The sequence below is a fragment of the Strix uralensis genome, chromosome Z (assembly GCF_047716275.1).
Source record: "Strix uralensis isolate ZFMK-TIS-50842 chromosome Z, bStrUra1, whole genome shotgun sequence".
Lineage (NCBI taxonomy): Eukaryota > Metazoa > Chordata > Aves > Strigiformes > Strigidae > Strix > Strix uralensis.
The window spans coordinates 68,047,483-68,191,661 of NC_134012.1; the positions used below are offsets into that span (position 1 = coordinate 68,047,483).

At 41.8% G+C, this 144,179-nt stretch overlaps 1 protein-coding gene across 10 annotated transcripts; it reads left to right on the forward strand.

Moving 5' to 3' along the window:
• Positions 1-8,665: 8,665 nt before the first annotated feature.
• On the forward strand, positions 8,666-103,988 carry ZNF462 (zinc finger protein 462). Of its 10 annotated transcripts, none has more exons than XM_074855111.1 (13): positions 8,666-8,841; positions 49,244-49,495; positions 50,071-55,556; positions 56,404-56,568; positions 58,464-58,738; positions 61,849-61,967; positions 66,156-66,347; positions 81,867-82,131; positions 86,750-86,886; positions 92,307-92,530; positions 94,891-95,023; positions 99,982-100,096; positions 101,282-103,988. In XM_074855111.1, exons 2-13 carry the CDS (start codon positions 49,276-49,278, stop codon positions 101,481-101,483), a joined length of 7,533 nt encoding a protein of 2,510 aa, XP_074711212.1. In that variant the 5' UTR covers positions 8,666-8,841; positions 49,244-49,275; the 3' UTR covers positions 101,484-103,988. The 10 variants fall into 10 exon arrangements, with proteins under 10 accessions (XP_074711212.1, XP_074711222.1, XP_074711221.1 ...); XM_074855110.1 differs by lacking the exon at positions 8,666-8,841 and adding an exon at positions 9,087-9,463; XM_074855114.1 differs by lacking the exon at positions 8,666-8,841 and adding an exon at positions 9,087-9,463 and having other exon boundaries at positions 58,467-58,738.
• Positions 103,989-144,179: the final 40,191 nt, after the last annotated feature.

Here is a 144,179-nt window from a genome sequence, read left to right on the forward strand (position 1 = left end):
CTTTCTTTTCCCTTTCCCTTTCCCTTTCCCTTTCCCTTTCCCTTTCCCTTTCCCTTTCCCTTTCCCTTTCCCTTTCCCCTCCCCTTTCCCCTCCCCTCCCCTCCCCTCCCCTCCCCTCCCCTCCCCTCCCCTCCCCTCCCCTCCCCTCCCCTCCCCTCCCCTCCCCTCCCCTTCCCTTCCCTTCCCTTCCCTTCCCTTCCCTTCCCTTCCCTTCCCTTCCCTTCCCTTCCCTTCCCTTCCCTTCCCTTCCCTTCCCTTCCCTTCCCTTCCCTTCCCTTCCCTTCCCTTCCCTTCCCTTCCCTTCCCTTCCCTTCCCTTCCCTTCCCTTCCCTCTGCAACAGCACCTTCCTTTTCTTTGCTACTTGTATGCTTTGCCCCTATACCTCCCTTATTTTTAATGACTAGACATGGCTGAACTCCTTCATATTGCTTGCAGTACATTATAAGAAGGACCACAAAAGTCGAACTGGATCCTGTTGAACTAGGCACTGTGCATATGTCATAACAAACTCTTATATTTGGCTATTTAAAATCAGGTCATTCTCCCTACATTGGCCATATTTCCTTTGTTTTCTCTTCCAAGCCTTTCCTTAAGGTACACTTTCCCCAAGAAATTGTCTAACTCATCAAGTGTGTGCATGTGTCCTGGTTGTGTCCTGGTTTCAACTGGGATAGAGCTAATTTTTTTTTTCCTTCGTAGTAGCTAGAATAGTGCTGTGTTTTGATTTCAGTATGGAATTTGATATGAGACGATTTGATAATATGCTCATGTTTTTAGACATTGCTAGGAAATCAAGGACTTTTCAACTTTCCATGTCCTGCTAGTGCGCAGGTACACAAGAAACTGTGCAGCAGCATACCTAAAGCAATGCACCCAAATTGGCCAATGGAATATTCCATATCATGTAGTGTCATGCTCAATATATAGATGAGGGTTGATCAGGAAGCTCACTCTGGCTTCCAGGATTGTGGTTTCAGGATTCTCTCTCCTCTGGGATCACTAGCTGGGAAAGGGCTGGTCATTGGTCAGCAGGTGGTGAGCAATCACATTGTGCATTACTCATTTGTATTCCTATTATTCCTATTACTACTACTACTATTATTACTATTATAATTTACTTCAATTATTCAATTGTTTTTATCTCAACCTACGAGTCTCCTTACCCTTACTACCCCAACTGCCTTCCCCATGCCCTGGGGTGGGGAAGGATGAGAGAGTGGCTTCATGGTGTTTGGCTGCTGGCCAGCTTTAAACCAGAGAGAGTGGGTGTCTGTGTGTGTGTGTGAGAAGATTTCAAGACCCAGAGCAGAAATCATGCTAACATTATATAATTAACATATCTGCTAAATCTCTGCTCAATCATTACATTCCATGTCAAGTTTTGATGCTCACCATGTTTTACTATTAGAATAGTAAGTACCAGCTTGATTGCAGCAATATCTTTTGTAAGACTACACAGAAAAAAGTACCACCCACTTGCAGTTGTCAGATTTTCAGATAAATTAGTTCATTACTGAGAAAATGATGGCTTTTTTCTGCCATCTTCTTTTGAAATTAATTCAAATATTAATATATTGATTGGACAGGTGGCATTTACATAGAGACTGATATGTATAAATAATTGTTACCTTTCTGAAGACAGAATGGAATGTTGAAATGTTTTTGTAATTATAGGTGAGGATTTTTTCCAAGTGTACTGATACTATTTATGGACTTCCTTTTGTGTTCTTCTTTGCATCTTTCTTTTGTCCTGCCTTCTCCCTATTAACGGGGTCTACCCAGCCACCTTGAAGGCTGAAATGTAGCCTGCATTTCCATAAAAGAGCTTGAAAATTCTGATACTGAAATGGTGCTGTCAAAGAGGAAGCAAAACACACCAAGCCCTTTCCATGTGTTAGTGCAGCAACTTTATTATGGGCATTTTGAAGACAGGTAAGAATGGCCATAGGTTATGAAATATATTTTGAAATCTGCTCTGCAGCACCTGCCTTCTTATATAGGCAGTTCTCTTTCACGACAATATGACTGCCCACCTCTGACTAAATCAGTATTTAATGGGCAAATATGAATTCACATTACAAATGGTGTCTCTTCAATTCCAGAGAACAAAACAGCTATCTGTAAAGATGAAAACTGGAAACAACGTCTTCTTCATAAATGACACAACACTAATATAGATGAGATCTTACAGAAGAAAGGCTCCTTTGAAATACAGCATATTGAAATAAATTAATGCAGCGAGAAACTCCGCAAAATGCTACAGTTTAAGATGAAGGAAGTGAAGGTGAGCATTAGGGAACTGAGTAACTCTGGAGAGATCAGAAAGGGTAGCAGAAAAGAAATGTAAACTTTAAAAACAGAGCAATGTTGTGAGTTATCAATGTATCATAGTGAAAACATCAATGGAGAAAAACATGTCATTTCAATACATAACATCTACAGGTAAAAAGAGAAATATCTAAACTACTGAAAGTAATTGGTAAAGATTATTAACCCAATTAGATGCAAGAATGAGCCAGGCAGAAGGTTTAAATTAGCAGTATATCTATTGGAGTCAGCGAAGCCACCCAAATTACATGAACTGAGGATTTGGCTGATCATGTGGAGACATGGAATGGCAAAAAAAAAAAAAGTGCCATAAATACATGTGAGTAGGAAAAAAATCAATCTTTTAACAGAGATAAACAGACAGCAGATGGATGAGGAAGAGCTTCATTTTGTGTTGGTCACAAACTTCAGAGCACGAGAAGAATCTTCAACAGCATTTATTGAAACATCTTCAGATTAGCAGTAGCAGTGACAAGCTCACAGATAGGAAAGGTGTCCCCAAAATGTTATTACATTACTAGAAGAACAGAGTTTTGGCATGCACTTTAGCAGTGTTCAAATTTCTGTAGTATGCATGTCTCTGCTCACAGGGAAAATGAACTGGAATTGACCCATATGTGCAACTGGGACTTCAGCAAAAGCTGAAGAAGAAACAACTTCATTAGGAAATAAACTGTAAGCTGAAGTATTTCAATAGTAGGAGATAGATAAAATGCATTGTTTCCTTTTTATATCTTCAAAGACATGCAATATGGGAAATCAACTACGCCTGAAATGCTTCCACGGGAAATGAAAATACCTACTGGATTTGCTTCAAAAAATGAAACTTGGGCTAAATTTGTAATGTATCAATAAAAATGTCATCAAACTGCATATACTAGACAGATTATCCAGCAGTACCAGGCACTTCCCTACAAAGCCAGAGATGGCCTTTTTCAATTTTATAGTGGGTCTAGAAAAATTAGATATCAGAAATACTGGCTAGGAAGTGGAACTCAAATCTATCAGAGGCTGTATATTATACAGGTTGAATAGGACATACAGAACAAAAATTATTTGACTGGCATTTGAGAGCTTAAGTTTTAAAAATACTGGAGTACTAGAGAGACAGATCAAGTGATGCAAGTGTTGCATTTAGACCTTAAAAAAGGGGGGAAATGCATTTTTCAAAGGTATGCAAGTAAGAATAGCTTTGTATTGAATTGCATAAATCTAGTAAAATATACAGGGTGGGGGGAGTGAAAAATGACCAGTGAATATAGCCAGAAACCATTTGTATCTGACCCATAAATTAAAAACCTTTTCACAAATCACTCAGCACCTACCTCTTCCAAAGACAAAATCAAACTGTTTCTCTCTTGAAGTCCTCTTAGTAGTGAGTATATTGGGATATAAGGTTTCTATACTAACCAGCAAACAGTTGTCATGATCCAGAAAGTCAGATGTTGTAAAGTGACTGCAGTTTCAATCTCACTGGCTCCATTTAAAACCACGCAGAAGTTAAATGAAATCCAGCTGTGTCTTTGGAAGGACTGAATTTCATAAAACTAAATTTGCACTTATACCAAAATATCTTTTGCTTCTAAAGATTTCAAAAGTTCAAAGTTAATTAAATTAAACTTTATGGTCACTGTTTTTTAACAGTAAGAAGTGAAGTTAGGATACGTCTTTAGTTGCTTAGCAAACACTCATCACGGTAATTACAGATTTCCCCCAAATCAGTTTGTTGCCTGTCTTCTGCTGATGGATAAAACACCCTTTCTACCAGACTGTATTTCATTCTTTTATTAAATCAAATTGATCATTAAAAAGAGGATATATACTGACAAATTATTTACTAATGATCTAGGGCCGATTGTGATTCATGTTTCAGTTGCTAAGGATTTGCTCTGTTTGGTTCCAACCCAGTTGGTTTTAACACTGAAGGAATTCTTTTCATTAACTCTACAGGGAGTTTGACTGGACACAAGGTTTCCTGCTGCCTGCACTTTTTCGACATGTTCTTAGGTTGGAGAAGTGATGACCTGTGGTACCCACCAAATCCACCCTGAAGTCAACCATAACCTTCCAACACCATATACCCACTATTCTTGACTCACACCTAAATTAAAAGGTTTTGGAGCAGGCCTGGTTCTCTTTGTAAAGTGACTTCTTGGCTTCTGGTCCTGGTGTAGAGTTTCTGAGGAAGCTTGTGGACAGGTATAAAACAGAACCATGACTTTACCCAAACATCTGACTGCTGAAGGTTCAGTTTTCTCAAAGGAGCAAAAACTGTATTTCTAACAGATGCAACCTATACATCTCTCAGATAAGGAAGTGACTTCCAATACCTAACCCGGTCCTCACCAGTACACTTCTCTTAAGCATTCCCAGCAACAAAAAAAATGTATCTTTCTTTGGGTCTGCAACATGCATACTACATTCTGAGGTGTCCTTGCAGATAACAAAGTGACCTTACAGTGAAGAGCTTGCTCTTGGAGATTTCAGTCTGAGCTCTGCCAGAAATAAATCATTCCAAATATTATTAGCAGGCTGAAAGTTTTAGGTTTTAATGGAAGAATTTTCTGAAGAGTTCTTAAGAGCCTAGATTTGGATTATTTACATGTAAAGGCTCTTGAATCCACTGTCCTCTATAAGAGTATTTGCTAAAAGAAAATTTTGCTGATGAGATATCTCTTGTATTTCATGGATCCAAGTAGGATTTCTCTGCTTCCAACCAACCAGCTTCTCCACAAAGTCCTTCACAATAAGGAAACCCTTGGAGGTTAACAAAATAAGGGAGTTGCCAGGGTAAAGGTCAGAACAGCACATTTCTAATCTTCTTAGATAGGAAAGTGAAATTCTCTCAATAGCTGCAGAACATAATATGCTGGAGAAGGAGTGATGTTCAGTTCTTCAGTGAGCTGATACAATGCTTGCCTCTTGCATAAGCACTGTGAAATCTTGCTCCAGTAGGATAAAATAGCCCGAAGAAGTGGAGAATAAATAGGAAGTTCACTCAAACTTCTTGGAGGAAAAGGAAGAAACTCTTCCAAATCTGGGGAGGAAAAAAAGAAGCCACTTTCAGTTCTGTGAGGGGACATTAACAACACTGACTCACTGTTGATTATGTACAAAGAAGTGTGCTTTCAGCGTCTTATTTTCCACAATGCTTTCCTAATGTCTCCTGCTCATTAAGGCTGTGTTCACTGTCCACGCTAAATGTAGAAGAGTTTCCCATCCTGAGGAGCTAATTAAAGCCCATGGAGAAATGGATTTGGCTGAAAAAATAAAAATAAAAAATGGGAAGGCAGAATAACACCATCTTGAGCTTGCTGCCGTCCGCTCACCACTCTGCCTGTGGCCTTGCCTCCGTGGGGCTCACTGTGCAGCCCCCCACGGGCTTACAGTGTCTGCAGGATGCAGGTATCAGCCAGGGCCATGCAAGCTTTAATCATTGCACACCAGCAAAGATCTGGCCTGGGGATGAAGTGCTCGGGCCCAGGTTGGTCAGATTTTCTGGGTAAGGAAAGACGCAGCCAGTCCAAGAGGCTGGAAAATGTTTTCTCCACCACCCCAGGCCCTCCTTCCCCTGGCTACAGGGTGGAACATCGTCCATCTACCCCAGGTCGATGGGGGAAGATTTAATTTTTTATTTAAAAGCAAGAACATCCCCTTCCTGTGGCTTCAGACTACTCGGCGGACACCAGCGCTGGCTGGGAAGACGGACAGAAGCTGAAATCCTCTCTCGCCCCCGCCCCTCCCACAACCCGGGGTGGGGAGCGGGGTGCTAAGCCCCACGGTGGGAGCTCCGTCCAGGCTTCCCAACTCCCGTCCCGCAGCCGGGCTGCCTGGCAGAGGAGATACCGGTGCCTTTGTCTACACCCCGACATCCCCTGGTGTCCCGGGCGACCCAAATGCCAGCACCCAGAGAATTGCAAACTATCTTCATTACCCTTAATGGGACTATTAACCCACCGAAGTAATTAGAACCAGAGAGCTGTCAGCACGGTTAACCTCTTTATTGCTGGGCACTGCACCGGGGCGAGCTAGGGGGGGCTGCCCCGCAGCTAAAGCCCTCTCCCTTCCGCCCACCACCCGTGGAAGGTCCTGCACCCCCCCGGACTTGTCCCCCTCGCCTCCACTGGACTCGGGAGCCAGAAGCGCCGGTTCCTGAGCGCAACCAGACGGGGGGCTCCGGGAGGGCTTCCCCCTGTCTTTTCCCTGGTGATTGCTTCTCGGTGGGGCTCTCCCAGCCCAGCGTGTCCACCTCGCTGTTGGCTTTCCCCGGAGGCGCTCGGAGCACGGTGGGGATAGCTGAAAGCCTGCGGGAGGAAGTTATGGACCACCCGACCCCTAGGGAGAAGCCTCCGGCCCCGTGCCCCCCGGCACTGCCCTCCAGCGCCGGGGTTGCTCTGGCTGCCCCGACCTCCTCCCCGGGACGCCGAGTGGGTGCCCGGACAGCTGTGCTCCCCGCCGGACCACGGGGGTCCCCCACGGGACACAGGAGGGACACCCCCCCCGCCAAAGGACGGGGGGATAGGGCCGGAAAACGTTTCCAGGCTACCTCCATGAAAACACATTTTCTTTTTTCTTTTTATTTCCTCCCCCCCCCCCCCCCCCTCCCTGAGGTTTGATGCCCACTCCTCCCAAGAGCCTTCATTTTTAAATAGGATTGTTGTTTCCCTGGAGGGTGGCTAGTCAGAAGTCAGGTGTTTTGGGATTTGTTGGTTGTGATGTTGCTCTATTTTACTTTTTTTTTTTTTTTTTAATTTAAAATGTAATGCTGAGAGACAAAGAGGTAAATTATCTGCCTCGGCGTTGATGGTACGTCAAAGATTGCAAAGCCCAGGCACTCTCTTCCTGCGAAGAGAATGATTTATAGAAAATTGCAGGCAGAACACATGCACATTCTGGCAGCCGTAAAGACAGTCCCTCCCTTTTCCTTAATGTTCTTTTATCAGCTTCTTAGGAGGTGTCTGCTTCATTTGTCTGCATAAAACCAGTAGTCTTAGTAGGAATCCCCAGTTTTGATATTTTTTCCCCTTTTCTTTAAGAAGGATTCTCTCAATCCAACAGTGCTTCTTCTGCCCAGATATTCTTCTTCCTATTTCTCACAGCACTTGTTTGGGGCAAGGAGGGGGGGAGCGGAAAGAGGGGAGAGGAGGAGGGAGAAGATCTTTCTCCTGTTTAGTGATTAACTTGCATAGCTCAAAGAAAGAGAAGATTTAATGGGAGAGATCCTGCCTGTGTGCTTTGTACTCACTGCAGACTTGTGGATGGGAAGATCGGAGAGTGCATCCGTTTAATACTTGACTAGTACCTGGGCGAGCGATTTTTGTTATTTTATTTTATTACTATTGTTAGCATTTCTGCATTTGGTCTTCAGCTGAGCTGGGAGAGTTCAGACAATGAAGTTCTAACATGCCTGACCTCTCCCAGAGCCAGTAAAATCTGGACTTTTTTAAGAAGATCATCTCAGCTTCACCACTCGCATAAAACTTCCTCGGAGCAGGGGAGGGATCTTCCCCTTCACCCGAACCGGAGTTTTGTGGTTCTAGTCTCTCTTCCACCCATGCAAATTGCAGTGCTGGAGGGCTCGAGAAACCCCGGTGATGTTCCAATACCAGTCATGCCCTTGTGCTCAAATTGATTTTGCCTCACTCCCGTGTATTGATTTTCTGAGTCTGCACGTAACCCCTAATCCCCCCTCAGCCCCCCTCCAGTGCTAGACATAACCCTAGAAAGAATCTGACCTGGTGCTGTAGGAAGATTGAAGGGGGAGGGGGAGGGGGGTGTCGAGCAAAAGAAGTCGCTCAGCACAATGCTTAACAGAAACGAGACTAAATAAAAATGCAGGCTACAGCCGCTTTGTCTTTGCCTGCTTGCCTTCATCACCAAGATACCTTTCTTTGTGAGCCTTGATCGTTAGTTTCCACGATTTAAATAATCAGTCACAAAGGAGCAGACAACTAGGTGTTGGAAGGCATAAAAGTTAATTATTTATTTTATTTTGCAGCCAAAAACGTTTCACCAATGTAGGAAGTGATTTTGGTGCTCGGTAGTACAAGCTCTCTTTTCTCCTAAATGCTTGTGAGAAATAAAAAACCTGGAGATGACAGTCTTTATTTCCGGGAGTAGACTTCAAAATACGTGCCAGAAATGGACAATTCGAGTGTCCTTTCTCCACATCAAATGCGAGCTGGAAGGGGGATTAAAAAACAACCACGTGGTAGATCTGGTTTTATACTTTGCAACCTCCAGCTCCATTTATGTTCTCTACCCTGCTCAGGGAAGATTAGCCTCTAGATGGATGTGTCTGAGGGATCACCTCAGGGGCAGATCTGCATGCAGAAACCGGTTTTTGCCATGGCTGGAAGAGAGCTATGACCTAGCAGAGCGCTCCATCCGAGCGGCTCCCCGAGCATAGCAGGAGCTGCTGAGCGCTCCTGCACAGGAAGCTTTGTGAAGGCAACAGCTTGGAAGGGGAAGCTCTTCAGATCTTTCCCCCTTCTTCTCCTCCTCCCTGGCCAGTGAGTGATTCAGTGTCCCAAACCTTACTTTTTGTTACCACCTTCCTCCTCTTAATCTCCTTCATCTTCAACACCTCCTCCTCTATCACTACCATCATCTCCTCCATCTGTCTGCCTCCTGGATCTCTCTCGTTTGCTTGCTTTCCCCCCCCTCCTCTTCCACCTCCCTCCCTCTCTTTCTTCTTGCCTTTTCCTCCTCTCTTCTCTTTTCTTTCTCTTTTTCCTCCTCTTCCCTTACACGTTGTTGTTGTTGTTAGAAAGGATTCTTGCACCCCCTGGTGCTCTTGCGTTTTGTGTGGTAGGAGAGGAGATTGTCTTCTTTCTCTCTCTCCCTCTGGTTGCTCATTATTCAGAGAGAGACACAGAGGGTGAGTGAGAGAGAGAGAGAGAGACGGATATCTCAGGTCATCTGCAGCTGCAGCAAACCAGTGAAGGAGAGAGAGGGAGAGGGAGAGAGAGGGGGGGAAAAGCAGGGAAAGATGGCGATCCTCCATTGCTGAGACCTGGCAAGGAGCACATGAGACTCACAAAACAACTTCCACAACAATAACAAGAAGAAGAGCTAGGCAGAGAGGAAGAGGAGAGGAGGCAGCAGCAAGAGCAGCAGTGCTGGGACGCTCCTGTAAGTTCTTGCAATTAAAACCCATCTCCGGTTTGGCATTGGAGAGATCATCTCTCGTGTGTGTGTGTATATATATACACACATATTTTGCTTGGTCTTCTCTGTCTTTCTTTCTTTCCACCACCCTCCTCTGAAATCCATTCATTCGGTCAACGGAGGAAGGAGGAAGAAAGAAAGGAAGAAAAAAAAAAAAAAGAGAAGAGCGGGGAGCGAGAGCGGGGTGTTTTGTTTGAGCGAGAAGTCTCTTGCATGGAGGAGGAGAAGAGGAGGAGGTGCTGGTGGTGGTGGTGGTGGTGGGAGGAGGAGGAAGGCGGTTAATTAATTTTTTGTTGTTGCATTAAGGGGGGGGGGGGATATGGGGAGATAAGTGAGATATCAGCCGAGCTTTCGGGGTGGGGGGTGCCCGAGAGGATATATGTATATATATGTGTGTGTGTGTGTGTGTGTGTGTGTGTGTGCATGGTCTGGATGGTGCTGTGCGTGTGGACTTGGATCAGAGACGGGAGAGACACGGAGGAGAGAAAAGCTCCGTGCTGGCACGACCCAAGCAATCGGGTGACCTCTTTCTTCCTTCCTTCCTTCCTTCCTTTCTTTTTTCTTCTTTCTTTCTTTCTTTCTTTCTTTCTTTCTTTCTTTCTTTCTTTCTTTCTTTCTTTCTTTCTTTCTTTCTTTCTTTCTTTCTTTCTTTCTTTCTTTCTTTCTTTCTTTCTTTCTTTCTTTCTTTCTCTTTCTTTTCTTTCTTTCTCCTCTTCTCTTCTTTCCTTCTTTCTCTCTTTCTCTCTTTCTCTCTCTCTTTCTCTACCTCTTTCTCTCTCTACCTCTCTTTCTCTCTCGTCTTTCTCTCCTTCTCTCTCTACCTCTCTTCCTCTCCTCTTTCTCCTCGTCTCCTCTCGCTGCCCTCCTCCTCGCCGCTGGTGAGGCTGGTCCCTCACCCCGGCGTTGGTGCCCCCACCGCGGCTCTCCTGGAGTTGGGATGTGGGGGTCCCCGGCGGCGTAGGGGCTGGGGGGCTGGTGGTGCCCGCAGGAGGTTGCTTGGAGGAGGACAGCGTTCAGCTGGAGAGCAGAAGCCATTACACACGCTTGTGCTCTCCTTTGAGCGAAAGAGAGCAAGAAGGGAAGAAAGGAAGGGGAAGGAGCCCACTTCTTCTTGCTCAGTTCCCCGATGTCCCTACCTTTAAACCAGGCGAGGGAGAAAGCGCTTTCTTTCCTGCCCCTTTCTCAACCACCCGGCGCAGCTTTCTCCCTATCTCTCCCCCTCTTTCCCTTTATCTCCCTGTCCTCCATTTGCAAGCTGTCTGCTTTGGTTCCAGTCCAGGCTCCACAACACAAAGCTTCTCCTCGCTCTCGCACACATGCACACACAGAGTCTACAGACTCTTTATGTCTTCTGGAGTAACCTTCTTCCCCCCCCCTCCCCCCCTCCTCTTAGTATTGTGGTTTCTATTCTCCACACAGATCCTCCTGGAGCTTCATGTAGTTGTGATCTGATAGGATTTCTCCCCCCTTCATCTCCCTCTTTTGGGGGAGAAAAAGGAAAAGTTTCATTCGTTTTTCTGGTGTTTGGAAGCAGAAAGACCTTCAAGTTTCAGTGCCTTCTGCTGCTGCTTTTGTGTGTGTGTGTCTGTGGGGGTCTGTTTGTCTCATGAAGCTGCTTGCATGTCTTAAGAGGAAGTGACTAGTTTGGCAGAGAGCTGTGATCTGAGTCAGGTAAGCCATGTCATGTTCTCTAGCTCCACCAGAAAATGGAGGAGAGAGAGAGTAGACAAAGCTGAGATGGAAGTGCTCCTAACATCGTGGATGTCTCTCCATGTTTGGAAGCTTTGCTGGCAGTAGCTGGCTTAATCATGATTTTTTCCCTTAAGGTTTCTTCAGTTTTTCAATGTACAACATTGTGATGGGTCTTCTCTCTGACTTCATGCTATCAGGAAATGAGGATTGGAGGAAATTGATCAGATTCTCCTTCACACAGAGAAACACATCCTCAGGCTTTTTGCTCTTATGCTTTCATGCGGAGGTCACCTTTCTAGATATTTTTCTTTGGTTAAAGACCACAGAATTTTGGAGGTTGATCAGTTGGCCAAAGAAATAGTGTATATATGCATATATTTATAGGTTTTTGAAAGCATTTGGAGGTAAGTGCATGCAGCTTGAGGCTGCTCAGGTTCTTCCAGAGAACGTCATGAAATGTCACTTTTTTTTTTTTTAGGTGATGATGGTGATGCCTCATTTTTTGGGATTTTTAACATCTGATTTTCAAGAGCATTCCTTCTTTTGGATGTAGTTTTAATTAGAGATGGAATATTTCTCCCCATGCGTTAGGTTGCATTAAAATGATACTGGCAAGCTTTTAGTAGGTTCCTCGGAGCATCATACCATACATAATTTCTCTTGGAAAAAACAAAACAGTTTTCACAGCTGTCTTTTTGGTGTATTAAAATATTTTTTTCTGAAAACTTACAGCAACATTCTTGTTATGATTTTAATGTCATTATGGAAACCTAAGATCTTTAAAGTGTGATAGCAGTTGAACAGGAATTTGTCTGCTTTTTTTTAACCCATCTTTTAATCTGGAATAATTTTGAGTAGTTTCAAACCAGGCCTCTCTCTTTTCCCACCAACCTGAGTTTGCACATCTGTTGAATAGTAGATTCAGTTCCTCAAAAAATTCAAACTACATGCTGAAATGCATGAGGGGGATACCAGAGTGCAGTGCTACTGAGCTTGAAGGCACAGCTCCATAGAAGGGTATCAGTAATGTTCATTCTTAGGTTACTCTGAAGGGTTTAAGAAGGAATGTGTTACATATGAGAGGTGTAAGTGACACGATAAGGGGACCAACAAAACTGAATCAGAACATGCTCCCAGATGTGCAAAAAGAATAGAAAGATTTGAGGATTGCAATGACTAGCAATAAACTTGAGACCCAGCTGCTGCAAGGTTAAAAACTGCCCTTATTTTTGCTATGGAAGAAATGGGTTAGTATGTAATCTAATATACTTGGGAAGGGTATTGCATTATCAACTGTGCATTTCTTCAGTTCTGAATGTTGATATGTCACCAGAGTTACTGAGATACTGTTGTTGTCTCCATCTTTCAAAGTGGGCCATGGAACATACCATTTCAGGTATCTTACAAAGTATAAAGGGAGGCTACATTTTGACAAAGTAAAGAAGGAGGTTAACTGTTTTTGTTTGTTTTTTTTTTTTTTTCCCTGAGGTGATGTTCTTTCATGCACTTTGCAATCCCTGCACAGGTCTAAATCAGCAGCCACTGAAGAAACTGAAAAAGTCCTCACTGACCTTTGCTTGTTTGTGTCAGATCCTAAATATCTCTCCCCTATATAAGAAGACTGTATGCAGTCTTCTTAGGTATCCATTTGTATTTCATAGTTCAGAATTGTGAACGTCCTCTTAATTCTTGAGAGGTCAATTCAGTGCTTGCACCACAATGTACCCTACTGATACACTGCTTTTGAACATGGCATGTGCAATCCAAGAACGAGTTTGAGATTTAAGCTGAGGATGTTTATGGGAGGGCCTCTTACCCCTCTCCTGTGGTGACAGACACTGTAGAAAACCAAATGTCATTGCAATAGTTTGAGTTAAAGTGAGAGTGGTGTTACTTCTGTGGGGGTTTCTTCACTCTGAGACTGAAAACCCTTTAGAGAATGATGTTCTTGTTAATGATGTTTCTTGTTGTAGTTCTGCCCACACAGGTTGAAGTTCACCTTGCTGTTAAAAATACGAGCAGAGAGACTTCTTTTATTTTTAAAAACAACCCAAAACTAGTGTTAAAAAAGCAAAACAGCTTTAAAAGGAGCTCTAGAAAGATAATTAATCTTAATTCATGAGATGTTGATGACCTGAATGTTTCTCATAATCAGGCACTAATTTCTTCATTCCGACAATGGCTTTCAATTGCTTTTGGTTTGTGGGCACCCAGAACTTTTTCATGGTGCAAGCTCTAACAGAAACTGCATTCATAGCTTATTCTTCAGTATACAAACTTGCTATTCTTAATCACTTTTCTCAACCCCATTAGACATAGCCTATGGACCACTGCTTTAAAAATGTTTAAACAATGATTTCATTTCCTTATACATTTTTACTAGGTTCATAATGGGTTACATTGTTGAGAAATCTAAAACATCATGTTTAGAATTTCCATAATTTAAAAAAAATATTTTGTTACAAGAGGAAAACTAAAAATATATTGTGTATACTCAGACTGTGAAGAATATGAGTACATAATCAGATGCTGGAAATGGAAAGTAGAACAACTGCAAGTAGAAGTGGAAAAAAAAGATTATCATTCCAATTCAGTAAAGTTTATAATAAATTCTTTAGTGTTATGAACTTTGACTTAAAGGAGGATTGACTTCTATGAACACATGAGTGATTGAAAAGAGAGTTGATAAGTAGATAAGTATTGGAGAAGAACTGTGTTCGACATAGCTGTTTGGACATTTGGCAGATGTTACTCTGGGCCTCAAGGAATGGACAAGTTTAATTTTAGCCTTAAAAAGGAAATGGGAAGAACTGAAGTCTTATAATAGTACAAGTTGCAGTTTGAAGAAGGTTACCTCAGAAAAGCTCAAAGATGTCTCTTGAAATTTGGAACCCCCAGAAACAAGTGTAAAAGTTCTCCTATGGAGTTTTCCTATTATTCCAAACCACATGGGTAGAGATATAAACTGAGATTGCACCACTTTGCTGTAAGACTTTCTCTGCATGGTGTTGTGGATAACTTCTTAAATTGAGCAGAAGAACACTGCTTTTAGTGAGAAACTACGGAAAAAGGACTTGAAAGTGTGAAACTTGTGAATAGCTGTGTAGTAGTCATTAACTAACATTGCTCTGTTATGAAGCTATCACTAAGCAAACTTAAGGACAAAACCTGTAGTATCCGAAATCCCCCAGTGAAATACTGAAAAGAGTAGTTTGAAGAAGCATTCTGTTAGAGGAAGGAGATCCTGTTTTGACAGATCAGGAAAGGTCTATGAAGGCCTTGTGTCTTTTCACGTATTTTGTTTCCTTTGTTATACTTCCAATCTATTGTAGTAGAAAAATAATGTAAATACTCTCTTCACAGATATTTCTCTGTCTTGAAATTAAATAATCTATTTTGTAAACTTGTTCTGGATGAAGACAATCTGCTGCTAGTGCCAGAACTGTATGATTTGCTTAACTTGGTACTTGATCAACATGTGATCAAATATGAACTTCTAATTGCTGGCTTCAGTAAAAGTGTTGAACTTCATCAATCTAAATGGTTACTTGCTTTTCAAGCAGTTGCTTTGTTCTAGAGTACTAAATAATCAAGGAATCTGTCCAAAAGTGTTTAATGGAATATGATATTGGCCCATAGGAGTTGAGCAGGAGGTCTGTGAAGTGTTAATTGAGGGAGGGGGGGAGAAATACCACCTTACTCTTCAGAGAGTGAGAATAATTTTGAATGGAAAAAAAAGGCATATGATGAGAATGAAGGCTGCTTAAACTAATCTGCTAACCTCTCAGAAAGAGGAACACAAATTGTTTAATCAAGAGGTGCTGGAGAAGGTGGTGTGATGCAAGTCTTCAGCTGCTGGCAGAGACACAGTTAACATTGTAAACGGTTGAACTTCAGCATGGCACTTCTCCAAATGAGTTGACTGTTGAAAATAAAATGTTCCAGAAGAACTGGGAGAACAGGAAAGAAGTTAAAATAGCATGGTTTGTATGCCAGTGCTGAAAGAAGGGGGGAGGAAGGGAGATAGCTCAACTTATGATAAAGGCTTTAGTAGAAGTTTCCAAATGAAGGGACTAGATTTAATAGAATGATGTCTTCCTTTGTGTCCTGAGTTTGGGGAGTGTTCTTTGGCTTTCAGCTTGTGTTTGGGAAGTTGAACACATAGGTAAATAAAAAGTCATGTGAGACTGTTTTGGTTTTTGTTCCATTTTATTCTTCTGACTGTAAAAACAATACCAAAGATCTAAAGTCTGCCCCTCATCTCTAGAGTTTTATGAAGCTGTGCCAGATGTTGCAGTACAAACACAACTCTGAAGGGGTTTGAAAGAGAGGTTTTGAGATGGGGAAAGGGGAGTCATTATTTCTGGTGTCTTATATGTGAAACACACTTATGTACAATTTTAATTTTTTTCTGGGTTCTCTTCAGCACTTAAGGAGTTGAAGATCTTGGTACAGTTGCTTTGTTCAGCTTAAGACAGCATGTGTTATTGCAGTAACTCAAAATATCCTTGCCTAATCACTACTTGAAGGAACTTTAAGCAGTGTTTGGAAAAGAGCCTTCCCTCATCATTGGTTGTGATTGCTTTGTAGTAATTTTTGAGACACACTGGTTATCGAAACATCAGTCCCAGATCTAGCAACAGTGTTATGCCTTTTATTTCCCCTTGATCTAAAAGTCTCTTAGTTTTTGATTAGTCTTTGTGATATAATTATGGATCTTCACAGCTGCTGTCTAGGTGGAATACAACAAGTTTTTGGCTTGGGCTAAAAGTGCCTTTTGGTTAGAAGGTGGTCTGCTCCCTTAAAAACCCCCATCAGTTTATGTTTATTTAGTAAGTTAAAGAAGATGGAAATGAGACATCTCGGGATGTGCAGTCATTGTTCTTGAGTGGAGTCAAATACAGCCTCTTTAAGAATGCATGTTTAATAATGTCAGCATAAAGAGCTGTAGGCACAGCATCAATGTCACGAGTGATTAGGAAGGACTTACTGAGAGTTTATCGGGGTAGCAATCATTACAAGGCCAGTGTGTTGAGGACAAATAATTCTGAGAAAACACTTGATCAGTGGACTACTTCTGTTATGTTTGAACTAGTTAAATTAAGAATTCAGTTGTTGAAGTGTGTCGCTTGTTACTTCATGGTGGAAGATAAAACAATCTAATTGGGATTATGCAAAAAATTGGGGAGTTATTTAATGCCTTTGGAAGAAGCAGCTAAGTGCTTGCATTGTGTGCCTGTGTTCTTCCTTATCCTTTCAATGCTGGGAATATGCAATTAATAACTTGCATAACATTATCTAAGTGGGTGGTCAGCACCACTGGACAGTGTGTTTGCAGCACTTGTTACAGGTACAGGCTCTATGTTGACCTGAGGAAGAAGTGAGATGTTCAGTTATGGCATTACTGTTGCTATTAAAAAGCTCTGGGAAGGGGCCTGAGAACCCCAGCTGCTGTTGTGGTGGAGGAAGTCAGGCCTTCAAAGGATACAAGGATTAGAGTGTCAGGAAAAGTAAATGGTAGCATCAGCACAAGTGGAAAATAGGCAGAGCTATTCAGCAAACAGAAAAGTAGGCTAAGGCATGCCATAATTATGTGTAGTGGAAACTTGCTGCTAATAGAGCAATTGCGTGGGGTAGAGGCAGGAGAATGATTTTTCAAGACAAAACAAAGCAGACATTGCAGAGAATGATATAGGAAGACTGAGGATTCAGTGTGCTCATGATATGTGAAAGAGAAGACTTTGTTTTGAAAGATGCTAAAAATGGAATCTTCTGATGTACATGCGGTCACTGTTTCCGTGGCCTTGTAGGACAATAGGGGCTTCTTTGCACTGCCCAAATGAGCAAACTCTTCCTTCCCGCTTGCTGCTCTTAAGGTTCAAATAGTGCTGCTTCAGGGTGGTATCAGTGGTTGTGGAAAGAAGGCATCACAGGATATTCCTTTTGGGAAGAAGTTGGGTTATACTGGATTGGACTGTTGTTGTGCAAATGGATTCAAAATACAATAGCTACTTATCACAGCAGCCAGGCAAACACATTCCTCCCACACGTTGTCCCTAGACATTGCTGGCAAAGAAAAGAACAGAATGAGGGAATGTGACACACAGAACCTGAGCTGTAGCAGCCTGTATTTTGAGTTTTCTCCTTATATATGACATAAACAGGGAAGCTAAGGGAAGACTACATGTGCTGGAAGATTTTTGTCCAGCATGAGTGTGACATGCACAGTGGTGCATTTACCTTTTGATGACTTTGACTAGCCGAAGACTTTAATTTAGTGTCTAGCTGGGAAAGGGATCATTAATAAAGGCCTTTCTGTGGTCCAAATGCCAGAATTCTGATGATGCTGAAAAGTGGTTTTTGCCTTTCTGCCTCGCTCTTCTTGATCTTAAATTGACAGCTCAAATAGATTCTAGGTCAGAAGTTCTAGAGCGATTGGTGAAGGTGGCTTACGTTGGTGGTGGTTGTTCTTTCCTTTTTTTTTTTTTTTTGGCCTCCCCAATGAAGTGGACACTCCAGTCTAGGCTAAACTTATGAGACAGCTTGGAGGAGTGCTGATCTTGAGGTGGATGCAGTGAATCAGGCCTGAGTGATCATCTCTAGTTGAACAACTGCTTCTGGAGAGAACTTAGAGAAGCCCCTGAATGTTTATTTTAACTCAAACTTGGATTCTTTAGTGTCACTCAGACTCAGAGCTAGATTTGTGGGTATGTGACTCTTTATAATGTGGTTTTAGGCCTCTCTGACCAAACACTAAGGACACCAAAGAATTAGTGTCCAGGCCTTGAAATCTTGCTCTTATTTAATTCCTTCAACCATATATCCTTCTACCCAGTAAAATAGGTGTAATTAGGATTTAAAAGGGCCGTTGGAAATTAAGACCTAGGTGCTGGATTCTGTTGCTGAAGGTATTGAAACAAACCAATATGTAGGGTAGAAAAAGAAAAATCTCCTTTTGGGAGTGGTTCTGGGGTGTGAGACTGGAGCAGACCTGCTCTGCTGTTTGCAAGCACTTAAGAGATGGGAACCAGAGTTACCTGTCTCTGTTTCTATGTCACTGCTGTTCTGTGACATAGATCATGTGTTCTCAGCTGTGTCACTGCTTGCAGTGAGTATGGAAGAAGAGACTAACTATATATATATATACAGTGTCTACTTAGTTTAGTTGGTAATGCAGCAAAGTTTGGAAAGCAATGGCCATAAGGAGTCACGTTGTTTACTTCTGTGTTGTGTGACAAGTGGTACTGTCAGAAAAATAAAAAATTTCAATATGAACAAATTTGGAATGACTTCTCTCCTTATTTGATTGGAAACTCTTATCTTGCATTTAAGTTTTTCCCTTGTCTACATCTGGATGGCTCTGGCTGCAGGATATAGGACCTCCAGCACTGGTGGGCTCTGAAACTGCTTTGTATCATGCTCAGCTAAATAACTTGACAAGTGTAAAAATGTTAATAAATGTCTGATGGAAAATTGAGAGCAGCCAGACAGCTCTCAGCCTGGTTAATTAGCTCTTGACTGCTGAATTGTTCCTGCCCTCTCATATGGCTGTGGCTTGCAGCCCTGCAAGAAAGGGTTTGGGTTCCTGGCCAGGAGGGCATCCCAAAAGTTGAATTCATGTAACTTGAAGTCAGTGTGGACTGGTTCCTTTTGGTCTAAATGACCTTTTTATCTTTGTTGGGGGAGGGCAGTGGGGAGAAAGCATATCAGCTTTCAGCTATGTCAGGTCATACAGAGGTCAAGTTCTCTTGTCTGTGATCAAGCATATGGTGTAAAACAGCCCAGTGTGTGATAGCACCAGGACCTGGGGAGAGGAGGACTTTATCAAGCCTTCTGGAGGTAAATATGACCGAAGGCCATGTTGTGAATTGGCATACACGATGGCTCTCAGTTTAGGGCTTGCAGGATTTCTGTATTTAACCCTTTCCTGGTGCTGGCTCTTGGTGTGTTTCCACCCTGGTAGGTTGAGAAGAAGCTGTTGTTTCTCAAGAGCGTGCAGATTTCTCCTGCCAGGTTATCTGTGCATGTGTGAGACCTTCTGAAATCCCTGGCTCCAAGGGCATAACTCCCTGGAGCTGCTGAAAGAGTGAGTCAATATATTTGGGTCTCCCAGCTGCATGAATAAATGAGTAAACCTGAATTATTTTTAAATGATCAGATTACAGAGGTGATAACATACTACAATGAATTTTCCATTCCATGCTCTCAACAAGTGTGCTGCTCTCCTTCCACTGTGAGAGAATACAAGATTTTAAGTATGTTGTTCTCCTAAGGAACCACATAAAAACTGCTGAGATTGCACTCAGAAAACGTCTTCCAGACCAAAAGCCTTGAGTCAGAAGTTGCTTAGCAAGATGACAGACAGGTTGACCAAAGGTTGCATGTGGTGTGCTCTTGCAAAATGAACATGAAATGCTTGTTGCCCTCCATGGTTCTTTAGTACTTCCACAGGTTCACCCATGTTACTTCAGTGGTGTGCAGGAATATAATTTGCTTGCTGATATTTTGGTCTTATCTCTGAAGATACTTATTTTAAGAATTCGTGACTACATAGGTTTGTTAATACTGTACTGTAATATCAGATGGGCTGCTGAGACCTCAAGGGGGTGAGGAATCTATTTTTAGTGTGTTTGAAGGGTAGATGATGTTTCAGGTTGTGGAATAACTTTCTGGGGGGCCTGTCACCATACACTAAAGTTTTGTATGTCATGGCAGTGGAGGCAAGTCATACGATGATGAGTTAGTAACTTAAATGGGCCATAAAAAAAAATCCTGCTCTTTGGGGAAATTTTAAAGATAGATGGAGCTAAAATGCCACACAGTCTGTTCTCATGCTTGTTTTCCTTGATGTGCTGAAGACATCTGATCCTCTTTTCAGGTGAAATATGCAGTCTGCTTATGAGTTGAAAGCAATGCCTGTTGACATCCACATTGGAGGGTTATTCGTGTCTGAGTAAGAATTTTAGTAATGGGTGACCTAAAGAGTGTTTTAGTTGCCCAAGTGTTGTGAAGAAGGTGGTTTGTGAACTCCTTCCCCATGAGAAATGTCTCATTTGGGAAGTTGGATAATAGCAGTGCTGTCCTATTTAAACATATTTGACACCCCAGCCTGCAGAGATTTGGAGCTTTAGATTGAGAAGACTGCCTCAGACAAATGCATGCGTGTAGCAATCTGAACAGTGAATCCAACCTTGCTTTGGAAACACTGCACTGTAGTGGTAGCCATGAAGAACAAATTTTAATGATTTATTATGGTTAGATTTTATGTGGATTGGCTTCCTATTTTCTTTGGAAGGCAGTAAAACTGCAACTTCTACAGGATTCTTCATACATTCCTGGGATTTTGTTTTATGTGCAGGCATGTACATTTTATTTATTTATTTAATAAATCCTCACTGCCACTGTTAGGAACAAAGACTTTTTAATAGGTCAGACCTCAGCTACCATTGCATTTTCTTGTTACTCTAGTACATTTGGCAGGTAAGAGAAGATGGGGGCTAAAGCCCTTATACTGTAAAAGCTTATTCATGTGAATAGTCGCTGTGATCTGATTTTGAATTTCACTGCAGCTACTCATGTGAGTAAACATTTGAAGATCAAATCCTTAGCTGTGTGGACTAATTCTTGTGGAGTTTTCAGTGAGGCGTTTGGAAATTACATCTTGAATAGAATATGCCCTCAGCTTTCAACAACTACCACCTACATACATGAGATGTTCATTTGTGGTTGCATGTTTGGGCATGGTTGTAGCTGATTTGCAACAGCCAACGGGAGCTTATGCATCCGACAATTCTTTCACTTTCCTTCATGTGCTCCTTTTCTTTCATTCTCACTCTTTATACTTTGACAGGGGAAGCATGTATGTTATAATTACTCAACTTTGACTTCAGTGAATGCTGGCATGTCCCTGAAATATGATTTCATATGTTTGTGGATGTTCTAGTGAGAACATACATGTTGCTGTGCTTCCTGTAGATGATACTCATGCATTCTGGAGTCCCATCACTAACTGTGGTGTTTTTGGAAGCCATCGTTTTTCACAGGGTTTTTTTTTTTTTTTTGATTAAGAGATTGGTTTGGATAGATACTAATACGGTAGTTGCCTGTTCAAGACAGGTGTTTTGGATCAGGGAAAGTGCAGCCTAGGCCCTTTTATAATGACAGGAGTGCATACCTTTGCATATGTGTGCATAACACAAGTTGCTATCCATGTGGTTCATACTGCTATGGTAGTTCATCTGGCAGATCATTTAAATATTTACTCCAAAAGATCTTGTTCTCTGTTGGTGTGAAGCAGCATTTCCAGTTATTTTTAGGTCATTTTCATCTTAGCAACCCTGCTGGAGATAAACCAGACACAAATGCTGTAAACTGTCCCTACATTTTGGTAGAAATTAATAAAATAAAGTTTAATGTTTTGGTCCCAAGGGGAGAACAGACCATATGGTTAACAGAAGGTTAGGCCAAGTAATACAGTGCTGAGAGTGCTACAAACCAACCTAGAATATCTGGTAGTGTGTCCAGTTGCTGCATGTATTAAGCATTGAAATGGTGCTTTCAGATCTGCAGAGCCAGCAGTTCTGTTACCACTGCTGTGACGCAGGAGATAATTCTGTTGGGCAAGCATCAGCATGGGGGTGGATCTACAGTGCAGGATGTGTAATGTCAACATGAAGCATGGGAGCTGGCAGTAAGAAGGAAAGCAGCCATTTCATGCCAGTGCAGGAAGCCTAAATAGATTTTTCCCTCTGCATCTTGTCCTTTTGTGCTGCTTTCATACTTGGTATTAAATGATTACCTTCTGCTTTGTCATCTGAAAACTTCAGCCCAGCAGGGTTTAATTTCTTTCTCTTTTTGAACCTGTTTGTTTTTTTTAAACAAGTGAAGTGCACTCCAAAAGCATGTCTGATGGTTTATAAAAGAGGCTGGGGGGAGGCTGAAGGGCTAAGCAGATCTGGAGAAAGAGAAGAGTTCAGTCATGTGAAAGTCCTGAGCTTCAGATGAAGTTTCATTGTAGATCCTTTTGGCTTTAGTGCAGAGACAGTTTGTTCAAAAGCTCTAACCATTTGAGAACATTGTAGTGAAGCTGCTAAATGCAGAAAGGTATGAAATACTGCAAGTGATAGTGTGTGGACTTTGAAACTCAGTAATTACTAAGAACACTGTAGAAAGCTATTGCATTTTTTTCTGCTTTCTTTTTAGAACAAATGTCCTGTTAGAATTTCTTTTTCCTATTTGGTTAAAGCTAGTGACAAATTACCATGACACCATTTTTTTTAAGAGCCAAATACTGTTACATGACTGTCTAAATCTGCAGAACAGGAATTTCTAAATAAGCTTGCTAAGCATTCTGTTGACTTAAAAAATCTAGTGATATGTCTTCTGTCAGCTCAGTCACAGACTGGTCAATGGGTTTGGGATTTTTTGTTGTTTCTTTTCCCCAAAAACATTTGGAGATATTTTTCTGGGAGGGTCTAGAATACCAGAGCTTGCTTCCTGATGGGCATGCAGAGCTGAACTTCATAACTGGAGCTCTCATGGTTTCTATTGCCTGTTCAGCAGGATTTTCAAAGAATAATATTACAGCTCCCCTTGAATGAATCCTTGTCTTAGATGCTGTTCTGCAGTAGCCCTGAAAAGGTTATGACTTTCTTTATATCTTCCTAAGAACTGGAGTAATCAACCCACAGGTATGTTTTCCCAGTTTCAATTTGGTGATTGGAGGAGAGGATGCATGTAAAATATGGCTTGTGTGTGAGGACTGTTTGTTCTGTTCTGCAGTAACTTCATCCTTACACAGTCCTCCTTGCTCCACTGGCCCCATTCAGGAGATTTTTTTTTCGTCGAAGCTATGGGAGTCTAACACTTATGCATAGGGCACCTGCAAAGACATGTCACAGAAGAATTATGTGAAACTCAAACACTGTCTTTCAAGACAGAACTTTTTCTTGGTTCCATAGATAACTCCATGTTGTAGTAGCTGTTTCAGCATCAGAAGTATAAGGATGCAGGCAAATCAAGAGACTTTTTCTAAGGTATGGTTCATCTTGTCATGTCTGTCCATGTAATTTCCCTTGCAGCTTTTATGTTCTAATAGCTGGTAATTTTGTGTTTTTTCCAGAGGTGTTAAACAATTTTTAGAACATGATGGAGAACGTTCATCAGAAGTGTTTCTTCATATGCAAATGAATAATGCTTATAGATATTGTCTGCACATTTTCTCATAGAACATCTCTACACTGCAAAGAAAATACATTGTCCTTGATTTTTCCATACTGACAAAGGTGCTACTTGCTGAAGATAGTTTATTATAAATAACTACTAAGATGATAATCTCACCACAGCATGCTTGGCATTCTTCCACTGAGTTAGCCTATTTCAGCAAGGAGCTGTCGCTTAAGATACAAAGCAATCTGCAGGGACATATGATCACACACACTGACTGTTTTCTCTGTCATCATGGATGCCTCATAATTTCCTGTGTCTGATAATTAGGAACTGGAATTATTATCTGGTAGACCAGGAGGGTCTAGCACCAGAAAGATGGACTTGAGTTCCCATCTCGTAAACATCAGATTACAGAGAAGTTCTCAGTTAGGGAGGCACTAGTAGGTGAATGTCTGTTGGACATGGTTGTGGGGTTTTTTTGCTTTTTTGTTTGTTTTACTTCTGATGTCACAAGGATAGATGTGAACTACTGGGGAAACTCTTGATTTATCTATTTTCTGTTAGAAATTGTGAAGAAGTGTGTCTGCCACTGGCAATGGTGTAGAGGGGATTTTTTTTTTTGTGTTGGCTTTGTTTCAGTAAATGACTTCAAGATCTCTGAATGTTTTGTTTTGTAGAAATACTGTCCAAAAGAAAGACTGTGATAAAGAGGTAAGAGGCTGTATCCATTTTTCTGAGGGTATTGGAAAACTAATATCAATACCCATATATTGCTTAGTGTCAAGATTCAGCTGTAGTCACATAGCTTGATGGTGACTTTTTTGAATTTGAAAAGTTGATACTGCCTTGTGGTACCTGGCTGTTGAGCTATCACGTTATTGCAACAGTTGTGTGATGGATATCAGTGGCTGTTGTACACAAACTTCTTTTCAAGTGAAGTGCTGGCAAATGTTTGTGTTTTATTTGTTCAGAAACAATTTGGTCAGGCCATCTCTACTGCTTTGTTAACAGTATAATATGAATCAGAATTTTTTTCTAACATCCATGTTACTCATGGATTCTGTTCCTTGGCACCTGATGCTTCTCAAGAGTCCTAACAACTCATATTTCAAGCCTGGGCACCTATGGTTGCTTCAAAATACGGAATGTGGTATTTAGTGGAAGCAATTGGTAAGATTGAGCTAGAACAAATGAAGGTATCAACAATGGCGATGGAATTTTTTTCTCCCTGATTTGACAGATTGTGTTAAATCCTGTATGTATGTCAACAAGATCAAGGAGAAAACAGGACATGAAGAATTTGATTTGCAAGTCTTTAGTATCAGTCCTTTTTTCAAATCTTACAAGTGTTAGGAGTTGACTCTCATGTGGGATGTAATGTGCCATCCTCTGAAAGGAAAGCATGGAAGAAGGAGAAATGGTAACTATCTAGTGATGGTATCTTTCCCCACAAGGTCTACAAAGGCAAATTCCTGTGTTCTTTGCTGAAATTATGGGAGTAGATTAATGATAGGATGGATTCTGCTTGCAGATAAGATGAAGAAATTATTGGAACTGGTTCCTGATGTTCAGTGACCCATGCATGATTGTGGAGTGTTCTTCATCTCTTAATACCTGACCTAGATGACATTACACTTCAGCATGGCTGTTCAGAATCTGTCATGTCCAGAAGCCATATAACGTGGGTGACCTTGTGGCTTTAAAGAAAATCCTGTGGAACTGTTAGTTTCAACCTTACTGAAGGACACATTCTGAAGAGCTAGCTCATTAAGCAAGCTTTGAAGGGTGTGCTCTGCAGAGCAGCTTCCTGTTATTTGGTTAATGGTTGACCTAGTTCTATTGCCATATGCCTCCTGGAACGCATTCTAATATAAAATATGTGCTAAAGCAAGTCTGGGATAATAGAAGGAAAGTCAAAGCCTTTATGAAACAGAAATCATAATGCTGTTGCATATTGGAGGGTATTGTAGTTGCTAAAAATGGCAATATCTTCATGGAACTGTATTGATTCTGATTGCAAACTCAGGAGTGTTAATCAGATCCATTCATGTATTTTTTTCGGACTGGCCTTGTACCAAAGGTTTGTATCAGTAATTCCCTGTGTTCCATATGTGAAGCTAAAGTTAGGGAGTGAAGCACTCAGAGTGATATTATAGCTGTGAGGAAAGATTAGATTAGATTTGGCTAAAGGCAGGAGGATTTTTCCCCCATGGTAGGTGTTTTTTTTATTGCAAAAGATGGATTAGCAAACTTTTTCCTCTTTAAATCCTGGCTAGAAGCCAGAAATGGGGATTCAAGCTTTTACTTGGTATGAGAGATGGCACAGCATACATACTTAGGCAAAAATATAAGAAATTTGTAGGTAATAGATAAAGTTCAACCTCCAGCCTGAATGGGTACTTTCTGACAGGCTGAAGTTCTGAAGAACCTAGGCTGTGTTTTCTGGTTAATTTGATTTTCTGCTGTAGGAAAAGGAAGGGTGTGTGATAACAACTGTTTTCATAAGTAGGGTGCATTATGGTAGAACAGGGGGAAGGGAAAATTAAAGCCATGCTTTGTAACCTTTTGAGAGCTCATGACTCTACCAGTGTATGTGGTGATTTATTCTTCTGTCGGTGTGGGAAACTGAACTGCTTACCAGACTTTACCGCTTTGAATATTCAGATAACCTGGCAGTGGCTAACCTGTGTCTCTTCAGTTGCAGATGGCTTGCAAGAAGTCCAGGTGTGAATTCTGGGCAAAGGTATGTCACCACAGCAGTGGGGGTGGCTGGGGCCAGCCCAATTTGTCTGTGTGGGAAGAAGTAAGCTGTCAGGACCTGTAAAGGCAGCTGTAGCTGAACAGCATGGGGAGTGCCTAACCTGTAGGGAAGTGGTGGGATGTCTTGTGGTGGGATCATCTTGTACCCCTGTAACTCCTTCAACTCAAGGCCCTTCCTGTGCTTCTTATGACTCTGGGGCTTATTTGGTGAGGCTATGAATACTTTGGCTTATTTGGATAGGATATGTGTAGTGACAGCGTTACACAGTTTCCCCTTCTTCCTTAGTGCGTTAACCCTGAATGGTATTTTCATAGGAGAACTCCTGGATCTGGGGGAAAACAAACTGCAACATTTTTAGTAGGACACAGTGTGTTGCGTGAGCTGTAATTATATTGGTCATGAAAAAAATCACTGCTCTGGGGACTGACACAGGCACAGCTATTTGTGCAACCTGATCAGAACAAAGGATAATGCTTCTGCTGCAAGATCAGACAGATCTGACGTTTCAGCAGGCTGAGCAAATGAATGGAGGAAGTGGTCCGCCTCCTCTTATCCATTGTCTCGAAGATGCAGGCTCATAGAGAAGAAAGGCAGGTTGAATAATGCTTCTGAAGGAATATGCTGCTTTGTGTTCTGTGGGAAGAGAGCAAGCATGAGTTCTAGAAGTTCTCTGCATTGGCAGGCTGACAAGCTTGTAACAGGAAAGTGTAGCAGTGGACTACTGGTGTTGAATGAGTACTTTCTCTTCTGTAGCCTGCCTAGAAAATCTTAACTGTTATTAGGAAGCTGGCTAAATGTTTCAGGCCTGGAATATGGGACCAAGTCTACCTTGAAGGAAGCTTGGTGTGGAAATCCAATTAACTCTGACCTCCTAGTAAAGAATGATTTAAGACTTTTTCTATACATTATGCAATTCAGTGTTGGGTTTTTTTTTTCTCTTTCTCATCCTCTTTCTTGTTCTCTTTCTTATTCTGTCTCCCTTGAATAACTCATCTGTGTGTTCCGGGATACCTCTCAGTTGTGTTCCTGATGGGATTTTTACATAGGGAGAGCTGGGCTGATCAAATTACTGGGACAGTCAGAATCTTCTTCTGCTTGGGAGAATTCTTCTGTTGCTCTTGCTCCAGCTGTCAAGCTGCCATAGCCAAATTATCGCAAGTGGGATTTTAGTAGCAAGCTCCCATTTTAAAGGCATAATGAGGCCAAGGAAATGTGAGAAGAGAAGGGAGCAGGACAGGGATTTTTGATAAGCTGGGCAGAATCAAGGGTTACTTCATGTTCCAGAGCTATAATATTTGACTGGCAGCCTCAAGGGGGATTTCAGCTGAGAAATGAATCCTTTAGAGGGAGGGGTGCAGAAGTTCTATCAGTATCATAGCTGGTTAGCTTTCTTCTGTATTACCTTTTTGTGCAAGGTTACTGGGACTAGAAATGGCTAGCAGTTAGGTTTCTCATGATGATGAGACTTTCCTATAAAACCAGTTTTCTTTAAAATCAAGCTTTTCTTGGCTCAGGGACCCATAGCTGTCATTTTGTTAGCAAGCATGCTATAAGTTAATGGAGATTAGATTTGTGTCTGTGATAACAGAACCAGAACAGATCCATGGGATCCCTTTCATCCTTTGTTCTCCCACATACTGTCTAGAAGGTTATGTCAATTCAAAAGAGAAGTAATTAGTTCCACAGGATGCTGAAAGAGTCCATCACTAGTGCGCAGTACAGATGAAGATGCTGCTTTAGGAGCCTGCTTATAAAAGCACATCAGAAGGTCATCAGACTCCTTGAGTGTAACTGTGTGTTGAAACTTTAAAACATGCAATCACTGGGTTGCCATGATTGGCATGTTTAGTATCCAGAAGTAGTTGTGAAAATTCCCTCTGTTTGTTCTTAGGAGAGGATTGGTTAAAACCCATCCCAGAGGATGTGCCATGCTGGATTTGACCCAACAGAAAATTCACTATTGGTTTCCAGCTGCTTTGACATAGAGGAAGTACTGTTGGGGAGAGGAAATAATGATAATAATTGCTTTGCCTCTTTTATTCAACCATGGTTACACTGTGTCTAAACTAAATCAGTGTTATTTGAATGGGGTGATCAAAGATGCATATATTCCAAAAATGTCTAATGGAAAAGAGTGCAGTGAGCTTTCAAACAATGCCTGGGTGTGAGGACAAGAGGAAAAATCTCCAGCATGGACATAAATATCACAGATAAATCAAGGACCATTCTCCTAAGTGATAAAGATTTGGGTCTGAGAGTGAGCACTTTCTGAAAGAACAGTATCAGCCTGATGCTAAGCAGAGATAAAAAGTCAACTGTCCATCGGTGAAGGCTGCAAAAGAATTTATTATCTTCTGCTTACTCACCTCTTCAGGAAATAGGAGGCATAGTAGGGGATCTTGGCTAGTTTTCGAGATCTTCAGAAAAGCATTTTTTGAGGCTGTAACATTTTCCAACTTTATATTAAGCAGATTTTATCTTTGTTTTGTGGAATGTTTTTATTATTTTCTTAGTAATAGAAGTCCTTAAGATATAAGACAGTTGGACCAATCACTCACTGTTTTTTGAAAAGTCAGAGCATCGTACCAATCATAAAGCTCATAATGTTTTCACAAAAAAGGCTGTATCATGCCCTAGATAAAAGAGGAACCATGAAGGGTTGGCTTGTGTGAAACTCTGAACAAGAACAATGTGCTTGGTTTCTCGGTCATTCATCAGGTCAAGCAAGGTGGATGTCTGAAGTTCCCGTGGCCAAATGTTTAACTTTGGAATTTACCCATTATACTTGAAAGACAACAGCAAATTTTTGAGCTGTTATCAAATGTTCACAATGGAGTTGAGCTGAAGAAAGGGAATCATCAAAACATGTATTTGTACAATCGTTAGATCTAAGTCTAACACCTTTTGTGCTTTATTTTTCCAAGTGAAAGGGATTGAGAATGGGATCGGTTCCTCAGGGATCATCCAGATGGAGGCAACTGCTTTTGCAGCTCCAGGAGAGGGTACTGTGGGATGAGAAAACCTAATGCAGAGAATACAGAGGAATCATAGGTCTCACTGGCCACTGGCTTTTATAGTGTATTGGCAAAGTCTTTTGGGGCTTTCCATGACCAAAGTAAATAATGACCTTGCTTTGATAGATCAAAGAAATAACACCAGTGTTGTGCCTTTGAGAGCCTTGATCCCAAAGAGAAAAGCAAGGGTCTTCCTTTTTATTTTGGACCCATTCCATTGCAAACAAAAGCATCCCACAGGTCAGACAAGGAGGGTATCTGACAGGATTTAAAGCGACTTTTTCCTTTTTCCTTCTGTTCTCTACACCAGTAATTTATACTTAAACATGTATCAGACCTAAAAGCTCCTCATTCAGTTTATATCTGTAATGGATGGAAAAAGTGGAACAGAAGAAGTTCTGTGACCCACTCAAATGTCTTGGCTTTGTAGCCTATGTGGACTTTAAGAGTCCCTGTCTTCCTTTTAGCTTAGAAGACAGTGATCCTCCAAAGTAGTAGATATCACTCAAAATGGTTAGAATGGATAAGTGGACTAGTACAGCTTTTAGATGTATAAACACAGGAAACACTGTTTTGTCCCTCTGCTGATCTGTGCAAGTACCGCTCTTGGAATACTAAACCTGCTCGTGAGGTTGGCATGTCTGTAAAAATTAGTGTGGAAATGCTGGGGATAGTAGTGATCTGAAGTCTGGAAAATTGTGCTTCACAGTGAGAGCTTTCAGGTAGTCCATTACTCCCTTTCAGAGGTTTTGAGAAGTGATATTTAGAGGACTAAAAGCAGTTAATGTGCCAGGCTATGTCCAATATTATAGGAATCTGGAATCTGTACCAAGCTGTAACAAGATGCAGTGGCTGGAATCTAAGATTAGAAAATGTTTGCTATATAAATAGTTCTTTATTTCTAATTTAATAGTGGAAAAAGGTTAAGAGCTACTGGAATAACTAATGGACTCTGTAGAAAGTCCTAAGGCATCAAGCCTAAGCATATTTTCTTTGCAGATGCTGTGGTGGGAGACAGGCTTTAGACTGTTACCATTGAGTTGGACGTGGACAACTGTGTAGTTGTAGAAGGTGAACTTTCAGTAAGATGACTCCCACTGCTGTTATCTCATGTCAGGTCAGGGATTAGCTGTCTTACAGAACAGCGAATGGGAATGCTGTAACGTAGAGGTGTAGGGAGTCTAAGGAGTTGATTGAGTTTTACCAGAACGTGCAAGAAGACTTTCTCACCTGGCAAAGGTAAAATAAGGCTGACTGAGGTTTGTAGTTATCAGTTTATGCTTCATTATCTGTAGCTGGTTTTCCTCTATTTCCCTGTTTCAGGCTTAAAACTATGGACAAACAATATGCATTTTGTTCTCAAAGTAGAATCTATGCACAAGGTTGGTGGAAGCTGCTTTCCTCTTAAAAATTGGATGCATTTTCTTGTCTCAATAGAGGAAAAGAAGAAATGGAACAGGGTTTTTGTTGTCCTGACAGAGCTACTATAGACTTTCACACTGTGGTTTCTAAAGGATCAGAAGGGTCTGGTTTCCTCTGGACTCTATAACCCAGCATTTTAGTCACCCAGAATGTTAGTCCTGGGTTTACAGACAGGAACTAGAGATTTTGGTCCTGCATGTACCACAGGTTGTGGCATAAAAACCCAATCAGAATTTGTCAACATGTCAATTTCCTAGAGTAACCTAACTTTCTATTAGAGCTATCCCACCAATTATGAAATCATTTCAGTAGATTCAAGGGTCTCGGCCCTTTCAGTAGTAATCTGTTTCATTTTTTTGTCAGACACCTCTCAGAATGTTAGGCTTTGGTCTGTTACGGATGATAAACCTAAGAAACTTAGAGATTAATTCTTTGTCTTCTGTGATAATCAAAGACTTTAACAAGAAGCACTATCATTAGATCCTCTTCTTTTGATAACTGATGCACAAACAAGTCAGTTTCTGGGAAAAATGGTACATTAGCTTGGTTTCAAAGGTCGTGCTGCAGTAGAGGCCTCACTGTAAATGCTTTTCTTCTTAACTTTATAAAGCAATTACTACAGCAGGATGAAGAAGAGTTTTGATTCCCTAATTGACAAATTGTTTTCAGTTCTTAATTTGTAGTTTCAGTTTTGGAAGACTGCTTTCAAGATTCAGAACTCTGTATTGCCATATTCTAACTGGCTAGGTTAGAAGACAATGGGAGAACAAAGGAGTTCAGGAATGAAGAAGGAGAAGGAGGTCTGAGCCGTTTCCTGTTTCTTGGTTTTGGAATGAGTGACTATTTTAACCTGTAAGTAACACAGATTAGTGGCTGTCTTCCATCATGAAATGCTTGTAAAGTTGAGAAGATAACTTTCCCTCAGCAAACTGTTCCCTCCATTTCTCTCCCATCATCTGTGTAAAATCTCTTCTCACAGGCATGGGTGCAAAGGAGCCTTCTTTCTTAATGTGAACATTTCCTTTCTTCTAGTAATCAAGCCTACAGATATAGCTGTGTGCTCAGCTGAAAAGGAAACCACTTTTTTTTTTTTGACAGTGAAGCTTCACTGCCAAAATGATCTTGTACTGCAGGTGGCTAGAGGTATATGATACAAGTTAGTTTGTCAGCTTTGGAACACATCTGAAGGGCAGGCTCTTCAGGAAGGGTGAACCGTAGCACCAGTCCTATGATTAGCAAGTCTGGTTCTGCCTCCTTCTGAGACCTTGATGATCCACTGCAGGTTCTGCTTTCAGGTAGGGAGATACCTATTCCTATTTTGACCCTCCACTTCATAATAAAAGGCTGTAGTAAGTAGTAATCCACATAAAGGTCTGATCCTCAGTTGGAGAAAACTGGCAGAACTCCAGCAAATTTCTAGAAATAAAAACCTGAAGAAATCTCTAAAAGCATGGCAGTTACTGGGACTTGCACAGTATTCTGCAGCTTGTAACAATACAGCAACAGGAAGTTGGAATGACACTGATGGCTTAATCTTTCTGTGATCTCTTGTTTTTTAATGAGGGAGTAAAAATCTTTAGGAGAGAACTTTGTTCCTGTTCTCTTGGTGGTATTAGTTTGCATGGCTTTGTTTTTCTTTGAAAACTAAGAGCAGAAGACTATCCAACCTTCAGGAGTGGAGCCATTATATGTGGGGCTGTGCAACAGGAGCCAAAGTTTAAAAATAAAATACCAGGCTGCCTTCCTGAGGATCCAGACATAGCATACACACACATGCACACATAAGCCGTATCTTGACTGACCACAGTTATATCAGCTACTGAGTTCAGAGCAACGGACAATGAGAACCAAAAAGGGAGTCTTGTTCCTCAAAAAGAAAGAGGAAGAAATGTAAGACTTCTGCAGCCTCAGATACCAGTTTCTGGAGTGCATGGGAAGCCCCTCATTATCAGCAGTGTTAAGAGACAGTAAGATCAGATGACTGTCAGTCATTGTTGGTGGTATCTGCTGTAGCCCTTTCCCAACCCTCCCTTTTCTCTCCCTCATTTTCTCTGCCCTACTGAGTAGTGGTTCTGGGCAGAGCAGTCTTCTTTGAAAATGTGCTCCTTTCTTAAGAGATACAAGCAGTGGCTTTTATTTCCTACTGAGTGCTGAGTGACCAGCACACCAAACATCTTCAGAAGAAAGACCAACTCCTTTGACTTCAGAGCTACCTTAAAGATACACCATCATCATTCTCTATTAGGCTGTGGAAATAGCAGATAATCAGTTTGCATCTTTCTAGAAGATGTGGAAAAGGAGGGGCCTACAGAGGAGGTAGTAGATAGACCAGGAAGAGTTATTTATGGCAGAAAAGCAGAAATTTAAGGCTTAATGCCAGCAATACAGCTTGGAAGGTGAGGTAAATTACGTTAGAAAGGAATCATCTTTGGAAAGAAAAGGTGACACTACTCGGACAAACAGAAAATTGGAAGATGCAATTCTTGATCACTAATGAAGGTAGACATGGATGAAGAATATGGAAGATTTAACACTTTTTTGCCTGCTTCTCTGAAACGCTGATGTTGTATCAACTTCCAGACTTTGCTTGATAATTGTGAGCTGGGCTGACAAGGGTGGGAAGTCAGGGTTCCTCCAGCGACTTGGTGTGAAGCAGCAGGGAGTGTTATTTTCTCTGGTGACGTGACAGAAACGTTGTGCATGTAGCAGCTGTGCAGAGTCTTACCTGCCTGTATGCTGCCTCAAGCTAGTGTGCTGAAAGATTGGAGCCTACACTTTTGACTGCATGGAGTGGGCAGATGCAGTTTCCAGAAAAAACCCTGATCCCCAGGTGCACCTCATAGTAAACGCGAACTAGATTCTTAGCTAGGCTTCTTCCAGCTGCAGCAAGCATGTTTGTGTATCTCAGCTGACAGCTACAGGGGGGAAAAAAAGAAGAGGTGTTACCACTTTGTATCTCTGCCCAGGCAAAGTAACAGTCACAGCTGCCCATGATACACTTGACGTTTGGCAGAGCTCAGGCTGGTTCTGCTCTGCAGACATAGGATGAAGCATGCTCAGTATGCTTCCTTCAACAGAAATGCCAGCAGCATCTTTGCTAACTACAGAGGCTGCTCTGTGTCTGTGAACTCCTGCAGAGTTTGGGTTCACATTAAATGGGATCAGGAGACCTTGGTAGGCTGTCCCTGGCTCTCAGCACAAGCTAATCACCTTTTTTGGAAAGTCGTGTTTTCTTAGACATACACGCTGTTAAACTGGAACAGTTATCTTGACGTTTTTCAGAAGGAACCTACTAGCTTCACGTACCAGTTGAACATACACTGAAGGTGATGCTGTAGCCTAACATTTTTGTAAGACTTGATTCTCTTATAATCTGAATTTTTTTAAAAAAAAATCCATAAAATATCTGGGTCTTGTTTGTGGTGATGTCCTAACAATGAAGGGTAGGTGCAACTGTCTGCATGTGAAAACTAATTGGTTTGTTCTCACAAATTTTGTTAGCCAGGGTGGAGTGGAAGTGTGGACATGCTTTGTGGCTCCAGCTAGCATTTGTGAAAGAGAGGTCTGATTAAATCAAACTTCCTCTTCTTTGGTCATGAATATCTCCTGCTTACAGAAGACATTGAGGAAGACCTAGAGTGTTCCTCTTACAGATATTTTTATAAAGGTGCTATAAAGAAGATTCCCTTCGATGACTTCTAGTAAGTTTTGATGGTTTTTGTCCAGACATTACCTAGAACAATTATTAATATGTTGCCCATTATTTAGAATAGTTTGGGAAGAGAGTAGAAGGATTCAGCAGTTTGAGCAAAATCATATTAAGAGAAAAGCCTCTCAGACCATGTAAGAATTTCAGTTTTTCTAGCTATCAATCCCTCAAAACAAATATCCTTCCTCACCCCCATACAAAGCTCCCTTTTTGGATGGCCACCCTTTTTTCCATGTTCCTCCTCCCACTGTGATCTTGAGTAATATGAGGGTTAGACCATGTTCACATCCCTAAACTGTGTCTCCTCTCATATTCTTAGTTCTGGAGACATTTTGCTGAGTTGACCTAAACTCTTCAGCAAAAGGCCTGGATTCTCTGCAGAAAGCTGGAAATGGCAACTCCAGTTAAGAAGTAAATACAAAAATAAAGAGCATCAGTTATATTCTTGTGTGTGGTGTATGATTTACCCCTGCTCCTGAAATTTTAACTTCTGCTGCACTGGAGAACCTTTCATTTGTAGTTGTTGTGGGAAGTTATCACTGGGATATCAGGGACAGCGGCACAGAAAGGTAGCATGGCATAATGGGGAAGGGCTGGAGTCTGGAAACCCACTTTCTGCTGCTGGCTGTGCTACAGACCAGTAGTGTGATGTGGAGCCACGTTATTTCACTTCCCTGTGCCTTCTCTATTACCACATAAAGGAAGGTTTTCTGTGCTGCAGACTGGCTCACCTTGCTTTTCACACAGAGAGAGCCTACAACAGTGTGGCCTGAAGCTGCATGAGTCAAATAGATAGTAACTGCATGGAATAGAGTGTCAGTATTGCTACTCAATATATTTAATTCTGCCTTTTTGTTCTTTACATATTACCTACAGGTTGTGAGTCTTCAGATTCTGTTCAGTAATTTGAAGCTGAAAACCAGGGCAATACTTAGTCTTTTCTCTCTCTGAGAGCAAGTCACTTCTGCTGACTTAAATGACATGTTTGTGATAAATGAATGGAAACCTGAAACGTATGATACTGTCTTTAGTTTTCCTTTGGTGTTCCATAAACAGAAGGAGAAACGAAGTATCTGCAGGACTGAGTGTGTACTTCTGGCATAGACTCTTTTGTCAATGAAGTCTTAAATTCATGTGAAACTTTCATTCTGCATACATTCCTGCAAACAAGAACCCACGCTTGAATGAATGCTTGTTGCAAGTAACAAAAAAGTACAAATGCCCTTTATTCAAATGAATTTTAAAGGGAAAAAAAGGCCTAGAATGGACTACAAAACACATTACATCTTACTTTTTTTTCTTCCATACTGTTAAAGGATGTTGGCTAACATAAATGAAGTGCCTCAAAATACCCTTTGTATGTATTTTGGTGTCATAAGATTCACGTATGCCTCTTTTGGGATGAAAAAACGGGAAGGAGATTCACCTGACTGGCAAGTGGTGTTGCTGAATGCTGTGTCTGAAGGGCTATTCACTTAGCTGGACTCTTACTGAAAAAAGACATGTGTTGTTTATCTCTTTGATTGTTCATGTCTCCTCTCCATGTGTAGTTGAAAAGATGCATCCTGTCCCTTTCAACCAGCATAAATCTGAGCACATGCAATTTTATAGCAGTTGAATCTATGGTCTTTGTGGTTAAAGCGTTTTTTTTTTTTTGCTTGCTTGTTTCCATCTTTGTTCCTTTAGTAAGAAGAAGACAAAACAATTTGTTTATATGGTTCTGCTTTGAAGTAATCTTGCTTTATTTTGAAACGTCTCAACCTGGAAGATTCCAAGACACTTGATCTACCTAAAGTATTTCTGTGTACCTCCTAGAAAAGCAGTAAGTTGGGAAGTTTGTTAAGTTTCTTCCCTTTAACTCAAACTTTGGTTCCTTTTTTAAGTGGTTCTGTAATCATCAATAAAACCAATTTCAATTATGTACCCCTTTGCTTTGGAAATGTGGAATATAGCATGTGTGTCTTTGTCATTACCATAGGTGAATATTCTTTCTCTTTGTTGAAAACATTGTGAGCCAGACTACCCTTCCTTTGCTTTCAGAATATTACTTCTGAAGTTTTCAGATTAATTAAAAGACACATATTGCATAATTGTATCTCATCAGGTTGAAAGTTCTGTTGGGTGTTTTAAACCATCACAGGACTTGAACCTTCTGGGTTCTTTTGGCTATTTTTTAAAATGATTTTGCCATCTTCGTTACCTTAAATATGTATCATTCACTTTCATCTACTTTACATGCAGAGTAAATGTCAAGATTAGTCTACCCATGGAGTTATTTAAACAAAGCTACTGCAGTTTCAAATAACCCTCCTTAAGTCCAAAAGCATGTCCAGTGTGGGTGCAACCTCACTTCTGGTTCTTCTCAGACGTATGGCTTGGTGTGACATGCAGGATGACCTGGAGGCTCGATGGAAGTGTTTGTAGGAAGACATGCTGAAGTCAGTTGCAGAAGGCTTCTAGTGAGAACAGTAACACTAAGTTGATCCTTCAGAGCAAAATGGATCTGCTCCATATGCAGATACACAATGACCTCATTGTATTTCTGTTTTGGTTGTGGAGCTGTTAGCAGTCAAGATGTTCTGTCCCCTCCATTCCAGAGAGGGAGTATCCCTGGAGCAGTTAACTCTCTCTGCAGCTAAAGCAATAGCTAGTGTACCGATGGGGAGAGAGAATTACTGCTCACACTGCTTTCCTAGAGCCAAGTGTGGATGGGCTTCTGGTTGTAGCCAAAAGCAGAATACCTGTCCTGAAGAGACACTATCCCCTGAATTTTCAATAACATGCCTGTATTTGCAACAAAATAAGAGATTTTCTGAGGACAAAGCTTATGAGAAGGGCATTTCTTGGCTGTTTATCTAATGCTTCTCTTCTGGCTTCTCTTTGTCGCCTCTTAGTATTTATGTGCAAAATCAAAATCCTGGTGAAGTCCAAGGTACCAGTGGGCTGCTTTTTCTTGAATTTGTCTAAATCTTGGTGTTTTTTTTCAGGGAATTTTTTTTCCTCTTTGGAGAAGGTCCCGTTTTTGACTAGGCACATACATGAGCGCTTTCTAAAAACATCCTTCCACCTTGAATTTACCCAAGAAGTCTCTCCTCTTAGGCCAGGACAACTGAAAATCTCTTCCAATCTTCACCTTGCATCAGACAGAGTGCTCTCTGGGGACCTATATTGAGCTTTCTACATCCTGCCTCTTACAGAAATCAAGCATTTGGGTCCAGTTTCCAGGTTAACACAAATTTCCAAAGCTTAAGGACACTTATCTAGAGACTTTCTCTGAAGTGGACTGTCCTATGCTTTTCATTTTCCATAATGAAGGTATGCCATCTTTTTTCAGAGAGTTTGAATAAAACATGATGGCCACGTTTCAGATTGGTGATGACCTGAGATAACTAAAATCTTTAACAAATTATTGTAAATTATGAGAAGTTGTTAGTTTAATTCACTGGGTTAAATAGCAGGAATGGGTGGTTGGAAAATATAAGAACAGGGTGTTCATGGTCTCCCTTTAATTTTTTTTTCAAACAGATGCTTTTTATGTTGATGAACTAGTCTTGAATTGAACTTTCCGTATGACAAGAGACATTATTTTCTTTATATATAGTTTGGTTATTGTTTAGGTATTCTGGGATAAAGTTTTGGCAACTAGTTTCTCTTTTATTAGCTTTCACCCTGTATCTTTAGGGTAAAGCGAGAACGGTTCCACTTCAAAATGAGAGTAATCTTATGACAATGGGAAGTGATTATTTTGCTCCAGAATTGGATTTTGTTACCTTCCTAGTGATTTAAAATGCTTGAAAATTTTCCAGTTTTAAAGGGTCAAATGTAAAGCATTTACAACAGCACTAAAAAACAAGTGTCGTGTAATGGACTTGCAGAAGAGAAAAAGCCGCAATAGTTCTGTAATGTCTATACACTTGCAAGGATTGTAGCTCTTGAAGGATGCAGTTGGTTATAATCTCAGCTCCTCTTAGCCATAGGCCTTATTACAAAGAAAGTTATTTTTTCTTCTTTATGGTCCATTTTCTGTTTGGATACTTCTTAGAAGGAAGAAAAAGAAATGGGATATTAGTGGCTGACCCTCAAACAGCTTATTTAAGGCAAAAAGGATTAAACTAGGACAGAAGAACTCCGTTAGGAGCTTCAAGATTTTACTGCTTTTGATACAACTCAGATTTAATAACAGTGTTCTCCTTAATTTGAGTATGTCCAGAGTAGTCAGGGAAAAGGACTGTTTATTATTGGAAAGTCAAGAAATAAGGTTAACATTGGGGGTTTTTATTTTTGAGAGGGAGAATGTTCTTAATTATTACCTGCATAACAAAGTATGTTTCTTTTATAGACAGGGAATAGCAGCTTTTTCTTAGTTTTAATGTAATTGTTTCTAATGCCTCTTTGATCCAAACACTTTCTGGCTGGAAAACTTCCATTAAACTTGGTCAATTCATAGGTACTGTGATCCATAATCCTAGGATTACTCTGAATTCCTTGCCTCACCTTTAAGTGCATTGTAGATGTTCCACTTAGTTTCTTCTAGAGACTGCTATCTGTGTTACCACATAAATGATGAAGATTGAGCCAGTATACTATTTTAAGTATTCTGTACTTGGGCTTTATATATTACACCAACTGCAAAAACATGTTTCCTGGAGGACCAAGTGGGTGGACATGGAGGTTGAAGGGGAGTAAAAGAAGCAAAGTTCTCATTTGGACCCAGGATATTGCATTCCAGTGTGTATATACGGCATCCCAACATGCAATCCACTGGAATAGATAGATAGATAGATAGATAGATAGATAGATAGATAGATAGATAGATAGATAGATAGATAGATGGATGGATGGATGGATGGATGGATGGATGAAGTTACTTGGGACAAAGTAAAGTATTTTGGACAACATGTTAGCTGCAACTTGTTCCTCCTTTTCAGCAGTATCACTTCTCAGCCATCAGTGATAGGACCAGCATCTTGCTGCCATCATCCCAAACAGACAACAGATCTTCACTTACACAGGTGGAAAAGATCTTTTGGGAGGGATGACAGGGAGAAGGGTGGCAGCCTAGTGGTAATCACTAGTCTGAGATCTGTCAAATACTGGAAAAGTATATATTACTCTACCTGGGGCAGAGATGCTGGCCGCCATACTGTGAGTGAGTCAGTGGGCAAATAAAACTGTGTATTCTGTCTGGCATTATAAATGGGTCAGTGATGGATTTGTATTACCTGAGGAAATGAACTGGCTGACAGAGAGGCTTCTGCTTGCTGCCCAGCAAATGTCAAATATAGCAGGAAGCTTGGGGGAAGGGGAGGAATAGCTGGAGACAAAGGCTGTGTTCAGATAGCTTGGATGTCAGTGGAGCTCCTCAAGCAAACTAGTGTTTCTGAGGAGTAGACTGGGAAAGCAGAACAATCTTTAGGCTTTGTTAATCAGCGCTTTCTTGTTCTCCAGTAGGGTTTCAGCCATAGATCATGCTTTATAATTATAGTTGTGCATGAAGTGGGTTTGGGTCTGCATGAGGTGATGTGCTGTTCTCAGCTTTGTTTGCCGGTACAGAACATGACTTCAGATGCTCTGGTTTTATAGGGTTAAACCCATTCCTCTGACTGCCTTTTTTCATCCTGTCTACATGTCTTCTGTACAGGGTTAACTCTAAAGGAGTGCCCCTGGAGCATGCAAGATCTCAGGATGGACTGAGGGAGAGAACTCCAGGATCCTTACTGAACTGAACTCTTATTGCTGATGAAAGGCAGACAGTGGGCTTTGGCTTGCTTGGATCTGATCCACACAACGTTTGTTTGATTCCCAACTGCCCTGTGAATTTCTCTTACTTAGAGAGTCTTGAATGCCTACCAAACTGGGCGCTGTATTCTGAAAGTGATCTCTGGCTGAAAGATTACTCCTCTCACCAGCCAAGTTCAGTCTCTGTCACCACTGTTACAACACAGGTCCAGTCTCTGCACTTAAAGGAGGTACATGTGTCCAGGAAACCATCATTTCACATCTGTCTTTCAAGATGGTAATAACCTCTATTTTGCCTTCTTGAAGACATTTTTCAGTAGCAGTCCCAAAGCAGAGCTTTTGCATTTGTGGTTTCTCACTGCTAGTGACTTGATTTCTACTTCTGTGACTACACTGAAAATGCCTGCTTGTGTTTTAAACCAGCTATATTGGCTGGTCTAATCTCAGATCTCTAAAATTTTGTGGCTCTAAAATGTCAGGAGTTCATATATTCCCATGGTTTGGCTCTGTCACCAGTTTATAAACTGTATTTAGCTTCTGTAAAAACAACGTGCTCTTTGCAAACTAACACTGGTCTTCTCTAAAGCATGCTTGCAACCCAACTGTAAGTGACCATGGAATAGAGCATGTAGTTCGGGGTGAGTGGCAAGATTACTTTTAAAGGCACTACAGGCTGCACAAGCCTGTTTTAGGGTTCATTTAAGGGCAGGTGGCCATGAGGAGATAATCTTTTCTGTCTTATGTCACACCTCTGCTCTTTCCCACTGCAGTTCATGGTCTAGCAGGGTATGTGGTTGAGTTTGTCGTATCTGATTTGTTACTGGCAGGACCCCTTTTATAACAGCTCTGACTTTTCTTGTCAAGGAAGAGATCTTTGCTGGGGTTATGCCAGGCTGAGGGTTATGCCAGGCCTGCTCCTCCCCCTGCTCCTTCCAGGTCGAGGCTGATAATGTATCCTTTGTGTAAAGATCTAGAAGATGTTATTTGCAATGCATGAGAAGGAATTAGGTTGTTTCTTGAGTACCCAGGAAGACTGCTGCCGTGTTCTTCAGCACCACCTACTGACATCTTCCTTTCCCAAGTTCATGTATGCTAGGGAGTGCACTTCTCTTAACTCACAGGAACTGGATTTCTTGAGGTAATTAACAATACACTCTTGGCTGGAAATAGAAAGCCTAGACCCACTGCTTTCAGTTACATTATGCCATATGGGGAGCACTAAGGAGCAGGGTACAAAAGCCAACTTGCTTGGCTCTGGTATCTGTTTTCCTAGGTTGGGCCAGCCCACTTGCCTCTTGAACATGTATGTCTGTGCAGAAGGGTGTTGAGAGAGGTTGGGTTGTGTCAGTGAGGTGGATGACTTGGCTTGCATGAGCATTTAGTATGGGAACGAAGTGGCAGACCACATTTCTACTGTAGAATTCTGCCCTATGCTGTTCCATCTTCCTCTTAAATCTTGGAAGGATTTAAACAGGTATGTTCTTTAAAGGTTTTGACTGGGAAAATCGTTTAAATGCTTTTTTGGTGTGTTTTTAATTTTCTTCTTCTTCTTCACCTTCTGGTAGGAAGGAAACTTAAGTTTATTCTATTAAAAAATGGTCAAAATTCCCCCGTTCCTAGTAAAATTGTTGCATCTTCTTGTAACACACGGCCAAAGCAGTATTGCGTTTATTGACTCTGAACCACAGGAAAACTTGACAGAACTGTGTCTGTATTTGCACCTCCACAGCTACTTTTGTGCATAAATTAAGTACCTGCCATATTTAATATGGGAAAAAGTCCTACTCTGACCATGTAGTTGTTCAGATTCTCACATATATTTAGAGACATTTCTGTAGGGATTAATAATTTGCCATGAAAGTAATTCAGAAGATCAGAAAAACCTAGCCTAGTCTTGCTTGTAGCAAAAGCATTTAATATTCAAGAGTCTTCTCATAGGTGAAGTTCTTCATCCTAAGCCTCAGCTGCCCATGTTCTCTACCATGTAATTCCTCACAGCTAACCTTCAGGAAGGAAAGACAAAAAAATGTCAGAATCATACTTTGTACGACTCTGTCAATTTCTCTTTTAATTAAGTTGTGGGATTTTATTTGCAATCTACTTTTATTTTAAAAGTTTGAAGTTTGAAAGTATCCTTCAGGCATTTAGATGGCCTCTTCATGTATTTTTTAAAAAAAACCCAGAGATATATGTAGACTCCAGGAACCCAAAGAAAGAAGGACAGGAGACATTATTTGTGAGAAATGGAAAAGGAGTGATAAGCACATAGGTAGCTTGAATCAGTAAAGCCCCAGCCTGATGCTTTTTGTAGTTCGGTTATTTGTATCTAAATTATCTTTTGTTGACTTGATTTCCTTGCAAGTAACACATGGGTGTAAGATCAAGTATTCTGTCTTGGACTTTGTTTTCCTTGCTAGGGAAGTTTGTGTTTTCCACGATGAGACAACTGTCAGTTTGCTGTGTCTGCTTGAGGCTGGGGACTGCAGTCCCTACAAGACACCTCGCAGAAGCTGACATTGTGCTCTCATCTGTGATTCTCCTTTCTTTCACACCTCCTTGTAAAATCTATGGTGTGTCTTTATTCTACTAGGGTCTTAACAGTGAGATGGCGAATATGCATTAATGTTCAGTAACCATGTTTTGGTTACTGTTTTGGGTTTTTTTTTTTTCCCATTTTTTGAAAAGTAATAGTTTGGAGAACCAGTTGAGCTGATAGAAACGTATCCATTATTTGGACCCGTTTCAGGTAGCGTATATGTTTATACGCTAAGAAGAATAACCAGAGGTTCTGTGAATCCTTGCTCTCTTCTTGAACTGAAAAACCCATTTCTACTTCTGGTAGCTCTTAGCACTGTGTAGCCTCTCTTCCACAAGCTTTAAGAGTAATGTGGTTTATATTTCCTTTAAAATGTAGAAGATTTTGCAACCTATACGGTATTTTGCAAGCTTTATGGTATTTTGCAAGCTTTACAGTGATGCATAGTATGGTATCAGGTAAGTTAAATGAATGTGAGCATTCAGGAACATAAGTAAATAGTAACTGTGTAGGGATCAACAAAATTAGTCATCCTGTTTTCCATGACAGGGAGATTTCTGAGAAGTTTGGAAAATAATGTACAAAGAATGTGTAGTAGGAAGACCTCCTCTTGTGGAATTGGGCCTGGAGCCCAATTCAGGTTTGAACAGTCTTCCAGGTGACTTGGATAAGTACATTTGAGGAAAAAAATTAGTGTGTGTCTGCTCAAATTAGATTGTTGTTTTTACTGTTGAGTTGTAATGAATCTCTAATAGACGTTCTTTCCTGAAAATATCTTGTATTGTAATACGTATTTCCATGTAGGTCAACAGAAATATTTACTGGAAGAAATGGGTGACAGGATCACAGGTATCAGCTAACATATTTCTTTCATGGGTATAACTGTTGAGTTTCAAAATATAATAAACAACCCAAAACTGGACATCACTATCGAGATCTTGATAACAAAAGTTGTAACTGGTAACAAAATTTTACCGTAAGTCCTTTACAGGAAAGTATGAACCACAAAGTAAGTATATTGAGTGGACAGTTGCAACCTAACCCATGGAGTTCTATCAAAATCCAGTTCTATCAGGTTTTTTTTTTTTTTAAAGTGAATAAATAAATGGTATTTCAGTGTAGTTTATTTTGATGCCAGCTTGGAGGAGTAACTCCAAAGACACCCTCCCTCAGAGGTTCAAGAATCCCAGTAGCTTGACTGGAATTTGGTCATTGAAAAAGACTCATGAGTTTAGTAGGTTTGCCTAACTGTAGTTCAGAATTGAATTTATTCTTTGAATTCCTCACAAATTATAATTTTTTTTTTCATAAACAAAAGATGAGCCTGGCGTCCTCCAGTTAGAAAAGCCTTCAGGTTTCCAGTTTCTCAAATGTATAAATTTTTGCATTGGTCCTATGATTTTACTTGTTTAGTCATCATTTTCCCTATTGTGATCTTACATTATAAAAAGTGCCTAAGAAAAAAAAAAAAAAGGGCAAAACAACCCCAAACCCAAGGATATCAGAGCAGCAGCTCTGTCATATGTGAGCTGAACCTGGCCAGGAGCCCAGGTGGCACGGCTGGAAGGTCCTCACTGCAGCTGTAGACACTGATGCCTCATAAAACCCAGGCTTCTCTGGCAGGGAAGAATGCCTGTGGTGTTACTCATGGGAATTTTGAAAACTTGTCATGTCTGTAGTTGCTTGTGAATCGCATTGCTGTAGTGTTTGGTAGTTTATTTCTGGTAGGTTGATTTCCAACAGCAAGAAAAAGGCAGCAAGGAGATTAGACCAGCACTGAAGCTTCCTGTGTGTTTTGAAGGAAAAAGATGACTGTGGCGTATGATTCCAGCCTCTGCTAAGACATTTTGCTCATGCCGATCTTCTTTGATCCAACATGCTGCTGGGGCTCCCCATGGAGAGGCGGGTCAGGGCCTGGCAGCATGGGCCCTTCCCACCACCCCAGCAGGGAGCAGCCCCTGGCTTTTGGAACCTCCCTGGGGCCCAGCCAGGTTGTGGGCCTGCAGAATAGCCTGGCTCTGCAGGGCCCAGGGCAGGCCAGCATTGCTGGGGCAGGGACTGATAATGCTAGGGGGTGAAATGGGCTCCTGGGCCATGGGAGAAGCCCAGGAGGGCTGTTCAGGAAGAGCAAGGACACACACTGCATCACCAGGGTGCATCTGTGCAGTTGAAAGGGGTTTGGCAGTGTTTCTGCTGATGTGATTGGGTGTGTAATGTGATAGAATTGTAGAATCATGGAGTCATTTAGGGTGGAAAAGACCTTTAAGATCGTTGAGTCCAACCATTAACCTAACACTGCCATGTCCATCACTAAACCATGTCCCTAAGCACCACATCTACACGTCTTTTAGCTACGTCCAGGGATGGTGACTCAACCACTTCTCTGGGCAGCCTGTTCCAGTGCTTGATAACTCTTTTGGTGAAAAAATTTCTTTCATCTCCACCTTTGCATGGAGTAAAATAAAAGCTGGGCATGCAGTCTGCGTGTGTGAGGTAGGGCTGAAGATGCCTCTGATCATCCAACAGGAGGAAGGCTTGGAGAACTGGAGATTTCTTTGTTTTACATGTGATGTTACTAATACTGAGCTGGAGGTTCACATAGTGTGTGTGGTCTGACTGACCTTTTCAGTTGTGGTTATGCATGTGCATATTAACTTCTAGAAGCTCTGCTGACTCTGTCTCAAAATATAATGGATGGGTAGTCAAACCACAGAAGCTCAATTTTGAGGTCAGTGCCTTGGGCTTCACAATTAATTTTGTTATTTTGAAGCTTTAAAACCAAACCTAAACATAATGATTTGTACTATTTTGGCTGCTGCCAAATTCTGTAATGAGTGTTGTTCAACAACCACAATTATCTTCTGTTCTGGATTTTTAAAAACCTAGAAATCTAATGCAACTGTGTCTCTGATGTTCTCACACATTTATGAGTGTAGAGAAGGATGTCGAAGACAATTTGAGACTTCATCTTGGGTCTTTAAAACTGTGACTTTGAAAATCTCTTTTGCCCAATGTTTTGGAAGCTTTCCACTCATAAGGAGAATGAGAATACCTCCATATTAAGCATTAAAACTATGTATTTTAAGAAGAGGTTGTAAATGCAAATTAGTCAGACAATGGCACTTTAATAATGTTTGGTGAGGTTAGCATCACATTAGTAAGGGAATTTTAGAAGTCACAGTATCTGTAGCCAATGTGGTTGCAAGAGATTAGTTGTGAATATATTAGAGGGCCTGTGGGATTTATGGATTCATTTCATGGTGGTTGTGTTTGGTTGTTTTTTCCAGACTTCCTGTTCTGCTGTTGACTTAGTGGATTTGGTAACTCTTCTCTCACTCCACCTCCACTCCCCTCTAAGTTGCCTTCTTACGCTGTTTGAAAATTTAAAGCATTATGGAATGCATTGCCTTAGCTGGTCATGATGGAAATGTGCAAATTTTGCTTTGTCTCCTTTGCTTGGTGTGTGTGTCTTGCCAGTGTATTAACATCTGCACTTGAAAATGCTCTTTGCTGGTGGGTAGATGGCTCTATTTCATATCCCATGCCGACAAAAAAGAAGAGAGAAAGATGCGTATTGTGTTTCAGTTTCTTTTGATATATGAGCTCAAAGTAGCAGTTTGTTTTTCTTCACCTTTGTGCAATGCCTGAATTTTAAAGAAAAATGTGGAAATGGTAGAGCAGAATTACTGACAAAATGCTTCATCCTGCTTTCAGTGTGATGCACGGTGAAAACATCAGATTGAAGTCCATTCAGCTGTACCTGATGTTTGTTCCCCATAGCCGCAGTAAGATTAACCTCTTCTCTGATTTGGTGCTGCCTTTGTGATACAGATCCTACTGAAATTCAAGCTGGAACCCATTAGAAAGTCTCCATCTGTTTTTGTAATCAGCTGCTATTAAAGATCTCTCAACTCTTCGTTCTGGTTTGTAAGAAGGGTTACTGTTGGTCATAGACAGCAGCCAGCATCCTTGAGGATACCTTCTCCAAGCATCAGAGTACTGTGACTGCTGGAGATTGGGATGGTGGTGGTTTTTACCTCTTAAGGCTGCCAGGTTTATCTTTTTTCAGAAATCTCAGGTTTGCTCTCCATTCTGGTTTTCTATTTTGTAAGCTGGCCTGAAGTTTCCAAGAGAGCTGAAAGCGTTTTGCAGTGGTGTTTCTAAAGGGTCTGAAGTTTTCCAGGGTGGTGGTGGTGAGGGGGGAAGAGGAGATTTGTGTGCTTGTGTGTTGTTTTTCCTCTCTTCTACACAATGGAGCTTTCAGAGAACCTCTCTTAAAAGGCATAGCTACAGCCTTTGTGTGAAGGGTGTGTCTGCTGGCAGGGTTTGCTGATGCAGACTGGCTGGCTGGTGATTAACAAAGGTCATTAGACTTTGGAATCTGGCAGGGGAGTGGGGTGGTGTGTCTCCTGCGCCAAGCAGGAGGGATCCCCAGGGACAGGGCAGGCTGGAGGCACCCCCCCCTCCTCCCCCCCCCCCGCCACCCCCCGGCCCACCCCCCCCTCCCCCCGGAGGCTCAGAGCTGTGTGTTGCCTCAGCTTGGACCAGTGTCTTGATGCTGTAATGCTGTGTTTCTGGAATGAACGGTCACATTTATCATCCATGGGGCAAGGAAACCAACCCTAGGAGATGGTTGCGGGCAATCTGCTCAGGGAAAGAAGGTGCTGTTTGGGCAGTGCAGGGTGACACTAGTGACATGATTGGGGAGCAAGTCATGCAGGATAAGGGGAGATGTGCTCTGGGGATGCTGATTTTTCAAGTATCACCCAAGGAAGAGGAGGAAAAAAAAGGGGGAAAAAAGAAAAAGCCTGGTGTGCTTGAGATGAAGCTGAGATAAATGAGGCCATGTTGTGCACAGGCGAGAAGCTCTGAGCCTCCGAGTGCAGGAGTTGTCTGATCTAAAATGGCTGCTCCCAAAGCTCAGAGGACTAGGGCAGCTTAGTGAGTCTTAAAGCTTCAGTGACGCAGGGGCTCATATCTCTTGAAAGTGTGATAAACACATTCAGCAGAGCTGTGGCTTGTTTGGCTGAGATGAAAGGACTAAGCTTGGGGGATGGGTAGTGAAAACTGGATGATCTGCTTTTCTGTGAAGTGCTCTAAATGCAGGAGTCGTCTGCTCCATGGAAAAATTTGTTTTCAGGTCTAATGGACTGTGCTAAAGGAGACGTGGGGTGGGGCTTCACTCACTGCTGTAATTTGATCCAGAGCAGATAGCAACCTCTTCCACACAATTTGGTCTGGTGCTTGCACATAAAAGCTTGAGTATTTCGATTATTGTAACTTTGTTAGCTGAAAAGAAGCTGGTGCAGCATTCATTTTCTTTATTGGTAGTGGGGGGAGAGAAAGGACACCGTGCAGCTTGCATAGGTAAGTATGTGGAGAGTCTCTGTGCTCAAACTGTCCAAAATTTGACTTGCTAGAAGTTTATTTTAGCAGGCTATCAGAAAAAGCATTCATACATATAAAATCCTGATGCAGTACCCTCTCTTGTTTCTTTTCCCTAATGTTTTGGAGCTTTCTTCTTGCTATGGAAGTAGCTTCATACTCTACATACAATAAACACATGGAATTCTTAGTGCTTTGGGCTGCCGTTGTATCTTGGACCTCTGAAATGCTCAGTTTGTTACCCTTTCCCAGTGCAGCATATGGAAGCTTAAAGAGGTAATGCCTGTATTAACATAGGAAGGTTGCTGTTGTGCCTAAGTATTGCACAGGGTAGGAGGGTCTGAGTCTTTCATCTTGCTTGTGCTTTGTGTCTCCTCTCCTTCATGGTGGTGCATAAACATAAACTCTGTTGCAGGATTCATTGGTCACAAGCTGAACCACCATACTTCCATGTTACTATATCTTATGTTCCTTTGTACTTACAGGTGTGTTAGGACTCTTGGATAAACCAAGGAAGTCATGATGTCTCTGAGTCTTCGTAACTACTGTTTCCATTGTACTTTCTCAGTATTCCTGTTGCCGTTGCTGTCCTTTTTTTCCTCCAGTCCTTTCCATCCGACTGCTAATGCACAAAGGTCATGGCCCCAGAATAGACTAAAATGAAACTGTAAACATTCTAACATGGAATGGAGATGCCCTTATAAAGCTTGGTGGAAGTAAGGCAGAGCGAAGCATTCTACCTTGCGTTCATGTAGCTGTATCTCACCTTGCAATTATATCTAGGTTTTCCACCAACATCAGGACCGATAGGATGTTGAGAAGAAAGGCACATTTCTTCCTCTGAAGGCTTTCGATCCATGGTAGTGAATCAGGCAGGACTTGGCAACTTTCAGGAGAGTGGGTTTCATAAAGGCAGAAGCCACTGTCTTCTGATCGTAAATTTCAGTGCATGGCTGGGAGTAATGTGCTGTTTCTCTAGCATATGGGTTGTGGTCTTTGAACAAGACAAACTTCTGCACAGCAGCCCTATCCTGTATGATGGAAAAGCCAAGAGGACAAAGTCTGCTGAACCAGTAGTCACTTGTCAGAAAGTTGACTGTTTGTAGAGTTGAGTCAGCTACCTAGCTGGGATTTTATGTGAATCTGAATTGATGCCTCTTAGTATAGTAAGCAAAGGTTGAGTTTTATGCTGCAGTGTTTGTGAAATCTCTGGAAATGACGGATAGATGATAAGCTTGGTATTACCTATTTTCAGGATTTGTTACAAAGGCATTGCTGTAAAACGTGTATCTTTCTTCTTCCCCTGTTTTTCTTGCAGAATTTTCTAATGTAAAAGATCATCCCTGAACCATGGAGGTGCTGCAGTGCGATGGCTGTGATTTTCGAGCTCCATCTTACGAAGACCTAAAAGCTCACATTCAGGATGTTCACACTGCTTTTCTGCAGCCAACTGATGTCTCTGAGGAAAGTCCTAGCCAGCCGAGGTCCGGTTCGATGAATGCTAGCAACCAGACTGAGGTTGAATTTTCTTCTGTAAAGGATGAATTTACAATTGCAGATGAAATAGCAGGTAAATCTCAACTCTTAAGATGGATCTCAACTCTTAAGATCTCAACTCTAGCCCCCTATTGTACATGTGGCTTATTTCACTGTAATCTGGTTTCTACTTTTAATGTGATTTTAAAAACTCACATTATCTTTATTTCTATGTCAGCAATGCATATGTGTAGCTTCAGCCATATTGGTTCTGACCACAGCTGAGAGAATGGTTTTATTCCCAACTGCTTTTTATGTAGTTCTTCATATTGCTTTTTGGTTTTCAGATTTTCGTGGTGGTTCAACCACCTGAAAGTTTTCAACTTTATTAGACTAGTAGCTTGCTTTCTTCCCCAAGAAGATCATTTTGGAAATTATCTATTCCAAATGGTACACCACGGTCATATTATATGTAGAAATTATGCATACTGGTAATTTTTCTGACCATTGCCAAATATGTAGATCTCACCATAAGTAAGTGAGGGAATCCCAATGTGATGATTCTCTATTCAGGATGTGGTTGCATTCTTATGCGTATAGGGTGGGTGGAGAAAAAGCCTCTTTACTTGATTTTATTTATTTACATATACACCTTAATTCCCATTTTAGGGCAAAATGCAACAAGTCAGATGGGGACTGGAAGCTACTATAGCCAGAGTCAGACTTTCTATGGTCAGCACATGGCTCCAAATCCTAAACCAACCAACAAGTTTTTCCAGTGCAAGTTCTGTGTGCGTTACTTCCGTTCCAAAAACCTCCTCATAGAGCACACGCGGAAGGTTCATGGAGCACAGGCTGGGGGGAGCTCAGTGGGGCCACCAACTGCTAGTTCCCTAAATTACAACATCATCATGCATGAAGGGTTTGGCAAAGTTTTCAGTTGCCAGTTCTGCACCTACAAGTCACCCAGGCGCGCGAGAATTATTAAGCACCAGAAAATGTATCACAAAAACAACCTGAAAGAGAGTTCAACTGCTCCTACTGCTGCTGCTGCTCTGTGTGAATCAACGTCTGCTTCTGTGCCAGTGCAGGAACCCTGCAAGGAGCTGCCTGCGGAGGTGGTGGAGCGGAGCATTTTGGAATCCATGGTCAAGCCTCTGACAAAGTCTAGGGGCAACTTTTGCTGTGAATGGTGCAGCTACCAGACACCTCGAAGGGAGCGCTGGTGTGACCACATGATGAAGAAGCACCGCAGCATGGTAAAAATACTGTCAAGTCTGAGGCAGCAACAAGATGGAACCAGTGCACCTGATGTACAGAGTAAGAGTGCCCAGAATGCCTCTCCAAACTCTAATTATATCTCCATGAATACAACAGGACGTGAGATGTCAAATGCTAATGTCTCAAACTACAGGAGCTCTATGGGCAATTCTCTTATCAGGCCCAACTCTTCTACATCTTCCAAGTTTTCTTCTGTGTCTTACCCTCAAATGAAGCCTAAGTCGCCTCACAACTCGGGCATGGTTAATTTGTCTGACAGATCCCGCTATGGAATTGCTGATATGACGAATTCTTCTGCTGATCTGGAAACAAGCAGTATGCTGAATGACTCCAGCTCAGATGAAGAGCTAAATGAAATGGACAGCGAGAATGGCTTGAACTCCATGGATCACCAGACCTCAGGAATGTCTGCAGAGCAGCTGATGGGATCTGATGGCAACAAACTATTGGAAACAAAGGGAATTCCCTTCAGAAGGTATATGAACAGGTTCCAGTGTCCTTTTTGCCCTTTTCTGACGATGCACCGCCGAAGCATTTCCCGTCACATTGAGAACATCCACCTGTCTGGGAAGACAGCTGTGTACAAGTGTGATGAATGCCCTTTCACCTGCAAGAGCTCATTAAAGCTTGGTGCCCACAAGCAATGCCATACAGGAACAACATCAGATTGGGACACTATGAACTCTCAGACTGAAAGCATCGCTTCTTCTTTAAATGACAGCACAGTGTCTTATGAGAGTGGAAATATAAATGGCAGGAAGTCAGCTGGGATGATGGAACCGGTGCAGCCACAGCAGCAACAACAGCAGTCACCCCAGCCCCATTCACAGCATCCATACAAGTGCACAATGTGCAACTATTCCACCACAACTTTGAAAGGCCTCAGAGTTCATCAGCAGCACAAACATTCATTCTGTGACAACCTGCCAAAATATGATGGACCACCATCGAATATACCACAAGAGAGTGAGGCAGATGCTCACCCCTCTGCCAGTACAGTGAAGAAGAGCCAGACCTCCATCCTTGGTCTCTCATCTAAAAATAACTTTGTTGCGAAAGCCCCTCGGAAGGTGTCAAATGACTTCCCTTTAGATCTCTCTCCAGTGAAAAAGAGAACCAGAATTGATGAAATAGCGAGCAACCTGCAGAGCAAAATCAACCAAAACAAACAGCAAGAAGATGCTGTGATTAATGTAGAGGATGATGAGGAAGAGGAGGAGGACAATGAGGTGGAGATAGAAGTGGAGTTAGACAGAGAAGAAGAGCAAACAGAACCAATGATCGAGGTTTCCAGTTCTTATGCCCCCCAGCAAATGTGGGGCAGAGAGGCTAATGATTCCCAGAAGGAGACAAACTTTAGAAGCATGCAGCATGACTACAATTCCACCAATGGAGCAGAGATTGAGCTCACTTTATCTGAAGATGAGGAAGACTATTATTCTTCTGTCAGCATGAAGGACCATCAGAGCCCGAATGCCTCTGTTCTGGGGAGCCAGTCAAACATGTATGGTACCGATCAGAACAACGAGAATTCAGAATTTAATGACTCTGGCAGACTTTACTATTGTAAACACTGTGATTTCAGCAACAAATCTGCCAGGAGTGTTAGCACCCACTACCAGCGAATGCATCCCTATATTAAGTTCAGCTTTAGGTATATCCTGGATCCCAATGATCACAGTGCAGTATACCGGTGTCTTGAGTGCTACATTGACTACACAAATTTTGAAGACCTGCAGCAGCATTATGGAGAACATCATCCTGAAGCTATGAATGTACTGAACTTTGATCATTCTGATCTGATCTACCGCTGTCGCTTCTGCTCTTATACAAGCCCGAATGTTAGAAGTCTGATGCCACATTACCAAAGAATGCATCCCACAGTGAAAATTAACAATGCAATGATATTTTCAAGCTACGTTGTTGAGCAACAAGAAGGGCTGAACACAGAGTCTCAGACACTGAGAGAGATCTTGAATTCTGCTCCAAAAACTATGGCAACTTCCACCCCCGTGGCTCGTGGGGCTGGTGTGCCAGCTGGTTTTAACAAAAGTGCCGCCAAGAGCTTTAGTCCTGAATGTGAAAATCAGAAGGAACCTTCAGTCAATACTGTGGTTGTTTATGACTGTGACGTGTGTTCATTTGCAAGCCCTAACATGCATTCGGTTCTGGTGCATTACCAGAAAAAGCACCCTGAAGAAAAAGCATCATATTTCAGAATCCAGAAGACCATGCGTGTAGTCTCTGTTGACAGGGGCTCTGCCCTGGCTCAGATGTCTTTTGAGTTGGGGACACCTGTCTCCCCAAAACTGTCCAACTTGGCTTCTCAACCTCCACCTCCCCCACCACCCCCCCCAGACCTTGCTACTGAACTCTACTATTGCAAACACTGTTCATATAGCAACCGCTCAGTTGTGGGAGTGCTTGTCCACTATCAAAAGAGGCACCCAGAGATAAAGGTCACTGCCAAATATATCAGACAGGCACCCCCCACCGCAGCAATGATGAGGACTGGTGAGCTGCCACCTGGTATTCAGAGGCCAGCAGTATCAATGCAGCAGTTGAGCCGAGGTGGATCTGAGACCTCTGTGAATCCTCCCGAGAATGAAATGTTCTTCTGCCAACACTGTGATTATGGAAATCGGACCGTGAAAGGCGTGCTCATTCATTATCAAAAGAAGCATCGTGACTTCAAAGCTAACGCAGATGTGATTAGGCAGCATACAGCCACCATTAGAAGCCTTTGTGATCGCAGCCAGAAGAAATCAGCTGGCAGCGTGCCTGCTCATACCTCCAGCACCGAACGGGACAAGTCAAAGCTGAGAGCCCTCAAATGCCGTCAGTGTAGCTACACATCACCTTACTTCTATGCGTTGAGGAAGCATATTAAGAAAGATCACCCTAATCTGAAGGCCACGGTCACATCCATTCTGAGATGGGCATTTTTGGATGGCTTGATAGAAGCTGGTTATCACTGCGAATGGTGCATTTATTCACACACAGAGCCAAGTGGTTTGCTTGTGCATTACCAGAGGAGACATCCCGAGCATTATGTTGACTATACATATATGGCAACTAAACTCTGGGCAGGTCCCGATCCGTCCCCTCCTGCCCTAGTGATGCCAACAGAGATAAAGACCTATAAATGCAGAGACTGCATTTTTGAAGCATCTTCCATTTGGGATATTACTAATCACTACCAAGCATTTCACCCTTGGGCCATGAATGGAGATGAATCTGTGTTATTAGATATCATTAAGGAGAAGGATGCTGCTGAGAAATCCATCCCGCAGCCCGATGAAGCTGGAACCAGAATGGATTCTGAAGACCAGATAACAACATCACAGATGGATCAGGATGCAGAGTGTGCAGAAGATCCCAGCCTTTCCCAGGAAAAAACTGTCCAGCTGGCTTCTGCAAACCCTGCCATCTCCTCCACTCCATATCAGTGTACAGTTTGCCAGTCTGAGTACAACAACTTGCATGGCCTTCTGACACATTATGGCAAAAAGCATCCTGGCATGAAAGTGAAAGCTGCAGACTTTGCTCAGGATATAGACATTAACCCAGGGGCTGTATATAAATGCAGACATTGCCCATACATTAATACACGTATTCATGGCGTTCTCACACACTACCAGAAACGGCACCCATCAATAAAGGTCACTGCTGAAGACTTTGTGCATGATGTGGAGCAGTCAAATGATATTGCTCAGAATGACGTGGAAGAGACAAGTAGGATTTTCAAGCAAGGCTATGGTGCTTATCGGTGCAAACTCTGCCCTTACACCCATGGAACACTTGAGAAGCTGAAAATTCACTATGAGAAATACCACAATCAACCTGAATTTGATGTTTTTGCCCAGTCACCACCAAAGGTGTCTGCCTCCGTGGAGCCAGACATGGTGACTGAAATCAAGGCCTCCCCAGAAATTGCTGTTGAGGATGTTGGAGAAGTCTCTGTGTCAGCAGCTCATTTCTCCAGTTCTCATTTAGTGTCTCACACAGTTTTCCGATGTCAGCTCTGCAAATATTTCTGTTCCACCCGGAAGGGAATAGCTAGGCACTACCGCATCAAACATAACAACGTCCGGGCACAGCCAGAAGGCAAGAACAACCTCTTCAAATGTGCTTTGTGTTCATACACCAACCCGATCCGCAAAGGACTTGCGGCACACTACCAGAAGAGACATGACATTGATGCTTACTATACTCATTGCTTAGCAGCCTCCAGGACGGTAAGCGACAAACCTAATAAAGTGATCATTCCATCTCCTCCCAAGGATGATACTCCTCAGTTAAGTGAGGAGCTGAGGAGGGCTGTGGAGAAGAAGAAATGCTCACTTTGTTCCTTCCAGTCCTTCAGCAAAAAGGGTATTGTGTCCCACTACATGAAGCGTCACCCTGGTGTTTTCCCTAAGAAGCAGCATGCAAGCAAGCTGGGGGGTTATTTCACTGCCGTGTATGCCGATGAGCATGAAAAGCCAACTCCAGCCGAGGAGAGGAATGACTTTGAAAAGCCTGAGGTGGAAACCGAGGCTCAGGAAATTGAGTGGCTTCCCTTCAGGTGCATAAAATGTTTCAAGCTGTCCTTCAGCACAGCAGAACTTCTGTGCATGCATTACACTGACCACCACAGCAAGGATTTGAAGAGGGACTTTACCATACTGGGAAGCGGCACCCGTGCTCAGAACCCTGTCTACCAGTGCAAGCACTGTGATACAAAATTGCATAGCACGGCAGAGCTGACCGTACACTTGAATGGTCACAACGAGGAATTCCAGAAGCGTGCCAAACGTCAGGAGAGGAGGAAGCAGCTTTTGAGCAAGCAGAAATATGCAGATGGTGCTTTTGCAGATTTCAAACAAGAGAGGGTAAGTATTTGTGTGTCTGGTCTCTTTTTCTGCTCCCTGACAGGGAACCCACTAAAGTTCATTTGCATGTTGTCTTTGACAGCCAAATGACCACAGGCTAATGAATGACTCAGTGTGCCAGCGAGCTCCATAAGTCAATTATACATTCTGTTTTAATTTCCTCATCCATCCTCCATATCTCCTTAGGTTCTGTAGGAAGGCCCGCTCCTTCCTACTGCTTCCTTCAGTATTTATCTTCTTTCCTTTCTCCCATCCTTCTGGAAGGCTGTCTGTATCTGATAGTTACTTGTGCTTTTGTGACAAGGCTGCCATATACTTTGGTGCAATACTTTACAAAATGTCCCATCCCCCGCTTCAGTCTACCTCTGAATAACATCAGTTTCCTTCTCAACCTTCTCTCTCAGTACTTTCTCTGATGAAGCACTTGACATGAATCTATTTGGTGAGTGAAGCTTTGGGCAAGTGCCTCATAAGCAGAAGGCCCAAGCTGTGGTCTAGTGCTCACTTACCCCTCTCCTCCTTCTTCAGTTTGAAATATACTTGCTGTGGAAAAACTCTGCACAGCTGTTGGGGAAGTCATGGTGTCATGGAAGAGCACAGTTTCAGGCCAAACTGAACGGTCTTCTAGAGGCCCACTGTTAACAGAAACTGAAGGTTTCTTCTGCACAGATGTCTTGTTCGCTTCTTCTGGAGGCATTAATAAGACGTCAACAAAAAAACATGCAGTTCTACAAAACAGGACATGTACATCAAACGTAATTTCCCTTCAGGTGTAAAATCTGGTCTGTGTTCCTAGAAATTAAATAGAAATCATACTTCAGTGATTTATGCTTGTGTACTCAAACAGGCTTTTGGACACTTGGAAGATGTTTCAAAACTTAAGGAGAGGAAGGTGGTCGGCTACAAATGCAAATTTTGTGTGGAAGTCCATCCAACACTTCGAGCCATCTGTAATCACCTCCGCAAGCACGTCCAGTATGGGAATGTCTCTTCTGTGTCAGCTACAGTAAAGGTAAGAATTTTAAAAAGGTGACTAAAGGTGACTGCAACTTCTTGTTTTAAACTCATGTTTAAAATAAAGTACTCATTGAAAACCTGTGGAGGGGTGTTGTGAAGTTGAATGGGTTTTAAACTGGGCATTCCAGTTCAGCATGATGTTTAATCTAACACTTAAGTTTCTGAAGTGCATTTGGTTTATTTTAAGATGTTTTAACTTTTTTCCACTCTCGATCCAGGAGTATGAAGACTATTTAATTCTCATTTCTTCTCAGCCACAAAGGAGTTGATGTCGCTGGTGACCGAAAGACTTGGTTTATAAGCAGGAAGCTTTCTCTCAGCTATTCTGGGCTACTTTTGTTTAGTTAAACGCTAAAAGAGCTGCTTGCTTTCTTTTTCTCTTTTTTTAATTTTTTTTTTTTTTTTTAAAGAAGAGGAAGTGTGCACATGCAAATGTGCGAAGTTGCTTGTGGTACTCCTTTCCACATGAAATTTGCACACTGGCTCCAAACAAAACATTCAATGGCCAGCTGAGACAGTGGTCCCATTCAGGTGATTAGGTGTAAATGTGTTGTTTCTTTCTCCTTGTGAAAGGGGATGCCTTCTAGGACATCTCCAAGGATAGGCCATGCTCCACAGCCCGGTTTCCAGGATATCTGCAGGGGTAGTGAAAGAGCAACAAGGCTGTTGGAAGTAGCAGTGTATTCCTCCTCCTGCTGCAGTGAGCTGTTGGCAAAGACTCCTGCTGCCTAAGGGTGCTTCTTTCTTGACATCACCTGCTCGCCTGCTCATTGTGAGGAAGCAGAGTCCTTCGTAGCCTAACTCATGCTATCTGAGAGAGCTTTCATTGCCCTACCACTGACCTTCACATTCAGGTGCTTCCCTCCTAACAGACCATTTCCTCTTCTCCTTGCTTCTCAAGTGGAGTTTATGCAGGGTCAATGCTTTCTTTTGAGTAAACAGAAATTTTGCAGCAGGGAGCAAAAGCTGAAGTCCGTGTCTGAAAGAGTGTGATGGAAGTACTCTTAGAGGTTATTAAAGCCACTGAAAAAATGCATACTCTGGTTAGAAAAGGGAAAGGAAAGGAAAAAGGAAAGGAAAGGAAAGGAAAGGAAAGGAAAGGAAAGGAAAGGAAAGGAAAGGAAAGGAAAGGAAAGGAAAGGAAAGGAAAGGAAAGGAAAGGAAAGGAAAGGAAAGGAAAGGAAAGGAAAGGAAAGGAAAGGAAAGGAAAGGAAAGGAAAGGGAAAGGAAAGGGGAAAGGAAAGGGAAAGGAAAGGAAAGGGGAAAGGAAAGGGGAAAGGAAAGGGGAAAGGAAAGGGGAAAGGAAAGGGGAAAGGAAAGGGGAAAGGAAAGGAAAAAGGAAAGGAAAGGAAAGGAAAAAGGAAAGGAAAGGAATAAAAAAGACTCTTTCTGTTTTTACTTTTAAAGAGAATTCTAGAGTCAGAGGATTGGCTTCTTGTTAACTGGACACTGATGTACGAAGTCTACTGTAGACTAGACTATCTGTTAGTCTGCAAGGTAGCTACACTATAAGCTGGAGCAAAATAAACTAAAATGAAGTTGCTCTATACCTTACTAATGTTTGTCTGATCAAGTTTAGAAGATTCATATCAAGACTATTGAAAGATAGTTGATTTGGTTTCTTGTCATTTTTGCATTATCTGACACAAATTTGATGGAGTGAGATTCTATGTTTTACGTATGCATGTATGTATATAATAGGTACAATTACGTTTTCCCTCCTAAGAGTAGGCCCTTTTTTCAGAAAGCTGTTGATGTGGAGTTTGTGTAGGGATATATTTAGAAAAATAATGCAGTGGGAAACCTAGGCATTATAATGAGCACACGGGAAAGACTGAGGGGCAGAAGGGAGAGAGAATTGATGGCTTTGGGGGGGTATGTGTTTTTTAGCAGGAAGCTGAAGATTCTTCAAACACAACTTTGATGGAGGGTTGTGAGGGAGCCAAAGACCCTGGCATTGTGGAATTTACAGAAGCTGAATCTGGAGCATCCTTGGAAGATGAAGCCAGGCCTGGGGGCTACCACTGCAGCCAGTGTGACCGGGTTTTGATGTCTATGCAGGGTCTGCGATCTCACGAGAGGAGTCACTTGGCTCTGGCCATGTTTACCCGGGAAGACAAGTACAGCTGCCAGTATTGCTCCTTTGTCTCTGCCTTCAGGCACAAGTAAGTTGTGGCTTTTTTTTTTTTTTTTTCTCAAAAGAAGCACAAACTAGCACTACTGTTTTGTAGGCTGACGCACTAAATTTTATCTCAAGCAACACTCTTCTCAGCATTTAGGTATTTTCCATGCTGCAAAATCTTTGGCCATTATGAGTGGCTATTTATAAAAGGTTGCATCTTTATATCTTCTTGAATTTATTTAAGCCCCCCTTTTTTTCTGCATGTAGGGGAAAAGCATGCGAGCAAAAGAATAAGACTTCTTTCAGTAGGCAAACAGTGAAGCCCACCACTTACGCAACCTTGTCAAATGCATGAGACTTAACAAGCTGTGAAGAGGAGTGAGAAGTATTTTTCTTGTTAATCTTTCATATATAAAGAGCTTGTGCTGCATATAACTACCTTGTTTCTAATTACTACAACTCTTTGATGATTGAGTTTTCTTTTCTGATATTAAATGTCATAAACTTACCTTAAAATTAGATAATTTTTTATTCTTAATTATGGTATGCAATCTCAGTCTACAAATATTTCAAGTTCACACCAGTGTGGTATACTAGTGACTTCTTCAGCCTCTTTCCTTGTCTGTAGCATGTGAAGAATGCATAGTCATCATTAATAGTCATGTTTCTTGTGATTTGTGTCCCTAAGGTTGACTTTGCCTTAAGTTTTTAAAATTATTTTAATCAGAAATAATTATATGGCATGCCCACAAAAAATGGGGTTTGTGGGATATTTTCCACTGGCATCTTGGACTGACTCACAGGTACATGCTTTCTCTAATTTCTGTGGAGAGAGCTGCTTGTTTACTGTTTCAACGAAAGAAGAGAGATCCAGGTGCTTATTTGATGTACACATTCATAGCACTGTCAGTAGTGCACTTAAATTCGGTGAAGATGTCACTGGTTTGCAATCAAATGCATGTGGAAGAGAAAGCATGATAAAAAGTATGTTTTAACTCCTTATGTTAAAAAGCAAGGTTTCTGATAGTGTCATGCCATCGCAAATTGTTGCAGCAGTTTCATCTGCTTTGTTGAAAAGGTCCATGGGATTGAGCAGCCAACAGTAAGAAAGGGACTGGGGGAAGGATGGTACTACTGGGTGTATCCCACCCTACTTGGGCAAGGGTGACAGTGGGGGATGCACCTACCTCACACAACTTAGAGAACTTTCTATTTACCTAGTAAACTGGTTTGCTTCCAAAATCAGACATGTGTTGAGTTGGTCTCTAGGCACTCTTGTTACCTCCCTGGGAAGTGAATAAAGTTGTGTCCTACAAGTAGAGGGACGGGTAAGTCAGAAAGTGGTGGATGGCGGGGAAGAACTCTACAGGTATCACCTAACTTGATAGTAGGTGTTGTCACTGTTGTTGAAGCTGTCTGCTTCATCTTTTATTTTTATTTGTGATGCAGTTACTCTTTTGGGAGATAAAGTCTGTGAAAGAAACCAAACCAAATGTTTAAACAGCCCACTGTTCTCCCACATCTGACCAAAACTTAAAAACCTGCCTTCAGAAGAATTTTGCTGGCAAAGTATGTGATTGTGAATATAGTTTTTACTATTACTGTGTAGAATACCATAAGGTATATATTTAGAATAGCTTGATATGTATTATATACTACTTTGGCTGTCTGCTGTAATTGTTAAGTAAATTCATTCCCTATCAGCTATTTAAAACAAGTTTTGTTCTATGAAGTATTCACTGCAAGTGTTCAATGTCTTACTCATTTAGGAGACTTTTTTCCCATTTCTCTGGAAGCTGTACATTTTATATTGCCATAAACTCCATTACAGATTTCTATTAAGTTGTATTTGTAAGAAGTGGCCCTGAGAGGAGACATAAGTTCATTTTTAATTTTTTTTCTGTCATCAGATCTTTGAATACACAGACTTCAGTGTTAGCGCTTGTAAACAGGGATTTTCTGGCTCAAGCTCATGTCAGTGTGGGACTAAAGATCCCGTGACAATCTTGTGTAGTGTGAGAGGGCTGAAACAACCGCCAGTTGATCTATGTGTTGATACTCAGTGAAAAAAAGAACAGGACACTAGGAAAAATAAAAGGAAATATGCCTCAAATACATCGAGAATTAAGGTGGCAGCTGTGGGTTAGTTTTGGCAAATTGCCATTCGTCCAGTGTGCTATATCTGCCCTGTTGTTGCATCACCATGTATAAGATGACTCAAACTGAGACTAGATCATAAAGCTTGAATGTGTCCAAAGAAGAGGCTGTACTGGAAATGTTTACAACCCAAGCTGAAACTACCTGCCTGCCACCTGGAGTCTGAATTCAGGGCTGTCAGCCACGGTGTAGGAACTGCAGAGCTCTGCAGGACTCACTCAGGTAGAATGAATTTGATCATGGAAAACATCCTTTTTTCCCTTCCAAACTTTACTGAGCTGTTACGAGTAACTGTGGAGAGAGAGCAGGTTCTGATCACACCCAGTATTCAGGCTGTCAGTAGCTTCCAGTTCCCCTGAAGAAAGTAGAGGTTGGTCTTTGCCACCCCTTCTTCTCTTGTTGAGCTTCATGCAGAATCTCCCACACTGTTGCTTCTGAAACTCTGCTGCCTTTTAATCCTGGAACTCATCAACTGCAGCCTGCTGGCACCCTCCCCAGAGCAGGATCTCTAATCTGCTTTTGCTGTTGTAACGAAAAGAAGGCTTCCTTCGTAAAGCTGGTCAAAAATACTCCTTTTTTCCCTTTTTCATCAACAGGACAAAAGGGGGCATATTTTCACAAAAATGTCTGCCAGAAGAAAAATTCTGCAATGATAATTTTACCGTTCTTGTCTATTTCTTGTTTCTTCAACTGCTCCTTTAAGTCCGTATCAGGTTTAATTTAATTTATACTAATCTGCCCTATAAGTTTATTAAGTGTCTTGCTTTCTGCATAACAGAATTGGTGTCAGCTCTGCTCATTTTCCTCAGATTAGATTCTACTTTATTCTGTAAGCAGACATATAAAATTTTAAGAGAGAGTATGAGAAAAGATACTTTGGCCTCATCTGCCTCTTGTTTAATTTATTACTGCAGTTAAGTGTTTTTCTTTGCATCTGAAGGAACAGTTGAAATTATTTACTCTCTTGTTTCCCTTTCCTGTCTTTCTCTTTTCAAGTCTGGATCGTCATATGCAGACCCATCATGGACACCATAAGCCGTTCCGTTGCAAACTCTGCCCATTCAAGTCTTCTTATAATAGCCGCCTGAAAACCCATATACTCAAGGCTCATGCAGGTAAGTTTTCTCTCTCAGTTTTGCAGTGCAGCAGCTGAAATGGCCCATGTATTCTTGTTGCTGAACAGAGGTGCTCGTTTGAACCACGCGTTTTGTCACCAAATTTGGGTAAGATTTTTCAAAGGCAAGTCAGGATTGGCCACCCTATGCACCTGTTGGAATCGGTTTTTGGAAGGACAAGAATTTAAAAGTGATGAGTACTTCAGGAACGTGTTCCTTTTCTTCTATTTTCTTTTATATTAATGTTTCTTTTTTCTTATTATTTCTGCTTGTTACCAAGAGAATTTAATCAGTCCACTTACACCATCAGTGTCTTAATGGATTGGTAGTGAGCTTTGCTCCGCTATGATTGTATTTATGTTTGTGCTTTAGGTGACTCTGGGAAAAGGATTGTGGATTGTACCTTTGTTTTGGTAGAGTCTTATGCTGGCTTTCATGTTAAGACCAAACACTGCAAACTTTGAAGGTCAGGTTTGTGCACAGCAGACTGAGAATGACATGGATTCCATTATCTTACATGGTAATTTGTCTTACAAATCTCTGTATTGCAGTATGGAATCCATACAGGCAAGCAAACAGACATAGTTGAGATGAGCAGAAATTGGGAAGGTGATGTGTCATACAGGATACATCGTCTCAAAGTGTTGCACCTTTGATTATTAAAAAGTACGAGACTTGGAATTTCCTCTTCTTTATTCCTTGGCCCTAGACTCTTGACACCATCACACATCATGCATTGAAAGTTTATCAGAAGATTGGAGTCAAAAACTACTGGCTCCATTGGTTACAGTTGCATCTTTGTGGTTAAAATGACAAAAAATCAACCATCAAACCGTGCACTCTGGTGCAAATAATAGAATATTGATCAATCTGGAAAACTGCAAACTAGCCCAGTTGTTAAAAGCTTGCAAGTAGAAACTCCTGGAGCAGATGACAAAAAGGGCTATAAGTATGTTCCTTTGTTTATTATTTGTTTACACTATGTCATATATCTGGGTTGGGGTGGAGGAGGAAGATGGGAAAATGGGGAGAAAAGTCAGGAGGAATTTATAGCTGTCTCCTCATTAAAAAAACCAAAACAGGTAATTGTCACCATTGATCCAAAGGCAATTTTCATCTACAAAAATGTTGAAGCAATTGATGGTTGCTTGTACTTTGTTGCCGGTTTTGGATTTCACAGAGCTTGTGCCAGGACCCTTTTCTGTATTTGGATGGGTATGGTGGATTAGCTTAACTTTTGCCAGCCTCCTGTTGTATGTGACTGTGGCATTCTGGCCCTTCTGGGAAATCCAACTGTATGCAGCAGTTCCAGTTTGCAGAGTCCCACATCCTGTACGAACATCACATGGTTCCTTATCTTCACAAACCATAAAATAATGTTTTCTTTATACTACAGTTGAGGCTACTTTGTGTTACCTTGTTTGAACCTGCCAGATTTTTAGAGCCAAAGTTAGCATGTTAGTGTTTACCTCACACTCCTCTTCATGTAAGTCATTGATCTATTTATTATGAATTCATGTTCTTGAACTTGTCAGTGGACACTCCTTGAAGGACCACATTTTGCATCGTACAAGAACACAATTTCATGGTTGTGTTCTTGCACAATGTTCTTGCTTGTGTAATAGGGTTTCCAAAGGCTTATGATCTGTTTCTGCCTCAGTCTGTTTCTACCAAACGAATATTCACATCACAGAAAAATTGCTTGTATGTTTTTCAGTCAGAGCTTTGCTTTGTTGTGTTTTGACTCAGTCCTTCAGAAGTATATACTACTGAATAAACGTGTTCTGAAGACTTTTCCTCAGACTCCTCAGTTTTTCAGTAACACAGTGGTTCTCTGAACCTGTCTTTTGTTACCATTTTTTTGTCTCTTGTCAATCATCTCATTTTATTTACAAGTGGAAACTTTAATCCCCCTGAATTGTTCTGAAGTCTCCTGATCTTTAAAATCTAGTAAAATCCTGAATCCAGAAGTCTTCTGCTCAGTCTGCCTCTCCTGCATTTTCTGGGGATGGGTCAAAATTCAGTGGACTATAAAATGCATTCTTGCTGAACAGCTGCTACCAGTCAGCGTTACTGGCATTTGTTTTTCATCCAGTAGGTGCCATCTCCTTTGGCATGGCACAGAACAGTTTACAGTATCTCTAAACAGGCTCTCTGTTTTCATCTGAACTTCTTCACCTATTCTGTTTTTTTTTCTTGTATTTTTGAGGAGCCTTTGTTAGCATTTTTCTAGTGTCCTTGTTTCATTAGTAATGACACCGGATGCACTGCATACACAAATGAATGTTTGTAAGACAGAGTGTTGGCCCTGCTCAGTTTCTGTGTAATCTGGAACATAATTCTTTGAGTACATATTGGGTGTTGAAACCCACTACATAAATTTTTAGATGTATTTATTTGTATGTGTATTAATATAATAATTTTATGAAATGCAAAACTAGCAGTCAAAAAAGTGCGGAAGGCTTGTCTTAAGCCAGACTTTAGCCTTTCCTCTGCAATGAAACATCCTTTCATGCTGATGTCCACCTGAACTGTTATGGCTGAATAGTTGGGCATATTTATTAATTGTGTCTAGACTGCTTAACATGTAATCACCCTCTATTTGCTTAATGTCTTGTGGTGCTTTTAAGTTAATGGATGGTGCCCGCTGTCCTCCAGGAATCTCTTATACTGACAAACCATGAAGGTCTATATCTGTATCTCACTGGAATCTTATACCTTGGAGTTTCTTTTGTCCTTGTATTATCCTGTTCCACTGAGCAACTTGTTGTATGTACTATACAAAAAAATGGTTTCTTTCTGTTTGTAAAAAGGTAATATGTAACTGATATAATGTGCAGGTGAGAAATACCATTTGAAAAAACCTGTAGGACAATTTCTTGTTTCACCATTTCAGACTCTTAAGTGATCCGTTCTTTTCCAGATATACCAAAAGAGGCTTTTTAAGAGTGTGTATTTTGTCCTCATGGTTAGCATAGTTTTTCTGGAAGAGAGGTGCAGGAGTTATTTTAGGGTGGTTGCTAATCTTTTTAGGTGTGCTTACTCTGACTTGCTGCAATGTGTGTTTTCACATTCTCTCTGGGTTCACTTATTTCCGGTGTTGGAAACAATGCTGTTTGAGAACCTCATTTGCTAAATTTGTTGAGGTGGAAAACATGTTCTGCTTTGTTCATTACCAGAACGCTTGTTCTTCTGTTACTATTCATGAATATTTAACTCCTATATTAGTTTTGGCACTTTATGTACAACTCATATGTGGCCAGTGTTACTCTTGTACATGGAAGTAACACTTCCAAAACAATTATTTGGCACCTGTATAATATCACATTGTTTGTCTTGGGACAGTTTCACTTTGTGTTCCAACTGCCTACATGCTTAATGCAAAACAAATCTTGTCTCAGGATTTGTTTCCCCTTGTTTGCTGTCTCTGTGGCTCAGAATGTGTTAAAAATTAAATTCACTACTGTTCATTACTTCTGTTCTTTCGCTTCTTTTAGTGCTTTTTCATAACACACTTTCACATAGCATTACAGATACGCACTGTTCTTGGTATTGCAGTGTTCACTTGTAGTAAACCAACCTTGACTTCGTTACCGGTTCTATGAAGATTACTCCTGCCTAATGGCAGGTTTTTTGTAAGGAAAATGCAACTTTCCCCAAATGTAAATTTCTCCTCCCTTCCCCCCCCCCCCCCCCCCCCTTTTTTTTTTTTTGGAGATACCCCTGTTAGCGTTTTGTAGTGTCCTTCTTGCTTCATTAATAATGATGCTGCATGTGCTGCATGCAGAAACAGATGACTTCACCCTCTCTGGTTGCTGTGCTCCCAAAGAAATTTGGAACTGCTATAGTTAAGAGACTTGAGTGACTCCATTTTCATCCCAGAGTCTGTTTTCTTCTCATACCATGCAACACAGGCATGCTAAGAGTCTGGTGTCTGTGTTTTGGCATCAGTCACTTTACAAGGGTCTGCCGTTGTCAGAAAGTGGTACTTCGGTTCAAAGCATGTGTCTGTACCCACAGAATCCAGACTACTCCAACAAGGAGATGCGCATAGCTTGTTCTCTTTGGGATCAGTCTTTCGCTGAAGAGCCCATGGGAATTTTACTGCCAAGTTCAGTAAGTGAAGTATGGGGGCCCCATTTTGTTTCTTTTGTGAGCTGATGACTTGCCTGTATTTCGCTCACCCAGGTGAACATGCCTACAAATGTTCCTCCTGCTCATTTTCCACCATGACAATCAGCCAGCTGAAAGAGCACTCCTTGAAAGTGCATGGGAAAGCACTGACACTACCAAGACCCCGCATTGTCAACCTTGCAGCCTCACACGCCCACCACACCTCCAAGAACCACAATCCTGCTGAAGAAGTGGAGGACTCTAATGGTAAGAGGTGCCTCAGAGCAAGAATTTAATTGTCTAAGGTGCCACTTAATATTTTTATTACATCAAAAATTACAGCAGGCAGCTTGCCCAAAAAGCAGCTTCATTTGATCAAGAAAAAACAGAAGTTGCATCAAAATCATGAGTAAACGTGATGTTGTAGGAAGTGACCTGCTTTAGATCCTCACCAGTTCATACTACACTAATTTGTCCTGTCACCAGTTGACTTTGGAATATGTGAATGCTGGCTTTACTTCTTAGCAGAGATTTAAATTGTAGATAATGTCCAAAGGCAGAGCTTCTATTGGTAGCCAGTGGGAAAGGGATCATCTAATTCCATCCATGCTCCTGAAAAACACCCATTTATCTTGTTAGTAGAGAACTTCAGTGAAACCATATGATTAAGCTTAAAATGTGAACCTGTAATGACAGAAAAAGTAATTATTTTTCTTGTCCTTGCTACAGAGGACACCAAAAATACCTTCAGACATTAAGCTGCATCTGCAGGAAGGAGAATCAGAACCGTTTTCTTTTCCATGCTTTCTTTGAAAGCTGTTAATCCCCTTGTGCTGGAGGAGTATGCAGAAGGTATTTGGAAAGCAGCAGAGGAAGGGACACTGTTAACAGAGAAAATGCCGACTTACGGAAGAGGTGTTGTGTGTCATCACAGCAAGTATTAAGGCTTTTTAAGTGGTAGTTTATGAGACATGTTTTGGGTGTCACTTCCTGTCAATTAAGAAAAGAGCTTGTCTTTGGGAAGAAAAAAATCTTAATTCCTGGATGAGTTGCATTGACATGAGGAGAGAATGTAGGTGACTGTAAATAAAAGGTTCAGACCTGCAGATGTTCAAGGAACTGGGATGGATGGGGGCCATCTTAGAAGAGGGGGGAAAAAATACTTTTTTTCCAGAAGATTGACAGGTTCTTAGGGTTTTTTGTTGTTGCTGTTTCGCTTGGATTACTGGCAAGCTAAGGATGGGAGGTAATCGTTTTGTAGCATTTTTGGTCTCACATCTTCCCTTCTTTCTCACCAAAAAAAACTGTGAGATGAGAAGAAGTGAAAGAAAGTAAGTTCAGAAAGTGGCAGAAAGAAATTTAAAGGAAAAAGTAATTAGCATAGAAATACTTTACTGAAGAAAAAGAGAGACATGAATAATATTCTGTGGTTCAGCAAGTCGCTTCTGAGGTCAGAATCAGAACCTTACCAAAAGACTTTGACCAGCTGCTCTCAGACTACCTTTTGCCAAAGGGTTGTCTGGAACAGTGCAATGAAGACTTACCAACTGAGCTTTTGTTTTTGCTAATCCTAGTTTAAACTAATCCAACAAGCTGAGTACATCTTGTGATGTATTCTGCTGCTTTTTTTTTTAAAAAAAGTTCCATTACTGACTAAGAAGTGGAGAATAATTTTCAGTGGCCCTCCTAGTCTTTCCTGTGTGTTAGCAATCATTTGGTAGCAATGGTGTGTTGAGAGATAAAGAAAGGCAATATTTGAATTTGGAAAGGATGGTTCAATCTACTCCTTTCTTTGCTTATCCCAGGAGCTCAAAGTCATAATTAGTGAAGTTAAAATTCTAATTCAGATCTCTGGAAGATAATTTTACAGCCTTTAGGAACTGTTCCTAAAAATACAGAAAGTTATGGCTCTGTTAATAAAACCATTTTGTGAAGTTGACTGCGTTACCTAAATCTGTATTGCAGCCTGAAACCAAGACAGAATTTGTCCCAATTAGCGTGATCATCTTTAAACAGGGTTAATGGTTAAGTCACTTGGACAATAATAGAAGCCACCCACTGGGGAGCTAGTCAGACAAGTACAGGTGTTTATAATAATTGTGTTAACATTTTCAGCATTGCTTGAGGAAGGAATAAGTGATTTTTTTACATTAGAAAGTTGGCTGCAGATCAGGATAATGATGGTTCTTATGACATAATTTATTTTTTGTTTTTAGAAGGAAATAAATCAATGCTTCTGTGGCCTAGGTCTGCAAGTTGCAGGTGACATGTAGGACTAGATAAAAGACTGGTCCCAGTGACAGGAAATAGAGGTCTATGTGACAGGCACTGTTATGTCTAGCTGGAGCCAATATTAAGCAGGGCTGACATGGTGTAGCATAGTTGGATTTTGCCTGTGTTAGTGTGTATAAATAATTATTAGTGCAGGCTATGATCAAGTTAATTCACTGGGGATGCAAAATTGAATGAGGACTGGGGTGAAAGGCAGACAAAAGGTTGCCTCACGTTGTTTTGAACTTGTTTTGTAGGTTGGTAGCTATGCAGCAGGCTAGTATAATTGAAATGGTTGCAGAAAGGGTCTGTTCTTGTCTGTGGATGAGTACTGTGGTTGGAATAGGAAACAGAGCAGGATGACTTGGGAAGATTTGAGTAGCTAGCAGAGTTCATCTTGGCAGTTGTTGAGCCCTGTAAAAATGGAGACAAGGGAAAAAGGGACTGAACTGTAATAGCAGAGTGCATGTCTAAATAGAACTGTTTTGGGACAACAGCCCAGTGGAACTGCTGCTCATGCTTTTTTTCCTGCTGAAATTGTTCCCTGAGAGGCCTTTCTTAGAACATTTCTTTTGTTCTTTTAGATTGATCCATTCATTAAAAGATGTGAATATATTTAAATTTCTGTGACTCACCTCTTTTAGTTCTGTGTCAGTAGCAGCAAGCATATCTTGAAATATTCAACCCTATGTCCTGGACATGTTTTGGGTGCTTGATATACTTTTCATGAAAGTGAAGTTAAAGTGGAGTAGGTGCTGAACGTTTTAGATAGGCCCATCCGTGGCAGCTACATTGTCATTAGAAAGCGTAATACCTGCTTTAGTGCTTGTATGTCTCTCTCAAGGCAGTAGTGTAAGAAGGTGATTGTGTCGGTTGCAGTGAGTCAGCAGAGAAGGCTTTCTTACAGAGACATCATTGGAAGATGTTGCTTTTTGCATCCTACCTCTCTTTGTGTGTTGGGCAATGTTTTGATATGTAAGGAACCTGTTTTCATTGTATCCTCATCTAACTAAAGGTAAAGCACTCAAGGTTTTTTTGCAGGGGTGGGGTGATGATGTTTTGTTCTGGGGGTGTTTTTCTTGCAAACAGCTACAAAAATGTTGAGCACCACTGAAACTTTTCTGTTTTGCGTAGCATAGGGATACTGAAAGGTTTGTGGCCTCCAAGTCTGTTGAAATGATAAGGTTGCCTTTGTGGTAAAATGTTCTTTTGCTCTCCCGGTAGTTTACAGGTATTTTTACTCTTGCAAGACAGAAATGGTGGTGTTTGAGTATTTATTTGCATTTGTGTGGTTGCCTTTTTTCTTTGTTTGGATTATTTGCCCTTTACTTGAAATGTGGCTCTTACACAGAAATGTGAGAACTTACACAGAAAAAATTCAGTGTAAATTGAAGTAATACTAACTGCTAGGAGTATTGGGTGAATCCCCTGACAAGATCTGTTTCCATGTTCTATCACAGTCTTTGTGAGAATCAGAACTTATATTCATGTTAATCTCTGCCTGGAAGGGTTGTATGGATTTATTGATGATACTGTTATCCTGTGGGTCAGTATGTGTCAAAGATACAGGTTTCCAGTGTTGCACTGTTGTAGGGTCAGCTCCATTCCTGTTGACTTGAGTGCAAGGCAGTGGAATCCCACAATCTGCGTTGTCAAGGTATAACATTAGAAGACTACCCTCTCTTTCAGTAAGGAAGAGTTGGAAGCAAGGCAGAGACACAAGAATGTGTGACTGAATACTAGAAAACAGGAATAGGAACAATGCAACAGGTGTTATCTACATCAGCTAGGAAAGCACATGGCAACAGATGTTGCTTGTGTAAGCACTGGCATTGCTCATGTTTGCTTCAAGGGCTGTGGAGGTGGTGGACTGCTTTCCTCTTATAAACTGGAGAAATCCATGGGTGCAGCCTGTTGTCATAAAGACCATAAAGTGGAATGACTCAATAGATTGATAAACGGTTTCGTGTTTATGCCTTCACCATCAGCAAAAGCTTCTTGGGAGCATGTAAAATACTTGCCCTAAATTGTGCTGGCTAGTACTGCTTTTTCGAGTAGCAATTTATTTTGTGAAAATACCCCCTTTGGCCTAACTGCGTTGTAGAGCAAAGTTACTACTCTTTATTCATATAGCTGGCAGATTTGGAGCCTCATAAATTTGTTTGTATCATGACTATGTGCAGTAATTAATGTTTTTTTAATTTTACTGATTAAGAATATTGAATTGTCAAAATTGAACAGTAAAGTGCAAGTGATAGACTGGGCAGACCTGGGTGTGGCTTCTACCATCTTCTCAGTTATGTTGTACAAGATCATTCCAGTTCTTGAAATGTAGAAAGCAGCACACTTTGTGTGTGTGCCCTTGATGGTCAATAATCATGCTTTTCACTGTTGTACAGACCGAACAGGATCTGTCATAATACCAGCACACATCACAAAACACGTGCAGGGTCAGAACTAGATTTTTTGACTTTCGCAGTACATGGTGTATCAGCATCTTCATTAAATTTAATTACTTGCAGCATCACTTGTGTTGAAAATTGCTAAATGAAAAGCCCAGTCCTCCATTCTAGCTTTTTCTGAACTTAAGCCTTTGCCAGTGGAAAAGAACTTTACCTCATCTAGAGACTTAAATATAAATACATCTGCTTGCTTTGCCAGAGCTAGGCTGGGTACAAAACTGCTTGACTAAGTCCTGTTTCTGGGACTGTTGTTTAAGGACTGTAAAACCCTTCTCATTTTGAGACACTTTTTCTAAGTGGCTAAGGCATTATCAGGATGTGTGTCTTCTGTGATGCTTGACAGATGAAATCCTGAGGGGTACAGAGGGCCTTTAACAGGTTTGCTAAAGCAATTTCATGTACTACCAGAACGAGAGGAAAACAGTGGGAAGCAAGGAGCCGTTTCAACAAAATCCTCTCAGCTGGCACCAGTGAGGCAGGATTGTTACAGTGATCCACTCAGCCCTAGAGCCACACATCTCCCTCTTCCTTCCACCTTTCAGAACTGAGGCAAGTTTTCCATATCCTCAGTCATACTGCCCTTGATTTTTATTTTTTCTTAATCCATACCATAGTTTGAGGCTGACTTGGGTATTTCTATTTGTGTGCACTGTTGCTTTTGATAAGGGATATTTTTCTAACCTTCCACTGAGGGCAGAGAGTTCCTAAGATGGTCCTCTTCACCTTTGGTGCTGTTTCTCTCATTGTTGCTACTGTGTCTTCATGTTTTGTGGCTGCTGCTGTTTGGGGAAGACCACAATGGTCAGAGTCCTCATCCTCACAACCCGGAAACCTTGTATTGGAGCAGAATAGCCTGCTCTTTGTATTTAGTTTGGGGGTTGGAGTTTTTTTGAGTGGGAGGGGGTTTGTTCTCCCATCTTCTGAATTTTGAGACCCTTTTTATTTGACCCTTGTTTGACTGGGGAGGCAGAGAGCCAGTAGTGACTACAGGGCAAATTCAGTCCAAGCTTCAATACCTAATTGCTTTAATTGCGAGGTGAGCTGTAAGTATAGCATCCATGTTAAGGATGCAGGATGGTGATCTGCATACAGAAGATGCCTCTGCTTTTGTCAGTTGCAAAGAGCTGTCTACTTGTTCTGCCTGTTTCCCTGCCTTTGTGCCCCACAGGAGTGATGCTTCAGTTTAAGCATGCAGTGTCAGATTAACACTTCTTCCTTGCAGGTTGCTTTTTTTTCCCCAGCCCAGTTCCTACTTTCTGTAACCTAGAGCAAGTTTCTACTTTCTCTTCAGAGTTTGCCTGTCTTTCCTTCCCAGAGGTGCTGCCAGTGGCCACACTGCCTGCCAGTGCTTGTTAAAACTCTCCCTTGCTAGTTGGTGTGTCTTACTTCTTGTGGTCAGTGTTAAAAGTAATTATTGGATGTTGGATCAGATGGGTACTTTTCTCCTGCATCAGATTGGCAGGGACTAGTGGAAGTGCAGGGCTTGTTCACCTCCCAAGTTTACTGAACAAACTCCTCACTGTTTCAAGGACTTTGGGCACTGGGGATGACCTTGGTCTTTGCAGCTCTCTTCCACTGGTGTATAGTTGTTTGGCTTTTGGCCTTTTCCTACAGCATATTGAGAACAGTTTTGTAGCTAGTGGAACAGAAGGAGATGTTTATTCTGTCATTGGCTGTGCTCAGGGGATGTCAGCTTGCTGTTCATTGTGCTTTTTTCTGATCCTGAACTTTTTGTGCTTGAACTGAATGGGTAAAGGCAAAATTGAGATTCAGCAGGATGGAGACAGGAACTCATGCAGCTGGAAGAAGGTTGCTGTTAGTCTTTGTATGGATTTGGCCAGCCTGCTGCGATGGAATTGCAGTGATATTGAAATACTTGCCTAGGTTAGAGAGAAGACAGAATAAGTTTTTGGATGGATGAAGTAATGATCAGACAGAGATGACCTGATTGTACCCATGGGAGAAAGAAAGAAGCATGTCTAGACTCCTGTTGTTTTTTCCTTAGGTTTTTACTTTCTTTTGGCTCTGATTTTTATGTTCAGGATAGGGTACGAGGTGGTACATGATGCTCTGTTAGCTGTCATGTACTACTGCTGTCCCTGGAATCAGTGATACTCTACACAGAGTAAAAAGTATGCTGTTGGTGTGAGGGGACACATGGTATGACTTGACCAATGCTGTGCAAGAGAACATTTCTGCGGGCTGTCGTTTCCATGTTAGTAGCTGCCTTGTGTAAGCTAACTGATATTCTCCCTGTTCCCTGAGACTCCTATTACTTTATATTGATCTAAAACCTGCTAGGTTTGAGATTTGGTGCTTGACAGAGAGGTAAAACTTCTTCGCTCATTTTAGCTCTGTTGAAATGGACATATGTAGTCATCATAGTTGATGGCCCAAAGTTTGGTGTTTTAAGTAGCTGGGTTTATTTCTTCTTTAAGGGACATTGTTACTACCAATGCTTGAAAATGCTGCCTGAAGTCGTCTGAGCTCAGAGCTTGTGATAGAGATGAGGCCTTTCTGTTGTCAATAGTAATAATGTTGATGATGATACTGTCAAGGTGTGTGCTGGAGGTCTCCAGAACAAGTTACAAGTTCCTGAGCTCCATGATTAGAATGGATCCTCAGTACACCTATATTGTCACTGTAATTTTAGGCCCAGTTTTAAAGCAGAATGCAAAAATGTAGCACTTGATAAAGCTGAAGTTCTTTCCCCTGTTCATTTCAAGCTTAGAAGCAAGTGAGTATTTAGGTGACAACAGCATGTGTGTTTGTGGCTGGTGTTTGTATTAATACAAATACTTAAAGGACCATAGCAATAGAGAAGAAAATGTGGAATGCTTTTGAAAAATATCTGATAAATTGCCCTTAAAAATGAGAAGGAAATCATGGAGCATAATAGCATGAGGGTGGTTTGGTTACCAGTGCCAAAAAAGAAATTGCTCAATAGAGCAATTCTGAGTGAAGAATCAATGGAAGTAGGAAATCTTCATAAATTCAGAAAAGAACCTGTTACTGATAAGTTCTTTTGGCAGACTGGTTAAATCAGCATCTTGCTAAAGCTATTTCTAGATCTGTTTGTGTTCCTCTCTTCTGTAAGGTTTGAATTTAGCTCAGCAGAATAAGGAATAAATAGCTAGGCGACTTTTTAGTTTATGTATTTAATAGAAATAGAGATCCCAGTGTTTGACATGCAGCAGAAGTCTTAGTTTTAAGCACCACTCTGTATTTAGACATGGAATTTTATCTCTTGAATAACAAATCATAAGAATATAGGGTTGAAACATGACCAACAGGTTGAACTGTTCAACTGGTATAAGCCAGTGACAGCAGATTCTCAGCCTGCAATGTTCTTTAAACAGAAAGCAGTGTATAAACTGAGATGAAACAACACAAATGCCAGAGCAAGGGAAACACAATGCACTCCCCATGCATCATCTCTGTGTTGTAAGCAAAAACGGCAAGGGGCAAAGCAGCTGGTGGGGTTAGAAAGCTGTAGTGGCTTGGCCCTGATGTTGCAAAGATTGCAGCAGCTGAAAGAGCCTAGTTTATATACGGTTGTGTGCAGCCTAAATGTGACCACTAAGTGGCCAAGTCACCTAAAAAACTGCATGAAAGTTAAACTGAGTTGAAGCCAGGAAGGAAATTTTGTTGTGGTGAGGACAGATGGAAAAGAAGAGGTAACTAGAAATTAAATGGCTATATTATGAAGTGTTTCCTGACCCCTAGAACTGATCCTTGCAAATCACAGCATTAGCAGAGCAGGATCGGGATTCAGGCAGTGTTCATGACCATGTTGTGCCTGTCTTGAAAGCTAATGCTAATAGAAATTCTTGGTAGTGTTGGATACTTAAAAACAGAAGGTCATGGGAAGCTCCTGGACTGATCCTTCTCTTCTGATGGAAATATGGTATAACTTATTTTATCAATTATGTTACTCCTTCCTAAGTCTTGTAAAATTCCTACTGCTTTCTTTTGCATCATCTTATACAGAGTGTTATAGCCACTCCCTGACCTGAACTATGAAATGCCAAGATTCTTCAATAGGCAGTAGTATGAGACTCTCTGTGAATAGGAATACAGATGATAAAATTATTTCTTTTCTTCTTCGATTAAATTTATGTCCCTTTGAAATGATTTTGATACTAGCACAAGAAGTTGCATAGTATATATCCTGTTTCAGTTCCATTCAGAGATAGGTATGCACATAAGTCAAAAGGGAATTCAAAGTTACAAAGTTTCTCACCTCTTTTGAATAAAGAAGATTGTGTGGTCTCTGTATACTTCTGGTTGCCCATTTCTGAGCCTTAGACATACATGTAGTATTCTCACAAAAGCTGGTCCAAAATGATCCAAAAAGTGGCCTTTACAGATAATGCTGAAATAAATTCCTCCAACAAGGTTTTTGGGTTTTGGAGGATTTTTTGGTGTACATCCTTTAAATGGCAGTTTTATTCCAGGTCATTTATTTTCCTTCCTCTGTGATTACTCATTTTTTGGGGTGTGTGATCAAGGACATGAAGTTTGTTTCTGTTACACCTCATTCACAACATCCTATCAATGCAGAAGTTCTTTAGTAGAAATCAGGATTTAGGTAGAGGAGTAGGTTTATATTCTGTTTTAAACATGCAATGAATAAAACTTCCTCGTACTGTATGGTTCTCTAAGCATCTTCATGAATGTTTTGTTGCATCCGTCTGAATCTTAGTCTCTTCTATCTTCCCCTCCCCTCAGTTTAATTTATTGCCAGAACATTTCAGCCTCCCACATATTCTTCCTTCCAGGTCAGTGCTGCATGGCATAAAGTGAACAAATGTGTGTAGTCTTGACAATCTTTGCATGACACCCTGCTTTGCCACCTTCCCACTTTTCAAGCTGTTGTCATTCATGGCTGTATGCTATCCTACCACTCAGTGAGCTGGTAATTTTGAGTCCCATTGAATTTCGGAAAGGATTATGTTTTTAAATCTCATAAATTCCACTCTTAGACTTAATTTTTTATGCCTTTTAAAATAATAATTATTATTAGTTCAATCCTCCATGCTTTTGGCCATGTATTTGGTGTTTGTTGGTATTTTTTTGGTATAATACTGCATCTTGATTTGGTTTCACAAATATGGTTTTATCCAGAGGAAACTATTTGTCTGTTGCTTTTCTTAACTCCTTGGAATTTTTCTGTCATTCTTTATAGAAATCTTCCCTTCATGTGAATGAATTGGAGAAAATTAAATAGCATTCCCAATATTTTCCTTTTAGTCTCTTTAGAACTTTTTCTCACATGTCCGTAATGTCCTAGGCCTGTATTGTTACTGCATTCCTTTTTTTCCCCCAAAGTGTTTTTAAACACTTTATGTTATTTTTACATTCTCTTTGGGTTTTTTTTCGTATCTCAGGTGCCGAACATCCCCTTCCCCAGTTTCATTTGTCACACAATGCTGATCTCTTTTGACTTCGGTTGATATTTCTGTGTGGATGTACCAGGAAAGCGTGATGTCTTAATTTTTATCTCCCAGTGTCTGCTTCTGGTCATTGAGCTATTCAATTACTTGTATTTTGCAAATGCAACAAGCTCACTTTCTGGTGTACTCAGTTACTTTTCCTGAACAGTCTTTCTCCTGCCATCCCTAATCCCTCGTTGTGGAGGCATGCAAATGCTTGTATTAGATGTATCTAGTTCTGTTCATCCTAAAAGACTGAAGCCACGGTTTAATTTCTTTCCTTTAATAGGTACTTTTTTCTCTGGTCTCTCAACTGCTGCTTAATGTCTCTTAGACATGTCCAGGTGTATTTCAGGTCTTTGTTGTTTGGTTTAGGTATCCTGTTTTAGTGTGTTTTGCTGTTGCATATGTGTTCATAGATAGCTCTGAAAATACCTACAAATAGCAAAAACATCATTTCATTTCTGAGTAAATTTATGTATCTGGATGAGCTGGGTTCTGCACTTGGGCCACAACAACCCCCAGCAGCGCTACAGGCTTGGGGAGGAGTGGCTGGAGAGCTGCCAGTCAGAGAGGGCCCTGGGGGTGTTGATTGACAGCCGGCTGAACATGAGCCAGCAGTGTGCCCAGGTGGCCAAGAAGGCCAATGGCATCCTGGCTTGTATCAGAAATAGCGTGGCCAGCAGGGACAGGGAAGGGATCTTACCCCTGTACTCGGCACTGGTGAGGCCACACCTCGATTCCTGGGTTCAGTTTTGGGCCCCTCACTACAAAAAGGACATTGAATGAGTCGAGCGTGTCCAGAGAAGGGCAATGAAGCTGGTGAAGGGTCTGGAGCACAGGTCACACGAGGAGCGCCTGAGGGACCTGGGGGTGTTTCGTCTGGAGAAGAGGAGGCTGAGGGGAGACCTCATCGCCCTCTACAACTACCTGACAGGAGGTTGCAGAGAGCTGGGAATGAGCCTCTTTAACCAAGTAACAAGCGATAGGACAAGAGGTAATGGCCTCAAGTTGCACCAGGGAAGGTTTAGACTGGATATTAGGAAGCATTTCTTTACAGAATGGGTTGTTAGGTGTTGGAATGGGCTGCCCAGGGCAGTGGTGGAGTCCCCATCCCTGGAGGTGTTTAAGAGTCAGGTCGACTTAGCGCTGAGGGATCTGGTGTAGTTGGGAACTGTTAATGTTGGGTTGGATGATGGCTGGACTGGATGATCTTCAAGGTCTTTTCCAACCTAGACAATTCTGTGATTCTGTGAGACTCTTTAGTTATTTTTTTACTTCTGAAAAGATCCCAAGTTTTTCTTCTTTTAGGTATCTGAAATGTTACATGCTTGAAGGGATCCATGAAAACTTGGATTTTCATTTTGCTTCTGTGGTGGTTTTTCATTGTATGTGTTTTCCTAGTGTATGATCCCAGGATATGCGGGTGTGTATCAAGCTACATTTTCACAATTGCATTGCATTACATTGTAGTGGAGACTGAATACTCTTTTGGATGAGGTAGTAACTTTTTCAGAGTGGCAACATCACTTTCAACTAGTCATTTCTGCATATGGATAAGAGAATGCTGTTGTATAATGAGGATAGATTCTGCGGTCTTTTAATCCATAGCTTCTAAAGGGATTACTCTACTTGCTAGCCTTATTGTTCTTCTTGTGCAGGTAGTCTGTAGGTAGATATGATATGTGAAGTCTCAAAATTGAGATTTGCAGCATTGCTGCTGTTCTTCCATTTTTTGACTACATCAGTTACTGTTAATTTTTGCCTCTTGGCATATCTGTAGATGTCCTTCCTTTTACATCAGATCATCCCATGCTGTTACCTTGCTTTTGGAGTTGCACAGTGAAGTCCTTCCATTCATTTTGGATAAAATTACTTTTTAAAATGGATCTTGGTGGTTTTGGTGTGGGCTTTTTTTTGGATGGATTGTTTTAAATCAGTCAAGGCTAAGTATTCTGTTTTCTCTCCTTGCATTGCATATATGAACATGCTTTATTTTCTTGTGCAGCCTTGACACTGTTCAGAGAACTAAATGCATTTTAACATCTTTAACATATAATCAGTACTTCTTGGTGTTTCAATTTTCTTAGTTTTCTTTGTGTTTTGTCTTTGCCTTCGTGTTTTATATTACTTAATAGAAATTCTCTTAATTCTTCCCTTTGCTTATTTTAATGCCTTTTTTCTCCTTTCTGACTTTGATGTAGGCTTCTAAGGCCATTTTACTTTTTTCAGACATGGATGGCTAGACCCTCTTCCTGCTCCAGGCTGAGGTTGTTAACGCTTTCTCGGAGTGCTCCCAACCCTTTGTGCCTGGGGTGCAGGAAAAAGACAGAGGTGGAACTTGCATTGTGTACAGCTATGTTTCAATTGTTGGTCAGTTCTGAGAGAAGAACTCTGCTCTCTTCTTCCTTCATTCTCCACTTACATACAGGCATCCAGTTGCTGCAGCAACACCACTAAAAGTGTCCAGGAGTACAGTACACAGCAGCTCGAGGCTTGTGTAAATGCTAAGGCTCTTATAATACTCAGTCAACAACTTAAGTCAGCCCAGTACATGCAGAGCTGTTTGGAACATCAGCCCACTCTTCCAACAGGATTAGAGGGCCTGTGTAGAAGTGCTCTGCCAGTTTAAGGCAGTGCTGTTGCTCCTTGGCTATGGATTTGCCTCCCTAGTCCTTTTCTCAGTTACTGCTTTTGAAAAATAAATAAAAAATCCCAAACTTCAACCCCATTGTCTGTTTCTTATTTGCTGGTAGTTCATTTTGTGCTGTGTGCTGAAACACGTGTTTGGATGCAAACTCAAGTCAGTTGCTATCTTTCCACTGCCTTCACTGGTTTTGGAGTGGGCATGAAGAAGTGTGGTTCACTGAAGACGGTGGAAAACCTCTCATGCCTTTAGTCGACTTTGGACTCTGTCCGAAGTGTTCCTGGTGGAACTGGGTTGCACTTGCATGCTAGGATAGCTTTCTGGCAAGCTGATTCTCAGAAACGAAGAGAAGCCTTATACACATGTGTTAATCCTGGGTGTTTTTCTTCAGAAAGTGCTAAGTCTTGCACTCCAGAAGGACTGCAAAATAATGAAAGCATTTGGCAAGGGGAAAGGAAGAATATACAGGCAGAACTAGGGACATGCATGCCACCATTGTTTAAGTGTAAGGCTCTCTGTATAAGCTTTTCAGATAGCTTTTTTTTTTCTGTAAATATCTTAATTGTAATGGAGCAATACACTAAAAATAGTACAGTGACCAACATGAGTCCTGGTTGAAAGAAAGTAAGAATTAAAATACTAAAGGTAGAATTTGCTTTTGGCTATTCCTGATGATAAAGAAAGCTACTTTGTGCACTTTTTTTTTTTTTTTTTTTTTTGTGGGAATAGACATGTAGCTATCTACTTTTGCAGTTTTCACATACCAGATTCCACAGAAATATCTGACTGAAAGTTTGAAAGCTGGAATAATAGACACCAGATGATAGGGGAAGTAAAAACATCTGAACTACAGTAGATCTTCCAAACAACATCAAAACTTCCTTGTTCTGAAAATAATAATTTTTAAACGTAACTTTACTAGCAATGGATATCACTGAGTCTTTGGCTAGGAACCTTGATGATGTGATGGAAAATTTTGATCCCTTCTTCCTGAGGAAGGGAACAGTAAGCTACAAACTAGCCTGTAACCAGTACCCTACAAGTAATTTGTAAATTAGTACACATACAGAAAGAACTGTTTCCAGTGCTATGAACTTTTTTTAGGCTCTCAAATCCTTGTCAGGAAATCTGTCTGACAGTTAGACAGTCTGTCAAACCATGCATCATTTTGAGCCTCAAGGTTCTGTTCCAAAAGAGGGTGAGTACATGGTTGCTGCCTTTGAGGGAGAAGAGACTTCTACAGAGGTTTGCAGCTCCTCAGGCTCGTCCTGTGCCAAAGTAAAGGAAGTGGGGAGCCTGTTTCAAGCACAAGGGAAATAAACCCTTGACGTTTGAATGGATGGAGCTCACTGTGAGCCCTCATGGTGAGCAAACCTGCTGTAGAAGTGGTGGAAACAAGAGATGATAAATGCTGCATTGTAATCCATCCTCAGTTCATGAGGCTTGGATAGGAAAACCAAAAATTATTTCATTCCTTTTACCAGAATCGTTCATGTCATCATCACCTTTGTCTTTGCTGTACAGCTGGTGGTGAAGCCAGGGGAGCCTGGAGACATTTATCTCCTGCTTGTGTTTTGTTTGTGTGTTTGGGTTTTTTTTTGTTGTTGTTAGTTTGTTTCTTGTGCATGTATAAATGCCCTTCTGTGGTAGTGAGAAAAGAAAACAAGCCTTTTACTCTTTTGAAGACAGGTGGAGAATTCCCCACATTGAGTACTCTATGGGCCTGTTTGCTTTTTGTTTCTCTTTACTAATTGGTTAGAATGGATGGTGTTAAGTTCCCACAAGTATGTCTGTTAGAGAATTCCTGCACATCCAGCCTTGGGGAATTAAGCTTCAGAAAATGAAGTACCCATCAAAGCAGGAGGTGGCTGGTACATTTTGTATCCTGACTTCCCCCCACACCTTGTTTTTTTTTTTTCCTCCCCACCTTCTTCCAGAAAGATTAATAAAAGAGCCTTTTGTTGTCTTTTCACGAAAGTTACACTGAAATTCATCTGCGCTTTATATGTCTGCTTTAATTTGTGGCATTCATGGGCAGCTGTGTGTTACATAGGACGAAGCAGATGAATTCCTACCCTCCACGTACAAGCAGTGTGTTGGGAAAGGTTCAACACCACCCTCCCCTGTTCCTTTTTATTTTGGGTCCAACTAAAGTATTACAGCTTTCAGTTTCAGTACTGAGACATCTCTGGACGGTGTTTCTCCACATGCCATTAGATGGTATGAGAGAGTTCTGCTGGGTTGTAGGAGGGATTTGTCTATACAGACATATCTATATAAAGAGATCTCTTTCTCAGTAGAGCAAAACTTAGCAGCTTCTAAGGAGATGTGGTTTAGAAGTTTGCTTTACTGGAATTTATGTTTAAATGTCTTTTTTTCCAATGATGACTTTATTTCAAACATCAACTGCGAGGACTTGAATTTACCTTTTGTTTCGCTAAAGTTAACTTTTGATGTGGGTTTCTTAAATAATTCCATGAATGAAAGGGAAGAGTATCCATTTATTTTTCCTTTCTTTCATTTTTTCCCTTTTAGATAGACTATTTACATGTATCCTGTGCCAAATGTTAACCTGGTGTAAACTGACATAAGACATTTGAGAAGATCTGGTCTTATTTATGCACCAAACACATAAACGATTGGCAGTATGATTAATGTGCTTTACTGTCACAAATTGAAAGTGTCTTAAAACCAGATTTCTTTTTAGACTACTTTTAATTTAAATTGTCACTTCTTTCCTCCTCAAATCAGATCTAAAAAGCATAATTTATATGGATCACCTTTTAAATATGCAATAGATTAGATTAAGAAGTGCTACACCTCTTAATCCCTTCAGAAAGCTGTCAGCGGATTTCATAACCAACATCTAGATCAATCCCCTCTAAAAGCCAGTAGGTGCTGGAGCAGGCATCAAACATTTATAGATTTCTTGACCCACCTGGAATAACAGCTTCCCTCTGTCTCTCCACAGACTCCTCATACTCTGAGCCTCCTGATGTTCAGCAGCAGTTGAACCACTACCAGTCTGCAGCATTGGCCAGGAACAACAACAACATCAGCCCAATCCCACTTTCTGGGAGTGCTGCAGGAGTGGAAAAAACAGAAGCCATCCTTAACTGTGAATTTTGTGAATTCTCCTCGGGTTACATACAGAGCATTCGGCGTCACTACCGTGACAAGCACGGAGGGAAAAAACTCTTCAAGTGCAAAGATTGTTCCTTTTATACAGGCTTTAAGTAAGTACGGTGCAAAACAGTTAAACTGAACTCATAAGGGGTTTTTTAGCACTTGAAAAGACTTCTGAGATCTTTTGAGAGGTGGCTGTAACTAACAGAAACATGGCCACTGCTGACCAGGGAGAAGAACATAGGAAATGCCACACCAGATCACAGCAGCATCCATGTAATCTATTTTCCTCTCTCCTGCAACAGCCAGTGCCATCTGCTGCAGACAACAGCACAGTAAGTCCTTGCAGTAGGTTTTAGAATCACAGAATCATTTAGGTTAGACAAGATCTTTAAGATCATCAAGCCCAACTATTAACCTAACACTGCCAAGTCCACCACTAAACCATGTCTCTAAGCACCACATCTACATGTCTTTTAAATACCTCCAGGGATGGTGATTCCACCACTTCCCTGGTCAGCCTGTTCCAGTACTTGATAACCCCTTTTGGTGAAGAAATTTTTCCTAATAGCTAATGTAAACCTCCCCTGGAACAATTTGAGGCCATTTCCTCTTGTCCTGTTGTTTGTTACTGGGGAGAAGACCAACACCGACCTCACTACAACTTCTTTTCATGTAGAGAGAGTGATAAGGTCTCTCCTCAGTCTCCTTTTCTCCAAGCTAAACAACCCCAGTTCCTTCAGCTGCTTCTTATAAGACTTGTTCTCTAGACCTTTCACCAGCTTTGTTGCCCTTCTTTGAATGCACTCCAGTACATCAATGTCTTTCTTGCAGTGGAGGGCCCAAAACTGAACATAGTATTGAAGGTGTGGCTTCACCGGTGTCAAGTACAGGGGGACAGTCACTTCCAGCCTGTCGATCCCTCTGTAGAGGGATAGATCCAACCTGTCCAGATCCCTCTGTAGAGCCTTCCTACCGTCAAGGAGGTCAGCAGTCCCACCCAACTTGGTGTCATCTGCAAACTTACTGAGGGTGCACTCGATCCCCTCGCCCAGATCACCGATAAAGATATTAAACAGAACTGGCCCCAGTACTGAGCCCTGTGGAACATCACTTGTGACCAGCCACCAACTGGATTTAACTCCATTCATCACAACTCTTTGGGCCTGGCCATCCAGCCAGTTTTTTTACCCAGTGAAGAGTGCATCCATCCAAGCGATGAGCAGCCAGTTTCTCCAGGAGAATGCTGTGGGAAACGGTGTCAAAGGCTTTACTAAAATCTAGTTAGACAACATCCACAGCCTCTCCCTCACCCTCTAAGAGGGTCACCTTGTCATAAAAGGATATTAGGTTTGTCAAGCAGGACCTGCCTTTCATAAACCCATGCTGACTGGGCCTGATCACCTGGTTGTCCTGTACGTGCCACATAAAGCCACTCAAGATGATCTCCTCCATAACCTTCTGTGGTGGTTTAGCCCCTGCCGGGGTCTGAGACCACGCGGCCGCTACCCCTCCCCCACAAAGGGAGTGAAATGCAAAGCCCCAAGACTGAAATAAGGAAAGGTTTAATACAACAATGCAATAGCAACACAACCAACAATAACAATAACAGTAATAGTGATAGCAATGAACAGAGCAAAATAGCTACCAAATACAGCAGTTTGAAGCACGATGTACAAAACCACGAGTGCACCGCGCTCCGCGCCAGGAAAATGTGACCTGCCAGGATGTGACGTCCGCATGGTATCTGAATAACCCGGCTAGAGCTCCCCCCCCCCACAGCTGGGGAAACTTAACCCTATCCTGGTTAAACCAGGACACCTTCCCTGGCACTGGGGTCAGGTTGAAAGGCCTGTAGTTCCCTGGATCCTTCTTCCAGCCCTTCTTGTAGATGGGCATCACATTTACTAACCTCCAGTCAAACTGGGACTCTCCAGTTAGCCAGGACTGCTGATAAATGATGGAAAGTGGCTTGTTGAGCACTTCTGCCAGCTCCCTCAGTACCCTTGGGTGGATCCCACCTGGCCCCATAGACTTGTGTGTGCCTAAGTGGTGTAGCAGGTCACTAACCATTTCCCCTTGGATTATGGGTGCTTCATTCTGCTCCCTGTCCCTGTCTTCCAGCTCAAGGGGCTGGGTACCCAGAGAACAACTGGTCTTACTATTGAAGACTGAGGCAAAGAAGGCATTAAGTACCTCAACCTTTTACTCATCCTTTGTCACTTATGTTTCCCCCCACATTCAATAAAGGATGGAGATTCTCCTTAGCCCTCCTTTTGTTGCTAATGTATTTACAGAAACTTTTTTTATTGTCTTTTATAGCAGTAGCTAGATTAAGTTCTACTTGGGCTTTGGCCCGTCTAATTTTCACCCTGCATAACCTTGTGACATCCTTGTAGTCCTCCTGAGATGCCTGCGCCTTCTTCCAAAGGTCATAAACTCTATTTTTTCCCTGAGTTCCAGCCAGAGCTTTCTGTTCAGCCAGGGCAGTCTTCTCCACTGGCTTGTCTTTCGACACACAGGGACAGTCTGCACCTGCACCTTTAAGATTTCCTTTGTGAAGACTATCCAGCCTTCCTGGAGTCCTTTGTCCTTCAGGACTGCCTCCCAAGGGACTCTTGTCAACCAGTCTCCTAAAGAGGCTAAAGTCTGCCCTTCCAAAGTCAAAGGTAGCAATTCTGCTGACCCCCCTCCTTCTTCAAGAATAAAAAACTCTTATCATTTCATGATCGCTGTGCCCAAGACCGTCTCCAACTGTCACATCATCCTAACAGTCCTCTCTGTTTGTGAACAACAGGTCCAGCAGGGGGCCAGTTTACTTGCTGAAGGAAATAGTACAAGTAGTACTTTTTCTTCAGCATAGGCAATTAGAGGGCTATCCTTACCCTCAAGTGTGAAAATTTTTTTACCAGGAAAGTAATTTCCTGGTGCAACCAGCATGAAGCGTGGGCCAATTAAGTGTCCTAGAATGACAGGAGAATTTGTATCACCTTTCTGAAGAAACCTCTCGTATAATTTTACTTCTCCCACTGTCTATCCAGCTGAAATGCAAAGCATTCTTTAGCATATCTGATAGCATACAGAGATGTTTCAGAAAATCCGATTAGATGTGCAAAATTTAAAACGTCGGTGCTGTGTGTGTTTGTGTGTGTTTTTAGCTGCTGTTCTGTAAGGAAAAAAAAGGCTGCACCTGTGCTGTTCATCATTTCCACCTGATATGCTGGACCCTCCAACATAACACCCTCAGGTGACATTGAGGTCTCAAACTTGTTAAATTCTTAGGAGACTGGTGACACTAAGCAGTGTGACTGGATAAAGGGGAGGAGTTCTGTTGAAAATGTTGAGCACAAACCTGAGAGAATCCATAAAAGAGCAACCTCTAGTAACATGTTTCTAGCTTCTGTTGCTTCAGCCCTTTGCTGCCTGTATGGTAAAATTTGCTGCTTGTGCTTTATTTCCTGATTGCTATCTGTTGTAAAGATTACCAGCAATTGCCATTCAAGGTCCATTCAACATAAAGTTGCATTCAGTCTGTCATATCTTGTCATTTTCTTCTACCTGGATGAAGTGAAATCATCTTAAATCGGGCAGCATTTAAACACGTTCATAGTTGCATAAGGGAGTAGTGTTCTTTCATGTGGTGTCTCAAACATTCAGAGATTAAGTCTTGCTTCTTTTAGAAGCACAGCATGTTTCCTCTTTAAAAAAAGGTGGGGGAGGGGACAAAAAACCCCCATACCAATCCCCTCTTCAACTCATCATAGAAATTTAGATGCATGAAAGCACTCACTGAAGTTGATAGAAATAAACCTGTAGAATTCAGTGATCGCTGGATTGAGCCCAAAGCCAGTTGTGTTAGTAAGTTGCTTTGTGTTCAAGCTAACAGTCTTGAAGAATTCAAAGAGACTTCTAGTTCAATGTGGCAAGCTCCTTAGCTTTTGCAGGCTTTACTAGTGCTTTAGGAAAAAATGACCAAGTGCTCCAAGTTTACAGATACCTCTCATTTCAGTAGTTGAGCTTGTGGTTAGATAGTTGTACACTCCATTTCCTCTATAGGCATGTCTCTTGGAACTTTTAAGTATGCAGCCAGTGTAATGCCAACATTAAATATTTTGTTCAGAAGTACTATGGAGTATTCATTCATACCTCCACATTAATAAGTATTCTTAGTCTTGGGTTTTCAGTCCTTACAACTGATGCTTTAAAACTTAACTACCCAGTGCCAAACTCACTGTGAACACAAGACTGGTTTGTATCAATCTAAACATTTTAGCTGGTTTTGGGCTTGTCCTACAAGGACAGAAGTGGTTAAGGATGTTATCTGCCTCCAGAAATAAGTCTGTCCTCATCTCTGCAAGTCCAGAACAGTTGATAGATTTTGTTTAACTTCCTAAAAATCTAATCTTTGCCAGAGAAAGTACACTGAATATTTCAGCCTGAAGACAAATAATGAGCATGAAAGGTGGGAATTCTTTTGCTATCTAAACTATAGCAATGTGACTACAGAGAAACCCATGCAAAAGAGTATCTTGTCAGAGTGAGTGTTTATTACCTGAGGATACAAGCCTGCAAATACCTCTGCTCATGTGCTACTCATGTGCCGCTGTGAAGACAAGGCTGAGTGGTATCTGTACCATTTTACATGACACATCCTTACAGAGCTGTGACACTTCATCGTTCCCTGCACACCTCTTCTGACTGCTTCCATCTCTCTGTCCTGTTCCACAGATCTGCTTTTACTATGCACGTGGAAGCTGGGCATTCGGCAGTTCCTGAGGAAGGACCCAAAGACCTTCGCTGTCCTCTTTGCCTATATCACACCAAATACAAACGCAACATGATTGACCATATAGTTCTGCACAGAGGTAACAATATCCCTGTATGTGTCTGTATCTCATGAGAGGAGTGCTGGACAATGCCTTTGTTGCGTTGTTCTTTCAGACTGGTTTCATTAAATTTTCGCCTCTGTACATAAGGACAAGTATGTTGAATAAGTCATCACCCTTGAGTGTCTTTCATTTCAAATGATGCATCTTATTTATTTCCTATAAAATTCAGAGTTAGCCCTGAAACAGGACAGATTTAAAATTGTTTTTAAGCTTTTCCTCTGGAGAGGTTGACAGTCCTCAAACACCTGTTCAGGAAGAGTTGCCCTAATTTACAGCTCTGATCTAGGCCAGAGTTGTTTCCTGATTATGTCCTTGTTACCATAAAGGCATTGCTATCATAAACTCTGTGGCAAGATGTATCAACTAACTATAGAGGCCCCAAAATATCCCTTAATTACTCGCTTGAATTTCTTCTCTTCAGTATTCTTAGGATAAAAACACATATTATCATATTTTTGTTTTTCTTTAAGACTCCTTTTCTATCTCCACCTTTCCCTTCTTTTTTTAAGCCAGCTAAAAGTGGGATTAAGGATTCCTACATTCCATTAACTGCAGGCTTGCTAGCTCAGAAGAGACAGCTGTTTGGGCTCTCTGGGCTGGGATTCCTGCCCACAGCTATCACACTTGATGCTTGTAGATGGTCTCTTGGCTGTTGAAATCCAAACCCATGTGTTGGGATGGCACTCTGCCTGCTTGCAGGTTGGGCAGAGTTTCACAGTAGGGTATTGGTGGTGAGCAAACACAAGTTTTGCATGCCATCTTTTTCCTGGAGGGGTTCCTGGTGTGACAAGCGCTATCATAATTCCTTGTAACATACCACTTTTCAGTGTTGGTAGCTTAAAGTCCTCCTTGTACCAAAGCAGTGAAGTTGGCAGAGTTTGTACAAATTTATATCCGCTAGCAGGGCTATTCTGAAGGAACATCTGGGAAAAATGACCTGTCAGTGATTCAGAAAGCACATTACAAAGCTTCCTTATTCGGTTGTAAGAGTTTGGCAGATGCTTTAGCTTTTACTTCCTGTCTTTGAAGGTGTTGCTGCGTGGGATTTTGCCCAGCTTCATGGCATACTCCAAAATTACCTCGCAGAGGGCGGGTTTAGTTAACCCCTGTGCAGGGGACCATGCAGTTCCAAGTGCTGCTGAGGTGTGCTCTGTTTTCTGGCTGTGCCAGAGCTCCAGTGGACACTGCCAAACCTATAAAATACAGATAGACAAGCTGAGGGAGAACTGGATGGGCCTAGTTAGGGTGTTTTCCATCATGCATAGACTTGATACTGGGAATGTTCAGTTGCAGAAGTAGAAGAGCACTTCATGAGTTGTACTGTCCATACGGAGCTGTTTCAGACCAATTGCAAGGAGGTGGTTACCTCCTGGGTAAGTGACACTGTGGATCTCTGCTTTTGTAGAGCCGTTGTTTCAGTTGCACAAACCAGCCTCAAGCCTTTGTGCTGCTGAAACAAAGTGAATATCAAAGGACATAATGGTATACCCACTAGAGCACTGGAAGAGGTAAAACAGAGTAAGAGAAGTTTTAATGCAAATGGAATTATAGCTGATAAAGAATCTCAGAGGCCACTGAGGGAAGGACAAGGGGTTTCTCTGGCATTCAGGTGATAAAGGTTCTTTCTGGTACATATATCCAGCTGAAAAACCTCTACTGTTGTGTTTAATTGTGTGGCAGCTGAAGCAGACAATTTTGACGAGATTTAACATGCGCTGAAAGACAGACTGAGAGACAGTTAATGTAGTCTGAGATAGCCTTCCCGTCTTATAGCCATTGCACTGGTAAAACAAGGGCATAGCCCTGAGCTGTGGTCCAAGAAAACCAGTTTTGAAGTAGATGGAGAGGTGCAGTGTGTAAAATCAAGAGTGAAGGATTTGATCCATTCATAGTTAATGTTCCTCCTGTGTAAAAAGGCATGTTTACAGATGCGTGACTCTTACATTACTTCCAAGTTGCTGCACCCCTAATTCTTGGTGAAACAGCATGTGCTTGAAATGGAGAGTATATTTGCCTCTTAATTGAGTGCCTAGAGAAGCTGAGTTTTAGAGGGCTAAAGCATTATCAGCTAGAAGCCTGAATGCCTATCAAGAAAAAATTAGGCAAGGAGTTTGCTTCCCATTAAGAATAAGGGCAAACAGGAAGCTTCCAAGAGCCTTCCTCTATTTATCACCTATTCCTCATGAGTGTAAAAGCAGTTCGCCATCCCTTCTGCGGGTACAGAGGGAGCACAGACTCATTACAGGTGGCGTGTAGCAGGTGATGAACATAGCTAGAGGCTGCTGTGCAGGTTGGTGAAGAGAAGTTTGGCTCTTGAGTTCTTCCTGGCCTTTTTGACAGGCAAGACTGGGGAGAGGAGACATAGAAGAAACAGTGAACTCTTGCTCTGTGGCCAGCAGAGGTGCTGGCCTTTAATTTAGTCTGGATAATACAATTAATTTTCATTATCCCTTCCAGTAAGCATTCCCATCACACATTTTGAAACACACTGGTGTTTTCCAGGGCTGAATGGAACTTTCCAAGATCTTTATTGGGTCTGCTTTAAAATCCTTGGGGCATTATTTTATCATCTTTTAGCAATCATTCTCTTCCTGGTACAAATAGTGATTTTGTGCTTCCATTTAATATAAATCACATCCATTTCTCTTGAATAGTAACTTTAAAATAAAAAGGTCAAATTTTGAAATTCATCTACCTCCCCTAAGGCTTCATTCATCCTCATTCTTTGCACGTGGTTGTTTCTGGCATTATCCCTTCTACACACAGCTCCATTGATACATGCAGAACCCTTGTGCTGTACTTGCTTTTGGCTACTGGAATGCAAATGCTACATGTTCTGTGACTGTAGCTTGGATTTGCAGGCAAAAATGCATATTTTCAAACACCCAACATGACCAAATAATTGGTCTGTGTCTAGATAGTAGGACTGTTTTGTTTGTACTTGGTTTACCTTTAAGGGAAGGAAATAACTTGTATATGCTGTGGTGTGTTGCTGAGTAAAGATTTTTTCCTTACAACTAAAGACTGATAGAGTCATGGGCTCCTTTATAAAAAAAGTGTATGTCTGCTTTGAGTTACTTACTGCAGATACCTAGTTCATTAATGGCCTTTCAATTTAGTCTCTGATCTGCATTAAAATTAGCCTGAATATTTCAGTCTAATGGAAGGATTTGATTTCTTAAACCAAGATGATGTTTTTTAGGTGTTTATTTTGTGGTTGTTTTTTAACTACACCTCTTGCTAAATTGTTCCACAATTCAGAACATCTTTTTGTGAAACATATAGAGTAGTCTTTGTTTAAACACTGCTAAACTTTTAAAAAGCCTAGACATGGATAAAGAAGCTACCTCTTTCAATCTGTATATGGACTTTATGATTTGCTGTCATTTTGTCAGCTGCCCAGATATGATAAGTGCATTCTAAATGAGTAATTAAATAAACAGAGCTTTGTAGGGGCAGGCTGGAGATGAGAGAGCATCACCTTACAAAATGTAAGGTTCTAGATCCAAATAACCCTGCAAGTTCCAAAATCATTGCTTGGAGGAAGCCGATGGACGTGAATACATCATGTAAAAGTTTTGAATCATCCCCTGAAAGTAAAATCCTTCAGGCTAGATTTGATATTTATGTTTATTTTACTTTCCTCATGTTATTGTGCTGCCTTTGGTCTGGGAAGTGTGTGTGATTGTATGATAATAGGTTTTGCTAATGTGAGTTAGGGAATGCTGCATTACTCCAGACTGGTAGATAAAAAGTTTTATACCGTCTCATGTTTTAGCTTTTTTAATCTGTGCCAGGTGCTAGAGGAAAAGTGAATTTTCAAATATTTTAAGTAGTATTTCTCTTTCTGAAAACTTCACTTGACTTTTAAAAGTGCACAGCTGCGGGAACCTTGTAAAAATTCATCTTATGACCCCAGAATCACAGCTTTAAATTCTGTTGTCTCTTAGATCCAATTCTCCCCTCCCATTTTCCCACCCTAAATCACCACAACTTGGTGTCTTTATAGCTAGAGAAGCTGTTGTTGGTGTACAAAAGAATTACAAGTCCACTTTTTCTTTTTTTTTTTTTTTTTAAGGCATATCTTTGGGGAAAACTTCTACTTTTTGAGGTGACCAAAGAGGAAGTTATGAGATAGGATAACTTTTGTGTTCAGGGAGAAGCTGAGCAAGATGGAATATTTTGTTGGGCTGTCAAAAAAGTCTTGTGAGCAGCAGTGGCATGTGAATTGGCCAAAAGTGAATGAACAATGGAGCTTTTACTACCTTACAGAAACCCTAAGGGAGTTTGTATTTCTGTAGTTGCCTTTGGATGTGATATTACGCTCACTAAAGAAAAGGTCCTGTTGCCTCAGACCCATACATGGATTGCTCTGTCTCCCATTCTGCTAGCCTTCTTGTTTACCATCTGAAATTCAGGCCTGTTTTTTCATTCATTTTAATGTGTTGTTAGGGATGAACCTTCATGAGGAGGATCAAACTCCTCCTTTAATCTGCAGTCCATAAGGAGTAAGAATACTAAATTTCAGTGTTCTGGTTCAAAAGGGCAGTTGGCTAACAAAAGCCCATAATGAGGATCTTCTGGTGACCCTCAGCTGGAGGATCAAATTTGGGGTTTCCCTTGTGTGCACAGCTCGAGGAATCACAGTGGATGACTGTTACACACATCAGATTCTGGCTCTTGTCAAATGACTGAAATTAATCACTGCTGTGTTAAACGTCAGTGCTTTGTTTCAGAAGTAGAGAGTTTAAAAACTCAGCAAGAGCATTTTCAGTACACCATGCGTACAGATTTTGAATATGAACTTTCTGAAAGCTGTGGGTGTGTTGGGAAGTTTCTGCCCCTGGCTGAACTGCACAGCCTCTTCCAGGAAAAGGTGCTGCCTTGCTTACCCTCTCAGTCCCCAGAGAGTAACTTTAGATGTGACGGTGAGGATACCAGCTCCGTTTTTTATAGAGCCAGTAGGGTGATGCATTGGCAAGCACCCTGCAGCTTCCCTTTTTATTACATTGCTAGCAGCCATTCCTGGCTGTTGTCAAGTACTGAACCAAAATGGAATTTTGGTCTGGCTGATTTATGGCTGGTTTTGTATTCCCGGGCTCTGCTACTCTGACTCACAGATGGAGTCTCATTTGCCCCAAAACCTCCATTCCCATTCTCTTCACCCAGCAAGCGGTTAAATTTGTGATGAGACACCTGCGTTGGAGGATTAATGCTGTCATTGCAGGAAGAATTGTGGGTTTTGTGTCGGTCCAGCTTAGCTCACATTCCTTTATAGACACACTACCTACCCATATAGCAGATCCTGTTCTTTTTGTGGGTGGTAGTGCCCAAACTGTTGAGATGTGGGCCTGGTATTTCATAAAATTTAAGTGAATGTTGTCCTATCCCTACAGAAGAACGGGTCGTTCCCATTGAAGTCTGCCGTTCCAAACTGTCAAAGTATTTGCAGGGAGTTGTTTTCCGCTGTGATAAATGTACCTTTACCTGCTCCAGTGATGAGAGCTTGCAGCAGCACATAGAGAAGCACAATGAACTGAAACCTTACAAATGCCAACTCTGCTACTATGAGACCAAACATACAGAGGAGCTGGACGCTCACCTTCGAGATGAGCACAAGGTAACATCCAAATAGTTTTAATTTTGTAGTAGTCTACTCTTAGTAAATGTTGTATTAGTTTAGTTGTATGTCAACTGTGAGTAGCCAACTTGCCACTGGCTATTTTTTCTTTCTCTCACCAAATCTGGAAACTAATCACATGTTGGGCTTTACTTCCTCTGTTTTCTGTTATTTCTTTTTTTCTTTAGAAACTCAAAATTGAGGGTTTTTAAAGCTGTCCATATTGATCAGAATTGGCAGACTGGTGTAGGCAGAGTATGATTATCTGGAAAAGGCACTTGTGTATAGTTGATTTATTTAAAGAGGGGGAAAAAAGAAGGGTTGTGAAACAATATTAAGGCTGTGTGATTCAGCCTCTCTAAAAAGCAGGAGATTCCAAACAAGATTGCTCTGGCAAGTTGGCAGTGTGACATGCCATGCATATTTCAATAACAAAGAGGGCAATACATCTCCATTTACATTTAACAAGGGAAAGATAAACAGCAAGTGTAACCAGGTCCTAAGTTAAGACTGCTTTGGGGTTTTTGTGGAGTGCCTGAGCACAGACCTGATCCAGTCTTTGAGAAGTCATTAGATAGAGGCTTTCCACAGACTACTAGCTTTGAATTTCTGTAACTATGAGCAGTGTGGCTGAGAGACTCTTAAATTCTAGAACTAAGACGTGTTTTGGAGTATTTGTTAGAGTGCTTCCTTGTTGCAGGAGGCAGCTATATACCTCCATCTGTTGGAGTTGAGCTGCCCAGGTCATCACTAAACTCCTACTTCATTGACTGAATGACACATTCCTTACAGCCAAATACATTTATGTTGACAGTATTAGCAGCAGAAGTCCCAGCAAAACTTTTCATGCTTAAAAAATATTTGTCCTGCTATGCTTCTCTGCCCTCTTCTTTATTACTTCTGGAGAGTCTTCTGCAATTCACACGGTATGTGAAATGCTCCACACCTCCTAGTCACCACAGCAAGGCACTTGGCCTATGCAGGAGGCACTGTTCCTTTTTCTTTTGACACAGTGCATCAGGCTGGGAAGTTTATTGCCTTACTTAGCTCTCCCATCCAATCTGGACCTGCAGTGATGGTGCCAGTAGTTTAGGGTATCTTTTCCCCATTTCTCTTCGGTAATTTATATCTCACTAATTTGTATCCATGTTCTGCGCTTGGATACCCAGGTGATATATTTGCACCTTAAAGAGTTCCTGTGCATGAGCATGTTGAACTAAGTGCCTTGCATGTGGTCTTCTTTGTTTAACTCTCAGTGAGTAACATGTCATGTCAGAGAACCTCATCACAGCTGCTGTCTGTATGGAGTAGTGCTAGGAATCTGCACACCACCGCATTTAGGATAGTTTGGTATTTGGAGATCTACTACAGTCTTAACTCACATGCTCCTTAGGTTTATTCACATTCCCTTTCCCACAGAGGGATAAAAAGTAGTCAGTGGGTGTTGATACTTCATTGAGCATCTTGCAGGAGGTGTTGTACTGCGCTTATTCCTCTGTCTCCATCCTCTCTGCCTCTGTGGCTCAGTGCCTGTGCTGCTGAAGGGCTATCTCTTTGCATGAAAAATGAATCCAAAATCCTTCCCAGCAGTAATCAATGAGCTCAGAGGGCACTTGTCATCAAACAAGTATTAGCCCTAGTTCATGCTCCGCACTCTCCACCTCTACTGTAAATCTGGACTGCTCTACTGTTTCTGTTGGATGTGGTGGAGTTCCTGACTTCTGTGCCCTAAACTGCTCCTTTCATACTGGTGAGCTGTTAAGTAGCTGGTGCATTTCACCCTAGGGTTAGCTGAATTTGACTGCTGTGTGAAATGTTCCCATTATAGTCTGTGTATCAGTTTGCAAAGCACTTTGCAGCCCTTCGTAATGAAAATTAATCCGTTATTAATGAGTGAAAGTATATGTGACACACAGCAGCCACGTGCTTAATAAAAGACCCATCCTTTCATGAATGAAGCTGAATGAACCAGTCACAAAGAATTTCCTTCAGTGTGGATATGCAGTAGCAGTGTTTGATCACAGTGGTTGAATGGTCCCATAAAAAGATGCTAGAACTTAAAGTGTTTAGCATTTCTTGGATTTTTTTTTCTGTTTTAATACATCGAAACGAGGAAGAAATGAGGGGGGTTTACTGAATGTCATTAATTTTTGAAAACCAAAAATGAGAAATGCAGAATAAACAGCAAAAGAAGAATCACTGTCGTTGAAAAGAATTGAGTGATAATTTGGTTAGGTGACTGCATGTCACCTCTAGCTGAGCAGGCTTTGGGGTGTACTCGATTTTGTTTTGCATATATGATGATTTTTCTGATTAGCTGATGATTGTGCTGATTGCTGACAAAAGTGTTTCTTTCAAAGGTGAGTCGTAATTTTGAGCTGGTGGGACGGGTTAACTTGGACCAGTTGGAACAAATGAAGGGGAAAACAGAGAGCTCCAGCAGTGATGAAGAAGAAAAAGAAGAAGAGTTAAGCCACAAGACTGAAGAGAGAGGTCAGTGCAGTTTTTTTTTTTTGGCACTGCAACATGCCAAGCAGGGTCAGCTGTTGACTTTACAGAACATTCCTGTAGAGCCATGCAGGCATGCCAGCAGGAGCAGAATGAGGGTTTTGTGAAGACAAGGCTCCTGGGGGAATCTTGTATTTCTAATCCTTATTAGAAGTTTTCTGTCTGTTAAGAAAATACGCACTATGAGAAAACACAGATAGCATCTGTGACTTACCTGCCCATAGATAACATCTATAAGGGCTTGGAAAACGATGTAAGTGGAGTATTTTAGTCGTCTGTCAGATTTTCTGTTTTGGTAACCAATTTTCAGCTTTTCACTTGGCATTGTTCAATCAAGAGATGAAGGGGTTGTGGCCAGACCTTTTTACGGGCTGCTCTTAAGTCTGTGCCCAGCATTCCTTGTCAAACAGTCAGTCCTGTTGCAGTGCTGCACTTGGCAGCTCTGGAGCCTGGGTAGGTCCACGCCCCACCTGCTACCATTGTATATTTAAACATGTGCCTAAGTTTGTATCTCAGACTAATTCCACTGACTTCAGCAAGGCTAGGCCGTGTGCTTGCTAATGCTTTTGGTTTGGTTGAAGTTAGATCAGCGTGGAAAAAGTTAAGTTCTCTGTAAATTGAACTAAGGGTTTCTTGTCCTTCCCTTCCAACAGCCTTCCCCCATGAAAACCAGATTATTGCATTACCTTGTATAAACTGTGTGTTGTCTAGTCTGCTCTGGTGCACAATTCATCAGACAAGTGCAGTAAGTTCACAACTCTAACATCTTTAGACCTGTAATGTCTGAGTGTCAGATTCCTGGGGCCACCTGCCCTCTTGATGCTGATGACCGAAGTTATCTAAGTACTGTGTACTTTAACTAAAGGTACGCCACCATGTTTACGTTTTTTTCTCCCGAATTTTCAGCTTTCAAACTCACTCAGGAGTTGCTCACAAAAGAAAATGTGTCCCCCTACATTTTTCAGACATTGAAAAATTCCTATTTCTGGATTCACAGGTTGTTTACAGAACAGGAGGGGCTCAGATCATGCTTCTTACATTTTAATAGCAAGGCCCCAGCATCTAGACTTCTGTTTAGTGTCCCTGCACTGTGAATTCAGTCTGCACTTATCACCAGAACTTCAAGCATGATTAGTGATAACTTTTATTTAAATGAGAAAAGAAGCATGTTGGATAGGAAACCATTTAAGTTTTGATGAAAAATAACCTTCACAAGATCTTAGGTCGAGCAGTAGAAAAATCAGAGGAGGACCGAAAGGGATGTTTGTTCTATACGCATTTTGAAGTTCAACGTTAGTAACTCGTGTGGAAAGATGCTTGTGTGTCTGTTTGGGGACAGCTTTGACCCTCAGAGCTTCATGCCTGGAACAGTGTGTAATGATTTGTCTAAAGCGCAAGCTCACCTTAGCTGCAGATCTAGCAGGCTGATTAATGTTTTGTATAGACCCGCAAATAGCAGGGGATGAAGAGTCATGCTGTCCTTGTGAGGATTACCTTAGCATTACATACAAGCACAGGTGCTGAAGTAACCCTGGAAGTCATGGTATCGAGACCAAGGAGAAGAAGGTGCTATCTGCCAAGCCTTACAAATCCCTGTAAATGCACCATGAGGATGGGGACAGCACAAGGTGAAGTTCATTGTTTAAATTGGCTTTAGGTTACACTGTGAAAATGTAAAACTATCACCTTCTATGCTGGAGGTTAAAATTTGCAGGGATAATAGTTAAGTGTTATCCCTGTGTTTCATGGGATCAGTAATTAAGCCAGGGATAGTGTCTTAATAATTCTGATTTTTATTTTGTACTTCTTTCACCTGTATCTCTGGTTTTTTGACTGGCTAAAATGATTTCTGCATGCTTGTTCAGATGACCAGTCTAAAAAAATCATGCATATTTCCAAGTTGTGTTTTGCAGCTATTCTTTCCAGACTTGCCAAATGTTTCACCATTGTTTATTTTTCTCCTTTTAAATCTGTTATTCATTTTTAATAATTACACTAAAATAGGTATAAGATGCAGAAAACCCTTATGCCTACTACAGCAAGGGTATTTAGAAACGATCAAGTTGTATTGTCTATATTTTTCTAGACAAGTTGTAGATTACCACTATAAGGTGCAAGATGCAAGGCACACTTTCAAAAAATGTCCCAGTGAGAGAGGAACTGAAGGCGTGGTAGGATGCTGAGTTGCACGTTGACATCTTCTTAGGGGTTTCAGAAGATAGCTCTAAGAGAAATGGTTTGCCCTGGTAGCAGAGGACTAGACCTATGGTTTTAAATACAGCCTGTCACAATGGCTAATGCTGTTACAGCTTTCAAAGCACATTAAACTGTGTAATCCTGTATGCCACTTGGGTGCTTTTGACCATTCTAGCCTTTGTGGTGTTAGCAGGAAGTGGGATTTGTTGAGAAGTGCCTCTGTGTGCACCTAGTGTCTGGGAGCAAATGCTGTCTGAACCCTCTGAAGTCAGTGACTTTGGCAGAACCAGGATTTCTTCCCATGAGTCAAACAGCTGCCTAGATTCTCCACTTTGACTTCAGACTGGTATGTGCAGTACTGAAGGTGCAAAGAAGAGCGTATTTCTTCTCCAAATGGACTGTTGGACAGTGGACCAAAAAAGGGCTATTACCCATTGAACAGGCAGAGCTGGGCAGCAGAGCTGAACTTCTGTCTTGGATGGGAAAGGGAGGGAGTTGTTGGCTGCTGGTAAAGGATAGTAGAAAATAGATTGAGCTAGGAGGAGGATGGTGAGGGGAGAAAAAGAGGGTGTGTGGCATACACGTAGAAAGAACAGCTCCCCCTGGTAGGGACTGCATCCCAGAGGGACTGTCTGTCTTTACTGATCTTTAGGTCTTGGTCTTAGCAGAGACTGGAATTGAGAGGTGTTATTCCCCAGTAGACAAAAATAAATGACCACGAGTGCTTGTACATGTGATGCAGGAAAACTGCAGAGAGGTTGGGTGTCTGTTACCTCTCTTCTGCAGGCCCCAGCGAAGAGCAGCTTCTGATACTCCTTCAGGGAAGCAGTCCAAATTCACAGCCCTAGAAGCAAAATTGATTGGGAAGTAGGGTGGACAAGATAGCGTTTCTGAAGAGGTGATGGATTTATTAGAGTAGCACTTGCTAATCTTAATGGGAGTTGCAAGTATAAATCATTGACTGGTTTGGGTTGGAAGGGATCTTTAACAATCATACAGTCCAAACCCCCTGCCATGGGCAGAGAGACATCTTTCACTAGATCAGGTTGCTTAAAGCTCCATCCAGCCTGACCTTGAACACTTCTAATGATGGGCTATCCACAGCTTCTCTGGACAACCTGTTCCAGTGTCTCAACACCCTCATCTTAAAAAACTTCTTCCTTATATCTGATCTAAACCTACCCTCTTTCAGTTTAAAACCATTGCCACTTGTCCTGTCACTACAGGCCCTGGTAAAAAGTTTCTCTCCATCTTTCTCATTAGACCTCTTTAAGAACTGAAAGGCCACGAGTTCTCCCTGGAGCCTTCTTCTCCAGGCTGAACAACCCCAGCTCCTCCCTGTTTGACCAAAACAGCTTCTGTGTTGTGTATCCCCTCTCTTCAGAGGCCCAGAATACTTCCTATTGTGTACTACACAGTAGGTATGTTCTTACATAGAGCAGCAGCATTTGCCTCTCAAACTTTTACCCTCCACAAATATTTGTCCCTGTACCATGACTAATCCGTGTTTTGCAGTGTGTTTATAAATTTGTACCACATGTAAGGTATTAAAATCCAGATGTAAACTGAACTAATGGCATTGACTTACTTTCTGGTGTTCCTCTTGACACTGCACTTTGCTTTGTGATATTTAACAACATAATAAATCACTGACAGTAAGAAATGCAAAGTGGGTTTTTTTCTTTCAGGAGGAAGAGGCAAAAAATTATATTAAGAATCATTCCATATAGAATTTAGTAAAGGCTAACTAGTGAGAAACATGTCACAAAAATACATTTACAGGACTTACGTATGGATAATAGGGGATATGTGGGCAATTTTGAGTTCATAGGCTGATCTTGAACAGAGTAAATCTGAGAGTGAAGAAATCAAGTGAGCAGAGATCACTACCAAAATGAAGCAAAATAATTTTGGGTGATTTGGGTGGAGTCAGAAAGACATTCGGTTGATTTCTTGCTTAAGATGATCCCTGCTAAGGAATTAATGCTCTGAGCAGATGGTGCTGTCTCATTTCCAGCAAAAGAATCAAGTGAGATAGTCTGTGCAATTATTTTTAATGGCTTGTGTGGTGATGTTGTTAATTTGTGAGAAAATATTTCATCTTTTGTTAAAGCTGGCTGTGCTTATATCAAGCTTGGCTTTCAGAAATACCATTCCCTAAGCTGCCAGTGACTTCACTTGTGTTACTAGGTGCATGACACTTCTGCAAATGAGGCCCCAAGCACTTTGTGTAAAAGAATAGAATGGAATGAAACACCTGTGCAGTTCAAGATGCAGGACTTAACCCATGAGACTTTGTGATGAAAGGATATCTATTTATTACGAGGGTCAGATGTTAAATATACTAAGTCCTTGTTTCCTAAAATTTGTACTACCAGTTCAAAAATTATAGATGGGCTTTAGTGGGGTTTTTGAATTTGCTTTCAAGCTATTTCAGCTCTAAACTTCTCAGTTATGGTTTTGAATTAAAAATCCAGAGACTCTTCACTTGTTGAAATACAGGAACAGGGAGTAGTAACTCATTACCATTATTTGCAGAGATGCTTTAAGACTTAGGATGCGATTTGTCACTTGCTGTGCCACTTTGCTTTGGGAGAGTTGCATTTTCACACACACAGTTATTTGATAGGTAAGTCCTTTTGCTTCTCATGGATGAGAAGGTGCAGCAGAGGGGATCAGATCAGGATCACAGTGGTCCCTTCTTGCCCTGGCACTTCTGAATTCAAGGGTTGTACTGTCTTTTCCAGATCCCATGATGTTTTCTGACAGCAGTGCTCCAGAGAAACGGTTCCCATGCGAGTTCTGTGGCCGATCATTTACAGAAGGCTCTGAGTGGGAGCGACATGTGCTGAGACATGGCATGTGAGTTGGTTTACATTCTTTTGCCAAACAGCCAAAGGTAACAGTAGGCTCTTCATTCCCCCCCACCCCATTCCTCACCTTCCCAAAAGCCCTGTGATGAAGGCAAACACAGTTCTATCACAAGTGTGGATACAGTCATCAGATGTCTCTGCATGGGGAGTTCCTGTTCATCCTTTTTAACTCTGCTGCCCAGGGTGGCTGTAGAGTGTAGGGTTTAACTGTGATTCTAAAACTTAAGATTGTCCCAAGGTGAATACCACTTGGCCAGGATTAACTTTACCTGAGTGTACTTTTGATTTTGCCTGCCACCAGAGCAGCATAGAAATGTCAGAAAATTATACAGAATGTTCTATGAAGGAACTGGGGCTTTTTTTCTCCTTTTTTGTTTTATCTCTTTCACATGCTTGCAGCTAAACTTGCATAGCAGTGCAAAGAATTATGTGCAGAGAAATGTCAAGACCTTCAGGAAAGTAAAATCAATCTGAATGAACTCCTCCTAAAATATGCATAGTGAAGATCTTTGCCTTTCTACAGGAGTTCGCACACTGTGGGATGATGCATATCACAGATAAGATAGGCATCTCTGGAAAAATAATTTTTCTTCTAAAGATCTCATTGGTAGCAGAGATCTCTGCTGACCAGAGTTTCTTCAGAGAGTAGATGTCATTCAAGGTTGCTGACATGTGGAAGACATTTGAATACAATAGTGTAGGTTAACTGTAATAGGATGAGAAATATTACTTCTCTTACCCGTAGTCTTGTCTGCCTAAATATGAGTACTTGAAATGTTGCAACCTATAAGAAGTTTTACTGGATCATTAGCGCTTCAGGAAGAGTACTCTTTTCCTGTGCCTTTGTTTGGTGCTTGTAAGTCTTGTTTACAAAGGACTGTAGAAAGGGGAATAAACTTTTAAAAGTCAGAACTGGGGTTCTTCCCTCTCATCTCATACCTGTCCCAGTGTAGAACAAATAAAAGATTTGGTTTCAAAGCTGGAATGTCATGGGTCCCACTCGTAGCTTCATTCCACCATCTCTCTTTCAGAGCATGAGGTGGCAGTGGTGTGGCTGCTTGTATCTGCCTTTTTAGGAGTGATTTGTTTTCCTCCTCATGTGATACGCAGATTGACTTTCCTGTTCTCTATATTGACTGTAAGCGTTTCTCTTTTCTGCCACTCGGCTTTCCAGGGCACTGAACGAAAGCAAGCACAGGACCAGTGAGGACAGCCAGCCAAAGGAGGATGTAGAAGAAACTGTTAGTACATTGCCAGAAGAAAAAGAAGTCATTGAGAAAATGGTAATGGACTATTCCCACAGCAGTGATACAGCAGTTAGCGTGGTAGCTGCTGACAAACCTCTCCAAGACAACTCGGAGGCCAAAACAGAATAAGCATTTGGTGTGATTCTAATCAACGTACTTGAACAGTGATGAACGGGGTCGGGTGGGTGGGTGGGGTGGGCAGAAGGAAGAAATAAAGCTGCTTTTGGGACTGAATGATCTATTTTCAAAGCACTGGTACCTGTGTGTGTGTGTATATTAAAGTTATTTAAGTGATGGAATAAGTGGCTCCATTACATCACTGCATCTTTTCTTCTGGATCTTGACAATGGGAAGTTACATTCATCTTGGACTAATGAAGCAACTCCCCGTATTCCTACGTTACACATCGTGTTTTGCAGTGGAGACTTGGATTGTTTGTGAATGGAAGCGTCGTGAGCATGGAAGAAGTAGGGGGGACAACTTTTCAACGCACAAATTTGTGTGCGTTTTTCTAGTTTTAATACATAACGCTTTTCCAGACTGAATGCAACTGCTTTAGAAAAGAGAAAAAAAGAGGAAAAAAAAAAAAAAAAAAAGGAAAACAAAAACAAAACAGAAACTGCTTTGCTTAAAACAGTCACCTGTTTCCTAGTACCTCAGAATTAACCAAGGGAGATCTCTGCATTTGTCAGTACTACCTGTTGTTGTTGTGGTTAAATGTAGAGAGACTGCTGGGCAAGGTGGTGAATGGAGGAAGAAAAAAAGTTTTAAAGAAAGGAAAACAAATTGTGCTTAAAATCCCAGTGTGGGTTTTATTTCTTAAAATACTGTGATTTTTTTAATTATTTTAGTAAAAAAAAAAACAAAAAAAAGAGAGAGAGACTTTAATTCCTAGATAACTGTTTGTGAATTGTCATCCTTTATTCCAGGTAAGCTGTTTGTTAGTATTCAGTTATAATTTTAGGATTTGATAGATTTCATGTGACTGATTGTGCAGTTTTGTTTGCCACATGTTTATTTTCTATCAGCCTGAGGTGTTACAAATACAGCACAATTAAGTTTCTCATGTAAAATTAGTATTTCTTTTTGGGGCGGAGGGGGGACAGGGAAAGGAGACTAGATCTTGTGAATAGTACTTTTTGTTGTTGTTAATTTTAAACATAAGGAAATAACAAAGAAGTTTTAACTTTTTTTTTTTTTAAAAAAACTAAAGAACCAAACTTACGGCACAGCTATGCAGCTCACGGGCCAAACACATAGGTCCTCATAACTGTTCTGTTGCTTGTCATATTAACATCTATCAGTCTCACACCAGTAACTTTTCGTTAAGATTGGCTGCCTTTTTTAATTCTGTCTGTGGTGTGCGTGTTTTCTTTTTTGTTGTGGTGTGGTGGGAGGGAAGGGTGTCTGTTAACACATCTTTTTGCAAGCGAAGGTGAAATAGTTACATATGACATTGAGCCTGGAGAACTACTTTTACTCGATTCAAGATGGAGTTGCTAAGTTTTTCCCCTCCTCTTTAGCTTTTAGCATGAGGGGAGCAGAGTAGAATGAATAGAAACCTGCATACCTAAGTGGCTGATCCTGCACTACTTCTTGTGTAGAAAGCTTAACAAACTGAACAGGAATTTTGCCTGAGCAATGAATACAGGATCTGGTGCCCCTGGTATGTTCTGATTGTGAACAAAGAGGAGTTTCTTTCCAAAAAGTAGAAAGTACTTGACTGAAACTTAGTTTTAGAAATGCATGTGTCTTCGTTTGTTTTTTTTGTTTTGGGGGGGGATGGGGGGGGGGGGGAGGGGGGAAAATAGGAAGCTGCTGAGGAAACGGTGTACTTAGAGAGCTTCACATAAAATTGATGGCAAAATTTTGCATTTGTGGAATAAGTGCTACTTGAGAAGCATGGTGTTTTGCTTTTGGGGATTCATCAATTGTGTGTTAGGGGGATTCTTTTGATTTTTTTGTTGTGTTTGTTTTGGTTTTTGAAGTAGGGAGGGAACATCATGGAAAAACACATTGGAATGACAAGTATAAATACACATTTTGTGTCTGTATTTGTTTTTTAATTGGCCTCATTTCAAATGTATTTAAACAGTTCCATACCTGGATTGGGTGTTTTTAATGGTTACCAAAAAAAAAAAAAAAAAAAAAAAAAAATCATGATTGTGACATGCTTTTATCACTACTTTATTTTTCAAATAACATGTAAATATTGTAATCCATTGGATTTTGTTTTGCTAACCTGTTAATAAAAACTATGGGACCATTATCCTTTTAACAAGCTTAGAATGTCATATTTTTTTTCCTTTTTTTCTTTTCCCAAAAATGTATACCTGATATATTGTGGACACACATTTTAGATGCATTATTATGATTCTGTTGACTGTAATGACATAGAATTGAAAGTAACATTTTTTTCATTGTTTAATTTATACAGAGGACTTTTTCAGAGTTTGACAGAAGGAAATAATAGCAAAATGCTAACCCATTGGCTTCAGCACTCGGTATTTCCTGATTTTAAAATTACTGCTTACTGATGGGGGATAGGAAGGGGATACTGAACTGTTGCACTGACGGGTTTGTTTTTTTTAAAAAAAAAAAACAATGAAAATTAATAAAAACTTTTTAAGAGTGTGTGCTTGTGTGTGTGTAGTTTTGTATTGGCTACTCTGATGATAGGTCTGTACAAGTGACTGGTTCTGCAACTGGCAGGTCTGGGAGGGAGCAAAGCACTGTTTTCACCCTCTGCACCCTTTCCTCCCATATTTCAGAGGGAGTTTGGGAATTTTGGATTTACAGATGGCGGGGGGGGGGGGTGGGGGGGGGGGCTGACTTCATGTCACTCACACAGGTTTATAAGGTCTACCAATTCGCCAAAGAATGCCTTGAATATCCACCAGCCCAATGTCCATTAGAGGTCAAGGGCACACTGCCCAGGTCTGCTGACTCCTCCTGAGCCCAAACATAGAAATGAAGGTATTTTGAAGGCTGTCTTGAAAGATCAAAATAGAAACAGGCTGCTATTGGGATTATCAACTTGGTCTCTTCATGAGTTGGGATACTGTATGCTCCAATATCTGATGACCTACTGGATCCAGCATTGAGGCTTTTCTTAATTAGAGTTGAATATATACCCATTAAGGTGGAGCAGGAGGCATTATTTTTCCCTCTTTCTCCATTGAAAACTTAAAATGATGCTTGTGGTGTGTCTTGGAATCTTTCTTGGTTAAATACAGATTCTTACATGGACAGTCACAAGATGTCAGAGGTTTTTTTCTGGGTGTGCTTTAATCAGATCCTGTTTCCAGTTTAAGCAGCTTTTTGATTCTACTGGAACTGGTTCTCAGCTGAATGTTAAGCAGTATGAAAGTTTTGATTGCTTTAAATACTTCTACTTTTCTCCCTAGGAGTCAAAATATTTCTCTGTTAAAATACTTATTCCCTTATCCTGTCTTTACAGAGGGGAGGGAAAAAAAAGCACTTTAGGCTGTTAGATACTGCTTTTTTTCAGTGGTCTCTGGAAACATATGTTCATGACGGAGACCTACAAATAATTTGCACATTGTAAGTTCTAGCCCAGATCTAACTCATGCTTCCACCAATTAAAAAGAGAAAGGGTTGCTCAGTGATACATCACAAGAATTACATAACTGATGTAATGAAAGACCTTAGGATTATTTCTAGAGTATTACTGTTGCATTATCCCATTCACCTCAGTGGCAGGATTGAGTTTGAAACAAAGCCCTCGATCTTCCCTGTTTGAGGTTTCTGTTTGAATGTGACTGGATCACCTGCTTTGAGATTTCTGTGCTGAATTGAAATACAGCGTGGTGGGGAGAGGAAGAGGCAAAGGGTATAGTTACTAGCATGATCCTTTACTCACATTACTTCTCTGCCTTGCCAGACAATTTCCTTTCTTGTAACTGGGAGTTCTGGGCTTCACAGGGAGCATTTGTGCCATGGAACAATGGTGTTCTGCACAGACTGTATTCCCAGGCTCATTGTCTTTCCTTTTCTTAAGAAGTCTGGGTAAATGTTTGCCGTGTTATTGCTAGCTGACTGTTGGCATTTTCTTTTGGTCCAGAGATACAGTGCCCGAATGCTCTCCATGCAAAGATCTTGGCTTTGTATTCACACCAGTGCAAAGGCTTTGCAGAAGTTGCTATGGGAAGGGAGGCCACTATCTCCCTCCCTTGCAAACATGCAACCTCGCCGGAGAAGAGCTGAGCAGTTGAGGTTACCCTGTGACTCGGGGACTAACACTGAGGACTGGCAGGGTCATGTTAAGTAGGGATTATAGGTCCAGAACTGTAGGGTTTCCAGTGGAAAGTCCACTCTTTGCAAAGTGATAGGGACTATGTGAAATGTTGGCATCTGTGGCCCCATTATCTTGGAAACTGGTGCTGCACAGAAGACTCACTGTGAACTTAAACAGCAAAAGTCAGTCTCCAGGCTTCAAGAAATATCTAAATACAGTTGCAGATGTTCAGTACATTTAAATGAAAATTGCCCCAAGTTTTTCCACTCTTTCTTGCCCTGAAGTCTTTCTTCAATATTTTTCTGATAACACAGGACTTTTCCACCGTGAAAACCTGTCTTGCTGGAGCTGTCTGGCTCCAAAGCAGCAAGATTGCTGAGTAGAAAATGATTCTGGGTAAGAAGATTTTGGAAAAGTAAATGTTTTAGGCCAAGATAGGCTTAAGATGTTAGAGAAACCTTTCTTTGTTTGCAGCATGGATAATGCCATGCCCCCGCCCACCAACTACTGCTTGAAACGGGGATTTCAGTTTTAGCAGTCTGGAGCACAAAATTTAGCCTTGAAGGCTACAGTCCTTCCAGGATGCAGTTTGTAAACCTTTTATTGTCTTCTCATCTGTCACGTACCAAACCGTCTTCAGATAAACAGATGAGTGCAAACATCCTGTGGACCAAAGGTGGGGCTGGGTGACATAAGTCAAAGATCATGCATCCTGGCCAAAATCTTGGTAAAGAAGGCTGATACCTATTTGGATCAACAGATGTTTGGAGAGCCTAGCTGAAGGCATTGTCTTTCCTGCTGCATTTGCAGTTACTTACCTGTGTGTGGAAACACAGTGCATATTTTGCAAGGGTAGGGGCAGAAAAGGAAGCCTGATTCATCAGACAGGCAGGACCTATGCATATGTGTCTATAAAGGGAGAAGACATTCAGGTAGGACAACAGGGCAGCTTTCCTATTGGGAGCTGGGACAGGTCAACCCTTGAGCATGTGGTATCTTTACTGTTGGTGGTTTTTTGGACTCATACAGACAAAGCCATGACTGACCTGGTCTAGTGTCAACAATAATCCTGCTTTTGGGAAGAAGTTGGACTAGAGACCTCTAGAACTCCCTCCCAGGCCCATTTCCTATTTCAATTTCCTATTTCAGTTTCCTATTGTCCTGGTTTAACCAGGATAGGGTTAAGTTTCCCCAGCAGTGGGGGGGAGCTCTAGCCGGGTTATTCAGATACCATGCGGACGTCACATCCTGGCAGGTCACATTTTTCCTGGCGCGGAGCGCGGTGCACTCGTGGTTTTGTACATCGTGCTTCAAACTGCTGTATTTGGTAGCTATTTTGCTCTGTTCACTGCTATCACTATTACTGTTATTGTTGTTGTTGGTTGTGTTGCTATTGCACTGTTGTATTAAACCTTTCCTTATTTCAGTCTTGGGGCTTTGTATTTCACTCCCTTTGTGGGGGAGGGGCAGCGGCCGCGTGGTCTCAGACCCCGGCAGGGGCTAAACCACCACACCTATTTTCCTATTTCTTCAGTGTCCTCCTAACTTTCAATTTCTCCAGCTTGCCTCCGAGATTTTGCAAGCCCACGTTTTTGGTGAAGTGTGACCTACTTTAAGGATGTGCTCACTGACTCATAGACTCTTCTCTGACCAGCATTTCTGTCTGTTCTATGTCCAATTATTTTTGACCAAAAGGCATGCCTTCCATCTAAATGTACGCTCAGTGACTTATAATGTACCTAAGTCAATGATCCCTTAGCAGGATCCAAGCAAATTTTATCAGATTTTCTGTATCAGTTTATATGCATCATTAGCAAGAGACAGCACCGAACAACTCGTAGATGTAGAAAATGGCTATCATGTAGGAGAAGATACCAATCTGTATTTCTGTGTTTCATCTTGGCCCAAACTATTTAATTAGTTCTGACTTGAATCCTACAATTTCTTTTCTCCAGCACTCCTACAATATGCTACAAATCAAGTGAAATACCCAACAAAATAGTGTCAGTGTGGTTGGGGTTTTGTTTCTGCTTTGCTGTTGTGATTGAGGCAGTATTCTCACTTGTTACAACTGAAGGAATGCAATCCAAAGTTCTGTCATCTTGGGAAAAAATGAGGAAAACAGCACAAAAATTAAGCAAAATAAAATAACTTCTCATCTAATGCACTCCATTGCATAGCAACAGATGGAATGTGCAGTTAAGTGTCAGTTAGCACTACTGGCTTTTCTTTTATTACATTTGAGATCTATTTTGTTCTAGCAGAATGTGGGAATTGATCAGATCAGATCTGTTCCCTTTCTAGTCCAGTGTCTTGACTCCTGAAGGAAAAAGCAGAAAGTCCTGTGGAGAGCAGGAAGAGAATAATCTGTCCCTAATGAACATCTTATTGTACTCCATTTTAATGATGTCTTTATGCACAGAAGCAGAAGGAGTCCCACCTCTTTCACATTCATTTTATGTACAGTAGTATAAGTTACAGTACTTTTGCTACCAATTCCATTTTAAATTTTACTGAACTCTTGGTGTCTCTGATGACAACTGACAAGTAAAATATTTTTGTGTTAAAAAAAATGATTGCTATTTTATTATCCTAAAAAAAATGCTTCCTGAGAGTTAGTTGTGTGATCTCTGTTATTCTTCTGTTCACAAAATGCATTTTTCGTATATATAAAATAATCTGTCAAGAATTCCAGTTGATTCATTTCAGCTAGGATGCTTAGGAAAAAATTAAGTCAGCTGCTGGAATGAGAAGAGACATGCTTCTCTTCTTCTCAAATAATTTGACTCTTTGAATAGTTGTGTAAATGCGAATATGCCTCAGCTTGATTCTTGAGTTCTCTGTTGAGTTTATGCTTCTATTAATGAAGAGCTTAGCTCAGTCTAGCCAACTGTACATGCATGATTTCCAAATCTAAGTGAAATGTGTCTCTTTGCAGCTGTTCTGTTATGCTCTTAGTAGTGTATAAAGAGAGAAATATATTTATCAGCTATGCCTCAAATTAATTTAGCTTGTGTTGAAAATGTTGGCCTGAAATTTTAACTTTTCTCTGCAACTGAAGGAAATCATATTAAGCTACTGGGCCAAATGATGCTTCAAGTCTTTGTGGAATAATTTAGACTGAAGTCACCAAAGACTTCTAGCAGAGATGATGCAGTAAAAGGAGTGGTAGTTTTGCTCCATATGAACCAGTAGATAATTAGAAGGCAAGCTCCGTAAAGCAATGACTCTTTGATGTGTTATTTCCAGAGAAAATGTTTTCCTCTGCTTAGACTCTTCAGGACCTCAGGTATATGATTGTTAAAACCACATGATTTAAGTAAAAATAGTCATTCAGAAGTAGAAAGGATTTGGTTTCTCATAGGTAAATAAACATACAGCACTAAAAGCATGTTCCCTGCAGAAAGAAGCTCTTTGAGCCATCTTACATACACACTGCAGGGTATTTCTTGCTATTATTACGGGAGTCTCCCCCTGGAAAACAGGATAGAGAATGAGGTTTGCTTCCCCTGTTCCTCAGCTGCTCCCGTAATCACGACTTTCATCTTCCTTTGCAAAATTGCTCCTAGTAACCAGACAACAAACTCTGGCCATGCTGGAGATGATAGGAGCTGGGCTATTGTATTTAGGAGACTGAGAACATCATTGTGGTGGTTGGTGCTAGAGGAAGCCTAGGCTTACATACATGCAAACTGAGACTATACGGACACCGACCCTACCTATAAGGGAGGAGCATACAGCAAGGTAAGAGAGCACAGTTGTCTGCTAGGCTTAAATCATCTGGAGATCAAAAGAGTATTTTTATGCTTGTCTTCATCAGTCCTTATGATCTGTTCTGGAGGGGAGGTGCAAACAGGACTTGTGCTTTTTTGGCCCATTGGCAGAAAAAAGTTTTTTTGGAGTTGAACGAATTTAAATGTGCCTGATCCTTCTCTGAGGAACTGGTTGGTCTTCTGTTCTATTCACCAAAAGCAGGAAGGACAGGCAATCAGATGTAGATATCATATCCCATGTAATTAACTCAACTAACAGCAACAACAAAAGTATAATTATATTCTTATAATCAGATTAAATGTATGTTGTTATTTAATCCATTTAATGTACATATTTAGTAATTAGGACCTCATTCTGCAGGGATTCATGCTGTAACTTAGATTTCTTTCAATTTAATTGGAAAGCTGACAAGGAGGTGCTCTTTTCCCATTAATTTATATCAAATGGCTGTTGTTCCTGAGTCAGTGGGCTTTTCCTAGGGACACTGTGCAGTCTTGGAGAGCCTTAGAGTGAGATGGAAAAAAGGAATAAGGGATAAGGCTCTCCAAACCAATAAGCTGATTACACACATGGTGGCAAAAGTAACCAAATGCATTACTTCTTTGGCAGCTTCCTTGCCTTTCAACATTGATAATGGCAACGTGGGATTTTTAGAAGTCTCAGGGGGCCTGTTGGCATCCTTTGACATCTGACTGGTTTTGAAACCATCTGAAAATCATGCTTTCCATTGCAGGAGGTGTGAGTTCAGGACTTAATATTGGAGTTCATTTTATAGGTGTGCTTGCGACCAACAGAATCTCCAGGCACTTCTTTCTGATTGCAGACATGGAAGAGCTGCTTTTCATGGGGAGTCTCCATACACTTGGAGAAGACAACTTCAGTCATCTGCTGCAGATCTTTTGGTCTTTGGCTGGGACAAAAAGTAGACCTCCTCCTCAGCATCATCCTTCAGAGCAAACTCTGTGATTACACACTGCATTCAAGGAGAAGCATGATCAGGTACTGCCATTAGTCAGCAATGGGAAAGTGCTGTGCTCAAAGGTGGTTAATCTGTTCAGGGAAGAGGTGATTATTTTGATTTTCGTGCAAAAGGGGAACCTTGAATAAGATGAGCCTCCAAGATTTCTCAGTTAAAATGTTCAGATTCAATTTCAGAGAGCTCCATCCTGATATGAAGACTAGCAAAGGCTGTAAATGAAATGGCAAGGGTTAATACAGATGAGCTGTTCTCCAGCACTCAGGTGAGTTTCTGCTTTAGGGGAGCTTACTGACTGATTCTGTGTTTTAGTCATACTTTCTGCAAATAGCAAGAACTCCATTTCATGTTTGGTTCTTATGCACATGTAGGTGGTTGGCCTTTTTATCAAGATAACCAAAGTATCTCAAACCTAGCCATTATGCTTATATTTTCCAGATGTCTAATGTAATCTGAAAGCTAATGATGAAAAAGAGAAAATGCAAAATCAAAGAGTCATGGTACAAACTCGCTTCCTAAATTTTTCTGTTCATGGGGTTACCTTTAACTACCATCCGTGCTGACATAGTGCTTTTTCTCACAGACCTCAAAGCGGAGGATGAAGTGAGGTACAATGGAAGTACTTCTTTTCAGTACTGAAGTGTCTGATCTCTCGGAGCTGGAGCTGGGTGCCAGCTATCCTCTCAGATCCAAATTGTGCATAAGCTTTGGAGAGGTCAGGAGCTGAATACTACCCAGGCACCATGGTAGGTCAGACTGAAAACTTACAGCATGTCTGAATCCTGATCAAAACTTAGTGGCTCAGATCCATTTCTAATCTGAACATCTAAATTGTTGGTTCTTAAATAACCTCTCTGTGCAGCTGTTTCATTGCTGGACTGCTTTGTTCTGCACAGAGTTTTCCAGATGTCTTTAGCTGTCTGTGAGCAGCAAGGAATCTTGTTTGTGTCTTCAACATCAGCACAACTTTAGTTAGATTGTGTCCAATTTCAGGCTGGGATTTCTTTCTTTTAAAGGTAGTGATAGTTCTCTTGACTAACTTTCCTGTGTAGTGAATAACGTTCACTAAATCTATAATATTTAGACTTTGAGTCCTCTCAAAGCAGGAAGAGTTGTACAAACTTGCATTCGAATTTTTTAAACCTTAATTCCTGTTTATATTCCAGTGACAGTCAAGGTCTTAAAATTATTTTTAAACGTCTCCTATCACTGTTTCAAGGTCCCCTTCATCAAGGATCCGTAGCACTAGGAAGTCTTCTGCTGTTAATGAACTATTTCAATTATTTTGGTTCTCATGTTTCTTTTCACTAATGGTAGTCATAATTTAAGCAACAGCCTGTTAGTATTTCATTTCATTTCATTTCATTTCATTTCATTTCATTTCATTTCATTTCATTTCATTTCATTTCATTTCATTTCATTTCATTTCATTAGTATCCTTTGTCACTAATGCTCTCTCAAAGAGAGTAATTTATAGTTAGAGGATGGAATAAAAAATGTAACAAGAAACTTATATTTTTATACATGACAATAGCATAAAGAAGTCATGTCACACAAGTATTTTTGTAGTGTTCACTCTAATATGAACAGAACACAAACCCTTCACCAAAAAATGTTACCATCTAAGGGACAAACAAGTCATGGCTTACTGTCAGAGCAGAAGGAGGTTTTAATATCTGAATTTGCTAGAAGGAGAACTGGTATAGGAAGTAGAGGAAATTATGTTATCTTGGGGAAGTCTATCATAACTGGAAAATAAATTCTGGTAGGTTGGGTCCTTGTCTATGGCCTTAGCCTGAAGACCTTCCCTTCTCTTTAACCAGAATGAGAATGTAAAACCAGAAGAGACTGTCTGCACCATGGAACTGGATCCTGCCAAACTACACCAACTATAAAACTGGTTCAGCCCTGAAAATGACACTGAACACCTTCTCCTGTGCATAGGACACTAAACCACCTCAGAACTAGGCAACAAATGCCAGGCCAAGAATAACACTCCCAGAACAGAGAACACAGACCTGACATGCTGTGTTGTACAGTAAAAAGATCCATTTTTCTCCAAAGACTTTCAAGACATGTTCAGATCCAGGAGTGAGGAGAAATATGTTCCTTCCACAAACTATTTGCTTCCTTTGAGCAGCTTCATATTGTTCAAACTCTTGTTAAGGACGCAAATTATTTATTTTACAGCTTAGATGATATCAGGATTGCTGGAACTCTTACTAATGGTTACTGAAAACATGAATCAGTCTCCAGGGATTAGGACTGTATTAGGTTTATGTGGCAAAGTTTTTGTATTGGGGGGGGCTAGAGGGGACACTAGCAGCTGTCTTGATGTCAGACAGAGCCAGCTCCAAGATGGACCCACTGCTGGCCAAATCTGAGACCATCAGCAGTGATGGCAGTGCCTCTGTGATAACATATTTCGGAAAGGGTAAGAAATGCTGTGCAACAGCAGCTGTGAGAGAGGAATGAGAAAATGTGAGAGAAACAACTCGGTAGACACCAAGGTCAGTGAAGAAGGATGGGAAGGAGGTGCTCCAGGCACTGGAGCAGATATTCCCCTGCAGCCCATGGGGAAGACCATGGTGATGCAGGTTGTCCCCCTGCAGCCTATGGAAAGCCCCATGCCAGAGCAAGTGGATGTGCCCTGAAGGAAGCTGCAGCCCATGGAGAGCCCACACTGGAGCAGGCTCCTGGCAGGACTTGCATCCCATGGAGTGGACATTTTCTGGCAGGACTTGTGACCCTGTGGGGGACCCATGTTGGAGAAGTTTGTTCCTGAAGAAGTTTTCACTCTGTGAAAAGGACCCATGTTGAAGTTCATGGATGACTGTCTCCTGTGGGTGGGACCCCACGCTGGAGCAGGGGAAGAGCATGAGGAGCAAGAAGCAGCAGAGACGACACGTGATGAACTGACCACAGCCTCCATTCCCTGTCCCTCTGTGCCACTCAGGAGGAGGTAGAGAACCTGGGCATGAAGCTGAGCCTGGGAAAAACAGAGGGATGGAGGAAAGGTGTTTTTAGGTTTGTTCTTGTTTCTCATTATCCTACTCTGTTTAATTGGCAGTAAGTGAAATTCATTTCTTCAAGTTGAGTCTGTTTTGCCCATGGTGGTATTTGGTAATTGATCTCACTGTCCTTATCTCAACCCACAAGTTTTTTGTCATGTTTTGTTCCCCTGCCCTGTTGAGGAGGGGGACCAATGGAGCTACTTGGTCAGCACCTGACAACCAGCCAAGGTCAACCCACCACAACGAGCTAGCTATCCATCTCTTGGTCCCACAACTGCTTGCTTCTAAATCTCTCCTCTTGGTAAGTGCACATATATAGTTATATCAAGAGGAAAAATGCTTTGTGTTAAATATTTGCTTTATGTTAAACCTTTGTGCATGAAAGGCACTCATTTTTTTATTTTTTGTATGACATATCTTTAAAGCTGGTGGGATACCATAAATTCAGATTTATTGTCAAGATGAGTAAAAATGTAATCAAATATAGTCAAAGAATTTAGGCAAACTTAGTGAATGGACACCCTTTTCTGAGGGGTAACAGATCCGCCCACCTTCTTGGGGTCTGTTAAATGATGCTTCTGTGTTAAATGATGCTTCTGAGGAAAGGGAGGCTTTTCTACCCACTCTGGTGAGAAGCAACCATACATTCGTGTGTCTGGGACCAGGAGATGGCTCTCTCTTGTTGGGCCTTCACCTTGACCAGGCACTTTCACACCTGCCCCACAGAAGGCAGAGGACTGGTTGTATGTCCTTCCTCTACCATCTCATTCTGGAAGTGGAGAAGCACAACAGCACAGGTCTCCCTCCAATAACCCGTCCAGCTTGCTGGCAGCTCTGCCTTCTCATGTGCTGACTGCTAGCAGTCCCTCCTTTTTTTCTGAAGCTGTGGTGCAAGTCCACAGCTGTTCACAAACGCACAAGAGTGATGGGCCCAGTTGGTTGCATGCAAACCCCTTCTACACCTGTACTTCTCCTGTGAGTCTGCACACAATAGCTGAGAGTCTCTGTGAAGAAACCAGTCTCTAGACTGTACTTGGCAGCCTTAAGCTATTTTGCTGAGGTGAGGATGTTATCTTGCCTGGAAAATGGAATTTATCCTTTCAAAACTCATTGTGATGGGAGGATGGTAACATTAGCTTGGGCAGCAGATGGCTTTTTCAGGAAGACGTTCTGGGAACGTGTTCAGGTTTCGCCTTTCATGTGGTATATGTGCATACTGGCAGCTGATAGACTAAACAAAGGGTAATTCGATGTTGTGGTTTTCTTCTGTCAACAGACTGTGTGATTGGATGAAGTTCCCAATGGCATATATCAGCTATTATTTTCCTTCCCTCTGGGATCCCTAGTAAGCATCCATCTTGACTGCAAATCAAATCTAAGGTGCTCTCTCCCTCTCCTTTTTCTGCTTTTTCAAACTCCTGTTGTGGTATTTAGTCACTCACTCTCCTCCTGGCGATGCTGGAAGCCTCCAGCTCTCTGGTTTCGGCTCCCCTCTTCCCTGACCTCTGCCACAAGAGTGCCTGCTGGTGTCCATTTACCACTAATCTTCTTCTCCACCTGAGATCCTCACTTCAGATTTACTCTCCTCTCTCTCCTGATGTGCTTATAGCTACCGATTAAATTCTCCACATTGTGAATTGCTATTAACATACTTTTACTGGCTAGATTTTTAAGCACAGCTTCAAGGAGTTGAGAGCTGAAGACCATGCTCAGGAGCATCTCTTCCTGCTGTCCCTTCGTTGTCTTCTGGCTTTCTCTGTATTGTAAGAAGGGTGATTCTGGAGGCAGTGAAACTGGACGATATATTGTTGTTCCTGACAGAGCATGGGACGCAGCTGATGTAAAATCGCTGAATGGTAGCAGAAAGCACCTAACTGCTAGAACGACCTGAGCACTGCATGCTGGGGGGTTGTTTCACATGGTTAATGAAGAGCTCAACAGTATTTTAGTGCTAATCTGATACTTAACTTTTGGCCTGTTACGTAAGTGATAATTAAATGTTTTATGTATTAATAAACAATAAGTGTACAAGTTACACTTTTTATGTGATTTAGAATTAATTGCAAGGTGGTGAGATTTTCTCCTTTATGTACCTATTAAACCCACATAACTGCTGATTTTACAGTTGATTGGTGTTCAGTTAACATACAGTAATTGCTCTTTCAAGTCTTTAGTAAGTGCGTATTTGAGACAATTTACAGTGTTAGCAATTTCCTGCCACTATTTCTCAGAGGTAAAGGGAAGCTAATCATGTTCAACGCTGGAATTTGCTGGGAGTCTGCCACACGTTCCCCACTGTGCACCGTGTAAGCTACATTCAGCCATTAGGGATTCCACTTTTAATGATGATAAACACACACGAAGAAACACTTGGCTATAAAACGATCCTGCTGCACAACATGTTGCAGTGAGGCAAGCAGCTGGGAGGTAGGGACACGTTAGAAAAACAAATCAGGAGGGGCATCACTCAGTGTTTTCTGGTTTATCCTGCGAAACCACAGAGAAAAGCAAGTGGCTGTCCTCTTTTCTTTTGGTATATCACACAGTGCCTCTGTGTTTGCCTCCAGTTTAAAGATATGGAAGTTGTGTAAGCCTGCATCCCTGCTTTTCCATGCAATCTTGGTGTGACCTCAGGCAAATTGTTTAGTGTCTCTGTGCCTCACTTACCCTTCTGTGGATGTAATAGTCCACCTGTCTTTACTTTGAGAGCATATTGTTCATTCCAGACTACAGGCTCCAGCACTAAAGAGATCAAATGCATATTTAAGATAGATTTAAAATCAGACAAACTGTACCACCCTCCTGCCCCATATATTTGGAAATTTTGAGGGCAGCAGAAAACTGCTGCTTCCTAAATGACTGAAGCATCAAGGTGCACAAAGTGCCTGCCATTTAATTGACACAGCCACATCCAATTTACCAGGCAAAGGGAAGGAAGAATATTGTTTGAAATCTGTATGCCAGTGAGAGAGAGCGCATGGAAAGGAAAGCAAATTTTTGTTCCACATCATTCCTTTTGCATATTGTTGTATCCTTTTGACAAGACAGTATAATAAAGCTTAACTCCCTGTTTGCTCTCCACCCTCCAATCATTGACTTAAAAGAAAACAGCAAAGCCCTGTCTTTAGCGTCAAATGAACAAAGGGCACTCTTCCAGAAAGAAGAAATGAGCTGCTTTTGAAAGAGTTGTGGAGGAAAGTGCAAAATGTTCTAACTTCTCATGAAATAAATATTGGAATGATAGTCACTTGGCTCATCCTCTAAGATGTCAGTGCAGGCTTTGCACTCCAGGTTTATATAAAATATAGGTTGGGTTAGGTAGGAAGGGCCAGAAAGCCCATATTGTAGCTAAGAAAAGACAGAGATGCAATAACATGAAAGATTTTCATGTTCAATACACTACAGAAATAGTAACTAATTAATATTTCTACTACAAGATGCTATATTTCATCCTATCTTACTGATGAAGCTTGGCCAAAACTTTCCAGACACCCTGGAGAATATTGAGACATTGATTTTAACAAGACTTAGGAAACTCAATCCCTTAGGCAGCACTGTGTATTTCAGCAGAGCCTCGGGGCTATGCTGCTTCAGCTTGAACGAAGCTGTAGAAAGTCACTCAGCACAAAGCAGCAGGGAAAGTGCTTTCTCCTACAGAGTGCTGAAGACTTAACGAAGCAGCACGGGCTGAGATCAGCCAAGAACCTGTTTGACAAAGTTCAGGGCTTGATCCGAAGTTTTTGGAAAGCCAGGATGCACTCAGACCAAGCATGAGGTGCTTGCTGCCTCCACAAAAACAGGGAGATCCTTGGTACACCTCGGATTTCCCCATTCTATCTCTTTCTTTTCATTTTTCTTTTCTTTTGTTTAAACTGTTCAGCATGGAAAAAATTCTTTGTTTACAGTGTTTAGGCTCCTGTTATTCTTGTTGACACCTAATAGAAGCTTTTAGAAATGTTTGGAAAAGCTAATTTAAAAGACATTCTGGCAGGCTAGGGAGTTGTGTAATTCCTTGTATTATCATGGTAGATTTACCATTTCTGGAGGAATCTCTTCATTTAACACATTTTAGAGAGTTTGGGACGGACTCTACCAGTTTTCTTCCCCTTCCAGAAACAGTTACTGGTGAAATGGAGCTTTTAATACTTTCTCCACAAAGTGATAATACTAAAAAATTCCTTGTAAATTCGTGCTAGTTCTTGCACCCACAGGAAAATGCATATAAAAATAATAATTTATCTGGATGTGCGTAATGTCAAACCATAAAGTTGCCCTCAGCAGCTACCATGGTTCTGGCACTTCTGCATTGTCTCAGTTACTTACGTGTGTCCCAGTTATTTTCCTCCTTTAGTGCGGTTACATATTTCCCACTGACGATGATATATTGAGACTTGCCACATGCAACTGAAAGAGAGAAAATAGTCTTAAGGTCAGGCTTGGGAGTAAGATTGAGATGAACTGTGTTCAGTCTCCTACACCACACCATGATTCATGTTTAAGTCAGTGGGGACAGTGCTATCCTACCTAGCAGGAATATGGTGAAAAGGTTCAAGGCAGGCAAAGGGTGTCTCTTGAAAAGCAGATCATCAAATGATCTGATGATCAGGCCCAGTCATCATGGGTTTATGAAAGGCAGGTCCTGCTTGACAAACCTGATCTCCTTCTACGACAGGGCGACCTGCTTATTGGATGAGGGAAAGGCTGTGGATGTTGTCTACCTTGACGTTAGTAAGGCCTTTGAACTGCTGCTCGAGGGTTGGATGGGCACATGCTTTGCTGGGTAAAAAACTGGCTGGATGGCCGGGCCCAAAGAGTTGTGGTGAACCGAGTTAAATCCAGTTGGCGGCCGGTCACAAGTGGTGTGCCCCAGTGCTACAGGCTTGGGGAGGAGTGGCTGGAGAGCTGACAGTCAGAGAGGGACCTGGGGGTGTTGATTGACAGCTGGCTGAACATGAGCCAGCAGTGTGCCCAGGTGGCCAAGAAGGCCAATGGCATCCTGGCTTGTATCAGAAATTGCGTGGCCAGCAGGGACAGGGAAGGGATCTTGCCCCTGTACTCAGCACTGGTGAGGCTGCACCTCGATTCCTGGGTTCAGTTTTGGGCCCCTCACTGCAAAAAGGACATTGAATGACTTGAGCGTGTCCAGAGAAGGGCAACGAAGCTGGTGCAGGGTCTGGAGCAACTGGGGTTGTCTAGTCTGGAGAAGAGGAGGCTGAGGGGAGACCTCATCGCCCTCTACAGCTACCTGAAAGGAGGTTGCAGGGAGGTGAGGATGAGTCTCTTTAACCAAGTAACAAGCGCTAGAACAAGAGGTAACGGCCTCAAGTTGCTCCAGGGAAGGTTTAGACTAGATATTAGGAAGCCTTTCTTTACAGAATGGGTTGTTAGGCATTTATGGGCTGCCCAGGGCAGTGGTGGAGTCCCCATCCCTGGAGGTGTTTAAGAGTCGGGTCAACTTAGCGCTGAGGGATCTGGTGTAGTTGGGAACTGACAATGTTAGGTTAATGGTTGGACTAGGTGATCTTCAAGGTCTTTTCCAACCTAGACAATTCTGTGATTCTGTGAAATGTTTTTTGTAAGGCTGATTCAAGACTTGAACTGGTATTTTAAGTGGTTCTTTGCTTACTTCTCACTACCTACCCTTTGATACAACAGTGAATGTGGAATGATGTGTGAAAGAGCAAAAAACAACAAAATATGTGCTCAAAGCAACTCACTTTTATGAAGTCTGGAAGTATCTGATATTCTGGTGTTTTTGCAAAATTTACAATTTAAGCTTGTTTTAGGAGTAGAGTTTTTCACTGGAGTTATAGTTAAATATAACCATTTATCCTGGTTGCTTTTAGTGCTTCTAAAATTGTTTCTTGCAAGTAATTAGCATTACCTAAAAGCTCTTATGGTGGTGAAAGTGATCATGTTAATTTGGCAGAGAGCACCGATGTAAACATTTATAACAATGTTCATTGCCCTTTGCAAGAAATAGAAGATTTTGCATGAAGGGTGTGATGAAACGACTTGCTCTGGAAAACCTTTAGGTTTCTATCTCCATCTGAACTACGATTCAGTGTTGATGTGGCAGTGTAATTTGCCCTAAGCACTGTTTCCAAAGCAGAGATGGTTGGAAACTTTCCAAAGGCAAGGTTTTCTGCTGGGAGGTGCTGATTCAATGAATGCAAGACCTGCCATGCAAGAGCATTGCTCTGGCTGGAATCTCCTTGTGAATCAAAACAATTTGTTTGTCCTGGAAAGGATGGCCTTTGATTAGAGACAACACACTGCTAAAAGTTCAATTTGAAATTGAAGATTTTAATTTTGATTGAAATACAGTTTCCTTTCTCCTCTTTGGGAGGGACCCCACCCCCTTTTCCCTGGCTCCATCTGTTTGTCAGTGCATGTGAGTAGCCAAAGCTCTGTCTCAAGGTGGTGGAGGATTAAGAGCGGTCCCAAGGATTCACTCTGTGGATGTGTGGCACATCACCCCTGCTTGCACACCAGCCACGTGGGCTGGCAGGGTCCTTGGCTGGCGAGTGCCAGCTGCTCAGACCTGCCGCAGAGCTGGCACTGCTCTTTCTCTGGGATTTGGCAGCTGCTCTCAGCTTGGCTGGGGACTCCAGTTTCTCCTTCCCACTGCCTGCCGTGGGCACAGCACCAGAGGCCTCTGATCCCCTCCATGGGGAGCACTGGAGAGGGGCACCCCAGGCTGGCAGGGTCTGATCATGTTTTGCCTTGTGCCTGTGATAAGCATGACCCAAAAGTCTGTGTCTCGTCTCACTGAAGCCCCCCCCTGCAGGTGCTGCAGCCTGAAAAATGAAGCATCCCTGCCAGGGGAGCAGGCAGTCTAATTTAAGCAGGTCTTCTCACAGTCCCTGCTTGGTGGCAATACTCTCGCCTATCCCTGACCAAACAGCCCTCTTTGGTTTTGTGCATTCCTGTTTCACCAAGTCCCACAAATCTGCCTGTCTCAACACAGGGGACACTTGATACCTTTAACAACTGGAGACTTAATTAAAGTGAAACAGATACTCTGCAGTAGGAATCCATGTTCTCCAATTTCTATTAAAGGTAGTGCAGAGGGTGGGGGTGTCTAATGGGAACAGGGCAAACAGGAGGGATTAAAGCTGTGTTATCTCATCCCTTCAGACCTGGAGAGGAGGAGTAAGGATAAGAGGGCTTTAGAGGTTGATGGCATCTCAGCCACAGCAGCAGAGGAGGCAGGGAGTCAGTGCCTTTATACTGACAACTTCTCTGAAGCTTGGTAAAGTGGCAGCCAACTGAGATGACAAGCTTCTGTTACCATCTCTGGATCCAGGCTGGACACCAGAGAAAAGGATGAAGTCAAGATTACAGAAACAGCACACGCTGAGGAAAGGCAGAGCATATCAGGCAACATTTCCATGGTGTTTTTCCATGACCTCACTAGGCTCTATTTCTCACTTTCTGAAGCCCAGAAGGGATACCAGGGAGTCACACAAACAGTGGATCCTGAAGAAGTGCATGCACTTCACACGACCCTGCTGAAAAATACCAAGTCAGGGAGCTGGAGCGTACTTCAAGACATGTAAAAATCCCACAGTAGTTGTCTCCTTTCCCTATTTTTTCCTACCACCAGTTTCTGCCTGAAAACTGGTGTTTTTTCCTCTCCTTTGCCTTGCCAGAGATATAACCAAGTGCAATAAACAGAGTTTTCAACTGTCAGTGGACTTATCTTCTTCAATGTTCTTTCTTGTTACACAGAGTTCAGGAAAGGCTGAGGATCACACAATGCCCAGAACAGTAATGCTTCCTTATAACAACACATATCTTGCTCAACTGCATGTCTGTGGCCTGTTCCTCTTAGTAAAGGAGACTGCAAAAAACCCCCAAAGTTTTGTCAGCATCTCCTTCCTCTCCCACACTGGCCATCTCTGGAAGACTGAATAAATACAATAAAACCCTGAGTACTATTAAATGGGTTTTGCACGAAGAGAAAAAATAGTGCAATGGAAGGACACCTGAATGATATTTCCCAACCTATGGCAGTGACAGTGAAGATGCTGATGTCTAATGTGGGCAGCTGTGGCACTAAGTCGTTGTTCCACACCATGTTCTGTGGTGCATGAGGCATTGTCAGGACAAGTGCTACATGACAGAGATGTGGCACGTAGGTGGTGCAGGACTCAATGTTAAGAAGATGCATTGGGCAGGGAAAAATGAGAAAGGTGAGGGCCCAGCAAGTACAGGCTTAGTAGGGGTCATGAACATGGAAAGATGGGGACACCAGAGAATGGAACTAGAAGGTGGGGGAAGACCTAGTGTTTGAATAGCTGTCCATAAGCAGCCTGGATAAAGCTATTCCCACCCAGTGACAGATAAAAAGTTTAAAAAGAAAGACTTTACTAGCTTCACACATGCACACACAGTATCTTGCAGTGTCTCTGCAAAAGAAATTTCCTGATGAACTGGAATGTGTGACTAAAGCATTTGTGAGGTTCCACCAACACATCAGCTCTTCCACTGGCATAAATCAGCACCTCTCCATTGAGTCTGATGGATTTTCTTCCCTTTTCACCCCCCAAGAATCTGGCCAGAGGCACACACTACCCTTTGCTGTCCTTTTGGATACGCAGGGGTACAGATTTGTATGGTCAGGTACTTTGAAATTTTGTCCTTTGGTTCCAGTGACAAAATGAGTCAGCCCTGAGTTTTTTCAGCAATTCGGAAGGTGCTCAGGTGTCACTCTATAAATAGCTAGCTAGATCTAGTGTTTTAATGTTTCTAATGGTGATTGCACTGAAGTGAATTGTGGCTCATAAATCTGTGAAAGTCTGTGAGTTATTGCTCTGAGTATCTGGAATGCAAAAAACTGAGCATCTTTCAGGAACTCACTTAATTTCAAAAGCATAGAGTACTGCTGGAGTTTCTGATAAGCTAAGGGCCCTCATGTAATAGTGCTGAGCATCTGTGTGTGAAGTGGAATGAGTAGTATGGACTCAACTGTGTCTGAGTGTTGCCTTCTGAGGTTGAGTGCTACTTGACACGAAGGATTCAACGCATGGTAGGACAATGGTAGCACTTGCATTGTGTTCTGCTTCTAGCTGGTGTGAAAACAAGAAATGCATACTTCTTGACAAAGAGATGTCCCTGACCAAGTCTCAGCCTTGTCCTGTTGAAGTACGGCTCTGTTCTCAGAAGTGCCTGGAGAAACGCGCTGTGAGTTGTGTGCTCAGTTTGCTGGTGACCTCCCCATCCACCATGCCCCAACGTGCTATGAGATGCCCCTTATTTCTCACCTGCCAGGCTGGTGTGCTCTACCTCAAGTGCTGAGACCATGTGGGATGTGTTCATCCTTCTTTGTAAGCAACAGAAGTGAAGGGTCTGAGAGGAAAACTGCTTTCTGTTCCTCTCACATTAATCTTTACAGGGTGGCGACAGGAGCTCAGGAAACAATTTACTGATGATCCACAGTCACAGATGAAACCCATATCCTGCTGTTTCAGGGATGTCATCTCCATGGTGCCTAGGGAAGAAAAAAGCTATGAAGTACTTCTAGAATTACTTGGGTCACCAAAGTAGCTGTATATACATAGAGGATCCCTGCTCCGCAGCAGCTGCCTGACAGATGGAGAATAAACGTAACCATTAGAACTGATGAAATAATAACAACAACAATAATAATAATAATAATACTAACAACAACAACAATAATAATATTGGGGGTGGGGGAAAACCATTCATAAGTATTCTTGATTTGGGATTCTCACCAGACTTGCATATTGAGGCCATTTTCTGACTTTGCCTGTTCAGTCTGCATAACACCTCAAAAATCAGCCTTTTCTACCCAGTCATACAAATAAAACTCTTTTATGACAGTTACTACTAAAACATTCCTCTGACCTTAACAAACACTACTTTGCATTTGCCATTTCTGTCCAGACCATTGGTGCAGCGACTGTTTAGCTATTTTAACTGTCTTTGCACCTTCTCATTAGCTGCTTTTTCTCCCCAGCGTCAGACACAAGACTGCTGCTTCCCCTGGCTCTCAGGTTCTGCTGAACATCTCATTCAGCCCACACTCTGCTTGGGAGGCTTTTAAACAGGTACTTTGATGCCTTCTCCCATACCTTCCCGACTTGCTGCACTTCCTGCAAAGCTGCCCTCTCTTCTCCTCCAAAACCTTCCTTAAAACTTTTTTGCCACAGGTTCCTCTAAAACGCCCTTCAGAGTGCGTGGGTTTCTATTATGCTGAGATCGCTGGCTGACCTATGTTGACCAATGGACTTGTTGTTTCTGTACTCTTCCCCATCTATATGTGCCTTTCTCATGTTGAACACCTGCACTGATACTGACGTTTTCTGTAGGAGGAGCTATCTGCAACCTTGGCACAGAATCCAGGATCCAGGAACCTGAACAAGGCTCCAGATGCCAAACAATACAACACAGTACAATCGCTATAGTTTAAGGATTTTACCAACATTGTTAGGATTGTTGTCTCTGCTTTCTACAAATGAAAGCTGTGTTACAGACAGAGGGTGTGCTAAGTCCAATTTTTGTGCCTGAGGATTTTGGTTTCCGCAGTTCTAAGCCTATATCACTGTACTCTCTCACCCCTCACAACCTGGTGAAAAATGGGGCTGGGATTGGAAAGATTTAAAAAGAAAAAAAAAAGGTGTATATTTTTTTCATTTCCTTTAATTTAAATTTTGTAAAATATAACTCTGCTTTAAATATAGCTTTGATAAGCTCCTGTGGCCATCTCTGTGGTTCAAGCTGTTACATCCCAGGTCTTCATCTTGGTGGGCAGGCAGGATGCAGTGTGACCTTTGAGAATTTCACTGTCATTTTCTCAGCAAGGAAAATGTGCCTAAGATCATATTGTGTATGTACCAAAAAAAAAAGGAACACCATACCTTCCACTTCCCAGCCCCCTGAGTTTGAAACTGTTGTTCTCTGGAATGCATTGGTTTTAACCTGAATGCTATTTGATCACATCAGCTGACTGACAGCATTGTGTTAGGACGCATAGGGATGGCTCTCAGAAGATTACTAGGCAGGCTGGGAGGGTTCTCTTGGTTTGCATTTGCTGTATTAAATTACTCTTGGAAGTAAGAAAAGCCCAAGATTTGTCCAGATTTCCCAGAGGTGTTGAATGATTGCAGGTGCCTTTGGTTTATGGAATTGGGTACTTTCAGAAAAAACGGGTCAGCCTGGGGTTTCTCTGAAATAGATTTGGGCTTTTTTTGATTGAAAGGAAAAAAAATCCTTCCTTATTGAAATTAATCTGTGTGCAGGGCTTGCAATCCTGATTTTGCTACCTTTTTAACTTGATGGCTGCAGAAGTTTTTGCTTCATGTTTTAAGTTCATTAGCACAGAAAAAGCTGTTTTCCCACTGAAAGTTTTGCAGTGCTTCTGAGCTGGTTTTGTAATTCTGTAACCAGGTGAGGGAGCAAACAGCAAATTCTCCTCTTGGTAACTGTCTAGCACAGCAGTATGTGACTCCAAAGTAATTTCTCTAGAATTAAAGGGGATTTTATCTACATCAGTAGGTAAGCAGTGTGAGAATTTGGCTCTGTGTCTTACAATTGGTGATGGCAATTGAACACAATGCAGGGACTCCTGAAGTGCTGTTGAGCAACTCTTCCATTACAAAGTGTTTTTAGCACCCTTAATTGTGTTAGCTTGGGTATGACACTGATGAGGTTATTCTGATGCCAGAGTGAGGTTGGTTGGCACTGTTTTGAACATCTCTGTACCGCACCCAATTGCATGATTTGGCAAACCCAACATCTCTCACACAACTGGTTATAGTGCAATAGACCAGGTAACAACAAGAGGGATAACAGGTTAGGACCTGGTTACACAAATGAGCCTCATCTTCCCAGAGTTTAAAGTTGCAGAGCACTAGACTTTCCACCAAGACACACTGGTTCACCCCATCTGGCCATCAAAATTCAACAAGGCATCCACAGCTTGAGGTATTGAGTATTGTCTCACACGGTATTGATTGTATTGAATGAAGACCTGCATTATCCTTCTGCTATTTTGTCTGAAATCATGGATTTACGGAGTAGGAAAAAGTACAGATGATGAGTACCTATTTCATTTACTGGAGGCTGGGGGTAGAGTGTGGCACTGGTTACTCAGATCCTGATAGCAAACAGATGGGAGACATACCTGACCTTGTCTTTCCTCAACAGAGAGGCAGAACACAGACCTAAATCAGAAATCTTTCCCACTCCCTTCATGAATCAGGGTTGTTAATGGGTCTACAACTTTAGGTTGCCACCATGTACAGCCTTGTTTCCAAAACCCACAAGTCTCCTCTACTCCACTTCTGAAGAGTGGGAGTAGCTGTTCCTTGAAGCTTAAATAAATTCTTTGCTTTCTTCTTTGTGGATATTGATGATAGCATCCCAGAGAATGAGCTGCCTGTTCTGGAGGAATGTGATATTTAGATAGGATTTGATTTTAAAACAGAGCAGACAGGACAGCATCAAAACTAAGGACAATGATGAAAGCAATAGGCTTAGAAAAATTGTATCTCAGAATTTTGAAGGAAGTAGTAGAAGACAGAAAAATTTTCTTCCCTGACAACAGGAATGTGACCAAAGGAATGGAAAAGGGATCATTATGATGGAATTACACTTAAAGTGGATAGCTCCTTGTAATACAGGAGAGAAACTAAGAAGAAGGAGGGAAATTAAGGTTTCTAATGATCATGTCGGTACAGAAAACGCTAGAGAAGAGTGTATACTTGTCTGAATTTAATATCCAAAGATTATGTGAATCTTTGTTCACCTACTCTGCATGTGGAGCAATCCCAGCTAAGTGTTTGCACTTGGACATTTGTATACTTTCTTCTGTTGGCATACATGGGTACCTTTTGCGTGCATGTATAGGTGAGAACTGGATCTCCTGGTACTATTAAAAAATACAGCAGCATGTGATAACCACAGGGTCCTGGCAAGATGCTCCCTATCCAAAGCACATTCCTGGAGGTGCAGTCTGTGCTGTTACACACCCTGGGGCAGCCTTGTGTGTGTGTAGAGTAACTAGTTGGTGTTAAGTACCTAAACCTTCGGTGAGCCACTTTGGGGTAGTGTATACAATGTTGCCTGCAGATGACTGCTCTTCTCCTTCTTTCAATCCAAAACAATTGGGGTAATAGATGAAGTTTCCTGGATGGATGAATGTGACTTACCCAGCTTGATGTACATAAGGGAGAGGAAATGAAGGGGCCAAAAATAGTCCTAGAGGCATTAGCTTAGAAGGAAGGACAAAACAGAGCACAGACTAGAAAATAAAAGACCTACAGTGATGTGACATTAAGACCATCTGGACAATGTTTGGCAGCAGTTGAAAAGCAAACAAAGCCCTGAGAATGTTTTCTAAAAGTGAGGGGAATATAAATGACATACTGCCCAGCAAGCGCTTAGAAAGCATTGAGCTCTTCTGATCTATCTGCATTGGTGCATCTAATTTTTAAAAAGGGGCATCCCAAAGGCAATAAAAAAAACTCTCTGGGAGTATTTGGAGAGATTCAACCAAGTCTTGGCTTGCTTATGATTAGAGAAGTTCTCTGAGAAATCTGGCTGAGACAAGGGTGTCTGAAAAGCAGGTAGCATAGTAACACTAACCAGCTATGCAAATAAGTCGCAACAATAAAAGAAAAGCTCAGTGTCTGACATGCAGAAAAGTGTAAACGGACTTACATGTTTGCATAACATCTGCCAAAATGATGAGGTTGCTAGGTGCTATTGCCAGAGAAATGAAGTTATAGTGATAGTATCAAATGTGGTGTAAGAAGAACTTCAAAGCTTTGAAATTCTTAAGAAGTTGGGGTAGTTCTTGATAGTTGCTATATTTATCAAGTTGCTTTAAAAATGACAACAATTGACCATGAAAAATGCTGTATTTGGAGGGAAAGAAGGAGCTGTTGGACACTTTTCTAACTGAAAAAAGCAGTTTCTTACAAACTTTTTTCCTGAAAAAAATCCCAAAGCAGAAAGTTTGCTATGTTTTCAGGGCTAGTGTTTTGGATGTTTTTTCCCCTTCCTATCTTTTTCTTAAAATAAAACCCAAAACATATTCTAGATACAACTTTTCAGGCTGTGAGGCAAAAGATAAGGAGAAAGAAGAGATGCTAGGAAAAAAGCTGTTTGATTTCTCCTTCCTCTTCCCCTGATAACACTCATTTTGATCCAAGTGCCACAGAAACACTGTTGGGAATGTTTCTCCTATCTCTAGTCCAAAATTAGAGTGAGGGAACTTTGCTGGCAGGCAGCTAAGCTTTTTGTTGAGGAAGCATATCTGTACAGATGATCATGAACTGAACTGCTTTTGGACAACAGCTAAGGATGTGGGCCCTTATCCATCCAGACTGATGGATGGAACAAAAGTTTTTCTATCCAATAATTGCAACAAATTGAATCAAGCCCTTAAAAACACCACTACTACTCATGTGGATAGGTGTCTTTCTGTTAACAGCAATGGCTTTGGGTAGGGTGACGGCTTGCCATCCTTCCATACAATGTGTGCATCATTCCCTCCTGTTGCTTAAGGAATCGCAAAAATGAATATCAGCTCAGCGGTAAGTCATATGTTTTGTGCCTTTCTGGTTGCTATTTTGTTTTGTGTGTGTGTGGTCTCACAAGAACTGGGAGTAGGAGTTGAATTATATGAGGATATTTAGGGAGGGGAATAAAGGCTTATTAATTAGAAATTAATCTCTACCAAATATAAGGGAAATAAGTTCTGACTTCATGTAGACCTCCAGCACCGAAGGGTCGAGAGGGGTGTGATCTTTCCAAAGGTGGCTGACTCAGGGTTTTCAAGCTCTTCATGAGTAAATAAGAGTTGGGGAGGTAACATTAGGATAGTTGGGGCTCAAGAACATGACCAGACACAGTTTGAGGAGATGCCTTGTACCAGCTGAGCTATGGTAGCTTGCGTCTGAGCATGCTTGGCTTGTTCCAGCAGAGAGGTCAGGCTGGCCAGCTCAGACTCCTCACAGCAGATCTCTTCACTCATTTTCAGTTTCACTGTGGGTGGGGTTGACACTAAGCAACTCATTAAACAGAACTAACATCACCATGTAAGTGATCTTGGAGACTTCTGGATATTTCCACCTTACATATTGTGAGCATCTCTCATGTTCTGAGGCCACTATCTTCAGCTGTGTCAGTGTCCAAACAAGGGACATGCTCTCAGTGGTGAGACAGCTGGAAAAGTCTGCAGTCTAGGTTGTCTGCAGTGTGAAGTCCACAAATGAGCATGAGAAAAATGGAGGAAGTAAATCTGAGCATCCATACATACACCCATTCATACAGAGAAGAGTAAAATAATCTTCTGATGAAGGTGATTTCTTTAAAAAGTCAATTTATAAACAGGAAACCACAGAATACAGGCCTAGAAGAGGTATCTACTGCATCGCTCTGCCTCAAGGCTGGTTCAGCCTTGCCCAAGTTATCCAAGATGGATGTTTGTCTAATTTCTTCTATGTCTGCAGAGGTGGAGGTGTGATACATATGCTCTAGGGCTCAGATATTCCTGCTGTTGAATGTTTGTTTCCTGAAGTCAGAGCTAAAGACCTTTTCCTGAAATTCACAGCATAATTTTGTGCACCATATGCAACAGAAATGGAACACAAGTTATTCCATTCTTCCTCAGAGCAGCCTGGGACATACCTCTCCTCCAAGCCGAAAAATCACCAATGCTTTCAGTCTGTCTTTGCAGGTCACGGCTTCCAGCCTTTCAATCACACTGTCACTCTGCTCTGCATTTACTTCAAGAGATTCACATTTTTCTTGAAATTTCATGCCCCAGAATGCCCAAATGAGTAAACACATGTAAAGCCTTACCAATCTGGAGAAGCAGAGAGGTGGCTTCAGATGACTTAGACATAACAGCTGTAGTCCTGTGTCCAGGCATATTTTACATTTAGTTGTGACTAGCTATAACTCCCAGGTATTTTTATCCTGTATTTGTACTGTTGATTGTTCCTGCCTGATTTTCTTTATAGTTTTTTTTTTTTTTTAAAGACAATTAAGTTACTTTTAAAATCATTTTTCCAGATTTATTTTCTATGTTTTCAAGATCAGTTTGAATTCTCAGCCTGTTTTTCAAAGTCCACAGGCTTTCCCACTTACCATCTACAAAGTGATGAACATACTTTCAAGTCCCTCAAATCAATAAAAATATTGAACAGTAAAATGTTGAACACAGTTGTTATCTGAATTTTGTTGCAATTTGACTTCTTACTATGTCAAGGTAATCTCTGTTTCACTAAATTCTCCCTAAAAGGAAGCACACAAAGATGTCTTAGTTTTGCCTCATGCAGGAAAATGCCAGTTTCAGACATGTATCATAGAAATGGAAATTTCTCTAAGGAAAGGAGACAGAGTTTAGACACAGACCTGGTTTACAGATGAGGTTTCACACTGGCTTTGGGTCTCATCAAACTCTCTAAAGACATCAGGAATCTTCCTCACCAAGCAATATAACCAAGAATGTGACTTTCACAGCCTGCCAGAGTCTGGTGACTCACTCAGCATTGAAAAGGGACAAAACTTTTAAAGTGTCATTCCTTCACTTTTTTTTACTATTTGACAGTGATCCAGACCCTCCTATAATATTCACCAATGATTAGAGACTTCCAAGACTATCCGTTACCACGAGTATTTCATATACATAATACAGGCCTTTATGTTCCCCACTGCTCCTATGAATTCCTTTGATTCTTGAATCCATTCTTATTGCAACAGCCAGAGGTGGAAGGGCTCGTATAAAAAGAGAAAAGGTGATAATGGATGTGTCTGCATGTTCTACCAGCCAAAGATATGGTCTAAGACACCTATTTATTACTAATTCTTTTAGCTAACGCTTTATTATATAAGAAACCTTCAACTTTTTTAGGACTTGAACTAGTTTGCTCAAGTTCAGAACTTCTTTAAGCAACAGCACCTATGTTTTATCTCACTTTTTTAACACAATTCAGTAGAAGATCCAGTTTACCCTGCCAGTCTGAAATTGTGTTGTTGATTCAGCTCTGAAATACATATTTCATTATAGAAAAAGGTGGGTTTTTTTCTTGATGTAATTAAGCCCTAATATCTGATGGGATACTGACTCAATTAAGTGTATCTTGCAGGTGTCTAGATGTGTTTCAAGAGTGCCATTTTTTATATATGCTGGAACCTGTCTTCTCTGGGCTTGTAATTACTCACCCTTGGAAAGCATGTAGGTAAGATTTCTGTCCTTTAAAACAACCCAGGCTGGAAAACTGCACTGAAGCTGTAAATGATTTTGTTGCTTGGGAAGAGTGTTTTGTGGCAGCATAGCTAGCTCTTCATAACCTCCTTATGTTGTACGCAGTGCAGCAGACAGAACTGGTTAAAAATACGTGAAAGAAAAATAAGCTCTTTCTAATCTTTTGTTTTCAGTAATCCAAAGTTTTCTTTAGGCTCTACTAAGGACTGAGACAGTATGTGCTACTTTCAATGGGAAAGTTGCCTTAGATTCAGTAAGCAGTAGCTGAAGTGCCCAATGATAAAATGCACTACTGTTCACACTTCTAGTTGCTCTCCTGATACCGAGTCAGGTATCAGGAGATACCACTCAGCCACAATTGTGTAACTGTAGCTTGCCTCCTTCAGTAGTTTCCAGCCCTATGCATTGTTGACACAAAACAGTCCACACAGACTGGGGTGGAGGCCACCAGGCTTCAGGTGGTCTGATTCACAGCAGTGGTGTGGACCTAACTTCTCATGGTAACAGTTCATCTTCTTGACGAGGAAGGGATGTCAAAGAGGAGGGAATTTCTTTGATTCCAGTTGTTTTCTGTCCATCATGAACATAAAGATTCTTCCAGGTGTTGTGAACTCATCTTGTTCTCCTTGGTGAATGCTACCTTTAAATTTCAGGCCATTTATTTACTGTGGGATTTGGGGTGTTGTTTGCTTGTTCTCTTGCAAGAATAGGAGTGCTCTTACAGTATTAATGGTGGTTCCCTATTTTGGGTAACGACCAAACCCAAAAGAAAATACTGTTCTTAAGTTCAAGACATCCAAGCACAGGTGGGAGGAAGTCTAGGAGGTCATTTAGACATCTTACATTTCACACTACAGCCATGTTTTAGTACTGTCTCTGCACATCGTCAGTCACCTCTCAACACTGGAACTACAGGTGTTTTCATTGGACCTTCTCATCCTTTCAGAATATATGCAATCCTCAAGCAAATTATCCAAGGCATCTTGGAGACCATACCTACCTTATTCTTGCTTGTGTCTTTACAGTCCATATTATAGTAGAATGTGTGTACATTATGATCTTTCTTTCAATTTTTTAATCTCAGAAACTGCTGGGAAGAGGGGAAATCTTTGCCTTCTGTTTTGTAAATAAGAAAATCATGTAATGGACCTAGATGAAACTGATCTTAGCCTAACTTTGGATTTCTAATAGTCTAATATGGTCATCTTACTTTACAGTCAACAGAGAGTGGAGAAGGTAATCATTGAGTCCAGCCCTCCGTCAGGAGGGATGCCTGTGGCATAGCAAAGGAGATGAACTGTGGTCTGTCCCAGAGCAGGCTAATTTCCAGGCTATTCTTCCTGTCAGCTTTTTGGAGACAACATTTGGCTGGGCAAAGAGGAGGATGGCTCAGTGGGTAACCCAGTATCTGGCTGTCCCCAGGGCATCTTTTAAGTTATCTCCAACAGTTCTATCTCTCTTGAGTGCTGTCAAACATACTCCTGTCCCCATGTGATGAGCTTTACCTTGCATTAACTTATTTCAGTGGTAGGAGAAGCTGACCCCATGCAAATGAAGCCACCAGGAGAAAGGAGGTAGTGGTGGCAGTGTTGCATGCAACAAACGAAGGGTTGTTTTGTTATCTATTTGAGGGTGGCATCATCTGGCCACACAAGGAGTTGTAGAGGTGAAAATGAGGCTGTGAAATCATATGATTAGGCGATTTCTCCCTGTGATAAAAACTAAATTAAAAATAGATGTTAAACTGTTCAATTAATTAGAGTGCAATAATGTAGTCTATTCTCATGCTCTAATTTGTGCCATGTTGAACGCAGCTGCTTTTTCCCCCTCCACCTCCTTATAAATAAATCATATGCTTTCTGGATCAACTAGTCCAATTATATCTTAATTGTTTCTAGGAGCAAACCTCACTACTACATTAATTGTCATACAAGGATTTGTTCACTCAGGGCCAGATTCCCATTGGTGATATTTTAATTATTATTACAGTGCAAACTTGGACCTCAATAGCTTATTAACACTAGAGGATTTAGTAAACTTTTAGCAGCAAACAAATACCAAAAAGGATGTTTCCTGTGAGAAGGATGGTAACATCTTTACTTATTTCTTTAGAGAATCTCTGAAGAAGCTGGAAACCTGCATAGGTCTCAGAAGCCTGATTTGGGTGTTGGAGACACATGTGGTGATGTATGTGACAGCACCAACCCCACAGTGATGTTTGACATGCAGTATATACTTACATAATAGATATATTGCAAGACAGACAGCATGTAGTGAAAAGGAGGGGTTATTTTTTTACAGCTAACTTCTGAAATGTAGAGGGCCACATTAGGTTGACAAATAACATTTGGTCAGGTATGTGCAGATTTAAACCTAGGTTTAAATGTACAGAAGAAGACTTTGATGTTCTGAGCTCCCATTGACATTCAGTAGTGCTTATCCTATATCACTTTGGCACTGTTGAATCTGCAGCTCTTCTGTGTGTATTTTAGCATATGCCAATAAGCTATTTGGTTAAAGATAGGGAGAGGACAAAAGATGCTGAAACTTGCAGTGTCTTATCTATATTAGAGTTTGGTAAGCCTGGAACTTTTTGAAAAATAGGTCTTTACACTTATTTTAGTTTTACTGGCCATGTGACAATTTTTAAAACTCTATCTTTTGTTTGATTGTTCCTTTATAAAACAAAAAGTAGTGGGAAAAACTCATTTAGAGACAACCAAATCTTTAAGCTTCAACAAAAACATTTCACAGAATCACAGAATTGTCTAGGTTGGAAAAGACCTTGAAGATCACCTAGTCCAACCATTAACCTAACATTGTCAGTTCCCAACTACACCAGATCCCTAAGCGCTATGTCAGCCCGGCTCTTAAACACCTCCAGGGATGGGGACTCCACCACTGCCCTGGGCAGCCCATTCCAACGCCCAACAACCTGTTCTGTAAAGAAATGCTTCCTCATATCCAGTCTAAACCTTCTCTGGTGCAACTTGAGGCCATTACCTCCTGTCCTATCGCTTGTTACTTGGTTAAAGAGACTCATCCCCAGCTCTCTGCAACCTCCTGTCAGGTAGTTGTAGAGGGCGATGAGGTCTCCCCTCAGCCTCCTCTTCTCCAGACTAGACAACCCCAGTTCCCTCAGCCGCTCCTCGTACGACCTGTGCTCCAGACCCTTCACCAGCTTCGTTGCCCTTCTCTGGACACGCTCAAGTCATTCAATGTCCTTTTTGTAGTGAGGGGCCCAAAACTGAACACAGTCATTGAGGGGCGGCCTCATCAGTACCGAGTACAGGGGTAAGATCACTTCCCTGTCCCTGCTGGCCACGCTATTTCTGATACAAGCCAGGATGCCATTGGCCTTCTTGGCCACCTGGGCACACTGCTGGCTCATGTTCAGCCAGCTGTCAATCAACACCCCCAGGTCCCTCTCTGACTGGCAGCTCTCCAGCCACTCCTCCCCAAGCCTGTAGCGCTGCTGGGGGTTGTTGTGGCCCAAGTGCAGCACCCGGCATTTGGCCTTATTGAAACTCCTCCAGTTGGCCTGAGCCCATCGCTCCAGCCTGTCCAGATCCCTCTGCAGAGCCTCCCTACCCTCGAGCAGATCAACACTCCCACCCAACTTGGTGTCACCTACAAACTTACTGAGGGTGCACTCGATCCTCTCGTCTAGAGCATCAATAAAGATGTTAAACAGGAGTGGCCCCAAAACCAAGCCCTGGGGGACACCACTCGTGACCGGCCGCCAACTGGATTTAACTCCGTTCACCACAACGCTTTGGGCCCGGCCATGCAGACAGTTTTTTACCCAGCAAAGCGTGTGCCCATCCAAGCCACGAGCAGCCAGTTTTACCAGGAGAATGCTGTGGGAAACAGTGTCAAAGGCCTTACTAAAGTCAAGGTAGACAACATCCACAGCCTTTCCCTCATCCAATCAGCAGGTCGCCCTGTCGTAGAAGGAGATCAGGTTTGTCAAGCAGGACCTGCCTTTCATAAACCCATGCTGACTGGGTCTGATCATCTGGTTGTCCCGCATGTGTTGTGTGATGGTACTCAGGATGAGCTGCTCCATCAGCTTCACAGGCACTGAAGTCAAGCTGACAGGCCTGTAATTTCCTGTCAGCATATGATCTTCCTTCTTATATATGAGCGTCACATTGGCCAATTTCTTTCCAGCTGAGACTTGAGTTTTGAACGCAAAAAAATAAGCAGGAAGAGTTTTGGTAACAGCCGTCATTTTGACAAGAGAAAGCAAAATGTGATGTTTAGGCAGTAGTGGAACAAAAGTAGGGTTCATTTTGCTTGATCTCCCTCTCCTTCTAAAAAATTTCCTTCCTAGTGAGTTACATCTTAGGCTACTTTGTGCTGCAGACCTAAAAGCTTTGCTTGACTATCTTTTGCATTTTCGGTGATGGGGCAGGAGAGATGAGCTCCACCCAGCTAGAGCACATTGGCTAATAATAACTTTTTTGACAGTGAGACATGACCATCCAATCTAAACCACATCCTTCAAAATAGTCAAAACCATCTCCTCTGCAAAGTGAGAGCAGCAGCAGTGTGAGCTTCCTCAGACCTGCCCAGATGCATTTCTCACACCCTCTGAGAAAGAGCCTTTACTGGGGCTGAGGGAAGCAATCCACTCAGGCCTTCCACTTCAATGTCTTTGCCAAGTTTGGATGACAACAAATATGATGTGAGTTTATTGTCACTTAATGCATGCCAGGAAGGTCCTGAAATTATTAATAGATGGGAATTGTTTAATCACCACCTGGATCTGGGCTCTCCCAGTGTGCCCCACTCTCTCCCATGGCATTATGGCATTCCCAGTTTACATCAGGGTGAGAGTGGAAAGAATTAGCTCCTGAAAGATTTATTCTACTGGGGTCCTATCCATGAAGAAACTTACTGAAAGATGCTGGAAAACGCTTGTTCTCATTCTTCTTTTTCAACCAAGTTGGTCCATTCTCTTCGTTTTGTGTAAGGAGAGGTTTGCGGCCACCAGCTCTGTACTAGGACACCTGGGTTTGGGATCTAAACTCAGTTCTTTGTGTGCCTCTGTGAAGTTCTCTCAGTCTGAAATCCATCTCTGTAAAGCACTCATCTACACCTATGTTTCGAATTAGTTCAGGGAAGAAAAGCACTTTGTATGGGGTCTGGCATGATGAGGACGTTCTCAGTTTAAGAGCTGTCTGGGCTACTTCACTTTATTGATTAATCGATAGTGATACAATTAGAAATAAGATGAAGAAGAACAGCAGCCTTCAGTGTGGCAGCTCTCAGGCTGGCATAGTTATGCACATGATGTGGCTCCCTTGAGGTCAGAGAGTGAGCTTTTATCTAAAGTTAAGTCTGAATGTACTATTATTTCCCTTCCAGTAATCTGCTTGCAGATAATTAAATAAATGTGGCACGAGAGAGGAGGGAGACCTATTGCGGATGTGATAACTTGAGCAGGAAAGCAAGACTGGAGACCAACAATAAAGCACAAGTATCCAGACTCAAGAAGAACTGTACTAGGGTTAAGCTAAGTGCCAGTCCTGACACCTGTGCCACATGGCCAGACTGGTGTTGCGAGCAGCCCTGGCTGGATGGAGACGCAAAGGTGGAAGGGAGATGCAAAGGGGTCACATGCCAGCAGAGCCCTGGCGAACTCCAGCTACCCAATGAGTGCAGACCCCTTCTCCCTGACTCACCCTCTGACAAGAAGGAGGGAGACATGGAGCTTGGCATACAAGCAGTCCCACATCTGCTGAGAGACCTTGCTGTCCCTCAGGAGTCACTAACAGGGCAGCCATGTTCCACTATCACCCCTTCATGCCATGGGAGTAGTGAAAAGGGGCTAGAAAAGGGAAAGTCATGCCGAAGAGAAGAGCAGTCTGTCATTGCACGTATTGCAGCACTCACTGGAGTTGAGCTGGGGTGTCTGTTGTTTGATACTGCAAGGTCTGACGCCAGAATATTGCCCAGGAGAAGACACCAGCAAGGATGACAAGTGTGATATTAACTTCCAGCAGAAAAGATGAAAAAAGCATAAGGAAATTTTAAGGTAAGGTTACACTGTCTGGATTTATTCTTCTGTGAGAAAAAACCTGAGAGACTTCTAGTTCTTTCTAGCTGCAAAGTCAACCTGGCCTCTCTCAAATGAAAGTGTAGAGTGACTCCTTGTGTCTACAGTCAATTGAACTGAACTAATATCACTCAGAGACACAGATACTCGCCCCATGCTGGTTCCTCTGCCAAAAAAAGATCCAGCTCATGCACTTTTTCAGGTATAGACAGAGGCACCACCACCAAAGCTCTGCTCCTGTGAAAGGATACTGTGCAGGTCTGTGACTGCAATTCAAGTGTGCCAGTACTTTGCCAAGTAACCATTCATTGGCTTGAGGAACTTGCATAATAGCTTGAGGTGCTTGCATAATCCTGCTGCAAGTGGAGGTGCTTGCACTGCAGGTGGCTGATGCCTGTCTGGCTCCTGCTGTGGTGCTTGTTGAGGAGAGCAGTGGCACAGGTGGATGGGGGCAAACACAACATGTCTACTCAGCTCTCTGCTCCACCTGTGGGTGTTTCACATGAGGCTGCTTAGACCTTCGGTGTAGCAGTTCTCCACCTGAAAAAAGGAATATTGCCACTACCCCATCCCAATGAAAATGAAAGCCAAATGAAAGGCACGAAGTACTTGGATCCTGCCGTGGAGGCACAGCAATATTACACAGAGCTGGACTCATTACAGTTTCTTCAAGACTTGTTCATGCTGCAGTAGGACCCCTCACAGCATCTCAGTTAGTAATCTGATGGAGTAATCTGGCCTATTCTTCTGTTACTCAGAGGATGCTTTTTGCTGCTTTGGTAGCACAACGGAGCCTTATTTCATGCAGGGATCTGTTTTTTGAGGTCACTACCAGAGATAAAACCTCTGACCTTCCAAGATTTTGTAGCCAAACAGAAGAGATGCCGGAAACCCAGCCAGGGACCTTGAGGAGGAGAAGCTGAAGGAACAGTAATGGGGGCTCTCCCATGGTCCAAAACCCTCTGTGCTGTTGTCCCCAGAGCCCTGAGAACCTGGGTCCCCCCTACTCCATCCTGCTCCAGTACCATGAACAAGCAGGGTGAGGAGACCGGTTAGAGTCACTTCTGAAGACACCAGCCTACTACTGGTCAGAATGCCCTGTGCATGAGCTTTTCTTTGGGAGTCTGTGTGAGGTGGTTTGTAATCTGACCTTAAAATGTTGTTTTTAAGCAAACAGAGGTCTGTGATTCATCTTACTAATAGACAATATCCCCTGGCATATAACAAACTGACACACATGGACACTTTATTTAGAGTATGTGTATGCATATGTACAGTTGTATTTACATTTCTGTTAGGTTATCTTTCTCTATCATCGCTTTGTATTTGCTTTTCATTCTGCCTCCCCTTCCTAGTCCACACATGCGCTTGCTGTAACAGTGTTCTTCCAATACTTGTGTTTCTTCTTTAGTTGCAAAACAGGGACTTTTGATGGTTGAAGGTTTAAACAGAAAATCTTAGGTGCTTCAATGTCATTTTCAAAGCTAACTTAACCTTTGGGGAACCTAATGCCTTACTGGAAATGAATAGGATTTAGGATATTAAATTTCTGATTCTCTTTTGGAAGGGACACATAACTGCCTATCTTCAAAGTGTCATAAATGAGATGAATTCATGGGCCAATCTGGTTCCTCATGTGTTACTCGTGTTATTGCAATGATAGGCAAGGACAAGTAGCTGGAGGTAAAAGTCTTTTCACTAGATTTCTATGTTAACCTTTCCCTACTTCATTCATCTGGGTTTGTAAACTATGCAAAATCTTTCAGCTGGGCAACTCTGCAATGCTCTCTCACTGCTGTGAATATGGATTTGAATCTTTACGGGTCTTCTGCACTGTTTCAGACTCATATTTCAAAGGTAGAAGTTTCACCTTCAAGAACAGAAGCTAGTCTTGATGAAATTGCACCAAAAACCCCCATTATAAGAGCCATAAAATGAATTACAGCTATTATTAGGAAGCTTTCCTCTGCTTTTCACAACTAACACTATTATTTTCTCCAGCAAAATCAGCAAAGACCAGTGGACAATTAATAGTGCACAGAGATAACTATGACGTTGCTATTCACAAGCAAAAAACTTATGTTTGATTACTCAAGGTACTTGTTCCTCACTTTCACCTTTGTTCAGATGGATGTTTTTTATCTACAGCATATTTTCTTACCCAAGAACTTATACTTGATAGGATATTTTTACTCTTGCCACTAGAGGTCTATTCACCACTACAAATATAAAAGAAAGAGGCAGGCAATGCATTTTCCTCTCTGGATTTTATTTCTTTTAATTATTGTTCAGTGTTAGTATTGGAGTAATGACCTAATGTAACAATATGGCTGTGGATGCCTTATGGTAATGGATGTTAAGTCAGAAAGCATCACTATTTTTTTAGGGTGTATTCAATTTGGTCTTGCTAATGTCATCCCTTCGGTTTGGTAATGGGCACTTGGGTTTCATTTTTTTTTCCTTTCAGGACAGAGCAGTTATTTGCTGCACGTAGATGCATGTAGCCCAGCTATGACCCCTATCAGTGTAAAAATGTGTTTCCCTGTGATAAACAAAAGAAAAGGCAAGTATTCCCATCCTCCCCAGATTAGCTCCTGTGGAGATACACTCAGTTATCACAGATTTCAGTAGAGTTTGTTTCAGCTCGGGTAAGAGCAGCATCTGTTCTTTTGTTCCCCTCTTTCCCTCTTTCCATCTTTCTTTGTCAGAGTCCGTGTGAACGCTGCCTTCACTTGGTTTATGTTTTCATCCCTTGGTCGGTGCAGCCTCCTGTTTTGGTGAGGATTCTAACACTTCCCCTGCTTCAGCTGACATAAAATGTAGGTTTTCTTGCTGCTTATCTGAAACGTGCCTCTGCTCAGCTCTGGAGGGAAGGAACAATACAGCTCAATAAAGGCAGAGCTTTGCTCAGCCCTGACTTCATTCTGTTCCCATTGTTAATTGGGAGTAAAATTCCTACTGAACTTCAGTGAGCTGAAAGTTAGGCTCAAACTCATGGCATTTGATAATCTCCTCTATACATCCTTTGGACCCATTTTTCTAAAGGACCAAAATTAGAAGGCACTTTCCAAACTTTACCAGTTTTTTCTCTGGTTGGTTTAAAAGCTATCCTGCCCCTCCTCAGTCTGTGTCAATGATCTTAGCACAGGACAGGATCATGTCCAACTGCAGGAGAAGCGTTAGGAGGAAATCTTGTATGGGAGAGAGACTTTCCTGAAGCATTTTTCCCTGCCTCTCCCTGGAATCAAGAAGTGTCAAAAGCACAGGGCTTCCTCTCAAATTTGTCCTCAGAGCGATCCGTCCAGCATGCCTTCTCACCCCAAGCTGGCCTCGTGCCTATGTCTTTGCTTTTCCTAACCCCACCCTGGCTCTTCTCCATCCACCACCCTACCAGGGCCTCAGGTCCACCACCTGGCCTCCTCCAGAGGCTATAGGAACAGTGTCCTGGGGATTAGAGGAGGAAACAGGACAGCCCTGCACTCTGAGCCTCTCAATCCCACTGTACAAATGGGACTGGGAGGAGGAACACCAGCTGGGCGAAGGCTTGCTGCCTGTGATTTGCAAAATAATAACGCAGATCTGGGTGTTAAACTTGTGATTCAGACATGGGGAATTTGGCTTGCTTGGTTTTAATCCCTGTCCCCTTTGCTTCATTGCTGTTTCCATGTGATGTGCTACCAGAGTCCTCAGAGTTCTTGGCATCTATGCAGGAGCTTCCTTTTCAGGAATCGAGGGATCACCCAGCTCCAGACTCAAAACCATCAGGCCCATGGTGCCTCGGTGGCAGTTCCTGGCATTCCAACACCGGGGGATAGTCATGCTGCATTTCCTAGTCCTCATCTCTGAAGTACCTTGACATCTGGAGGAAGATGCTGGGGGTGGTTCAGCAGCAGCCTCCCAGCCTCCATCTCTTTATTCCACCCTGTTCAGTCTTCATCACTCCCCCCCACCCCACTCAGTCCTTTTTTGTCCTGTGGGCTGTAAAAGCCTGAGAAAACTCTGTTTGGAGAGGGAATCCACTTTTACCCAAGCTCCTTGTCAAGTACATGAATCTCAGGAAGTTTAACCCTTTGGGTACCCGCCCACATATTTCTGTTCTAACCATTGGACTGATTAATCAATGTATCACTTTAAACGAATCACTCAACAACCTGTGGGCATTTTACAAATTAATTTCCAAGATTCCTCTTCCTCTACCTGTGAAGACTGGTAGTTGTCAAAACGGCAGAGTTTGCAGCAGGAGAGGCTCAGTGCCCTGCACAAAGACCTCTTGTTTGTCAGGCACTTACACCATGGAGAGACCATTCTGACACATAAGATGGTGCAGATGAACCATCCCTAGCAATTGATGATCCTCAAGGTATAACTCAAGATTCCTTGGCAAATGCTGGTGAGCACAGGGGCTGTCTTACATACCACTCTCTGTGACTGTACAGTCCTCTTCCCTCCCATTTTCTATCTTTCCTCCCCTCCCCTCCCCTCCCCTCCCCTCCCCTCCCCTCCCCTCCCCTCCCCTCCCCTCATTTGAGGGTATGATTCTTTGTTCCACAACAAGTTGTTGTGGTGAGGAGGGTGCTGAGACCAACTTGTACAGCATGAGAAACTTCTGCCCTCTTACTTTTTTTGTGACCAAGCTTGGAGTGGACTTGTTGTGAAGCTCTGGATGCTGCTGGTGGATGGCTGTTGTGTGTCTCCTGCTTTGACTGATGCAAAGAAATGGTGCTTATCCACTGTCCCACCATGTTAGAGGATCCCAGAGAGAGATCCACAGTAAGAAGATGTGACTGCCTGCCAAGTCCAGCCCTCCTGGTTCAGGCAAGGTGTATGCCTCCTTGAACAAAATATTTACATGGCTCTTTTGGCATGTTTGTATGACCTCAGCCATTTCCCCTTCTGGGCCACAAAGCTCCTGCATTCAAGATGTGGGGTGAGGTCTGGTGGGCTCCTCACTCCATGTGCCTGCAAAGCTGAGGTCATGACGGAGACTAGTGCCCAGATGTGCCTTCACTGTTTCCTCATGCCATTTGGTTGTGGCATAGATGACTTGTTATAGCTCTGTGGTGTACAGCCGTTTCTAGTATTTGAGTCTGTCCCTTCCGCAGTGCTCAAAAATTGTTCCTCTCTGTGTTTTTTACAGACATGCTTCAGACCATGTGTGCACAGAAGGGGTAATCCTTCCCTAAAAAGCTGATATGCAGTCATTCCTTTGGGACCTAAGGGTAGGCTACATTTTCACTTGCATCCAAAGCAGTCCACTGAGACTCAGACTGGCTTTGGTGGGAGGTGAGGTGCTCCTGCTGGAGCAGGAGTTTTGAGGTACTTATTTAGGATAGCTCTAATCCTGCTGTAACCATATTGATAAGACAGGCACTGGCAGACACATGTAGCTCCATTGGCTTATTTGAATCTGAAAACAGGCCCAGGGAAGACCAACAGATGCCTTCTGGTCCCCCTGTCCCACAGCAGACTCAAGTGATCAGGACTGCTTCTGAAGCACATTTCTCTGGATCACTCCTCCACACTTACCATAACCCCTTTTTTAAAAAAAAATAGTTCCCGTGCTTTCTGCCCTTTATCGCCTCTTGTTTCCCACTGTGTCATTCCTAAATCTCTTCTTGTAATTCCCACCCATTTTCTATTTCTATTTTAGTGGACCATGGGGAGTGGTTTATTCCTCTTACCATACAGCAAACCTCTGAGTATTGGAAGATTTATCCCCCAGCTCCCCTTGGGCTTCTTGTGCACACATTAAACAGGCACAGGTCTTTTAGCCCTCCCTCCTGGGCTGCAGGAAGGTGAGTTGGGAGCAGGGTCCGTCACACTTAGTACCCTTCACATGTCAAACGGACGCCATGCACCAGGTCCAAATCTGCCCCAGCAGACTTTCAGGAGTATTCATATCACGGACCTACAAACCACCATTTTTCTCCCGAGCACTAATGAGGAAAACATTCAACAGCGATTGGCTGTGCTCTTAAACCTCCAACATTTCCACCCCAAAAAGTCAGGAAGAGTTACCCACATTGCAGGCTTAGCCAACTGCCTCACCAGAGGGCGCTCCTCTTAAAAGGGGAGAAAAAAGGAAATTTGATCATGCCTTTTGTGAAAATGTAGAGAGGACAGATACTGCAGGTGCCTTGATTACGGCCGATATAATTTTGCTAGAGGGTTACTGCATTAATCAGGGTGGTGATGAGACAGTGGTAACTTCAAAGATCAGAGGAAGAAAATCTGATCTGTAGATACAAGGAGACAAAGTTCTGTCACTTGAGTTACAAAAGAAGTCCCACCCTCATTATTTGAAGTATTTTATATTTAAATCTCCATCAAAAAAGTAGGAACCTCCGTCCACAGAGATTTTTAATGCTGATGTTAGGTTTCTCCATGTTAAGGATCTTCATTGTGTATTCCAAGAGCCACTTTTTATTCTGTTTGAATAGAAACCAGCGACAAAATATTGAAATAGAAGTGTAGCAGAAAAACATTTAAGGGCAGCAAAGACACAGGCAGCATTGCATTGCATTGGATTATCCATGCAGAGCCCCCATGGGGTTTTAAGGAAAGCAACCCTCGAGAAAGACATTGAGGCTGGAGCCTGGCTGTGCATGTTTATGTTAAGAGATTTTCTTCTGCTGCTAAACATAGGTACGTTTGTGGCCAGACCTACCAAACCCTGTTCACCTCTCTGCTGTGCAGAAAAGCTGCTCTGTGTGCAGTCTCTTCTCACCTGGCTGAGGAGTTTGTCTCATCCTTTCTCCTAGCCGTGTGGTTGGGAAGGTCTGCTTATGCAGTGCGTGGAAAGGGAGATGTGGTTAGTTCTGGGGGACTCTCGAGCATGTTAGTTGAACTTGCTGTGTTTCCCCCTCTCCTCCCCACTATTTCCTAGCTGTTTGTTTGAACAGGACAGAACTAGAATGAAAAAAAAAAAAAATTATCTTTCTGACAGCATTACCTGAAGGTCCTAAACTATACCATGGGATTACCCGGGATGAGCCCTTTATACCCTCCAGCTGTGCTGCCCTGAAGAGTTTTTAATCTAAAGCAGGACTTCTCAGTCCTGTTAACCTAGCCTGTGTTACATTAATCAGTTACTGCTTTTACAGGTTTCATCATAGCACCGACCTCTATGGGCAGACAGAAAGATGTTTTCTACTGTGCTCTCTGTTCCCAGTGTGACACAGCACACAGTTGGAGAAGTGTAAACCTATACAGGTGATACAGGTAAAGGTTAAGGGATACACCTTTAATTTCCAGAAGACAAATAAAAAGAATACAAAATTTATTCTTCATTACATTCAAACACACCCTCTGGATTTTGCAGTCTACAAAGAGTATCTCCCCATGGAGGCTTAGGAGGGTGAGTACTGGATGTCCCCTCAGTGGAAAGGAGCTTTTTTAAACCTGTTTGACCCTTCTTTGAAGCTTGTTGGCTTTGTTCTTCACCTGACCAGAAAGTCACATACGCATGTCAGGGTAGGCCTTGTGCAGTTGACT

Coding starts and splice junctions, on each gene's coding strand:
- ZNF462 (XM_074855111.1), top strand. CDS start 49,276: ATGGAGGTGCTGCAGTGCGATGGCTGTGATTTTCGAGCTCCATCTTAC. Junction 58,739..61,848: donor GTCTCTGCCTTCAGGCACAA/GTAAGTTGTGGC, acceptor TCTCTTTTCAAG/TCTGGATCGTCATATGCAGA. Junction 66,348..81,866: donor AGAAGTGGAGGACTCTAATG/GTAAGAGGTGCC, acceptor GTCTCTCCACAG/ACTCCTCATACTCTGAGCCT.